This window comes from Adiantum capillus-veneris, chromosome 2 (genome assembly GCF_014529385.1).
Source record: "Adiantum capillus-veneris isolate H3 chromosome 2, ASM1452938v2, whole genome shotgun sequence".
NCBI classification, from domain to species: Eukaryota; Viridiplantae; Streptophyta; class Polypodiopsida; order Polypodiales; family Pteridaceae; genus Adiantum; species Adiantum capillus-veneris.
The window spans coordinates 125,024,180-125,162,889 of NC_140932.1; the positions used below are offsets into that span (position 1 = coordinate 125,024,180).

Below are 138,710 nucleotides of genomic sequence, written 5' to 3' on the forward strand. Positions count from 1 at the left end.
AACTTATAAAGTTGCAGTGACTTGACGAGTGGCCCAAATTCGAGTTTGGCGCACACGAGCTTCCATACTCATCAGAATTCAGTGCTAACTGGCCCGGGCAGTCCTTGTCTGATCGACCTAGATCCCCGATGTGAGAAACCCATTTGGCTGCAGCCGTTTCACACTGGCCATGCAATGTCCACTTGCACCTTTTCAAGGGTTCCGGGGAAAACAAGTAAAAATAAAATAAATAAAAATATCTAGTACTTATTTACGAAAGGCAACAGGAAAAATACACCTCTTGGTGACATGCCCCCTGTGTGACATCGAGCCTGAGACAGAGTTGCACTACACATGCCACTGCCCCATCTACTACGAGATACGAGGCCGCTTCCATTGCTTGTTCAGAGAGGGCTTTGGACCATTCTCCAGAGTCATGCAGTACGAGGATCAGAGATGCTTGGGTTTGTTTTTGCTCGAGCTACGCAGACACAGAGAGAGCCTGATGAGAGGAGAGGCTAGCCAGTCCCAGAGACAGATCACAGATTTCTTTAGAGCTGCCAGTGGACACCTAGAGGAGTTACTACCACAGCAGAGCTCGTCGTCTCACACCAGAGGCACACTGATCGACCGAGCGACTGAGTTGGGAAGATCTAGACGCCCACGACTGCGGAGACTACACAGCATCGACGGAGGCTGCATCAGAGGATTCGGATCACTTTGGCTCGACATGCACGACGCCCGATCAGACTACTGACCATGGAGGAGATTGATGAGATCCGCGAGCGACCGATGGTGGATCTCTTGTGATCTAGCTATCCCAACTAGCTGCTTAGTTCACACCTAGTAGTTTAGGATTCCAGAGTATTTTATTGTGACATTTGTCATTGTTGTCATCTTGTTACTTTGACTCTGACTTTGTATCAAATCCACCACATTGTAACTTTCTGGTCTCATAGGTCACTTTGGCCTTTTGAAGACGTTAATATAACATTTCATTTCATTTCATTTCTCTCTCTCTCTCTCTCTCTCTCTCTCTCCTCTCTCTCTCTCTCTCTCTCTCCAGAGAGGGCTTTGGACCACTCTCCAGAGTCATGAGGTACGAGGATCAGAGATGCCTGGGTTTGTTCCTGCTCGAGTTGCGCAGACATAGAGAGAGCCTGATGAGAGGAGAGGTAGCCAATCTCAGAGACACATCACAGACTTCTTTAGAGCAGACACTGGACACCCAAAGGAGCTACTACCACAGCAGATCTTGTCGCCTCAAACCAGAGGCACATTGATCGATCGAGCGACTGAGCTGGGGAAATCCAGACGCCCACCACTACGGAGGACTACACAACATCGACGGAGGCTACAGCAAAGGATTCGGATCACTTTGGCCCGACATGCACGACGCCCGGTCAGACTACTGTCCATGGAGGAGATTGATTAGATCCGCCAGCGACCGATGCTGGATTTCTTGTAACTTGTGATTTAGCTATCCCAAATAGCTGCTTAGCTCACACCTACCCGTTTAGGATCCCATAGTACTTTTATTTTATCATTTTGTCATTTCATTTTGTTACTCTGACTTGCTATCAGATTCACCACATTGTAACACTTTGGTCTCATAGGTCATTTTGGCCTTTTGAAGACGTTAATATAACATTTCATCATCTCTCTCTCTCTCTCTCTCTCTCTCTCTCTCTCTCTCTCTCTCTCTCTCTCTCTCTCTCTCTCTCTCTCTCTCTCTCTCTCTCTCTCTCTCTCTCTCTCTCTCTCTCTCTCTCTCTCTCTCTCTCTCTCTCTCTCTCTCTCTCTCTCTCTCTCTCTCTCTCTCTCTCTCTCTCTCTCTCTCTCTCTCTCTCTCTCTCTCTCTCTCTCTCTCTCTCTCTCTCTCTCTCTCTCTCTCTCTCTCTCTCTCTCTCTCTCTCTCTCTCTCTCTCTCTCTCTCTCTCTCTCTCTCTCTCTCTCTCTCTCTCTCTCTCTCTCTCTCTCTCTCTCTCTCTCTCTCTCTCTCTCTCTCTCTCTCACCAAGAAGAACAGACAGAGGAGCAACCAACAGTAAAGAGGTCTGCCCGCACTACTGGCATTCTCATAGACCGAGCATTGGAGCTAGGGAGATCTAGACGACCTCGATGGAGAAGAGGAGCTACACAGTTTCGAAGGAGGCTACAGCAAAGGATTCGAGCCATACTTTTTCGTCGTCCAGAGTACAGATGAAAATGGATCTCTATGAAGATGGATCTCCACTTCCCTCCCATATTGTATACACATTGTACTGCTTAGTTCACACATTTCACGCCTTTCACCTTTCACACCTATCCGCTTAGTTTAGGTTTCCACGGTATTTATATTTTGTGATCCTAGATTAATTTATTTTGTTAATCTGACTTTGTATCAGATACACCGCATTGTAACTTTCTGGTCTCATAGGTCACTTTGGCCTTTTAAAGACGTTAATATAACATTTCTCTTTCATTTCATGTATGGAGACATGATGAGAGAACTAAGGAGAGAGATGAGGGGGATACAGAATGAGGAAATTCAGATCGTGAAAATGGAATTAGGAAACCTAATCAAGGCCGAAGTAAATGTAACAGAATGAGTTATGCAAAAGAAACTCGACGAGGCAGTAGCAAGTTTTGAAGCATGGAGAACAAATATGGAAAAGCAAATGGGGGAAAAAGACGCAATAATCGAGGAGCTAAACGGAGAACTTGCGGCTTGCAAATCTGCAACTAAGGAGAAGGGAGACGACCAACCTTCGGTGCTGAAGGAGCTCGAGGACATGAACGATCAGATGAAAGCTCTACGGGAAGGAGATGAACAGAAATCGAAAACGGCATCTTCATGGGCGGAACCTCTTGTTAAGACACAAGAAAAGGTTGATGAAGCAGAGAAATGGATTGAGGATGCGAAGAAAGGGAAGGCCCAAATGCCTGAGACCACACCTACCTTTACCATTATTAATATGACCATTGAGGAAGAGCAGAAAAGGAAGAATCGGGCTCTGCATGTGCGGGTCACAGGAGTCAAAGACAAAGAGAATGTAGATGAACAAGTGAGGGAACTGCTACAACGCATGGGCATCACAGAGCCTACTCACACAAGTGCATGGAGAGTGGGCAAGAAAGGAATCGACGAGAAGGAAAACGTAAAGGATAGGGCACTTATTCTCCGCTTCCCGAATATAGAAATAAGGAAAGAATTTCTAGAGAAGAGGCCAACTCTTAAGAAAACCGGTATTTTCCTGGGAGATGACCTTACATTGGCACAAGTGGCACACATGCAAGAGTTGATGCCAGAGATCAGGGCAGCAAGAGAAAAGGGGAAAATCGCCTTTTATAGAGGAGGGAAAGTAGTCGTTCTGGAAAAGCGCTCAGCATGACGGTGCGAGACCTATGGGGCGATGCTCCGGATAACGGCGCTGAGTTCTAATGGATCATATAGGCTAGATGTAGCTGCCTTTGAAGACAGCTTTAGGGACAGAGACATAGTTTTCTACTCAGAGACACACCAGATACTGGGACAACTTATGCCACATGTGAAGGGGTATTTATGGGAAACAGCTGGTCGACCAGACAAGAGATCTCTACGAGGTAGCCGGGGTTCAGGAGGAGTAGCAGTCTTATTTAAAGAGGAGCTGAGACCACTACTACAGATTATCAGGAAAGATGAACAAGCAAGGTATATGTGGGTGAGAATGAGAGCCGAGACAGGTAGATTTCTATATATCGCTATATGCTACTTCCCTCCAAGTACATCAGTCTACTCCTCACCTAAGGACAGTCCCCTTTCTCCATATTGAATAATGACATATGGGAGTTCTCTAGAGATGGAGACATCGTTCTCTTAGGAGACTTTAATGCCAGAACGGCCAACTCTCAAGCAGTATTCTATGATACTTCTGAGGAAATGCTCAGAGAAGTGGATTTATCACGGGAGGGGCTTACTAGAAATTCACAGGATAAAGAACACACTGAATATGGGAGACATCTCATGGAGATGGCAACTACACATGGTTTGGCCATACTTAATGGTCTAGAGAATTTCCCTTTATCTGGGGGATTCACATGCTTCCAGCACAGGCATGGGGCCAGTACAGTGGATTATGTCATGACTTCACCAAGCTTTATTTCTAGTATCGAGGACTTTAAGGTGGGACCCAGACCGGTTGGGATTGCAGTGGATCATGCTCTCTTGACCTTATCAATCTCCTTCCAATACAATGCCTCTCAAGTCCAAAGGAAGAAGACACACACAAGATATACTTTCACGCCAGAGACTGATTCAGTCTATGTGGAACAGATCTATAATAGGATGTGGGCAGCCGAGCCAGTATATACTATAAAGGAGATTACCTCTCAGCTAACAGAGATACTACATGGAGCAACACAAGAGGCATACCCACATACTCAGCCTGATCAAAAGAGAGGATCTGGGAACATGCCTCAAAATAGTTGGTACGACGAGGAATGCAGAGACACAAGAACCCAGGTCCAGAAAGAGCTTACACTTGGGATCATCACATATAAGCAGTCTCGGATTGCTCTTCGACGTATAGTACGTCGCAAGAAAAGGGCATTTTTAGCCAAACTGGAGAAGGATTTATATCAGCTCTTCTTGAGTCAGGACTCACATGAGGCCTGGCGTTTATTTCACGAGCACTCATCACCTTCGACAATTACTTCTCCTGAGATTTGGGGTCAATATGTAACATCATTATATTCGGTATCTGGACAGCCTCCATTACCAGATCCGCTAGAGCCATGCCCTGCTACTAGTACTTTCTTTACTACGGAAATGGTGGAAAAATCCATTGATAAGATGAAGACAAGAAGAGCATATGATCATGAGGGTTTAGTAGCAGAACATCTGATCCATGCAAGGGATCTCCTTTCAGAAGTCCTTGCTCGTCTGTTTAATCGGGTCATGTGTGAAGGATTACCTGAATCTTGGAAATTATCTACTATCGTACCTATTTTCAAGTAAGGGGATCCTAGGATACCCAGGAACTACCGTACCATTATGGTGGGTCACACATTGACCCGACTGTAGCGTAACAAAAATTGAGTAGATGGGCAAAGAATGAGGGCATAAGGGCAACAGGACAAGCTGGATTCAAGAGGGGTTATTCCACTTTAGATCACATTCTTACGCTCAGAGCCATTATTGAGGAAGGAAGAGCAAGCGGGAGAAGGATGTATTGTTGCTTTGTGGATTTTCGGAAAGCTTTTGATACAGTACCAAGGGCTAGATTGCTACGCAGAATGCAAGAGTTAGGGGTCCCCAAAGAGATTATCTGGGGGATCATGGCCTTATAAGGGTCAGTAACTGGTTATGTACATACTCCATAAGGGGATTCCGACATTGTTCATTCCACCGTTGGAGTAAAGCAGGGATGCCCATTGTCCCCTACTTTATTTGGTATGTATATAGATGAGGTATCAGATTACATTGATAGAGAGGGTGACAGAGGTGCCCAACTTGCAGGGTCATGGATCCCTTTGTTGTTGTATGCAGATGATATTGTATTGATAGCAGAATCACCAGATGGAATGTAGAGGCAGTTAGATGCATTACATAAATTCACGGAGGACAGCGGACTATCGGTAAATTTGGGTAAAACCAAAGTTATGGTGTTTAACACCACACCGCAGTGGGTTAGGAGATCGACATCTACATTTGCATATGGCCAGGATACAGTAGAGTACACAGATGCATACACATACCTTGGTGTGGTATTTACAGGACCGAAGTTTACTCTTAAGAAAGCAGCGGATGCTAGATTGTCCAGAGCCTCTGCGGCCTTGGGAGGGTTGGAGAGGATGTGTTCACAAGTGCAGTTTCAGGAACCACGAACAAAACTTTGGCTCTTTGATACTGTGGTGGCTTCGGCTATGCTGTATGGGGTCCAGATTTGGGGACCATCTGTGGATCAGGATAATTGGAAGTCAATGGAGAGACCTTTGGTATCTATGATTTCCCGAATGATTAGAGCCAAGGCCTCCGTACCACACGCGATTAGCCGAGTGGAACTAGCTGCCCCTCCAATAGAAATTGAAGCTCTTACCAGATCAGTGTCCTTTATACATGGTTTATGGGATACAAATAATTGCCGATATACTAGATTGGCCCTCGAATCCTCTCGACAATTAGCAATGAAAGGAGATACATCATGATGGTATGCGCAACTGTCCTCGTGGTTTCACAGACACGAGTTCAGTATGGAATGATTACCCCCCTTCCAATACTCTCTTGAGGCTCCATCACTGGCAATCACACGAACGGAGATTAATAAATCATCCGCCAGGATCTTATACAGTTGGACACTAAGAGGACATGGGTAGACCCTACACAAGAATTGGGCACGAAGATGGCCGACTACAAAGAAAACTTCCTACAGCTATCTGAAGATGGTTTTGTGATTCGCCCGAGCTACATGGATACCCACCTGTCTCATGGTTTGAGATGTGCTATTGGTCAGATTCGTACATCCTCACACCAGTTGGAAATTGAATTTGGAAGATTTAGGGGAATCCCACCTGAGAGCAGAATTTGCAACCGGAGACAGAATTACACTACATATGCCATTGCACCGTATACTATGAGATACATGGGCATTTCCATTGCCCATTTAAAGAAGGCTTCGGACCTCTAGATAGTGTCATGCAATACCAAGATCAAAGGTGCTTAGGCCTGTACCTACTGGAACTACATCTGCACAGGGATAATCTAATGAGAAGACAAAGAGCACTACAGCCTCAGAGGCAGATCACAGATTTCTTCGGATCGAGAGAAGCAAGAATGGAAGGAGAAGCAAGAGGCCAGCAGCAAGCACAAAGGAGTACCCACATTCATACCAAAGGCACCCTCATTGACAGGGCGATTGAGCTTAGGAAATCGAAACGACCACGACCGAGATGCAGAAGCACACTTCATCGGAGGAGACTACAACAAAGGATTAGAAGTATTCTAGCCAGACACCCAGAATGCTCCTAAGAAGTTTATCTAATACTTTGTATTTAGTTTTTCGCATTTATTTTCACACTTTCACACTTTTCAGACATTGTAACAGATTCACCACTTTTGTATCAGTTTGGTCTCATAGGTCACTCTGGCCTTTTGAAGACGTTTATATAACATTTCATTTCATTTCTCTCTCTCTCTCTCTCTCTCTCTCTCTCTCTCTCTCTCTCTCTCTCTCTCTCTCTCTCTCTCTCTCTCTCTCTCTCTCTCTCTCTCTTCTGGTGGCTTCCGCATTGCTTTACATCCAGTTTACCGGGTACCTATTGTATCAGCTGCTACACCCACGTAGTTTTAGATTGTAGTAGTAGTAGTAGTAGTATTTTGTTCCACTTCTAGTTCTTTTCTAGTTCTTTTGTACCCAGACATGGTATTAGATTCACTATTTTGTAACTGATTGGTCTCATAGGTCATTTTGGCCTTTTGAAGACGTTAATATAACATTTCATTTCATTTCATTTCTCTCTCTCTCTCTCTCTCTCTCTCTCTCTCTCTCTCTCTCTCTCTCTCTCTCTCTCTCTCTCTCCGGTGGCTTCCGCATTGCTTTATGGAGTTCAGATATGGGGGCCTTCATTGGACCATCACCGGAGGTCGGGTCACACTGATGGATGGGGAGACATGGAGAAGAGTCTAGTCTCTATGATCTCGCAGCTTATTAGAGCCAACGCTTCCGTACCACATGACATTTTTCGAGCAAAGCTAGCTGCCCCCCCACTAGTGGTTGAGGGGCTTACCAGATAGGTGCCCTTTATACACCACTTGTGGGACCTCTCCAGAGACAGATATGCCTGCCTAGCACTGGAGTCCTCTTGAAAATTAGCTATGCAGGGAGATACAACATGCTGGTATGGGCAGATGACATTATAGTTTCAGGTACATAGGTTCAGCATGGACAGATTGCCCCCCTTCCAGTACTCATTGGATGCACCCTCTCTGACGCTTACACAGTCCGAGATCATTAGGCTCATCCGCCAGGACCTGACTCAGCTAGATACTAGGAGGACTTGGATACAATCAGCACAGGTTTTGGGCACGAAGATGGCTTTCTATAGAGAGCATTTTCTCGAGCTTACTGAGGATGGTTTTGTGACGAGGCCCAGATACGCACATCTTCACTAGCTTCAGATCGAGACTGGTAGATACAATGGAGTACTAGCAGAGGCCAGGACATGTCCCCTATCTTTTTTTACTTTTTACTTTTTTGGGCTAGAGCCGACAAGCCAGCAAGGAACTGCCTTTGCTTCGCGTGCACGCAAACGAGTCAAAGACAAATTACCTTGCGGACTTGCCGACGAGGGGAAAAGCGCCTCCATGCCGTATCGTGGCATGTCAACGGGGGATGGAAGCAAGTTTCCCCCTCGGGGGAGTAAAAAGTCTTTTCATGCCATGTTAGTCAGTCCATGTTCCCTTGTTAGTCACGCCACCCGAGGGTAACGTCGGGAAATCACCAAACGAATTCAGTGATGCATTTAAGGACCAAGGCTGAGAGAGAGGGACAAACCCTTGTAACTCACAGACCGTATTGAATCTTGCCCAGGTACTCCAAGATTTTCGCCTGGTAGAAAAAGGCCCCCGTCCAGCGGATGTCCGGTAGGACTGCCATACCCAAAGTGGACGTCGGCTCAAAGGAGGCATCCCGATCCGGCCAACCATGGTCACCAAGGCCCGCTCGGAAAGCCCCAGGACCATGTTAGGCGAGACCGCACCGTACGCAATAACTACAAGCCCTACGAGCTTCAAACACCCTCATGGGCCAGAGCATTGTAGTATCGCGGTATGGCCCCGCAGAGGAATGCTGCAACGTTATCCGCATAGGCACTCCTCAGCTGCGGTCCACGACGACCATTATGGGCCCCGCGGGGGACAACCCAACCTGGCAATCGCTTTCCGCTAATCTCCCCTCCCAGGAGTAACACTTCGGTATCTTCACCGCTAGGATTGTTTAACAGCCGTCTAGCATGTTCCAAACAGGGTCGTATTGAGCTTCTAAGATTGTCCAGTTCAGGGCACTGTACCAACAGGTGCGTAAGTGACCTTGAACCTTCTTCCATTCCGCACAACGGGCAAGTCCTCGACTGTGCCCGTTCAATCTTATCCTTGAGCATTAAGCCATCCACTCTTGCTAGTAACAAGAATTTCTCCTCCATCCCACCGGGGTTCTTCCCAATGCTCTACCTAAAGAGGTATCCACGCGTGTCCTCATACTTCCTCTCAATATAAGGATCAAGGGAGACACATTGATGTGAGTGTTCCCAAAGCTTCCAGCTCTCCTGTCTTGCGGTTTCAACAGAAGCGCCATTGATATACCTCTCCCCCCAGAACTTTGTCCTTTTACACCAAGTCCACTGCTTGAATTGGTTCCATTCTGGTATATTGTTAACCAAATCTGCAATCCAAGTCTTTAGACCTGCGTATTTGGTAAAAGCTCGTACCCTCTGTCCTGCACAGTAAGCTGGTACGGGGGGGAGCCCTAACTCCCAGTGAAGAGTTGCTGCTGCCACAGAACTCGACTTCGCGGCCTTACCGATTACCCACCTCATTCCAGTTGCTATAAGCGTCTCTAATGGGTTCAGCTTCCTCATGTCATGTGAGCCCATAATCTCCGCTCCATAAGTCGCCACTGGGAAGACGCACGCCTTGAGAAAGGCCAACCTTGACCACATCGGAATTTTCTTAGAGCACAGAAGATGTTTATGGGCATACAAAGACTTACGTGCACTTTCAATCCTATCCTTAAGGATAGTATCGATCGAGACTTCGCTGTCTATTAAGATGCCCAAGTACCTATACTCCGAAGCTACCTGAATCTCCTCAGGTCCGATGTGAGGTTTGAAGGCAATAAGTTCCTCAAGGTCCCCGTTGAACACGATCGCCTGGCATTTCTTTATGCCGAACTTCATCCCCCACTTCTCCGCCCAACTATGCAATCTATCTAAACTAGCCTGTAACTCCTCCCTAGACTCCGCAAATAAAACTAAATCATCTGCAAAAAGCAGGCCCTGGATCTTCAGGAGTAGGCCTGGAATAGCCACCCCAAGGTCAGTCGCACTCTCATCCAAGATGTCATTAATGAATATATTAAAAAGAGTAGGCGACACGGGACACCCTTGACGCACGCCACGGGCGATTTGGACCTCCTCGCTCAGCTTCGCTCCCACCCGCACTCTGACCTTGGAGGATTGGTACAAGGCTCGAAAGAAATTCAAGCAACGACCTCCAATCCCTATGGCTTCCATCTTTAAAAAGAGCGCCTCGTGTGGCACTGTATCGTACGCCTTTTCAAAGTCAATATATGCCGCAAACGTCGGTTTCTTAACAACCTTTCGTCTGAGCACAATCTCTTTCAAGGCAATCACTTGTGCCACACATTCCTCCTGAGTCCGAAATCCGGCTTGACCACGCAAGAAGAAATTTCTTTCCTCAAGTTTCACTGAGATCCTATTGATCACTAGTGAGGTCAAGAGCTTCAGAGAGATTGGAATAAGAGATATCCCTCTGTAGTTGTCCGGATTAGACAGATCACCCTTCTTCGGGATATACACCACTACCGAGGTAGATGATGCCTCCGGCAACTTCCCTGAATCAAACCAAGTACATAGCAGTTTGAAGACTGCTCTTCCCATGTCTGTATTTGGTTTAAATCGATCCGATCTAGTTCCCTTGTCTTGCATAAGGATCTTGAAAAATTCAGGGGGAATGCCATCAATCCCAGCTGCTTTATGTCGCTTGATCTTGCGACATACCTCTCGAACTTCAGTCCACCTAATAGAGTCATTGATGCCCTCTATTCTAGGCCAAAGTCGCACAGCATGGTTATGCCAATGTTCTGGGTCCTTGCTGTGCCCAGAGGGATCGGCGAAGACGCGAGAAGCATGATCCTTCCAAATGTCTCGGATCTTCTCTTCGTCCACCTGCAGCTCGCCGTTCTGGTCTCTTAGGGGTTGAGCGGGGGTTGAGCGGGCCCTCCTTTTTTGCTCCCCCCTAGAACGGCTTTCATATGCTTCCACCAAGCATACCACTCCTTGCGTCTTGCCAATTCGACGCTCTTGAGCATGAATCGTTTGAGAGCCTCTCTCTCGCTTCTCTTCGTTTCAGCTCGCGCCTCTTTTCGGCACTCAACAAACTTCCTCCACGCCCTATCTTCACTAGAGGAATCACTCTCTGCATCCCGCAGAGACTTCCAAGCTTCCCGTCTTCGGTTGATGGATCTCCGGGCTCTCGGGTCTAGCCTAAAGCCTCTATTAGGTCTCTTGGGGGGCCTTACGGAGAACACACCAACATCTCGAGAGACTCTTTCAGCTGCCTCCTCAAAGCTCTTCGACTGACGGTTCACCGCCGCCTGCGTGATTTCCCCCTCCTCCGTTGCTTCTGGTAGGGAATCCCAGAAGTTGTGGTGCAAAAAGAGTTGAGCCGTTGGCTCAATTCTAGTCGCATCAATGGAGGGGGGGGGTGGTGGGGGAGGCTCCGCACACACCGCATCACAAACCAACTTCACCTTAACAGGCCAATGATCCGACACATCCACCGATCTCTGGACACTGGCATGGCCGAGGAACTGAAGGGCCAGATCATTGGCCAAAAAGAAGTCAATGTCTGATCGCCCTTTACCACGAGAAGAGTGATACGAGAGTCCAGAGCCTCTCGTTTGGACAATCTTAAAACATAGAGCCTGAGACAGAGTTGCACTACACATGCCACTGCCCAGTTTACTGTGAGATATGAGGCTGCTTTCACTACCTCTTCATGGATAGACTACCTCCATTACAGTACTCCTTGGATGCACCCTCCCTTTTTCTCACACGGACAGAGACCACTACATGATTTATACGTCAAGATTTGATTCAACTAGATACCAAAAGCACATGGATACAGCCAGTACAAGAGTTGGGCACTAAGATGGCTTTCTATAGAGAGCATCTCCTTCAACTAAGAGGGGATGGATATGTGATCAGACCAGCCTATATGGACACTCATTTATCCTATGGGATACGATGTGCTATTGGCCAGATGCGCAAATCATCGCATCAGCTAGAGATTGAGACTGGAAATTTTAGGAGAGTACCAGCAGAAGCCAGGATATGCCAGTTATGTCATATAGAGCCACCAGAGACAGAGTTACATCACATTTGTCATTGTCTGGTATACTATGAGATACGAGACCGCATTCGCTGTCTATAGAGAGAGGGCTTTGAGCCGTTGGCTAGAGTCATAAGATATCAGGATCAAAGATGCCTCGGGTTGTTTTTGCTAGAGCTACGCAGAGACAAGGAAAGTCTCCTGAGAAGACCACATAGTGGGAGACATTTACAAAGGGCGATCACTCACTTCTTTAGAGTAGGGACTCAGCAGCTGGATGAGCATGCTTCACAACAGACTTCAGAGCCCATTTCTACCAGAGGTATATTAGTGGACAGAGCCACTGAGCTCGGGAGAGCTAGACGCCCACGTCTACGGAGGTGATCACGGCATTGATGGAGGCTCCACCAAAGAATCAGGACTATTCTAGCACATGGGAGATGCCTTGTATGACTATTTACAGAGGCGGACATTGACGAAGCTCTTCAGTGACCGATGCAATACTTTCTCGGACAACGCCCGATGCCGGGCATCCTCGAGCATGGATGATGATGATGGTGATGATTTTCAGGCTGACGATTTTAGTCTTTTAGTTTTAGTCTTTCACTTTACTTCATTTTATTTTTGTACCCAGACATCGGATATATCCACAAGGATTGTATCAGTTTGGTCTCATAGGTCATTTTGGCCTTTTGAAGACGTTTAATACAACATTTCACTTCCTTTCATTTCATTCCCGCCCCCCTCCCAACCCCCCCCCAACCCGCCTTTGCGTGGTTCTTGTCTAACAAATGCTTAAGGGGAGGATTGTTGGGTAAGCATGGATTCTCAAATCTCATTTTCCTCTTAGCTCAATCATTTTGAACCTTCGGACGTATAACACTATCCTTGAATTGAAGACTAGCCCTCTCCCACTTGTACAAATATGTAAGCCATCACGTCATCGGAGATCCTATCCTCCAAGCCTATAAATAGCTCTATCTATTGTGTGTACATGTACTTGAGTCATGAATGCCGAATCTCTTCACTCACACTCCTAAAAACTGGCAATTTTTGCAAGACGCTTATTTGCCTATTTATCCTATATAGAGACCCTTTTCCATACAGAGCTCATGACTCAAATTTTAGAAGATGCTTATTTGCGTCGTTAACCTCTTTGAATGACTTTTCCATGTGAAGCTCATAACTCGGTTTCTTTTCTTCTTCCTACATTTTAACCTCATACGACTTAAAATGAATCTCTCAAGAAACATTTGGACTTACCTTGGAAAGTGCAGGATCCATCGTTCCCCTGTGTGCTGCTGCCATTCCGAGAAGAATTCCAACAGTTGTCGCTTCATGCTCCTAATAGTAAATAGCCTAATTCACTTGATAATCAATTTTGGGCTTTCAATATACGTGCACAAAAGAGTGAGAGAAACCTGAGAAAGGTATCGATAAACATCAGTTGCACTAAGAACCCGAAGATGGCCTTGCAACCCAAGAGACATTAACAAGCCTGCATGGGCAAAACTTGGCTCTTCCGGTCTATTGAAGATAATCCAAGTGCGTGTAATTTTATCCTGAAAAGATACTTTCTGTAGTTAAGTTTACTAACAAACTCTTTATCTTGAATGCATAACTGCATGAACTAACCTGGCAGGGTGCCAGTCGTAACCCAGAAGCAACACCATTATGATACTCTGGCCAAGATGTCAAGTCAGAGAGATTCCCAGTGTTGGAATCCAGATTGACCTTGTTTAAAACATGTCCATGTTAATGCGAAAGTTTTAAATTTATGCCACAAAAGCTACATCTCCATGAAGGTATGATTGGGCTCAACATTTCAACAACACTAACGAGTTGTTTTGAGCTCCAAGCGCTCGTTGAAACAGCACTTTTCCCAATATTTACATTACATCTTTTTGAGATGATGTATGAACTAAATTCTGAGACTTCTGTTCTTCCATTAAGGGTGATCAATTGTAATCCAGAACATCATGACATTTTATCTATCTAGCCTTCTTCAAGCATCGGAAATAATTTGTGCCATCATTATTAAATCGTACAACCAAAGAAGATAATCAAATGCAATGAATGGTGTGACTTAAATGTAAGTACAATATATGTCGACTCGTTTTTAGATGCTGATTCGTAACATACCATAGCGTCATGTTGCGATGGCAGGCGCCCGGCCAAAATGAGCTTTGGGATACTTAGAACCTGCCACAAAATTCGTAAGTTCATCCTCTTCACTCGGTTCAGGGTTCTTTTGTGCTTTACTAATAAATCTGTGCATGAAGGCAAACCAATTAACATCCCAGAGATGTCTGAAGTCCTTCCGTGCAAGTCCCTACCTCCGTTAGAAGAGTCTGCATAGTTGCAAGAGTGAAGGCTCCTCGACCAAATGCTAGTGAAGTAGTCCGTTGAGCTAGTTGCCAAAGCTGTGCCTAAATTTTGAAAAAATGAGCCACATCTGGTTAGCTTGAGAAACTAAATCTACATTCGGACAGCTCGAGAAAAAAAAATTGTGACTGCCAAGTTAGCAGTCCCTTTCACACACGCCTAAAATATAAGTTGTGACGATTCAGCTATGTCAGATACACACAAGCATGGACAGACATACACCCAAAGATGTGCAGACACAACCTCTCATGCATGACAAAGTACACGTCAAACCAAACTTACAATAACTTGCAAATTGCAAGGTACAAAACAGTCAACACAGATTCAAAAAAGTGCTGCCGAGGAGTAAAGCAGAAAACCTTTCAAGGCAAAACAGTGGGGGGCGCAACGATGCCCCAATAATATTACAGTGAAGATAAGAAAAATGCATGATTAGGTACACATGTCTACCATTTACTGTTTACAATAGCCCAAATTGTAAGGTGTAGAAACAGCCAAAACAGACACACAAAAGAGCTGTCAACAATATAAAGCAGAACACTTTTCAAAGGAAGAACAGTGGGGTCACAACAATGCACAAGTAAAAATGACAATACAACCACATCTGACAGGGGGCTATCGTCAAGAGACTGCGACTTTGCTCTGCTTTGGAACCTAGCATGTTTTTTGAAGCAAAGTAAGAAACTTTCGAGACCAAATAGAGATTTTTTGGAAAGTCTTTAAGTTTTTACGTGGCTACTTCGACTTTGTTTCTTTGATTATATGCAAAACTTTTGGTCCAAATATGATTTTGTAGAATGTGAGGGAAGGTGATGCACCTGCTGCTGAGCAACCATGTCAGGATCACTAACGTCTGGTGGGTTTGCCATACGCACTGCAACAGGTCTTGATGAGCATAGAAGTCGCCTGACCTGGATTAAAAGAGTCAGTAAGTGCAGACAAGCAGTTACAAATGCACTAATTTTTGCAACAAGTAGAGAAAAGCTATAGAATTGCTTTATTTAGAATAATGACAAAGCTCCGGTATTGCTTGTTCATATCCTTTGGCCAAATGTCTCAGCTGGAGGTCTTAAGTTGTGATACCTCATTAAGACGCAGATCCCGGCCAAAACGAAGTTGGATCACTCCACTGAACATGTGCTCCATGCCATCATTTGCTTTGTCAACAGGCGAAAAGGTCTCTGAACTCGTGTTTTCATGAGGCAAGCTTTCACATGCAGTAGAGGGTACAGGTTGTAAGTGCAACATGTATGGTGCTGCCAAACATGTCGATCTTGACTGTACGTGCTTCTCAGTACACATTAAAGCAAGATCTTCCCGACCGACCAACACAAAAGCAGACTCGGGCCAATCTGAAGGAGGAGCTTCTCTACAGCTGTTCAGAGCCTGCAACATGCTATATACATCAATCTACCAAAACTTTGTTACTACCAGAGCTAATTTTGTAACACCAAAAATACTTGCATGGCGTAACAGCAGGGAGACTCCTGCAGGTAATCGATCAAGGTCTGCCAAACTAAACTTTTCTCCAACCATTGCCAGAACCAATCTTTGCTCAGGTGTTTGAAAACTTCCATCTGCAATTGTAAGATGTATTCCGGATGGCAAAACACCAGTAACTGCTCCTTTGAATACCAAAAGTTCGTAAAATGCTAACACCTTCCGTGTAAAGCTGACACACGTGGAATTTTGATTTGTATATATGGAAGGCAAACTATCACTTGGAATGACTGATTTGCCATTTTTAATGATGCCCTCCAAATAGTCAAATATGTTGAATGGCAATTTGAGAGAAGTCAAACTCGTAGGTGGGAGAACTCTACTGAAGAGCTCAAAGAGGTGGGGAAAATCACGTGCATAGTAGTCTAAATAATTCCACTCAAATAGTGTCGACGCAATGAGACCTAGCAAGGAAGCAAGAGGGCCGAGGTCTCTACACACAGCACATAAAAAGATAGGCGTAACCATCATGTCATAATTGAGATTAAAGCAATGAGTAGGATTATACCATGTGGTGATCCACACAACTCATCTCAATGCTGACTACTAGCTCATGACTTACAGACCATAATCTGGGTAAAAAATCAAATTTTACCTCCAATGCAAAGAATCAAGCTTGTAATTTTCATAAACTGCATGAAGTATGTTCAGCACTTGGGCCAAAGTATCTTTGTGTTTCACATGGTCCATGATAAGGTCTGCTTGGCGTTTACAAATTGCGTCAAACCCTGATGGAAGAGCAGAAAGTCCAGCGTATGCATCTTTATTCTTTCTGTGCATATTACTTCTTAACAGAAATTCCCAGGCTGAGGATGGAACCACACTTTCTCTGGATTGAACAGCACCATCTACATTGCACCACTTGGCCAATAGATCAGCAAAAGATGCCCATTCAGCGTCCAGGCTTTCACCTTGTCCAACCTCCCAATCAGTGAAATTGTTTGACCATGAGTATGTATTCCCCCAGAGTGATGATATGAAATGATTGCGAAAAGGACTTTCGAGACCTTCTTCTAAAGCTATCATACAGGATACAGCAAGAGAAGAAGCGGGCTGACGGCTTACAGCACAGCGATAAACCTGCAAATAACAATGTACACTAATTATTGACCAATGGTAAGCTTGATCGTTTAGAGATTAAGCTTCCAGAAGTACAAAAAATCCTCGACATTAAACAGAGTAAGTATCCCAACACATAATGCACATATACAGATCCTGACTAATGAAAAGATCATTTATCTGTAGACTATCCAGGAGTACCCAACAAAAAGCCTCAACATCTAACAGATTGAGTATTCAGAGGTACAAAAAAGAGCCTTGAAATTGAGCAGCAGTCTTTCTCCAAGGAGCAAGTGAGCTTTCAGTGTATTAAAAAGCATAGCCTACATTTTGGTTTTCAGGTTGTAGATCTAACAACTAGAGCAGCAGTTTGTACAAGTAAGTTGTTCCGTCCTGGGAAAAATGGCTTCACGCAATGCACATTTCCAACTCAGTTTTAGTGATCACTTAGGTGCTGCCGCCACTACTTGGTTCCTTGCCGCTGCTGGTGTTCATCCATCACATGTACTAAAACCTGCAGAGACTTGTTAGCAGAGGAAACTGCTTGTTGTAGATACCTGAGATTTAGAAAATCCTTGGGATCTTATCACTACACTAAAGCAAGGGTGGGTATCAAAACCCAATTTGAAGCTTTCGGCTCATGGTCTACTTTTGGGTACAATGTATGATACCCTTTACGTCTGCACCTAATGTGGGGCCTCTCAACATCAATTGAGCCAGCAGGATTCTGCTCTATGTACTTGGACTACAATCCAAAGTTGGCCAGGCTGAAACCCCTTCATGTACCTGTTAATTGTATAGAAGTCCTTGTGATTGGCTGACACAGAGGAGCCCTGCCATGAATTAAAAACCTTTAGGTGAATTTCCATGACTTGAGGCCTGCCGTGATTACAAAAACCCTTGTGTAATTCCTCAATTAGAGATACCAAAAACATTTGGTGGAAAAGAGGACACATGTTGGACTGATAAGATGGAACTCCGGACCTGCAGATCTTTGCAGTCTCAGACAGAAAAGCTGCAGTTTTACTGATGAGGCACTGGCAAAGAGTTGTTCTGACAACCTTTTTCCATTGAAAGAGTTTTCAGATTTGATCTTTGCTGGTAGTCCAGTTGTCGTTGTTTTTTAAGGAACAAGGAACGAATAGATACACACACGTGCAAGACTTACCAAGTTAACAGTTATAAATTTATGCCAAATGGAACAAAATAGAAAGGACATAGCACAGTACCTGGCCTGAAGATGTAACTACGTTGAGTCTCCCCTGCACTGGATCACTTAAAGCCACAATGTGTTTGCTCTTCATTTCAGGTGTCGCAGACTGCAGCATATGCGAGGCACTCCAAGGAAAGTAGAGTTGGCAAAGCTGATTTTTCCCTCTCTGCAGAGACCGTAAAGAATATGACTTACAGAAATTATAAAGTGAAATTACACACTATAATACCAGCTGACAGACCTTGACCTTAGCTGTAAGCTAAAGTTGCCTCTGGAACAACATTGACAATGAAATACGATGCCTTGGAAAATGGAAACAAATTCTTTACTGTGTGACATATGAAAAATATTACTGCCTTAAAGAGGACCAATGAAGAAAAACTATTGCCTGTACACTCACCATCAATTAAGCACCCCTTCGCTTCCATATGCCCCATCGTAGCAAAGTTCTCTAAAGTCTTTTGATGTGTGTATCACCCAAGGACATCCTCAGAGATTGATGAAGCTTGAGATATAAAGTGGATGATAAAGATAAAGGAGCGACCACAAAGAAATGAAGACTTGAGGACTACTCTGATGTGCTTCACCCATAGTTGAGGACGGCTGAAATGTAAGGGGGGAGTAGTGTAACCACTTGGTCTTAGCAAAAAAAGCTTCAATCCTGATTGAATCAACTATGTGATCAATCGTTGTATCAGTGAAGTGTTTTTTGTTTAAGAAAAATGCGCTTCTATTCTTACAAAGACAAGAGGACAGGTCGCTACCTTTAAAACTAAAAAAATGTGGAGCTAAACACTTGTTAACGTGCATGATAAAAGGAGAAAATTGTGAACAGGTGTGTCCCTAGCCGTAAGAGGAAGGAACATGTGGAAGTATGCACAGTGCACTTCATGTGATACATAGAAAAACAGTTTAGACTACATTCGAACAGATGGTTTTGAGTGTTGTCTTCTATAAATGATACAGCACGCTAAGAAATATCCACTCCAAAGCATCAAGCATTGATTGCATACTAACCGATTGAAACTCGCCACCTTTGAGTTTTACAAGTCTTTGCACAGCTAGGAAGGAACATGTGGAAGTATGCACAGTGCACTTCATGTAATACATAGAAAAACAGTTTAGACTACATTCGAACAGATGGTTTTGAGTGTTGTCTTCTATAAATGATACAGCATGCTAAGAAATATCCACTCCAAAGCATCAAGCATTGATTGCATACTAACCGATTGAAACTCGCCACCTTTGAGTTTTACAAGTCTTTGCAGATAGTTTCCTCATCCAATTCAATAAAAAATTTAAGCTTCTTAACTGATAGAATCCAAACCATCACAAACCCCAACACCCCTTCTTGCACATTAATGAAATGAAAATCTGTTGATGTGGCAATGATGCCACAGCATGTTGGTGCCGCATTCATGGTGTGGCAACATGCTATGTGGAGATAGTTGAGTTGGCTATAAAGTGGCAACCGTGAACAAATTGGCACTAGTTGAAGTGGCAAAGTAGAAGATAAGGTTTAGTATGCAGCAGTCACGATAGATGCTAGCACAATTTTTATAAAACTTACAAGTGGCATATAAGAAGCATGCGCATCCCATCATGCACACTTGCTAAACATATTTGTACAACGCCTCATTTCTGATGTGAAGTCTTTTACCTGTAGAAAGGGGAGTAAAGCTGCTCTCAAGAAGACGCAAGTATCAACACTTGAAGAAAACAAGAAGCAAGAGCAAAGAACCGTTCTTCAACAAAAACGGTATTAGGTGAAGGAGAAAAGGACACTATTCAAGAGAAGAGATGGATGAAAAGCAAGCTGCAAAGTCTTCATCTCTGACCAATTTTAGGTTAAGAATCCCATATCTAGAACCAAGAGGCAATCGCTCAAGGCCGCCGTCTCACTATGGGAATCCTATCCTTGGAAAGCTGGTCTTTACTTTACTCTCAGTTCAAGGAAGATCCTCCTCATTCGGCCTCTCGCAGGCATTGATAAAGATTTCTTTCTTTCTTTCTTTGTAAACTTGATTTTCTCTCTCCCTGCCAACTAACTATCACACTATGAATGGCCAGTCATTGGCCAAGATACGTGCATCTATACTTGAGCATGAGTTGAGCAGATGGGCAGAGAGAGAGGGTGTACAAGCTTCAGGGCAGGCTGGACTCAAGAGGAGATTCTCTACACTTGATCATATCTTCACGCTTAGAGAGATCATTGAGGTGGACAGAGCACACGGGAGGAGGATTTATTGTAGCTTTGTGGACTTCCGCAAAGCCTTTCACACAGTCCCAGGAGCCAGACTGATGCGGAGACTCCATGAATTTGGAGGTTGCACAGGAGCTTGTATGGGGCTTCATGACACTCTATGAGACACTTATAGGGAGAGGAGAGCAGAGTGTCTTCCAGAGCCTGTTCAATTTACTATTTGGGTGAAGCAGGATGCCCACGTTCTCCGAGTTTTTTTGGATTGCATATTATTGAGATTTCTGACTATATTGAGAATGCGGCGGGTAGAGGGCACAGTTGTCAGGTACACGGATACCTATATTGCTTTATGCCAATGATATTGTGCTTACTTCCAACTCTCCAAAGGGTATGCAGAGACATTAGCTGTGTTACATGCTTATGCATATGCCATCAACTTTGGCAAAACCAAGGTAGTGGTATTGAATACTACAGCACAATGGGTCAGGAGATCATCACCTATTTTTACATATGGACAGGAGATAGTGGAGTTTGTAGACTCCTATACATAGATTGGTGTTGTATTCAGTGGACTTACTTTATCCATGAGAGGTGCTGTAGAAGCGAGATTGACAAGGGGAAAGCAGCATTAGGAGGACTATAGAGGATATAATCACAGGAGCAGATTCAGGAGCTACACACTAAGCTACGGCTATTTGACATTTTGGCCACTTCTATCATGCTTTATGGAGTGCAAATATGGGGGCCTAACCTGGATCATCGTAGTAGATCAGGGCGTACATATGATGGATGGAGATCCATGGGGAGACCACTTGTTTCTGTCAGAGTCTTCCATTCATACCACATGGGAGCTCCCACGGACCAATATGCACGACTAGCACTTGAGTCATTGCAACAATTGGCCAGTGAGGGTGATACTTCATGTTGGTTTGCACAAATATCATCTTGGTTTGAGCTACATGGATTTAGTATGGCGAGGTTTCCCCATTTTCAATATTCCTTGGATGCACCATCCCTCACCCTCACACATTCCGAGGTTAGCAGGATTATTAGACATGATCTCATTCGAATTTATACTAAGAGAACTTGGCTGTCTCCCTCACATGAGTTGGGGACAAAAATGGCTTTTTATTGAGACCATATTCTCTGTACATCAGATGATGGGCTTATCTTGCATCCCAGGGATATGGACACCCACCTTTTAATGGCATTAGATATTTTATTGGCCAGCTACACACCTCATCTCACCAGTTGGAGATAGAGACTGGTCGATACAGAGGTATACCCCCTAAGGAGAGATTATGCCAAGTTTGCCAGAGAGAGCCAAAGACAGAGGAGCATTATATCTACCAATGCACAACATACTACGTGATCCGTGGGCGTTTCATTGGTTATTCAGAGGGGCTTTGGCCCCTTAGCCCGCATAATGGACTAATATGATCGGAGATGCCTAGGTCTCTTCTTGCTGGAGATCTGTACACTCAAAGAGACTGCCCTCAAGAGCAAAGGACCTACACATAGAGGATCCATACAAAGGCAGATCACTACCTTTTACACACAGACTACTCGAGATGGCCACCACGGGTTACGCGGTCACACCCTCATTAGGGCATCCTTATTGATCGAGCCATCTAGCTTGGCCGTTGACATTGCCCAAGAATGCGAGGTGTCACAAACTGCTGACGTGTCAAAGCCCTGAAGAAGGGAGCCAACTTGTAGATGTCGGCCGAGGGGCCTAAACCCTAAGAAGAACAAGTAATAGAAGAAGAAGTCCTACCAACTTATGGGGACCCCGTTCGATGGGGCCCCAAGTGACATAAAGGATTAAAATAAAGCTGGACTCTCACACACACAAAAGACTTGCGCAAACTGATGATGTGGCAGATTTTCAAAAATTGCGTTGACATGATGACGTGGCAGGCTGTATGGATTTCCGCGTTTTGCGTCGACTGCTGTACGGACTTCTGTGAGATTTATGCTGGCAGCTTTTTGGCATTGCTTTTGGACCAGAAGCTTTTGAGTTTGAAGGCTTTTCATGTAAATTGCTTTTCATAGGCCAAGGGCCTTTAAATATGTGCTAAGAGCTCATTCTCTAGCACGCTTCGGTGAGAAGGTGCACAGCGCGAGTACCAGCATTTTACTGTGTTGATGCAATATAAAGAAATACCGAAAGGGGCGCCAAGGTTTGGGGCCAATACTCTTTGGGGTAAAATTCCGCCAATCCGTGTCGCGTTGCGTCTCTCTCTCTCAGTTGTTATTGAAGTGCTAAATGTCTGTTCAGTCTGTTCTTTTCTATTGGCACGTGGTGACTGCCTTGTGACAGTGGTATCAGAGCATCAAGCGTGTGCTTTTCTGAAGACTGAAAGCATACCGGTCCCACAAAAGAGCAGACAGAGCAAACCAAAGACTTCTAGAATTTATTTGAGGTATCTTCAGGGGCCACTCCATCCTTACTTCATCGCGCATCGGGCACGCTCCCATCTTCATCGCTCTGTCTTACAGGGCAGAAGCCATAAAGAACCCAAGACATAGAATTCATGGATTCAGCAGAATATTTGCAGTTTCTGCTCAACGAGCTTCACGACATTCTTTTGCGGCATCCTCAGCAGAATCTTCCGATGCTACAAAGTTTTCAACAATTTTTGAACTACATGTTACCCCCTCTGATGCCCCAGGTGTTACCTCCTCCTCCGGCATTAGAAAGTACGAGAGCTTCCAACCGGCAACCTTCTCAGCCATCTGTTCCGATCGGGGGAGTCTTCAAGAATATGGTGCAACCATCTGACCCTGATCCAGTGCAACCGCCATTGCCCCCACCTCCACCACCATCGCCACCAGGCTACAATGGTTGGAGCCCATATGGATACCCTTATAATCAATACTCGGGATATGCGCCTAACCAACCCAAAGATTTCAAAGATGGCGGCACGACAGTCAAATTTTTCACTTTTTCCAAGGTAAAAGATCACAAGAAAGCATTGCAGTTCCTACAGCAATTCGACAACATCTATGCTTTGAGGAACTATACAGAAGAATCCAAGATTTTTTGAGCAACGGGATTTCTTAAAGATAATGTGATGAAATGGTGGAGTTCAATCGCGACACAATCGCATGCTCCAAGAAACTGGCAAGCTTTCAAGACAGTTTTTTCACGTAGTTACATGACTTCGATGTTTGAAGTCCAGATTTTGGCAGAGCGGGACAACTTGAAAATGCTTGCCACCTAAACCATGCACGACTATAACCAAAGGTTTCTCGACGTGTACCTTCCGATGTCTTTCTTTAAGTTCATTTCCTTGGAGGACCAATGCGAGAACTACACCATTGGACTACCGTCACCATTGCAAAAATATTGTCTCTCCAAGCAAGTCTCTACCATGCAAGAGCTTATGGACCATGCCGCGGTCGGCTACAAGCTCATGAAAGGAAAGTTGGAGTTTACCGCAGAAGAACCTCCGGCCACTAACCAAAACTCCCGGCAACAACGAACAAATTCTCGGGAATCCTGTGAAAACCAACCTCAACGCCCTCGTCTGACGACACAACAAGATGCCTTGTTACAAGAAGGCCGATGCTTCGAATGTTTCCAAACGGGGCATACGTTCAATACATATCCTCAGTGCAACCTTCTACTCCCACGTCAGACAGATCCCCGGGGCCACCTCTGGCCAACAAGGCTAGACCTGCTATTGGACTAGTACCCGATATTTATGATATACACCTTGAGAGTTTTAATGAATTGTGCAAAGCTTATGGAAAAGTCAACGGCTTGAAAGCCCTAATTTTCTTTGACCCTGGTGCTATTGAGAACTTCATCCATCCAGAATTCTTGAAGCAGATGCACTTTGTTTATGATGCAGAGGGTGAAGGAATTGAAGCTGAGCTAGCCACGGGGCAAACTCAGAAAGTGGTACCGCTCATTGGTGCACTTCCAGTGACTATACAAGATTATCATGGAAAAGCCGATTTCCACATTATGAAGTTGGGCAATTGCGACGTTCTCTTGGGCATGCCTTGGCACGACAAGAATGATGCAACTCTTCAGGTTCGGAACCGAACCATCACCGTGATGCAAAAGGGCAAGCCAGTTGTCCTCAAAGTTCGGTTGTCCGAACAAAGCTCTGAATGACCTCTCTAGTTGTTTTCTAGTTAGATACTTTTGAATTTTTTTTTGAGAATCTGTTTGAGAACTTGTTTGCCGATCTTGTTTAAAATAGATGGTATCTGTTTTGAGCCTATCTTGGTGCCAATTTGAATTGTTTGACTCTGGTTTTTATCCTGATTTCAATGATTGGTGATTTTACTCCCCGGTGGAGAAGTCATAAATATTGTTTTGGTATTGTTTGAACCTCAGAACGACGCAGACTGATGCCTGGGGAGCGTTCTATTGTATGCTAGAAAACCTCCGAACGACGCAGGCCGATGCCTAGGGAGAATTCGGTTGTATGCTTGAACCTCCAAGCGACGAAGTTGCGGTCTGGGGAGCGTTTGGTTGTACAGTCCTCTTAGCTCATGGCCCGGACCTTTTCAGGTTATTTGCAAGGGGAGTGATGAGGTAGTCGTTAAGTAGCTTCATACCGCAGATCGTTTGTCTCGGGGGAGTGCTCAGCGGCGCTGTTTGTTGTGTCTTGTAACATGCATATGTAAGCATTTGTGTTGCATTGTGATGTGCCAACTACTAAATATTCCTAATTGGATGAGATTGCCTTGGTATGTAATTTTAGTGCATCAAGACACCCGTGGAAGATCAATATGGTCTGGGTGTGATGGCTAATTTTACTACGCCGAAATATCAAGAGTTCCAATTTGGACGAAAGGAGAAGCTAACTACTTGATCAAAAGAGTCGAAAGGAGAAGCTAACTCCTTGACAAAAAGAGCAAACTGATTGTCCCTCGGAATGTCCCCTCGGAAATTTTTGAGCTAACTTGAGTTGTTTTGCAGATATGATGTAATCACGGACGATTACTCTCTTTCAAGAAGGGGAGATGTCACAAACTGCTGACGTGTCAAAGACCTAAAGAAGGGAGCCAACTTGCAGATGTCGGCCGAGGGGCCTAAACCCTAAGAAGAACAAGTAACAGAAGAAGAAGTCCTACCAGCTTATGGGGACCCCGTCCGATGGGCCCCAAGTGACATAAAGGATTAAAATAAAGCTGGACTCTCACACGCACACACAAAAAACTTGCGCAAACTGATGACATGGCAGATTTCAAAAATTGCGCTGACATGATGACGTGGCAAGCTGTATGGATTTCCGCGTTTTGCGTTGACTACTGTACGGACTTCCGTGATTTACGCTGGCAGGCTTTTGGCATTGCTTTTGGACCAGAAGCTTTTGAGTTTGAAGGCTTTTCATGTAAATTGCTTTTCATAGGCCAAGGGCCTTTAAATATGTGCTAAGGACTCGTTCTCTGGCACGCTTCAGTGAGAAGATGCAAAGCGCGAGTACCGGCATTGTACTGTGTAGATGCAATATAAAGAAATACCGAAAGGGGCACCAAGGTTTGGGGCCAATACTCTCTAGGGTGGAATTCCGCCACTCCTAGTCGCGTGTCGTCTCTCTCTCTCAATTCAGTTGTTATTAAAGTGCTAAAAGTCGTTCTTTTCTATTGGCACGTGGTTCCCGCCTTGTGACACGAGACATTGTGCTATAGTCACACATGGATATAACTTTTTGGTCTCATAGGGAATTTTGGCCTTTTGAAGACATTAATATAACATTTCATTTCATTTCTAGATAAATTTTCTCTCTTGAACTGATTCTCGCTATACCCTACAAGAGGTACACCTAGAATGCACGATGGAGGGATGCCCCAACCTTTCGAATATCTTTTGGTAGTGAAGGCAACCATCCTATTCAGCTGAGTATGTGTGATCAATTGGAACCTTAAGAGACTCGGAAAGACTTAAAGAAAGGAGGTCAAAGTTTGATACTTCTTCAGGGTGTTGAGATGCAAGTAAACCTTTCGCTTTTATTCAACAGTTTGATACAGCTTCTTTACGAGGCATCTTCATGGAAGCTTCCAAAGTTCAAAATGCTGCTTCTTTTCTGAAGGGAATGCACAGCAACGGTGGTCCATCTTGCTCTTACATGGAAAGGCACCCCATACTTGGGTGGGGTTCAAACGGTTGTTTTCTTCTCTTTGGTTGAGGGGTTCAAACGGTCCTTTTCTTTGGATGACACATGCTAACAAAGCAAAGAGTCCTTACAAAGCAAAGGCAAGAGAGGGAAGTACTTACTAGTGTAATTCCTCTAGTTGATACCATAGACTTCACAAGAGGAAAAGAAACTGGTTCAGTCATAGGAAAAGGAGGACAAGTAGGTAGCATAATAACATTTTCTAAAGTCGTTTCTTGTTGTTAACATACGGAAAAAGAAGTCGAAATTTTCCAAAGCAAGATCTACCTATAGTTGATATCTAGTATAAACTTAAATCTCTTGCATCCAGAAGTCCCTGGTTGGAGGAGCAGTTGTAGCAGGCTCACCAAGAGCTTGCCAACACAGAGGAGAGGCGCCAAGAGCATGCTTTCCACCGACAGGCATCTCAGTGGACCCAGGTGGGCGACAGAGTGACAAGAGCTTTCTTTGAGATAGTGGGACCCCGACATGCACACACCAGTGTCAGCCAATTGAGGAGGCCTGACGGGTCAGTTGCTTCAGAGCCAGAGGACTTGCGTGCACTTGTTACTGACTTTTATCGTGACCTGCTATCAAGAGAGCCTCAATCAGAGCGTCAGGATGCATGCAGAGAGCAGGTTTGGGCACAAATGCCTTATCTTGTGACTGAGGAGATGCGCCAACAGCTTGAGCTGCCTCTTCAGCTAGAGGAGCTCCAAGCGGCCCTCAGAGCTTTTCCCCGTGGTAGCTGTCCAAGTGAGGATGGTTTGACTCCCAGTTTTTCCTTAAGAGTACTGGTACTTGCTTGGCTCAGATCTTTGCAGCGCTTTTCAGTACATCCTACACACAGGAGAGATGCCTGACAGCATGAGTGAGGGCCTGATTTACCTCATTCCCAAGGAGGGTGGCTCCTTGGATGAGATTCGGTAGTGGCGGCCTATCACCATCCTCAACTCAGCCTACAAAATTCTTGCCAAGGCTCTTAAGTTTGAGGATTCAGCCACTTCTAGATTATACATGGGACGCAGATAGGTTTTGTCAAGGAGCGCAGTATCCTTGACAACATCTTTACTTTTTGGGAGGCATCTGCCCTCGCGTGCCTTCGTGGTGACAATCTCGTGATACTTCTTCTCAATTTTGAGAAGGCCTACGATAGAGTTGCCTGGGACTTTTTGGAGGGCACTCTACGTTTGTCAACTCTTTACAGACATGCACAAAGTCAGGTGCTTTTGGCAGGTGGTAGAGGAGATCCTTTCATGCTCACACGTTCGGTCAGACAAGGCTAACCTCTTGCCCCCTTCCTCTTTTTGTGATTTTGGCAGGTGGTAGAGGAGATCATTTCATGCTCACACGTTGGGTCAGACCCTCTTGCCCCCTTCTCAGATGCCTGGATCAAAGGTGTGTCAACTCTTTACAGACAGTCAGGTGCTTTTGGCAAGTGGTAGAGGAGATCGTTTCATGCTCACACGTTCAGACAAACAGGGCTGCCCTCTTGCCCCCTTCCTCTCTGTTTTTCGAGCTACAGGGTGAGGGTCGTTTACACCGAGTTTCGATAGAGGCCCCACAAGTTGCAGAGTGGTGTTTTCAGAGGATCCGAGTTGTGGGCATCTGTGGGAGGAGTTGTGTCATAGATCTGCCCAACAGCTCTTGAGACTAGTTACTGGAGGTTGCGGGCTTGGGAGAGTTGTCCACTAGCAGATCCTGACCCAGGCTCCAGCAGCTCTTGAGACTAGCCATTGGAGGCTGCAGGCTTGGGAGAGTTGTCCACTAGCATGAGTGCAGTGGGATCCTGGAGAGTGATTTTGGAGGTACCCTTTCTCCTGAGTCGACCATCCAAGTGTCCCTTTCTTTCAGTACACTGTTCGACTGGGACGTCACATATTGGCAGCACGGAGAGAGACTCGTCCTGCTGGAGCACCTCATTGGCAGAAGGAGGGTCTCATAGTTGAGTTCTTGTCAGCTTTTTGGGCGAGGTTGTGGAACGCCAGGCAGCCGCGGCGAGTCACGTTGTTCCAGTGGCTGGTTGCGCATAGAGCTACAGCAGTGGGGAGTTGGCTTGCATAGTTACCCAGAACGGGAACGGGGAACGGGAACGGGAGGGTCCGGAATGAGACGGGAATGGGGAGGAGGACGGGGGGGGCGGAACAGGAACGGGAACAACCCCAAAACTGCCCCCTAACCGCGTTTCGCCGTTCCCCCCATTCCAGTTACACCCCGTTCCGTAACGACGTTCCGTTCCCATATCTGTTTCAGGAATGGGACTCCCCGTTCCTTGTTACACTGTTGGCTTGTACACAGTGGTCTCTCAGCAGCATGTGCAGCTAGCTTGTGACCATCCCTTGGAGAGTCAGCGTCACTGTCTTTGGGATTGCCCTATGGCAAAGCAGGTTTGGCTTCCCGTCCTTCAGCTGATGCTAGTTCTTTCCACTGCACTGCAGTACACTTGGGGGGCAATTGCTTGGTCCACTCTCACGGGCCCTACATTACAGTTTGAGCTATCTTCCACCAACAGGATGATAGTGATACAGGGGGGTCGACCTACACTCCAGCCTGCTACAGAGCTTACCCCACAGGAGTGGTGCAATGAGAGAGAGGTGTGTTGGGAGCTCATCTTTGGCCTGACACTCTGGTTCATATGGCGGGCCAGTTGCTTCCACCAGCGGAGATTGTTCGAGATTTTTGGCTGGAGCTGATCCATACTCTCAGGAGACAGTTTGAGAGACTTCAACGCAGCTCCGACCACATGCGGGAGCGCAGAGAGGAGTTCCTTCAACTCTGGCGCCCTGGGCCTTTCTTCACCATGGTCCGGGGTGAGCTCAGCTGGCACTACCGTCCACCTGTGTGGCTTTTTTCATCCTCCCATCTCCTGATCTAGCCTCATTGTACATATGGTGTTTTTTCATTGGGAGAGTCTCCCCTTATGAGTGTTGTAGCCCTCTCTAGTAGAGGTGGTTGTAGCCCTATGGGCAGCTTCGTTAACTAATAGAAGGATCTTTCTCTTTTCTTTTTTTCTTTTTTAAATCTCTTCTATCACTTGTATCTATATCGGAAAGTAATAGGTGGAAGAACAGCCTTTTATTGTTGGGCCAAAGGTAAAAATAGACAAGAAACAATGAAGTAGACCCCCTATCCCACATCCCTCAAATCTCTCCCCCAATAGTGTTTTTCGGGATCCCTGATGAGAAAAATTGGAATGTCAGAGAAGGGGCTGTCTGTCAATTTCATTGCGAAAAAGAATATTCCTCCAAATCGAACAGTCACAAAAAGAAATCCAAAGCATATGAAGCATCTCATGTAGGTGGGGGCAAGAGTTTGCTGGCTGTCGGAGAGGTCCATCTAGGTGATGGTCTCACTGTGTGGGTAAGGTTGGAGCACCCTACTGAAACAAAACCTTCCAAACGTATAAGCCTAGAATGACAACCTTGACTTTCTCCTGCCTAAGAAGGCTCTGCTTTGGGTATTTGCAGCTCACACCAACACTCTTCACCTAATGAATTAAGACAACCTTGCAGGTACAAACATTGTCATTAGGAACTAAGCAGGCCCTTCGGATTGCACAGTTGAGACTTACATGTAAGAAAAGACTCCCATTTGCACTTAATGTAACCAAGTCGAACTGCTTGCCCGATTGGCACAACCTACAACTTGCACAAAACATCATCAAGATCAGCTGTCCTGGTGATAACTGGCACACAAGTAAGTAGAATGGGGAAGAATCATTACCACGGTCGAGTTGCAATAACAGGAACTGCAGCGATTGCATGTTTGGTCCATGCCCTGTCATTGTTAGAGCTGAAATTTTCACTGTTGCTGAGAGCAATTGCAAAAATCTCTTGAGAATCCTTCATCAAAAAACAAATAATGGGCTTGCTATCATCGCCAGTTGCGAAGAAAACCTGCCAAATTGAGGGTGTTAAAAAGAGTACAGCACTACCACCCTTTTTAAGAAAGACAAGGCAGACCTGATCAGCAATTTTGCAGACACGCTCATCTTGCCATACACGCTGCAAGGACAAACTACTACTGCATTCGAATGGATGGAGATGTGAAACTTGAGCTCTATGAAAATTGAAACCTCCTCCTAATTGGATAGGCTTTAAACTCCATATAGAATGTTTTGAAGTCCCTAACATCAGCAAAACATAAGCACGTTAGAAAAATCTGCACTTGTAGAACAAATGGAGACTTAATTGTGGAGCTCCCCAACCTCAAGCTTTTTAAGGTGCAGCTGCCAAAATTAGAGTGTTCTCACACATGTACTGTGCAATAACATGGCACATGAAACTTCTACCATGGTGCAAAAGGTACCAAACAGTACACTACCAGAATAAATGAGTGGGTACAAAGAAAATTTGGCAAAAAGAACTAGAGACTCCCTCACAATGGCTTTGGGGATGAAAAGCGTAGCTGAGCTACAGAGTCACAAGCACTGGACAAGCAGTTACAGTTGATCTGCTCATACTTGGGCTCACAGTTGACTATTGGACTAAGGTCGTCAAACGTCTAGTAGACCACACACCGCTTGGCGGGACCCAAGAGGAGTGGTACCCAAGTGGGCATCGTGGCTAGCCTACCACTTCCCTCTACAATCGAGATATGTGTAGCTATCTCTCAAAAGATATTTCTGGTGATATGTATCAATGGTATATATGGTCAGTCTGGTACGAGTCTTGGATATGAGTGTAGTCCTACACACAACACTCTTCCTACACTATTTGAGCCTCGAGGACCCCATTGTACCTTGTAAGCACTTGGTCTCGAGATGTGTGAACTGCCAGCCAGTTTGTAGCTGATACATTGAGAGTAGTTGGGTTCATTCTGAGTTTGGAGTATATTGTGTTTAATTCAGTGCGTTTCCTTTATGTATGTCATTTCAGTTATGCCAATATGTCTTTCAATTGTCCTGTTGTGTGCCATGGAGTGAGATTTCTGCGTATAGTATAGTGAGGAGCACCCACAGAGAGCATGATATAATTTTCCTGCTGCAAGTGCTCGTGGTATAGTTGGTTTGCAAAGAACCACTTTGCGAATTGGGCTACATTAAAGAAAAGTTTTTGTAAGGCTTTTCGAATAGGTGACGTCCAAGAGAAGGTTTTAGATGAGTTGGGGAACCTTGTGCTCCAGCCAAAAGAAACAATTGCAAAGCCCATGACGAGAAAAAGGCAGTAGTGGCTAAATGTCACGTGCGCATTGCACTGGAGCCACATGGACAAGCTACTACTTCAGTTTAGCATCAGTCTTAGTTAGCTAAGGATCTAGCCTGGCATTTTTGTGAGCCTCTAGAAGGACATGCATGATCACGTTGCATGCCCTCACTTGCACAATACACTCACTTAAGCATATAGGCATATGATTAGTCACTTAAGTCATTTATTAATAAGTGACTTTGACATGATATTTATTAAAATACCTATAAAAGAGTCACTTGGCCTTCAGTTTAAGGATAGCAAAACAAGTACCCGCACAACAAGCACCCACCCACGTTTCCATCACAAGAACCTTCATCATCGTCAGTACCCTCAACAGCAACACCTCAGCACCAGCGTTTTCAGTATCACCATCAGATCAACCCTAGCATTTTGCATCAGATCAGCCCCAACGTTTGTGCAGCAGATCAGCCTAGTGTTTTGCATCAGCATTCAGCCCCAGTGTTTTGCAGTTCATTAGCATTCAACACTCAGTTTTCAGCATTTCAGCATTGTAGCAACATTGTGCAAGTAATCTAAAGCAAGTATTTGCTCCGGCAACAAAGCAAGGGGACCCTTGAGGGTGGTTGGGACCAGACATGCGGTGTCATCTCCTTTCTCTCTCTCTTTCACTCACAGAACCTTCACTCACAGAATCGTTCTCTCTTCTATCTCTAGTCTTTGCACATCTCTCATGAAGTAAAAGGAACTCTCTCATTCAATAAAAGGAACCTTGAATACGCATTGAGCACTCATCCTGAGCATTCACCATCAATCACTTTCGTTGCACCTGACATTGGTATCAGAGCTCTAGACGTGCTTCGGCTTCACGAAACCAAGGAAAGAATCAAGGACCCAAGAACCAAGAACACAAAGAATCCTTAATCCATCACGCATCAGCGCGCTCCTGTCTTGATCGCTATGTCTTTGAACGAAGATCGACATCGGATACACGAAAATCAAGATCTTCAGTACCAAGGTCTGCTTGCCTCGAATGCGGAAATTGAAAGAGTTGGAGAAAGGATTCGCATTCGCATTTAGTGTGCATCCACTTCTGTCAACATGGAACCCTGGATTTTCCTCCGAGCACCCTCGCCTTTCATCTTCATCGGCAATGTTTTCACGACAAGACTGTTCGAGTGGTAGTACTTCCCCGCCAGGTAGAGTCAACATCAAGGCGGGTATTTTGTGACACTAGTAAGGCTACCTAGTAACTCGGTTGGTCAATGTTTATATCGCAGCAGAACCTACATCCATAGTATCTGTAAGTTTGGAGGCAGTTTTCATCAATTTATGCATCCACAAAGCATCAGAAGCATTCAGCATCAGAAGCATTCAACATCAGAAGTACAAAAACCATCCACAGGATGAGTTTGGCAGTCATATTTCACCTTTAACAAGGCGAGATGTCAACGTGCGCATTGCATTGGAGCCACATGAACAAGCTACTACTACAGTTTAGCGTCGGTCTTAGGTAGCTTAGGATCTAGCCTTGGCATTTTGTGAGCCTTTAGAAAGATGTTCATGATCAGGCACGTCATGGTTGCATACTCTCAATTGCACAATACAATCACTCAAACATATAGGCATATGAATAGTCACTTAAGTCATTTATCCATAATTGACATTTATGTAGGTAGGGCAAATGGAAAAAAGACCCATAAAAGATTCACTTGACCCATAGAACAAGTAACCGTAGCACAAGCACCCGCCCACGTTTCCATCGCGAGCACCTTCATTATCGTCAGTACCCTCAACACTAGCACCTCAGCACCAGCATTTTTAGTATCAAGCTCGGATGTGTCAGAACATAGTCTACAGTGCTGGACCCATGCCTGTGTGGAAAACAAGTAAAACTTGTAGACAATGGGAAAGTCGGTAAGCCATTCAGTATGGCTAAACTGTGAGTAGTCGTCATCTCCCTCAGGTATCTCCCATACTCTGTATGCTCTGTGTCGTGTGACCATCTCTCAAGTCCCATCACCTCTGGCTCTAGCTCTCTAAGCATCTCCTCTGAGGTGTCATAGAAGACCATCTGTGAGCTACCTGTACGGGCATTGAAATCCCCCAGGAGTATGATGTCTCCATCTCTGGAGAACTCCCAGATATCATCATCAAGTACAGAGTAAGGAGGCTGTCCTCTGGGTGAAGCATATACTGAAGTGCTAGGAGGAAAATAGCATATGGCGATGTACAAGAAACGTCCAGTCTCTGCCCTCAGCCTCACCCACAAGTATATGGCCTGATCATCTCTCCGAACTATGTGCAGTAGTGGTTGGAGCTCCTCTCTGAAAAGAGCTGCTACACCTCCTGATCCTCTAGTCCCATGCGCAAATCTGGTGTTTGTCCGGCAAGCGGTCTCCCATCTATATCCTGATATGTGCGGCATCAACTGTCCAGGAGCCTGATGAGTCTCTGAGTAGAAAACAATGTCTCTGTCTCTAAAGCTATCCACAAAGGCCCCCACATCAAGTCTATACGAACCATTACAGTTCCAAACCGCCATCCTGAGAGTGGTCCCATAGGTCTCGCACCGTCATGTAGAGCGGTGCTCTGTAATCACTACTCGTCCATTTCTGTAGAAAGCTAACTTTCCCTTCTCTCTTGCTGCTAGAATCTCTGGCATGACCTCTCTCATATGTGCAAGCTGTGAGAGCGTAAGATCATCTCCTAAAAAGATACCTGTTTTCTTGAGGGTTGGCCTCGTCTTTAAAAAGTCTTTCTTTTCTTCCATGGAGGGAAAGCGCAAAATGAGAGCCTGTCCTTTTGAACTCTCCCCATTACCTTCACTCTTCTTGCCCACTCTCCAAGCTTGTGTGTGCGAGGGCTTCTCCACCCCCATCATGGACATGAGGCTCTTCACCTCTTGGTCCACCTTATCTGAATCTTTTAGGCCAGTCACTCTCACGTGTAGAGCGCGTACCCTTCTTCCTTGTTCCTCTTCAAGTGTCTTGTTGATGATGTCAGGTGTAGCCGGGATTTCCTTGCCCTTTCCCTTCTTGACAACTTCAATCCATTTTTCAGCCTCATCCATCTTCTTTTGTGTTTTGGAGAGAACCTCCACCCATGAGGTCTTCTTTTCTCCTTCCTCCTTTATTTCTTTGACTTGTGCTCGTATACTATTCAGCTCATCGATCATTGATGGCTGAATTTCTCCATCTTCAAGGCGTCCTCCCTCTTTGGTTTCTTCGAGTTCCTTCCTAAGGGCTGAGATGCTACCTTTTAAAGCTTGAATTTCATCCTGGAACTCCTTGCGTTCTAGTTCCCTCGCCTGTTCCTCCCTCTTTTTCCATTCAAGAATTAAATTCTTCTCTTTCTTCCACTCATCCATGTGGGCTTTGCATTCTTTCAACTCCCTTTCAATGGCTATCATCCTCTTGCTTGTGACCATGTAGTGCGCCGCCATCTTTCCTGCCTTATTTGTTTCAGTTATTTGATTCACTTTCTAAAAGAGAGGAGAGAGCGACCTATACGCACCGCATTATGCATACATTTGTTTCCACATTCAGCCTACATGGCATATATTTGCTTTCCGTACATGTCAATGTGCAATTTCTGTGAATTTTGCAGTTTCCAAATTCCTTGATCCCTGCAGTTCTGAAAAATGCCGGTTTTTGAAAATTCGTAAGTTCGGAAAATTCGGCAAAACCCGAGACTGTGGGAATTCCTGTGGAAAGTCCTCCTGAAATTTTTTGAACTTTGCCAGGTGTATGTACTTGCGGGCTGAAAAGGGTGTGTGTGTGTGTGTGTGTGTGTGTGTGTGTGTGTGTGTGTGTGTGTGTGTGAGATGTATGTACCTGCGGGGAGCTGACTATGCAAAGGCAAAACCACCACGCTGAGGGGTACTCCTGCGAGGAAATCACGCACAGTGTGTGCAGGGCAGGTCACATTCAGAGCTTGCAGGTGAAGACGTGCAGGGCTGGAGCATGTCAGCACGTGCAGGGCGCGCACAGGTGGGCAGAACAAGACTGGGCTGCTGTTACACTCTCGCGCTGCTTGCTGTCCCACAGGCCCAGCGCGCTGCTTGCTGCCCCACAGGCCCAGCGCGCTGCCTGTTGCTACAGTCCCACGCTGCTTGAGAGAGAGAGAGAGAGAGAGAGAGAGAGACAATGGCGATGGACACACGAGAGAGAGATAGAAAAGGCTGGCAAGCCCCAATAACTCCAAATGGCAAAATACTGTTGTGTACAAGATGGCAAGATGAATGGGAAAGTGCATTTCCCCCCTCCTATATATAGGAGAATAGGGAGTAGGTAGGGCAAACCAGAAACCCAACGACCATGCACTAAAAACACCCATAAATGAGGAAAAAATGGAAAAGGACCAGAATAGGTCCGGCCGGGCAAAGTGCTGAGCAAAACCCTAAATGTGCTTGAAGATCCGTCTAGCAGGTGTACGGGTGGCCAACCCACAACCAAGGGCCAGTGCACATGATGTGTGTGAAGCATGTAGGCAAGGTGCGAAGTATCTGGAGATGAAGAATCTAACAAGAATTACGTTGACTTGACACGTGGAACTACTAGACGGACGCCTGTAAATTGCGCTCTTCGTGATGACGTGGCAGCTGTATAAAAATTCCGTTGGCAGGTTTTTGCAGTTTTGAGCGCTAGCTTTTGGGACAAGATGATTTTAGGCTTGTTGTTGTTTATGTTAAATGCCTTTGGAGCTCTGCCTTATACTCTTTATAAGGGCCCCTAGGGTCAGTCTTTCAGTCATCTTGACGCATAGTTGGAAGATTGGTTCCGATGAGAGTTGTATCCTTTGTAGATCAGTGAATAAAGAAATAGCAAAATGGGCACGAGTCTTTGGGGCCAATACGTCTAGGCGTGGAACTCCACCAATCCATGCGTACCCTCTATTTCTCCGTTATTTCAATTGTTTTGAAGTACTAAAAGTGTTTCCAAGTGTGTAGATTGGTGCTCCATTTGTCTTTCAGTCCGATCACTTGTCGAAAGTGATTACAGATGATCCCTAGGAGAAGATCCCTCTAAAGTTGTGCTCTCGTCTTCTACACTCCTCGTCATACCAATTGTTCTGAGGTATGCTCCCAAAACGGCGTCTCTGATCAGGCCGAGTGTGTGGGGTATGCCTCTGTTGTTGCATCATGGAATGTCTCAGTCAGTAGAGTGGTGATCTCCTCCACTGAGTGTGGTGGCCTGGTTGCTGTACATAGGCGATCATAGATCTCCTTTTAATAAACAGTTAGTCTCTGGTGTAAATGTATAGCGGGTATGTGTCCTCCTACCTAACACCTGAGCTGTACTCGTAACAGACTTGGACACTCCAAGTCAAGAATCAACCGCGACAGCACCAAATAACCACTTCAAAACAATTCACAAATCACAATAGATTTGCACTGGCCTGGCGGAGTTCCGTGCCTAGAGATATTGGCACCAAAGACTGGCGCCCCTTTCGGTTTTTCTTTTTATATTAATCAATCATCAAAGTACAAGAGAGCGGTAGGGTTTCACTCTCAGACTCTGCGTCCAGATGCTCTGAGAAGTGAGGCCCTCACCACTAATTTAAAGGTTACAAGGGATGCCCAAAAGCAGAGCCCCAAAAGCTTTTAAAATCAAAAGCATCAGTTCTCTCTCTCTCTTAGAGAGTCTTTCCTCTTTTTTTTTTTAAAAAAGCAAAAGCAAAATTCGCGTCACTCATCATTTTCCACAAAAAAAAAAAAAAAATTTAATGATCCGTCTCCGTGATTTCCCGAAATTAGGGTTTCTGGCAGAAATTAGGGTTTCTGTTGTCCGCCACGTCATCACTTTGTGACATACCCCCCTCTTGAAAGCATTGTAATCGACCGCGATTACGCCTGCAAAACCGACAAAAGCCATAAACCGTCTTAGCAGACACTGACTGTTAGTACCTACGTACTAGGAACGCACATCTAGCACATGTAGAAAATCGACAGTCACATCACACGACATCACAGGACATCACATGACATTCAACATTCATTCGGATCTTAGACCATGATTTATCGGCAATGTAGCTAGCAATCACATCTAGGTCCAATCGGGACCTCATCGATGTCCGATTGACTAACCCCTATTGCAACCATGTCTATTTGAGATCAATCAGACCAAAATGCTGCAGTCATTTCGGCTATCAGTTCCTGCACTCACAAGAAGTCAAGAACAAATCAGTATCATAATCAGGAATTCCATTTCATAAAGTCATCCAGCAGAATACTGTCAGCTCTCAGTATCCCTGAAGCTCAAAGAGACATCAGTGACTTTAGTATCAAAATCGAGGCATCTGTTGACAAAGGAGTGGAGTGACTCCCCTCTTGTACATCCCACTGCACCAGATCTCCGGCCAAGCTGAATTCTGGGTTCCGTTTGGAGTAGACTATGCTAAACCAAAACATCGAGGTAAAGTTTCATAATCCGAGGAGTATCTACTAGGTCCTCCTCCTCCATCCACTTCGCATCAAATGCAGGAAAGTTCTTGAACTTAACCAAGAACCGCCTTCGGACTTTACCTTTCTTCGTATCATTTTGTGCCAAAATCTGTTCAGGAACAAGGATCTCCTCGTTTTCTTCCACTTTGGGTTGCTCATCAGGCTCCCCATCATCAGGCACATCACCCTTAACAGGGTTCAAGAGACTCACATGCAATGCATTGTGAATCCTCCAAGTATCTGGCAGTTTCAATCGGAAGGAGACATCATTTATCTTGTCAGTAATCTGGAAAGGTCCGTAGTATCACATACTAAGCTTTGGAAAAAGCCTCTCCTTTCCCTTCTTCTTTCTTAGGCGTGCCTTCTCAAAAGTAAGAGCACCCAATCATCCTCCTTCAGTTTCCAGTCGCGACGATGGCGATCCGCTGCCTTTTTCTGTCGTTCTTGAGACTCCTGCAAAGTCTCGCGAACCTTGGCAAAAGCCGTATCCAAATCTCGCAAATATTCATCCGCTTCAAATTTCTAATCTTTCGTGCTCAGGAAGGATGGAACCTTCGCAGCAGTTTCAACAATCTCACATGGCATCTTCCCCGTCGAAGAGTGTATCGTGTTATTGTAGGCAAATTCCACCAAAGGTAAGTTCTTTTCCCATTGAGTCTTCTGATGCGAGATACAAGACTTCAATAAATCTAAAATCACTGAATTGGCAATCTCAGATTGCCCGTCAGTCTGCAAGTGGAACGATGACGAGAACTACAACCGCGTGCCAATGTTCTCCCAAATTGCCTTCCAAAACAAACTCTTAAATCTGGGGTCTCTGTCGGAGACAATCGTCTCAGGCGTGCCATGTAATCGGAAAATCATCGTGATCATTCTGTATTCTCGGGAGATCAAAAAAATGAAATCCATTTCAATATTTTCCCAGGGGCGGGTGGGTATGGGTAAAGGCTGTAACAATCCTTGTGCCTTATGCCTGTCAAACTTGACCTTCTGGCATACCAAGCAACTGCGCACAAACTCTTCCACAGCCTCATGAGTTTCCGCCAAAAGAAATATCTCTCTACCCCTTTCATGGTGGTAGCAATGCCGCGGTGACCCGTAAAAGGTGGACAGTGGCAATCAGTCATAACCTTTTCCCTCAACGGTTGTGTAACGCACAACATAGTCTTTTTCATCAAGTAGCCTTCCCGAAGGGAGTATCCAGCTACTGTCTCCCCATCTCGTATCCGTGTGAAAATATCTGCAAAATCTGTATCTGTGGCACACCGATCGACCATATCCTCGAAGCTCCTATGATGTATCGCAGAAATAGCCAGAACCAACGGTTTTCGAGACAAAGCATCTGCCACCACATTCTTCTGTCCCTGCACATGGACAATCTGGAAGTGGAACTGTGACAAGATGTTCACCCACCGCATCTGCTTTTCAGAAAGCTGCTTCTGTGACAAGAAGTAGCGCAAACTCTGATGGTCTGTAAAGACAGTAAAATCCGCTTCGAGTAGGTAATGCCGCCACTGAGTAAGAGCATGGATAACCGCCACAAGCTCTTTCTCATAAATCTGTGCTGTCATCTCCGGCCTAGAGAACAAACGACTCTCGTAAACTATGACATGGCCTTCTTGCATCAAGACCGCACCCAGACTACGACCACAAGCATCACAAAATACTTCAAATGACTTCTGCAAGTCCGGCAAAGTCAAAATAGGTCCCGTAGTCAATTTCTCTGTCAATGTCCGAAGGCAGTCACCTCTGTGGGTCCCCACGAAAAAGGTACTCCTTTCTGTGTCAAGGTATGCAAAGCGGAAGCAACCTCTGCAAACTTTCGTATGAACCGCCTCTAGTACGAACACAGTCCCAAGAAGCTTCTAACTTCATGGACATTCCTCAAATCGGGCCAATCACGGATAGTCTCTATCTTGGCCGGGTCCATTCGCACTCCTGCTGCTGACACAATGTGTCCCAAAAAGTGTATCTCTAGTAGGAAAAATTCACTTTTCTTTGCATTAATCACTAACGTGTGATCTCGTAATGCCTGAAAGACTTGAAGCAGATGATCTCTGTGTTCTACCTCATTCTTGGAGAAAACAATGATGTCGTCAAAGAAAGTGCCAACAAATAGCCTGTACTCTCGAAAAATCCTGTCCATCATCCGGTTAAATGTCGCAGGAGCATTGGTTAAGCCAAAAGGCATCACCAAAAACTCAAATAACCCAAAAGTCGTCCGAAAAGCTGTCTTGTAGACATCTCCTGGTGCTATCCTGATCAGATGATATCCACTCTTCAAGTCAATCCTGCTAAAGCACGAGGATCCCTGTAACCTGTCGAGTATATCATCGATCCTAGGAATCGGAAATCTGTTCTTGATGGTGATTTCGTTGAGAGTGCTATAATCGATGCACATTCTCCAAGATCCGTCTTTCTTCAAAACCAACAACACTGGAGAGCAATACGGTGAAGTACTAGGTTGGACAAGACCCTTTTCCAAGAGGTCTTTCACTGAGTTCATAATCTTTTCATTCTGTACTCGGCTCACACGATAAGGTGGCCGATTCGGTGGCATGCTTCGAGATTTCAGATCAATGGTATGATCTTCAGGCCCTCTCAAAAGCAATCGGCATGAGCGTGGAGAAAAAAATATTGGCGTTCTTTTCTTCAGGTCAAAACATATTCAACTTTTATCCATCGTTCAGTTCTCCCAAAAGAATGAGTAAGAAAACTGAAGTTCATCAAGTACAATCTCTAAGCCCTTCATTTATCAAAGTCGCTTTCTCGGCCCGGTAGTCAACCACGGCGTAGTTCTTGTGGTACCAAGGGATCCCGAGTAGAACGTCACTCACGTGCTCTGAACACCCCTGTCATTGCAAACGAAGTTTGCCAATGCTCGGTGTAATGGCAACATCCCATCCGGGTGCAAGTCGAACTACCTCCGCCTGTGGCGTCAGTCTGTCCGGCGTAGTTCCAAATCGAGCCGCCAATTCCAAGTGAAAAGAAGTTGGCCTTGGCTCCTTCAAAAGAGCTTCCTGATCCTTCGCTCTTGCCCCGAAAGCGGCAAAGTTTGTACTTTCATTCATTAGATTCGGTGCAGGTCCCACGCCATGTGGTACCAGTTCTGCTTTTCTATCTACCTTTTTTGCCACATTCCTCAACTGCTCTCAAACTCTTAGGCCTGTCGTCATCTTTATCATTCTGTTCTTTCTGTGCCTTATCAGAGCACTCTGTGGAGATATGTCCATGTTCCCCGCATCCAAAGCACTTCCCCTCTCTGATGAAGCGAGCTCTCTCCTCAGGAGTAAGCTTGGGTCGTGTATCCTTTTTTTTCCTCTAGGTTTCTCTTTTTCATTCTACTTTCATTCCCAGAAGTCAGTTCGGCTCGTTGTGTCATGGCCTTATCTGTGGGGTAGGTCAAACTGCCAGAGTGAATGGCAAAGCCCCGCTTCGCATGACTCATCAACTCCTAAATAGAAGCTGACTTCTGTTCCAAGCAGTGATCTCGGATCTCTGTAGGTAGACCCAAGGTAAACCGCTCAATCTGTTCTCTGAAAGAGATCTTCTTGAATGAAGAGGCGGGTAGAAAAGAGCTCCAGAATCTTTCACAATAAGCATTGATTGTATCTTTCTTGGTCATCCGGAGATGGTTCCAAGCAACTCGTATATCTCGCTCAAACTCTTGAGTCAACCAAGAAGAAATAAAAAGCCTCTTGAATTTCAGCCATGTAACTGGCACAGTCTTGCTTAATAGAAGCGTGGACCACCAAGTACGAGCATTCCCCTTAAAGTAAGAGGCAGCTCTCCGAATCTTGGAGTGCTCTGAATAGCGCCCTCCCGCGAAAGCGATGTCAAACTGCTGTATAAAAGACAAAGCCTTCGAAGCATCTGAGTATCCTCAAAAGTATCAAACTTGATCGAGTGGCCACCTTCCTTAAACTCTCGGACTTTCTTGCTTTTATCTTCGAGAAAGTCATACTGGTTGGCTTTGTAAAAATTCTTCTTGTTCGCATAAAACTTTCCGTCATCGGAATCTGAGCTGTCTGTAGACGAGTCCTCAGTAGAACTGTCAGTCTCTGGGCGAGATGTAGCCTTCTTTGCCTTTTTCTTGCCCGTTCCGAAGCTTTGTGTCTTGCTTCGCTTTTTTGCTTTTTTCTGTCTTCTTCGCTCTAATCCGAGGAGCTAGAAGAACTGTCAGAAGAAGAAGAAGAAGAACTGGGTACTCCTTCAAATCGAACACGCTTCTTCCGTTTCTTTGCTTTGGCGAATGTCAACTGACGACCCAAATATCCCGGGAAGTCAGTACCTTTGTTCTGCTTTTTGCCGTGCTTTTTGGCTTTCTTTTGCGTGTCAAAAAGGTGAGCAATCCGTGCATCAACCACGTTCTCCAGTTCCTGCTCCGTATATTTTCTTGGAGGCAGAAGGTTTCTTGAGAGCGGGTTTCGGGAGTGGTGTTGTGGTTCTCTGCCACTCCATCTGTACCTCTTCCAAAGAGGTCTGGTTCATATATTTTGCCATCTTCGGGTCCTTGGCAAAATTGAGCATCATCTTTGTTGCATCACCAATAAACTGGCGACGCTCTATCTCTCGCCGCTCCGCCTAAGTAGGCCAAGTCGGGCCATACTCTCTGCCTGAATCTTCGTTGTGATCCCAGCCCGCATCTCCAGATGCAAAGGGAGTCGACTGATCATTGCCTGAAACCATAGGTGCCGCGGAAAAAAAATTCGGAGATCGGATTTCCCGTAGAAGAGAAATCGGCCGTGCTCTGATACCACTGTAACAGACTTGGACACTCCAAGTCAAGAATCAACCGCGACAGCACCAAATAACCACTTCAAAACAATTCACAGATCACAATAGATTTGCACTGGCCTGGCGGAGTTCCGTGCCTAGAGATATTGGCCCCAAAGACTGGCGCCCCTTTCGGTTTTTCTTTTTATATTAATCAATCATCAAAGTACAAGAGAGCGGTAGGGTTTCACTCTCAGACTCTGCGTCCAGATGCTCTGAGAAGTGAGGCCCTCACCACTAATTTAAAGGTTACAAGGGATGCCCAAAAGCAGAGCCCCAAAAGCTTTTAAAATCAAAAGCATCAGTTCTCTCTCTCTCTTAGAGAGTCTTTTCTCTTTTTTTTTTTTAAAAAAGCAAAAACAAAATTCGCGTCGCTCATCATTTTCCAAAAAAAAAAAAATTTAATAATCCGTCTCCGCGATTTCTGGAAATTAGGGTTTCTGGCAAAAATTAGGGTTTACAGGAATTTTAGGGTTTCTGGCAGAAATTAGGGTTTCTGTTGTCCGCCACGTCATCACTTTGTGACAGTACTATACTAAAAGGAGACGGAAAGTGTTAAAAGAGCATGATCCACTGCTACACCCACTGATCTGGGTCCTACTGTAAAATCCTGAATGCACGGGATGAAGCTTGGTTGTGCCATGACATAGTCCACCGTGCTGGCCCTATGCCTATGTCACCACATGTCATGTCCCAACCACCCTCAAGGGCCAGGGCCCCCTTGCTCTATTGCTAGAGCATGTACTTGCTTTAGATTACTTGCACAATGTTGCTGAGATGATGAAATGCTAAAACCTGAGTGCTGAATGCTAATGATGTGCAAAATGCTAGGGCTGAATGCTAATGCAAAACGCTAGGCCGATCTATTGCAAAAACATTGGGGCTAATCTGATGCAAAACGCTAGTAGGGATAGCAGTAGATCATGCACTTTTGACATTATCAGTCTCCTTTGAGTACAGTACATCTCAGGCCTCACGGGGTGGTAGATATCCACGCTATACTTTTACACCAGAGACTGACTCAATCTATGTAGAGGAGATACGTAGGCTTTTATGCACATCAGAGCCAGTATACACAGTGGAGGAGATCACATCTATGCTTACAGTGACATTACATGGGGCAGCGACAGAGGCATACCCACACACTCAGCCTAGTCATAGACGTCGTTCTGGGCACATGCCTCAGAACAGCTGGTATGATGAGGAGTGTCGACAGAGTAGAGCTCAGATACAGCGCGAGCTTACATTGGGAGTGATCACCTATAGACAGTCTCGTATTGCTACACGACAACTAGTGCGACGGAAGAAGCGAGCTTTCTTGGTCCAGATGGATCAAGATTTATATCAGCTCTTCCTTAGTAGAGATTCAGGAGAGGCTTGGCATCTATTCCATGAGCAATCTCCCCCACTAGTGATTACTTCTACAGAGCTATGGGGGCAGTATGCAACATCTTTATACACTGTACCTAGACAACCACCACTACCAGATCCACCACAGCCATGTCCGGCTACGAGCACCTTCTTTACCACTGAGATGGTAAAGGAGGCCATTGACAGGATGAAGACCAGACGGGCACAGGATCATGAGGGTTTGGTAGCAGAGCACATTATACATGCTGGGGATTTGTTGGCAGAGATGCTTGCACGGTTATTCAACCGTGTCATGTGTGAGGGCTTCCCTGAGTCTTGGAGATTATCTGTCTGTCAACCTTGGTGAAACCAAGGTCATGGTATTTAATACCACGCCACAGTGGGTTAGGAGATCAGCACCTACGTATGGGCACGACAATATGGAGTACAATGATGCATACACATATCTTGGGGTGGTCTTTAGTGGACCGAGGTTCACACTGAAAGTGGCAGCAGACACTAGATTGACTCGTGCCTATGCAGCCCTAGGCGGTTTAGAGAGGATTTGTTCGCAGGTTCAGTTCCAGGAACCTCGAACAAAGCTATGGCTTTTCAACACTCTGGTCGCTTCAGTTATGCACTACGGGGTTCAGATTTGGGGGGCTGTCTGTTGACAGTTGTTGACAGTGCTGGATGGAGTAATATGGAGAGACCCTTGATATCTATGATTTCTAGGCTGATTAGAGCCAAGGCCTCAGTCCCACATGACATCATACGAGCGGAGCTGGCTGCCCCACCTATGGAGGTTGAGGTTCTCACCAGATCCGTATCATTTGTACACAGCTTATGGGACACCACCAGGGATAGGTATGCCAGGCTTGCTCTTGAGTCATCTAGACAGCTGGCATCACAGGGAGATACATCATGTTGGTATGCACAGATGAGCTCATGGTTTCAGAGGCACGGTTTCAGCATGGACAGGCTGCCCCCTTTCCAATATTCTCTTGATGCACCATTTTTGGCTCTTACACGGATGGACACTACTAGACTCATTCGGCAGGATCTTATCCAGCTTGATAGCAAGAGGACATGGATAGAGCCAGCACGGGAGTTGGGTACAAAGAAGGTTTTCTATAGAGAGCATCTTCTCCAACTCACGACAGACGGTTTTGTCACACGGCCCAATTACATGGACACACATCTATCTCATGGGTTACGATGTGCTATAGGCCAGATTCGCACATCTTCACACCAGCTTGGGATTGAGACAGGTAGATTCAGAGGCATACCAGCAGACAGTAGAATATGTCAGTTATGCCATGCAGAGCCAAAGACAGAGTTTCATTACATGTCGCTGCACAGTCTACTATGAGATACGGGGACGCTTTCATTGTTTATTCAGAGATGGTTTTGACTCGCTAGATAGAGTCATGAGATATCAGGATCAAAGATGTCTCGGATTATTCCTACTTGAGATACAGAGACATAGAGACGCTCTATTGAGTGGGCAAAGACAGAGACAGTCCCAGAGACGCATCTCAGATTTCTTCAGTCTGCGTACCACAGAGGCAGAGGGGACACCACCATCACAGAGCTCAGTTCCCACCCATACACACACCAGCGGTACTCTCATTGATCGAGCTATGGAGTTAGGGAGATCGAGACGACCGCGACTGATGGGGAGAGGAGCCACGCAGCACCGGCGGAGATTGCAGCAGAGGATCCACAGGATTCTAGCACGACACCCAGAGTGTCGATCAGGATAGGCTTCATACTACTGTTATATTGTATCATGGTGACATTTATCCCCACTTTGTACCTTTATGGCATGATACCATTGATCAGCCTATCAGCCACCCATAGGAGTCGGTAGCACTCCTATCAGTTTCCTTGTTTGTAGTTTTCTTTGTTTGTACCCAGACTTGGTACTAGACTCATCATTGTAATCAGTTGGTCTCATAGGTCATTTTGGCCTTTTGTAGACGTTAATATATCATTTCATTTCTCTCTCTCTCTCTCTCTCTCTCTCTCTCTCTCTCTCTCTCTCTCTCTCTACCTTCCGCTACTCACTTTGACATGGTATCAGAGCTCTAGGCTTGGATCTATCATCGCCTACACTTGGGAGGACCCTGCGGAGCATTTCATCGCAAAGAATCACCTCAGATCCACTGCATTTTTTTTTTCTGACCAACGTTTTTTGCTTGCAACTAGCGTTTTTTGTGGACAGCCATCTTCTTGTGCAAGCCTTTGCTCTCGCCCTCCCTCCCTCAACCTGATCGCCACCTTCTGCCATTCTCTTGCATCAGCGTTTTTCAGCCAGCAAAAGGCCTAGCACTTGTTCTGGAGGGCAGCCCCTTTTGGCTCTGCGTTTTCTCCTCTGCTCCAGCGTTTTTCAACCAACAGGATCTACGTTTTTTCAGCCCTATGCACTACTGTTTTTGGGCAGGACAGCAACCCTTTGGATCTAGCGTTTGTAGCAGGGCTACAATGTCACTTCACAAGACAAGCAGACAGTTGGACAGTTAGTACAGTTGGTCTAGGCTGTTTCACACTGGACGGACCCTCTGGGCTGGGAGTGACGCGTGGCAGTGGCAAGGTACCGACGGTGGTCTAGTGGACATCGTGGCCAGGTCACCACATGGCTGACATTTATGAGCCGTTGGTGGCCCTTTATGGTGGTACATATGAGTAGTAGCGGTTGGTCATCGGGATTATCATCTTCACCTCTGGTCCAGCGACGCAGTTGTCTAGAGCGAGTCTTACACAGAGCACTGCTTCGCCATCCCTACACATCTGAGCCTCGACACCCCATTTGTACCTGTGAGTCCTGGGCTGGAGCTGAGTGTGCTGCCACGACAGAGTCTGTACATGGTTCTTTGAGCTAGTCGAGTCCACATGTTCTGGTCCACTGTTGTGTCTCTGTTGTTATCCATTGTTCGTGTTTCATTCTATTTGAGAGAGTTTCCATTTGTTTGAGTGAGATTGTCACGCACATTGCACTGAGGGGCACCCACACTCATGAGAGCACGACACATTATCCGCGCTACAGGTGCTCTCATTTTGGCGATCACGGTGGGACCTCAACTGAAATCTCACTATGTGAGGTGCAAATCTTGAAGCTAGTTAGGTTTATCTAGCTTCACCTACCTTCGCCAACCTTGCCTTGCACTGTTCTCCTCTCGCCTAGTCCAACTGGTCTAGTCCTCTCTCGCCCTGGTCCAACCTGTCCTCGTCCCTGGTCTAGACCTCCTTGACCCTGGTCTAGTCCTCCTCGTCCCTGGTCCAACCGGGTCTAGTCACTTACCTGGTCTGGTCTGGTGGAGTCTAGACCTGTCACAAGTTTTCTTGCCCCAAGCTTGGTTGGACTGGTGGTCACTGCATGACACATACAAGGAGGTCAGTCGAGCGTCAAAGCGCACTACTGAGCCCTCTGAAGTACTATCACAGAAGACGACCTTTGACACCTTGTAGAAATCCTTCAACCTCATCACCTATACCTCCACATACCACATCACCCATTCCTTCATCAGGTTCCCCATCTTCCCGATCACCTTCTCCAGTAAAGCTCTCTCCTATTCTGATACAGCAAGCTATAGAGCAACAGGCTCAGCAAGGAATCATGGAGCCACTAGCTAGTGTTTTGGCCAAGGTAAACATCAAGTTCCCTACCTTCAAAGGGCTTTCTTCAGAAGATGCTGACGACCATGCAAGAAGATTTGTATCTCTCTGTAGGGGACGTGGTCTGAACAGAGAAGACGCTTATTTGGTACTATTTCCATCCACCCTGGATGGCCTAGCAGATAAATGGTACAGTCAATTTGCAGAGAACCATTTTGCAACTTGGGCAGCCTTAAGACCAAAGTTACCGGGGAACAGCATTTTAGGGCCTTGGAACGCCGGAACGGCGTTCCGGCCGGCTGGAGATTTCTGGAACGCGTCGGAACAGAACGGCGTTCCGACTGAAAGCTGTCACCGGAACGGGACCACCGGAACGGACTGGAACGGGCCGGAACGGCCCCAACGGTAGTTTTTGAAATTTAAAAAAATGAATGTTGGGCAGCCAACGGCCATTTTCAGCAGTGAAAAAAGTATATAATGCCCCCATTCTTCACACACTCATCAAGCCTCAAGGCCCATTCTCCCTTGCTTGAGCCTTGCTCTCAACTCTCAAGCCAAGCTCATTCTCCCTAGCTTGCTCTCAACTCTCAAGCCATAGTGTGGCGCCGCGGCATGCCTCAAGGCTCAAGCTCTCAACCTCTCTCTCTCTTGGGCTAACTTCTAAGTTCTAACCCTCAACTTTCAAGGCTCAAGGCTCAAGGCTCAAGCTCTCACGGAATCAAGCGGCAAGCCTCTCTCTCTCAATCCCTCTCTCTCTCTCTCAAAGTTCAAGATCAAGCTCTCTCTTTCACGGATAATCCATCATCCATGGCCTCTTCTTCTCGTTCAACCCCCTCCGTTCATGCGGGCAACACTCAAAAGGCGAAGGAATGGTCGTGGTGGGATGAAGTGACCTCGGAGGGCACCTTGTCGGCGGCGGGAGGTTCTCGTGCATGGGGATGCAAGCTATGCTCTTACACGCGGAAAGGGGGGTATGACAAAGTGAGGGCACACTTTCTTCGAGTGCCGGGACATGATGTGAAATTTTGTGCCAACGTAACCATCGAGAAGAGGAAGGAGCTCGAGGAAAAGGATCAGCAATTCAACCATAAAGCCAAGCCGGCACACAAAGGTATTGATCCAAAGACCCTCATTTTCCCTTCTTCCTCTCTACCCGGTGTAGGTGTTGGTGCATCTTCAAAAGGTCCAATTCGTCGCCAAAAGACCCTTGCCACCTCTTGGGACCCAAAGAAGAAGGAAGAGGTAGATGCGGCCGTGGCCCGATTCTTCTATCACGACCATATCCCATTTGTCGCAGCGAGGTATGTTCATTGTTTTATGATTCATCAATCTTCTCTCTCATTTCTTCCGTTATCGTCGTTTCCACTTTTTTGATACTAACCTCTTCTATGTTTGATCGAAATAGGTCGGAGTATTGGAAAGTCATGGTGCAACGGATAGGAGAGTATGGCACCGGCTATGTGCCGCCATCTTCAGAGGCTCTCCGAACCACCTTGCTCGATCGAGAGAAGGCTATCGTGGAGCAAGCAACCCTCAACATTCAGCGTCTTTGGGCAAAACATGGCGTTTCCCTCATTGCTGACGGGTGGAGCGATACAAGGAAGAGATCTATCCATGGTCTCGTCGCATACTCCAGTGGAGAGATGTACTTTGTGCACTCTCATGATGCCACTGAGAGTGGCAAGTCCGCCGATGTCCTCTCTGCAGAGTGGACAGCGGCCATAGAAACCATCGATGAGCAACACGTGGTGGCCTTTGTCACAGATGGGGAGGCATCAAACAGGGCAGCAGCAGCTATCATAGAGGGCCACTATCCGCATGTGACAGTGTGCTTTTGCATGGCACACACCTTGAACAACCTTCTAAGCTAGACTGGATTGCTCCAGTCATTGCTGATGCAGTGAAGATGGTTACTTTCATCAACAATCACAACTTGGTTCGGAGTGAGTACCTCAAGAGGTCGAGTGGCAAAGTGCTTCTAAAGTATTCAGATACCCGCTTCGCATTCAACTTTCTTCTTGTACGCAAGCTGTCTGAATGTCAAAATGCGGTCCGACAAGTCTTCATCAGTGATGAGTTCACCACCTCCCCCTATGCAAAGACAGTTGCAGGGATTTTGTGCAAGGATAAGTCAGAGGATCTTGAGTTCTGGAAGGAGCTCAAGAGTCTAGATGCACAGGTAAAACCGGTGGTTCATTTGCTTCGAGTTCTGGATGGCATGGATCCTTGCATTGGCAAGATTTATGAGGCGATGGACCGCATGATTGAGTAGCTTGCACAGCTTGAGCCGAACGCAAAGCGATATGAGGAGATCCATGCGCTTTGCAGCTCGAGGTGGAATTCATATGCCTCTCCTTTACACGGGGCAGCGTACATGGTGGATCCAGAGTTCCAAGGTGCAGGGCAAGAGACAGATAGGAAAGTCATGAACCAATTTACAGAGATCTTAAACAAGATGGTTCTAGACAGAGATAGGCGACGCATTGTCAGAGATCAAATGAGACGGTACAGAGAGATGCGGGGGTCATTTGGCAGTCCAGATGCTCAGATTGATCGCAGGAAAATAGGTTCAGTGCTTTGGTGGGAGGACTATGGCTATGATGGCCCTGAGCTTCAGAGATTGGCGATCCGTATTCTCAGCCAGTCAGTTAGTACCTCATGCTTGGAGCAATTGTGGAGTACCTTTAGCCACATTGCTTCCAAGAAGAGAAATCGGCTTGGAGTGGAGAAGGCTAATGATCTTGTCTTCGTCAGCGCAAATTTGAAAATGCTTTGCAAGAGTACAGACAGATCCTTTTACACAGTGGGAGATGGAGCAAGAGGCTTCTCAGGCGGGTGGAGATGCCCATCCACCAACACCAGGTACTTCATCTGTGGCTGAGATCGAGCCGGACCTAGACCTCGATGATGAGGAATGGGAGGATGTGCATGATTTACAGCCGGCTACTACGGATTGGGAGGCCTCTCAGGCTAGTGGCTCTTGACTCTTGAGTCTTTGCCATTTATCCACCTTTTTGTATGGCTGCTTGAGCCTTGCCCTCTTTGCCATTTGTAGCTACTAGCATCTTTATGGTATTTGTCACCTTCAGTCTTTTGGTATTGTGGTCATTGAAGTCTGGTTTGAACTTTGCCCCCCTTTGGTTTTTTTGTAGCACCTTGGCCGCTGGCGGCCCTTGAGGCTTGTTACTATGTTAGCCATAATTAATTCCAAAGTGTTATCTCTGACTACTACTCTTGCAATTATTTGAGAGCATTGTGTATGTACTATGGGCATTGTGTTTGCTCATTGTTGTTCATCTGGCTATGTACTCTGGGCGCCTCACATCCCAATCAAGTCATAATAAGGTTAAATGGTCTTCGAATCGTGTTTTTTCAATTTTGTGGGTATTAGAGTCAAAGGACTCTAATACTACTTGTATTCAAACACATAACGCTAAAAAAAATAATATTTGGGTGTTTTTTTAGCCTGCCGTTCCGCGCCGTTCCCGTTCCGGGCCCATTCCCGTTCCCCCGTTCCGCAGGGAGGCCCGTCGCCGTTCCCGTTCCGCGTTCCGGGTAACTCTGCTTAAGACAGCAGTTCTGCGCAGCTTTCAGGCCAGGTGACTACCAGGAGAAGGTGTTGGATGAGTTGGCCAACATGGTGCTCAAGCCTGAGAAGACTTTTGCAGAGCTTATGACTAAAACTAAGTCGCTGGTGGCCAAGCTCCCCCAACAACCCGGTGAATTCATGGTTAAAAAGTGGGTGGAGAAGGCGCTTCCCAAAACTTCTCAACAAAAACTCCGAGAGAGTCTCCGACCCGACGCCACTCTCGAGAAGTTCATCGCAGCTGCTACTAGGATAGAGGGGGCTAGGAAGCTGTTCAACAACTCTCCTCACATAGATACTCCCTCTGTGTTCTCGGAAGGTAGTCCTGCTGATCCTTTAACTTCTTTACGCAGGGAACTGGAAGCCCTAAAGTTACAGCGAGCTCTTCAAGAGGAGAGGTCCTTCTCTCTTAGACAAGACAAGCCTCCAAATCATGAGGCATTGGAACAGATTAAGCGCGAGCTAGAAGAGCTCAAGTGTCGGCAAGAGACTAAGGCTACGGTTTGGTGTAGCTCATGCCGCTCTCCAGGGCACCCTCCGCAGGAATGCCCCCTTTGGGTTTACTGCCACTTCTGTGAAAAATCTGGACATGAGGACAAGGATTGTTACTACCTAAAGGGATTGCACAAAATACAGCAAAGTCTTGGTCCTTCTCTCCAACAAGGGTTAGCACCATCATCCAACATGGTTTCCCACTACGGCCATCCCAACTACATGCCACCTTTGCTCAATAACCCTGCTGTCCAAGGTATGTCACGTACTTTCCCGACTCAAAGTTTTTATAATGCTAATGCCACCTCAACCCCTCAGAGCTTCTACACTTCAGCCTCCAACTCCATGCAGCAACCACCTCGTCCCCCGTTTCGTCCTCCCAATCGGCCCATACTCTGCTACAGATGCGGAGAATATGGGCATTATCAGAGCAAATGCCCTCTACCAGAAGGCTCTTCTCCGTGCCAACTTTGCCTTGAGGCTCACGATCACTACACTAAGGATTGTCCAAAACAACACACCTCTACCTCTGCGAGCCCCAAGTCAGAGCCAACCTGAATTCACCTTTCCCAAGATCAATTTGATAGTAGTTAGTACCAACCCCAAGCCACCACTTTCTGCCCATATGATTGCTTCTCAAGACAAGTTGCAGCTGGTAGAGGAGCCAGCTGGTGTCCTCACACGAGCTCAGAGGGCAGCCCTCGGCCTCAATCTTCCAGCAGGTACATCCCTTTCCTCCCCAATGCCTACACCTCCTCCAGCAGCTGACATGCCATCCCCTAGTGCTAAGAAAGGATCTTTTACTATGCTCTCCGATATTGATGGGGCTTTCTTAAAAGCAGTTGCTGACTTACAAAAGATCAAGGAAACTGAGAAGACATTGATCCCAAGAGAAAAACCTACAGTAGAGACTATATTGAAGAATACCTTTCACCAAGTGTCATTGTATGACATGCTTCGACTAGATGCGAGTTTCAGAAGTGACACCCTTGCAGTTATTCAGTCACTTTACCCTGGAGCAGGTCCTAGTGGCGTGCACCTCCCAGTGCGATAGTCAGAGTCCTATATGATATCCAATCCTGCTGCTCCACTCATAGATTATAGAAGCCCTCGCCTAACAGTGTCCGTTTTAGGTCGGCAATTCTCAAGAGTGATAGTGGATGGTGGATCTGGCATCAACCTGATGCCCGAGTTCACTATGTTAGCTCTAGGTCTACAGCCTACTCGCCCTGCTCCCTTCACAGTTACATTGGCTGACCAGCGGACAATCTACCCAGTGGGGATAGTGGATAATGTGCCTCTGCAGGTACAAGACTTTACTTTTAACTTGGATTTTGTGGTGGTTCGTCTTCCCCAGATTGAGGGCGGATTTCCCTTGCTTATTGGAAGACCATGGCTGCGACACACTAAAGCACTCTATGATTGGGGAAATGATGCAATGTGGATACATAATTCTGGCTCCTCGATGCAACCCATTCTCTTAGAAGGTGGTATGGATCCCGTGGTGCAACATAGTTCTTTGTCTTTAGCAACCAGCCTCGAATTGGAACAACCTACTCCACCTGACGGGTCAGATGAGGATCTGTTGGAGTGGTTGGATGCTACCAAATCTATGCCCTGTTTTCGAGTTTCGATTCACTCTTTGACTGAAGGTACACCCTCTTCCAATGAGCCACCTGAGCCAGCTCAAAGGTCGAAGGTCACAGAAGCTACTCCTGATGTGCCCTTGGTGGAAGCCTTTGAAGTTGGCGAGCCTATGGAGGAAAAAAGAAGTGGGAAGAAATCTCCTCGATAGAAGTTCACCCAACATCAAAAATCAGCCCCATTGGTGTCTGCTTCTACCAGAATAAAGCTCCCTTCACAGAGCTCGTCCTGCCTGATGAATTCCATTCTCTTTATAGTTATCCTGCTCATGGTGACTGCGCTCTGTAGCATCTCCTCTTTCAACCAGGGGACCATGGATTTCATCTACTGCCCTAGCCCCCTCCCCCTACCCACCCCCTCTCTTACCCTCGCCCCTACCCTCCCCCTCCCCCCTCGCCCCTACCCACCCCCTCCTTCACCCTCGCCCCTACCCACCCCCTTCCCCCCCTCGCCCCTACCCTCACCCTCCCTCGCCCCTACCCACCCCCTTCACCCTCGCCCCTACCCTCCCCCTTTCCCCCCTCGCCCCTACCCTCACCCTCACTCGCCCCTACCCACCCCCTTCACCCTCGCCCCTACCCTCCCCCTCCCCCCACTCGCCCCTACCCACCCCCTCTCGCCCCTACCCAGCCCCCCCTCGCCCCTACCCTCCCCCTCCCCCCACTCGCCCCTACACACCCCCTTCACCCTCGCCCCTATCCACCCCCTCTCTTACCCTCGCCCCTACCCACCCCCTTCACCCTCCCCCCCTCGCCCCTACCCTCACCCTCACTCGCCCCTACCCACCCCTCACACACACTCGCCTCTACCCACCCCCTCTCGCCCCTTTCCAACCCCCTCCCTTCCACTCGCCCCTAACCAGCCCCCTATCTATGCTTCCCCACCCCTCTCAGCCTCGGCATGTTCTCCCCCCCACCCCGCAATTTCCCCCCCCCCCCACTCCGCATCATAGCTGACTCTCAACTTTCACTTGGTTGCCATCCTGGAGCAAGTTTTTCCTCACCCCACCCTGCATGATAAGATCCCTCGATGGTTGCCATCCTGTTGCTGTGAAGGCCTTTCTGATATGCTATCATGATGGAGCTTAACCCTATAGCTTAACCCTATTTGCGGTGTTACTGGGGCTTATGGTCATCCCACCTTTCGAGAAGAGTGTTGTTGCAAAAAGTGTGGCAAGGTTCATCTGCAACTGCAAGCATAGACCAGGTCATTTTCATTTTCCTATCACTATGGTTAGGGCGGATAAAGATGCACTGGAATCAAGCTGAGCTTATCTCTTTGCTGGGGAGCATCATTTTTTTTCCAATTGGGATTCTTGGATTATGCAATCATACTGAGTCCAGCCTATTCAAAGATTAAAACGTTTGCAAGCAGTGCAGTGTGTTTAAACTCCACTTTTGGGCCTAGAACCTGCTTCAAGAAAGATGTACAGATGCAGTACCTAATGGTTTTCTTTCACAGTTTTTTCAGTATTCCTCTCACCGGGACGATGAGCGGTCTTGTGACGGGCAACCTATAGCAGGGCTACAGTGTCACTTCACAAGACAGGCAGACAGTTGGACAGTTAGTACAGTTGGTCTAGGCTGTTTCACACTGGACGGACCCTCTGGGCTGGGAGTGACACGTGGCAGTGGCAAGGTACCGACGGTGGTCTAGTGGACATCGTGGCCAGGTCACCACATGGCTAACATTTATGAGCCGTTGGTGGCCCTTTATGGTGGTACATATGAGTAGTAGCGTTTGGTCATCGGGATTATCATCTTCACCTCTGGTCCAACGACGCAGTTGTCTAGAGCGAGTCTTACACAGAGCATTGCTTCACCATCCCTACACATCTGAGCCTCGACACCCCATTTGTACCTGTGAGTCCTGGGCTGGAGCTGAGTGTGCTGCCACGCCAGAGTCTATACATGGTTCTTTGAGCTAGTCGAGTCCACATGTTCTAGTCCACTGTTGTGTCTCTGTTGTTATCCATTGTTCTTGTGTTTCATTCCTATGTTTCATTCTGTTTGAGAGAGTTTCCATTGGTTTGAGTGAGATTGTCACGCACATTGCACTGAGGGGCACCCACACTGTTGAGAGCACGACACATTATCCGCGCTACAGCGTTTTTAAGCAAGACAGCAGCAACTTGGACCAGCGTTTTCATCGCCACTTCAGCCTTCTTTTGCTGCCGATCTTGGATAGCCGGAGCCTCGCTCCTTGCCCCTTGGTCTTCTCGCTTGGAAGTTGAATCATCACGTGACTTTGCCGGCAATTTCCTGATCACTTACCTGCATTTCAGCCTGTTTAGATGCATTTACAGCCCTCACCTTACCTTCTCGGCATCCGATGTTCATCACCTGGCGTTTTTTGCTCAAGCCCCTGCGGTCTCGCGGTGCTTCAAGCTCCCTTTTGCTGTGATTAGAGGTTTGGACACTACCTTGACTTTGCTTCATCAACATCCCTTTGGTTTCCGTTGCCTCTCCCGTCACGTACCCCCTCCTTCGCGGTCTTCTGACGTTCTATCCGGCGTGGTTTTGCGATCCTATCCTCGCCTTTGCTTCTGATTTTACACACGAGACTTCTCTATTGATTCTTTGTCTGTATCTATGGCGACACTCCCAGCCATGCCCATCTTTCCTCCTGGCGAAAAGCTTGACGGCTCCAACTTTGTCATCTGGAAGATGAAGATCATGGTGATGCTTCCCAATTTGACCTTTCGGACTGGCTTATCGATCCTCCCAATGCCGTGTGTCCCGGCCTTGCTCCTGCATCATGTGCTCCTACATCGACCTCATCAGCTACCACTTCTTCTGTAGTTACACGTACTGGCTCCTCATCTACTTCTTCTCATGGTACTGCTTCTGGTGGACCAAGTACTGCGGTTACACAGGCTATGGTGGATCAATGGAATCTGAACCATCGTAGAGTTTACTCATCAACTGTGCGGATAGCGTGTTGACGTCTTTACGCTCACACCACTGCACATGAGGTATGGGGTTTCCTTTGCAACATGTATGAGGCGAAGATACCCGGAAGGATCCTTGCTCTGGAAAAGACTTTGATGGACTTACAGGTCTCGTCATTTCCAACTATCCAGGACTTCATTTCCCACATGCTTCTGCTCTGTAATGAGCTAGCAGCTTGTGGACACCTATCTCTTCAGAGTACTCGGTTGCTGCTCAAGCTTCTCAACACTTATGATTCCTTGTTGTAGTCACTTACTACCTCCACGCGTCCTACTCCTATCACTTGGGAGGAGCTCTTACCTGCTGTGCAGCAAATAGCTTCGCGCATTTAGGACAGAGCCATCTCATACGCCTCTGCAGGTTCTACTGCATTGGTTTCTACATCCAGTAGGGGTGGTAGTGTTCCGGACAGTCTGGACCTGGTTGTACACCTTCTCGCCCTGACATTACTTGTACCTATTGTGGAAAGAAAGGTCATTTTGCAACAAAATGTTATAAACGACGGCGGGACCACAAGAAGGATTCAGATCTTGAGGATGGGACGGCTTCTGGACAGACGTCTGCCAAAGCCATCTCTAGCCCTTCACAGGTCGATGGCTTCACCCTCCAGTTTCATCCACCTCCTTCTTCCCTCTTATGATAGACATCACTTTTTGGCTTGGAGTTTGCCGGATTTACCACCTTGGCCTTCTATCCTTTTGTGTCAGAGTGCTCTGCTTCAGGGGGGGTTCTCTCTCTTTCGTCTCTCTTCTGTTGACCTCCACCGATGGGCTCCCTGCTCGTCTTCCATCTTTCCCTCATATATATCCTCTTCAGTGACTTGTTCTGTTGTTAGCCGCTACATCAACTTCCTTGTGCAACTTGATCAGCCTGACCTAGCTTCGGTCATCATCACATTGGTGTTGAACGGTTCGTCGTTTTTTGTTTGGCTGGCGCTTCTTCTTTTCACACTCCAGATTTGCAAGGCGTGTTGTACCTTCTTCCTCAACGACTCCGCATCTGTCATTGAGGGGGGGTGTTAGATTCTTCATCTCCAGATGCTTCGCACCCTGCCTACAGGCTTCACACACATCACGTGCACTTGCCCTTGGTTGTGGGTTGGCCACCCGTGCACCTGCTGGATAGGGATCTTCAAGCACATTTAGGGTTTTGCTCGGCACTTTGCCCGGCCGGACCTATTATGGTCCTTTTCCATTTTTTCCTCATTTATGGGTGTTTTTTGTGCATGATCGTTGGGTTTCTGGTGTGCCCTACCTACTCCCTATTCTCCTATAAATAGGACTCTCCCATTCATCTTGCCATCTTGTACACATCAGTTTTTTGCCATCTCTCTCTCTCTCTCTCTCTCTCTCTCTCTCTCTCTCTCTCTCTCTCTCTCTCTCTCTCTCTCTCTCTCTCTCTCTCTCTCTCTCTCTCTCTCTCTCTGACAATTCTCGTGTGTCTGTCCAATTGTCACATCACTGACTTGTCGATTACGCCTGCAAGACCGCTTATCTTTTCTCTAGGGTTTAGGCCCCTCCGCCGGAATCTGCAAAACACAGTTAAGTTAGCCCACGACCCGAAGATCACTCAAATGTCCTAGTGCTACGCAAATGATCGCGGATCCAAATACCACATAGAGAGAGTTGTTCACGACACGAAGGATTCTAGCTTTGACCAAGAGATTGGTATGGACCAACTTCATAGGGAGCGTGCATCTGTGACTGGCCAAACGAATGCATGGATAAGATGCCTCTATGACCTCGACACAAAAACCCTGACCCTAAAACCCATCATGTACCGCCTTCTAAAATCAAAGCAAGCGTCCTCGATTGCAGGGGGCAAGAAAATTCTCACAAATAATCATTCAATCATGCATTCTTGTGTCATCATGGACATGCGCACATAAAACCTAGTTACAAACACCTCGGGTGCGTCTGAAAATTTTTCTTAGATCGATCCTTAGCCAACATCTATAAAAGGTCATTGGATCCTTGTTGGATGTTGATCAAACACCCAAGATGTTAGCCAATGTCTTTAAAAGAACACTGCATCTTGCTTGAATATTATTCACATCCCTCACCATCTCATTCTCGATTTCACATGTAAACCAGGCAAATTTTCAAGCAAAAGGTTCACCTCATTGCAAAAGAGTGGATGTACAGCTCCATTTTTCCAAATGTTTGTAGAGGCATGTTCCTCGATCCTTCTGCCTATTATCTGCACACAAATAAGAAGATCTTGCCAAAACATTAATTTCACACATGCTCAAATTTTCTGCAGAAACCCTGAATTTTTTCGTAAAAACCCTTATTTTTAAAAAGTGTGGGAATCAAAATGCATTCACGCCAATCCATAGAGCTTGTCGAGATAATCAATTTTGCCTTCTGTTGCATATCCAAATTCTCAACCGTTGAAGAGATTTTTAGAGGTCTCTGCAACATACAAAAGTATCAAAAAACATGTTTTTATAGCTTTTCAGGTCAAAAACGAACTTGTTTTTCTCCTTTTCCTCGTCCTCTTCTCGTTTCTTCTTCATCCTACTCCAAAGCTTTTGTCTGTAGGTTCATGTAGGATTGGTTTTCTCCTTAATAAAGGGAAGAAAAATTTGATAACTTCCGTAGAATCTCCATGCTTCTGTAACAAACTTGGACACCCCAAGTCTAGGTTCTGTGCGACACAAAAGAGATTCACTTAAATAATTCACAAAATAATGAGTCGACACAGAACAGCATAGTTCCGTGCCAAGAGAAATTGACCCCAAAAACTGGCGCCTCTATCCGTATTTCTTTTTGCATTAATCTTTGAGCAAAGTACAACTCCCACGTGTCCTCGACTCTTGGACTCTACGTCCAAATGTCTTGAGAAATAAGGCCCTTGGGCCCTTTTTATTCTTACAAAGGGATGCTAAAATGACAGCCCCCAAGAGCAGTGAAACTTAAAAACAAATTGCCCAAAAAGCAACTGGCTCAAAATCTGTCAGTAAAAACAGCCAACGCAAAAAGCGAAAGTCCATACAGCAAGCCAAGTCAGCATGTCAACGCAAAAAGCAAAAAATTTGTATTATTGTGCCACGTCAGCCTGTCAAAGCGATTTACGGGATCCGTACGGACTGCCACGTCAACGTCCATACAGTGTGCCACGTCAGCATCCATACTCTGCATGCCACGTCAACAATTTGCTTGCGTGTATGTGTTCGGACAGAACTGCCACGTCATCAATTTGTGACATACCCGCCTCTTGAAAGAATTATAATCGCCCTCAATTACGCTTGCAAAACAGACAAAGGAAATAAACCATTTCAACAGACACTCACTTTAAGTATGGACGGACTAGACACGACACATCTAGCACTTGTACAAAGACGACAGTCATATCACTGCACATGACAGCACAGGACATGTCATTGAATCTAATAACTAACCAACCCAAATGATTTTCTCATATTAAACTGATCATTTAATGTGGGATAATAAACGGGAACAAGGGTTAGAATATAGACATGTGCTTACGGATCTATCTCAACACGGGGCCAATGGTAAAGGGGTCCAAATGAGAGATGGTCTGTCAAAGTGCAAGGTTAACTAATGGAGCTTATAAGAGGTTAGCTTCATTAAAGACCTCCAATGTTTAGTGTTAAAAGTCCTTTGATATTAGGCAAGCTAGGGCTGAGCTTGAGGTGGGAACCCGACCTAAGCTTGAGGTGCTTCTCGTGCTTGATGACTAAGGTGCTTGAGGTGCTTGTCATGCTTGATGACTAAGGTACTTAAGGTGCTTGTCATACTTAATGAGCAAGGTGCTTGAGAAGCTTCCCATGCATGGGGGATCAGGTGCTTGAGTCAAAAAGAGACCCTACAAACTTAATGAGGAAGGTGCTTGAGAAGCTTCCCATGCATGGGGGGTAAGGTGCTTGACTCAAAAAGAGACTCTACAAACTTAATGAGGAAGGTGCTTGAGAAGCTTCCTATGCATGAAAGTCTCAAAGTTAGGGGAATCTTTGACTTAACCTTCCACTCATCCAAAGGGCACCCCTTTTCTCAACGGGCACATGGGACACATGTCAGACTCTCCCTATGCTTAACCACATGGTGTGCTTGAATGCTATTGGTTGGGCTAAAGAGGGGTCCAATGAGCTTCTAGTTCCATCCAACAAATATCCAGATATTTTCAAGCTCTCTCTCTCTAAGGGGTAAGGAGGACACTTGTCCAAAGACTACCCATGTACTTGAATGCATGCTGCATGTGATTGGCTAGGGGGGAGAGGGGTCCAATGAGCTTGAAACATGTGTAAAAGCTACAACTCGCCCCAAGCAAGCAAGGGGGGTGCTGGGGGGATATACACCACACACACTCATTTTCAAGCTCTCTCTCTCTAAGGGGTAAGGAGGACACTTGTCCAAAGACTACCCATGTACTTGAATGCATGCTGCATGTGATTGGCTAGGGGGGAGAGGGGTCCAATGAGCTTGAAACATGTGTAAAAGCTACAACTCGCCCCAAGCAAGCAAGGGGGGTGTTGGGGAGATATACACCACACACACTCATTTTGCGGATTCATTCTCACTTCGTGAAAGTTGAGAAACTCCGCCTCCTTCTCCAAGCTTGTGAGAAGTGAGAGCCTACACCAACACTCTTGGCTATGGAATGCAAATCCAACCAAGGGACATGCTCCAATGCTTAAGCTTGCCATCCTCTCCATCTTCATTACTATACTATTATGTATGCTAGCAAGAAGAGTGATGATAAGTGAGGAGCTATTTCTTTCTCCTATGGAATGTTTCTTCATCCTCTTCCCTATCCTCATTCCCCGCCAGCTCTCTCCACCTTCGAAGGTGTTTGAGGCTTGGGATAGTTAATGCTTTCTACAAAGTTTATGTTATGCTTGTGATGCATGAATCTTTCCATCTTCATTGCATCACCTAAGTCACAAGAAACACAAAGATTGTATTGTACCAAGTCTCTCTTGATGGGAAAAACTATAATCCAAATGCCTATTGGAGGAGGGACCGGCTCCATATGAATCCGGTCCTCAACTATTGTCATGTTCTCTAAACTCTCTCTCTTGCAAAAGTATTGTTCATGCCAAGTTAACTAAGTACCATGTTTATGTTGCTGCCATCAATTAAGTTCACCCGCTATACTCACAAAGTAATCTCACAAAAGTGCTTCACCTAATTTCCTAATTCCACTACTCTCAAAGTTCATAGGCCATTACCATTACATTGGTATCAGAGCATTTGGTTTCTCTTTTCTTGCTTAAGAAGAGAGGTCCTTAAGTAGCCTATTAATGGTTGTTTTTGTTGATTATATTAGGGTAAGTGGGACTGGGATCTATTATCGGTTTTGTTGAGCCCACTATGTGGGATATGGTCCACACTTCAGGAGCTTTGGTCTTAATAATGGAATCTTTTTAGACTTGCCTACGGCTTTACCATTATTGAGCCGTAAGAAGTCCGAAAGGAGCTATCCCTCGGCAACTTCGCTATGTTAGACTCACTCCACTACTCTCTATAATTAACCAATTCGAGCCGTGGGTGTAGATACTTAAGTGCCTATTTTCAAAGGCAAAGAGGAGTAGCAACTAAGGTTTTGAATCGCCAAAGCATACACTAAGTAAACACATAAGTTTAATTAACATGGCTGACAATAACCAAGAGAGTAGAATGACATTGATAACTTTGATTTTGCACATAAAGGTGCTAATGATGATGCCCCCATGTTTGTTAATTATCTTGTCACTAGGTTGCAACAAGCTATGGGCAACCCCGCTTTGCAAGCCGAAGTTACTCAACAACTTCGTGCTTATGGGATTTCCTTTCGTCTCCAAGAGGAGAGAGAGCTTAGGAGGCCTCTTGATAAGACCCCCAAACGAAGACTCTCTCCCATACGAGAGGAGGAATCCAAAGATCAAGAAAACAATGAATCCCTAAATTCCTCCGAAGTTGTTGCTCCACGAAGAAGGCGGACTAAACGATCGCAAACTCCTCCCAAGAAGAAACGGTTAACCCATAGTCCTTCTCCTCGTCACTCCAAAAAAGAAGAGAGGAAACCAAGGAAAAAAAGGGCAAGAAAGAGGTCACCCTCTTCTCCTTCTTCTTCACCTTCCTCCTCTACCAATGAAAGCTATGGCTATTCTCGTAGAGAATATAAGAGGGGAGGACATCGTGAATCTTACCCTGCATAGCGAAGGTCACAAAAGCTCAAGAAGTTCAAAAAGGGAGGAAAAGAGTATCTCTTTTCTCACCTATGATGGCACCTTTGGTGCTACCGACAAAGTATTGGCCTTCATCCAACAATTTGATGCGGCCTTTGGAGACGAGGGCTTCACTGAGTCCTCCCAAGCTACGCCATGTAGCTATGCACTTCCAAAAATCGGCTCGTCAATGGTGGGCTAGCCTTCGTGGCAATGGCGAAGCCCCAAAGACATGGAAAACTCTACGAGTTTCCATCATGAAGCAATTCCTTGCAAGCGATGCAAAGGAAAAAGTGCTCACCAAATGGCGGAGTTTGGGCTTCTCTCTCATGAGTCTATATACAAATATGTCGACAAGTTTTGGGATTTACATCTCAAGGCTACTGTCTTTCAAAAGATAGACTTTGCTGAGCAAAAGCAACAATTCTGTGCGGGATTACCTGAAGAGATGGCCGAGTATTTCAACTCTCAACGGCTTGGTTCTATCAACGAAGTAATCCACCATAACATGGTTGCTTCACGCATCAATTTCCAACAAGGGGTTAGACGGAATGTCAAGCCCATGGAAAATAAAGACAAAAGTGATGCAAAGGGAAAAATTAATGCCCAAAATACTTCCCAAGGCCATTTCAACAACAACAACAACAATCGGTCCAAGGAAAAAGGAGTTTACAAAGGTAAAAATAAACTATCTCCTAAAGAGCTTGAAACTTTTCACAAGGATCACAAATGTTTTAAGTGTGGGGAGCAAGGACATGGTTATCGTTCTTGCCCCAAAAGAAATGCTCGTAATGAGACTCCTAGAGCTTCATTATCGAAGCTCCAAAAGAGGATGCTCATTGCAAAGGGTCACCTCTCTCCTATGCTTGGGGAAAGGTAAGGGAGCATGATGCCTTCATCTTGTCCGACCCTGGTGCTACTCACAACTTCGTATCAACGGAGTTGGCCACCAAGTTGGGCATTCAAGCTTTTGAGATGGGAGATGCTGTAACTACCGATGCCACTTTCAAGGGACAGCAAGCCTCCGTTACTCCCTTGATTGGGAAGTTAAGGTTTCATGTCCAAAGCTATGACGACAAATGGGAGCTATGCTTGAATTAGCCATACTAAATGGCATGCTATTGTCATGTGGATTTACATTTTACCCACATTGACATGGTGCAAACACAATGAATCACTTTCTTGCCATTGAATTACGTTGAAACTAAATGATACAAACATTCTTTTTTTTAAAACAGTGCATGTGAATTGTGAAAAGCCAAGCATACTAGACAGGCTTAGTACACTGAATATATAATAAAAGTCTGGAGACATTAAACAAAATTGAAGAGAGTACCTTTGTGGTAAGAGGCCAAATAAGAAATATCACTGCTCGTCCACATAATTTGCTCATCAACATCTTCTAAAACATGCAGACTCCCATCTTTTTCATATTGTAGAGCCTAGAAAACCTTGCTATCAGTTAAAAAACTACTTGCACTCTCTAAACAAGAGAATGTTAAATAAACACAGTCAACATACAACAGCAATGACTTCTCAAACTTAAACATATTCATACCCAACAGTCTTCTATGTAGAAATACATACCAACATTGAAAAACAAGCCTAGACAGACTTCAGCTCTCTAAACAAGAGAATGTTAAATAAACACAGTCAACATACAACAGCAATGACTTCTCAAACTTAAACATATTCATACCCAACAGTCTTCTATGTAGAAATACATACCAACATTGAAAAACAAGCCTAGACAGACGACAGCTTTAGCATCACATTCGCTATGAACAGTATACACAAAACAAACCACCAGTAACAAGCACAATCTTTTAGAAAAATGAATGGCTTTGAATTGATTGCATAGGAGCACAAAGATGAATGTGCCATCATAAATGCATGGCACTCCACATACAGACAGGCCTGGGTACTGAGCATGCAAGAACACAAAAGAAATGTACTTCTTACTTGAAGCTCTTCAAGAGGATGCTGCAACACAAGATGTGACAAACTGGAAAGGCTTTGTGAAAATTTTGGTTGGGTCAATTTGTTGCAGTTCAGATTTGGTAGCTTGTTTGCATAGGAGCTGCTCACTGTGTTACTCAGTAATGTATTTTCTATGGGTGCTAGTTGAAAAAATAATCCAGCAGGAATAGGCCATAGGGATGCCACTGCATGAGGCAATGGGATAATTGTCATTTCACCTGCATAAAATCCAGTGTTAGAAGAATTTCTAAATTTGCTCTTATGATTGAAATAATAACCACATTCCACCCACCAAAACAATATATATGCCATAACTTGGACCAGTAAACAGAACCCAAACCAACTCATCACTTTACCATTTCAAGACATTTGTTTCTGAATGCTTAAGCCCCAATTATTTGAAACCAGAAATAACTTCATCTACTCAAAGCTGATTTGAAACAAGTGAAAATCATGAACAAGTTAGTGAATGATAACCTACCTGCTGGTGTAAATATCGCCAAAGAGTCTGAATACAGGATACACAAATGGGGCTCCACGATTGAAGGAAACCGGCACCATACAGCCTGCAAAGTTTGTTGTAGGACTTTTAACATAGAAAACGAGATTAAGTGTATGCTCAATGCATAAGCTACATCATGTGCAAAAGGAAAAGAGTGGCCCAAAGCTTTGAAAATGCTAGTGCAGCCAACTACTTGTCCAACCTTGATCAATTTCAAGAGACGGGTGTCGGTAAAACAAAAATTATACATGCAAAGCAATATGTGTATACTTAAACCTCCCCTCGAAGGACGTAATGATAGTCTGGCCCTGCATACTCAATTGTAATTGATTGCAGTATTTGAAAAATGGAACTGTATTTAGACAAATAAGACCACATTCTTGACACCCAAACACAATGGAGCTAGCTAGCTCCCTTTCTTCTGCAACCAAAACATACACACACCAAGTATACACACCAAAATGGTGGATCTCAAACTCCTACGTAAAAATACGTATATTTCATGGGAAAAGCCATAAAGGTAATGATACAATCAACGGTGATAGCTAGGAAACTCTGGCTGTGTGACACCTGATAAAGCTGCCGAGTGAACTTATGCACCGAAGCAATGTTAAGAGCTCATGACCACCATTCCACACACTTGCAAAATTGGGATATCATCATATTCACAAAGTCCTGACAAGATTCATAAACTACGAGGAGTTTCCAACATTTTCTACATCCACTCTATAAGAACTGTGTTGGGTATACGTTGTCCTATGGCTTAGCATCTTTCTGAACCTAACCTTGGGGCTATCTTGTCTATTGGTATGTACTCTACGAGGTGCAGTTGGAGCCTATGTGGCAGTTGGAGCCTATGTGGCACCTAGTCATATGATATCCATGTGTTGTCTATGTGGCTTGTTTAGTTATACAAACTTGTAAAAGTGTCCCTTCTTTTGTGGGTCAAGCAATGCAAGTGGGAGGCCTTGTGTCATGCAATATGTCTAATGTAACCCCTAGACGCCAGATCTCTCCTATATAAGAAGCATTCTTGTACACTCAATAATCTAATGCATTTAACAAGTCGTATCAGAGCTAGAAGAAGATTAATACCTCTCAGTCCGAAAGCCTCTGATCGCTCGCTGTTCGCTGCCCGCCATCGCCATCGCCATCGCTCAGCCCCCCCCTTCTTCGCGCAAACTCTCCCTGCCCTCGCCCGCTGCCTGCTGCGCGCTGCCACTGAGCGCTGCTGGCTGCCCGCTGCCCACTGCTGTTGCGCGCTGCAGGCTGCCCACTGCCCGCTGCCCACTGCTGTTGCGCGCTGCAGGCTGCCCACTGCCCGCTGCCCCTCGTGCCCGCCTCATCCTCCCGTTCCCCCATCCTTTCCCCCCTGTGCGTGCCCCTTCCCCCGCTCCATTCGCCCCACCCTATCCCCCCTCCCTCCGAGTCACGCCCTCAGCTCGCAGGCAGGCTGTTATCTTCAGCTTCCTGGTGAGCGCCTCGTCGTCAACGCCCTCCTAGATTCAGCAGCAGACACAAAATGGCGGCTTCTGCTCAACTCAAAGGGACTCCACATAAGCCCCCTCGCCCAACACCACGGAGCCGACCCTTGGACTTGCTCTTTCGCCAGAAGAGCAAGTGAGCTTGATGGCCGAAGTGGAGCGCTTGCAAGCCACTTCGGTTATCTATAAGATCATGGGCACTCGGCCCAGTCGGGGCAAGATTCGGGATTTACTACAGACCCGTCTTCTCTTTGATGTGCACAAGATCACCGATGTCCAAATCCTCGGGAGAGGGTACTACCAGGTAGAGTTCGAGTCTGCAGATATGATGGCCAAGGTGATTTCGATGAGCCCGCTCGGCATCCGAGCAGCTCGAGCTTACTTCCGTCAATGGCATCATGGTTTTGACCCTACTACAGATGTGCTTGAGGAGGAGGCAGACTTGCCGATTTCGGTCTGTTTTCCAGGCCTAAGGCGAGAGTACCTCCCTTTTCTCCCCAAGATTGGTTCCATGTTCGGGACAGTTCTAGAGTCTCCGCGCACTGCAGCTTCAGTTGTGGCCAAGGCCGCAGGTTTACCTATTGTGCGGGTTCTTGTTCGAGACACGCACTCCCTTCCCAAGGTGGTACTGCTGCCTCAGGTGAGTGGGGGATGGATCAGACAAAGTGTGGAGTATTCGGGTCTCCCGAACCAGTGCTTCATTTGCACGCAAATGGGCTATTTGGCAAAGGCCTGTCCTCACAGGAGACCTCGACCCACAGCGCATGCACAACCTCCCAAGGCTGAGCATGCCAAGCAGCCAGATACACAGGACAAACAGGCTGGTACCTCGATAGAGACCAATGATAAGACAGCTGACGGTTGGCAGCAAGTGCCTCGTCGCCGTCAACAGGGGCGGGCTCGCCCCACTGCTCGTGGCGGACCTTCTGGAGCTCATCAGCACTGGGTTCCGACTGGGAACCGTTTTGACCCCCTTCAGCAAGACCCGCCTGAGGAGGCCCCATCCACGTCAGTTCCTCCACCACCGCCTTCTCCTGCCTCAGACGTTGCCGCTTCGCCTCCCTCGCCTCCTCCCCCTCCCCCTCCTCCACCTTCGCCTCCCGCCCCTCCTCTCTCCCCGATGGGGCCCATAACCTCATCTCCCGACCCCTCCTCCACTCCTCCTCGGACGCAAGGTATTGGGCATGCTTCTTCCGCGAGGCGTTCTCTTGGAAGTGCTTTCGCTACAAGCCGCGTGGCTCGAGAGGGACAGCCCCACTTGAGGCCGCCTTTTTTGGTGCAGACTTCTCCCTTTGCAGCAGTCCCTCGAGGTTTGACTAGCTTTGACATTCGCAGACGCTGAGACATTTTCGACTACAGCTTCACTCGGTTTCTGGGTGACTCTTCTCTTGACCTAGAGAAGGCTAGCTTTCGAGTCCACGTCCTCTTTCTTGCAGCTAGAGGCATTGAGGCTCTAGACACAACGGTGGGTTTCTCCTTTCCGTTGTGTGGTAGGGATCTCACAGAGTGGACCCAGCACACAGTCCTTGATTGGCTCCAAACTCAGGCTACTAGTCCTCACACCACACAGGGGACTTAGGGGTGACAGATCTGGTGCAGACACTTTGGCCTCTGGCCAAGTTCAACATGACGCCTCCGGTTGCAGCAGGTTGCAGGCACATTGTGGTGCACTTGTTTGTTGACACTCAGTGCCCTCCTTGTTATGTATTTGTGCATGAGGATTCTTGGACTGAGGATGTAGCCCTTCGGGCTGCACGCTCGGCATGGGCCTGGGCGGGACAGTCACTTCTTTCGCGCTTGTCTGTCGTTCGGATGCGGATTACTCCCCATCCAAACCGGCCTCAAAGATAGCGAGGTTGGCTGCTACGGCAGCATCTGTTTTCTCTCACTGACTCCATGAGGATCATCTCATGGAATGTGCAGGGATTAGGAGGGCCCCAGTTTCAGCGTCAGAGGGGTCGACTCTGTCAAGAGCTTCAGAGATGCCTTGTGGGTGGTGAGATTGACATTCTTATGCTTCAAGAGCATCATCTTTGTGAGAGCCGCATTCGACGGTGTGATCAAATTTTGCGTGGTCGCTATGAGACGTTTTGGTCAGCTGCATTTGGACCTGGACGCATCCAAGGTGGGGTATGTATGACTATTGCGGACTCTTTGCAGCAGGCCATTGTGGGCAGAGGGATTATTGTGCCAAGCAGGGCTCAGTGGATTACTATGCAGGTTCAGGGTTGCCTCATGGGCTTCCTGAACATCTACACAACCAATGTGGCAAGCGCACGTGCACAGTTTTGGGCTCACATTGTAGAGTCTCTGCCGCAAGCAGAGGAATGGTGCATTGGGGGTGACTTCAACATGTTGGAGGATCCCTCTGACAGGATTGGAGGTAGCCATACTACTGTGCATGGAGTTGAGTTGGCAACTTGGGAGAGGTTATGTATGACTGCGGGTTTCAGATGTGTGCCAGCATTCTAGCTTTGTGAGCACCTGACAGCTTGGCCTTCTCTCGTTCGGACCGTAGAGTGGGAGGAGTGAATCTATCTCGGATAGATTCCTTCTACACTAGTGACCACTTCTGTGACTTGGGTGGGTCAGTTTGCATCCTGCCTGGGACTTCTTTTTCGGACCATGCACCAGTGATCCTCACAGTGATACATAGACAGAGGAGGGGGAGCACGATGCTTCGCATCCTAAAGGGCGTCTTGCTGCACTCTACGCTCAGAGAGCGAGTGGTGACTCTTTGGACAGAGGGCTTAGACTTGCAGGACTCTCCTACTGACAGAGTGGCCTCTTGACTTGCTCAGCTTAGTCGGCTATTTCTCCAGGAGTCTACAGCCCGCCTGACAGCAGCGCGAGCGGAGGAGCAGCGTCTCCAACAAGGTGTTGCTTCCCTACAGAGGATGCAGGAGCAGCATCCAGACAGTCCTTGGTTGGAGGAGCAGTTACAGCAGACTCGCCAGGAGCTTGCCAGCACAGAGGAGAGGCGCCAGGAGTTTGCTTTTCATCCTCAGGCATCACAGTGGACCCAGGTGGGTGACAGAGTGACAGGCGCTTTCTTTGAGACAGTGGGGCCCTGGCAGGCGCATGCCAAGGTCAGCCAGTTGAGGAGGCCTGACGGGTCAATTGCTTCAAAGCCAAAGGACATGCGTGCTGTTGCCACAGACTTTTACCGTGACCTGCTGTCAACAGAGCCTCAGTCAGACCGTCAGGATGCATATAGAGAGCAGGTGTGGGCACAGATGCCTTGTCTTGTGACTGAGGAGATGCGCCAGAGTCTTGAGCAGCCTTTACAGTTAAGAGGAGCTCCACGCGGCCCTCAGAGCACTTCCCGTGGTAGTTGTCTAGGTGAGGATAGTCTGACTCCCAACTTTTTCTTAAGAGTACTGCGACATGCTTGGCTCAGATCTCTGCAACGCTTTTTAGTACATCCTACACACAGGAGAGATGCGTGATAGCATGAGTGAGGGCATGATCTATCTCATTCCCAAGGAGGGTGGCTCCTTGGATGAGATTCGACAGTGGCGACCCATCACCATCCTCAACTCAGCCTACAAAATTCTTGCCAAGGCTCTGAGTTTGAGGATTCAGCCACTTCTAGAGACCATAATACATGGGACGCAGACAGGTTTTGTCAAGGAGCGTAGTATCCTTGACAACATCTTTACTTTCTAGGAGGCGTCTGCCCTCGCGCGCCTCCGTGGTGAGGATCTAGTGATACTTCTTCTCGATTTTGAGGAGGCTTATGATAGAGTTGACTGGGACTTTTTGGAGGGCACTCTACACAGGATGGGCTTCTCAGATGCCTGGATCAGAGGTGTGTCAGCTCTCTACAGATAGGCACACTTTTGTCAGGTGGTAGAGGTGTTCGTTTCATGCTCTCACGATCGGTCAGACAGGGTTGCCCTCTTGCCCCCTTCCTCTTTTTGTTCTATGCTGAGGCGATGAGCAAGTTTTTGGTTTCACAGTAGGTTGGTCTTTGTGGCCTAGCGCTCCCTATTTGGGGAGATGAGCTACTGGATGCTGAGTTTGCTGACGACTCAGCCTTGTACTTGGAGGGCCAGGAGGCCAACCTTCACAGGTATGAGCAGGCTCTTGAGACCTTTTGTTGTGCATCAGGCGCATTGATCAACTGGAGAAAGACAGCGGCTTTCTCGGTTGGTAGTGCTCCTACGCTTGATTGGCTGCCAGGTGAGGGTTTCAGATGGATTCCCCCAAGGACTACAGTTCGGTACTTGGGCTGTCAGGTTGGTTTGGACTTGTCTCTGAAGCAACAGATTGCTCCTCTCCTCCTTTCCATCAGGAGGAAGTTGTTACATTGGAGCTCCGCACGACTTTCTTTGGCAGGCAGAGTTGTAGTGGCCAATTAGGTGTTGTTGGCTACTATGTGGTACATCACTTCTTGTTGGATCTTTTCGAGTTCCTGCATCAGCCAGGTAGAGAGGCTGATCAGGAACTTCCTTTGGTCAGGACGTGACACCCAGATAGCCCGGGCCAAAGTGGCTTGGCAGGTCATCACTCTTCCTTGTTCTCAGGGAGGGTTGGGATCATAGACCCATCACAGATTAGTAGAGCCCTTCTTGGGAAGTTTGTTGTCAGAGGATTACTTCCAAGGGAGGAACCTTGGAAGGAGTTTCTGCTTCAGTGGCTTAGTGCTAGAGTGCCTCAGGCTGCAGGCCCTTGGCGACCTTCGACCAGATGGATTTTCATAGAGATGCGCAGAGTTGGCCTGAGTAGGAGACTGGAGGACCGTTTTGCTGTGAGTCTGCTTCATTCCTAGGAGTAGCTGCGGAGAGACCTGGAGCAGCATCAGCCTACTTGCACGGAGGAGCGCCTAAGACAGCCCCTGGTTTGGAACCCCATGGTTAGCACTCAGAGAGGCCACTTGGTTGGTAGTAGGCCTCATGTTTCTTGGGGTCCCATGGTAGAGGGTCCCAACACGCACTTTAGGTGACTAGCTACAGTTTTGAGGCTTATCAGAGGAGCTCCAGAGCATCCAGCTTCAGGGCATGAGAGGGATGCAGAGTTCAGGACATCACAAAGGCAGTACCAGCTGAGTGGCTCACGCCTCTTGAGTCAGCAGCGCCCAGATGGATGGGAGCCTTCACACGACTGGAGGTTCTCATTGCAGTTCCGGCTTGCTCGGAGACTGTCCCCTCCCTATTTTTTGAGCTACAAGGTGTGGGTCGTTTACACCGTGTTTCAGTAGACGCCGCACACATGGCAGAGTGTTGTTTCAGAGGATTCGTGTTGTGGGTATCTGTGGGAGGACTTGTGTCATAGATCCTGACCCAGCAACTCTTGCGACTGGTTACTGGAGGCTGTGGGCTTGGGAGTGTTGTCCATTGGCACGAGTGCAGTGGAATCCTAAGGAGTGGTTTTGGAGGGACCCTTTCTCCTCAGTCGACCACCCAAGTGTCCCTTTCTTTCAGTGCACTGTTCGTCTGGGACGTCGCATACTGGCAGCACAAAGAAAGGCTCGTCCTACTGCAGCACCTCATTGGCAGGAGGAGGGTCTCACAGCTGAGTTCTTGTCAGCTTTTTGGGCGAGGTTGTGGGACTCCAGACAGCAACGGCGAGTCACTCTGTTCCAGTGGTTGGTTGCACATCGGGCTACTGGAGTTGGGAGTTGGCTTGTACATAGTGGTCTCTCGGCAGCATGCGCAGCTTGTGACCCTCCTGTGGAGAGTCAGCACCATTTTCTATGGGATTGTCCTTTGGCACAGCAGGTTTGGCTTCATGTCCTTCGGCTGATGCCAGCTCTTTCCATGGCATGGCAGTACACTTGGGGGGCTACTGCTTGGTCCACTCTCACGGGCCCGACACTTCAGTTTGAGCTGTCCTCCACCGGCACGATGATAGTGATGAAGGGGGGTCAACCTACACCCCAGCCTACTACAGAGCTTACTCCACAGGAGTGGTGCAGTGAGAAGAAGAAGAGAATTTTAACGTCGTAGGAAACTATCCCAAGAGACCTTAGAGATCTAGCCGACGAGGAGAGTTGACCTCAAGAGACCTTAGAGATCTAGATGACGAGGAGAGAGAGGAGTGTTGGGAGCTCATCTGTGGCCTGACACTTCGGTTCATTTGGCGGGCCCGCTGCTTTCGCATCTTTGAGGCTCGCCTTGTACCACTAGCAGAGACTGTTCGAGATCTTTGGCTAGAGCTGGTCCATACTCTCACAGGAGAGTTTGAGAGCTTCCAAGGCAGCTCCGTCCAAATGCGGGAGCGTAGAGAGGCTTTCCTTCGACTCTGGCGCCCTGGGCCTTTCTTCACCATGTTCCAGGGGGCGATGAGATGGCATTATCGTCCACCTGTGTGGCTTTTCCCACCTCCCATCTCTTGATTTAGCATCCTTGTACATATGTTGTTTCCTCATTGGGAGAGTCTCCCCCTTATGATTGTTGTAGCCCTCTCTAGAAGAGGTGGTTGTAGCCCTATGGGCAGTTTCATTAACTAATTTTAGGATCTTTTTCTCCAAAAAAAAAAAAAAAACGACACCTCTCAGTCCATTAATCTCTAGGTTATTAGCACACTCTTACTAATCACTAGAGAACTCATTAAGCTTGGGCTTGATTTTGGCAATACTAATGAGCCACTACACTTCTTAATTGGTTAGCTAACGATTAGTGGAATCTAGGATTGCATTAAGCATTTAAAGCTTCACATAGTCCCCTAATCCACTAGTAGCCCATTCCAATAAGACCTCAACCCCAATCACTTTGTTCACTTGATGGGATTGTTATTATGGATTATCTTTGATACTCATCTTAATTGTAGATAGTTTTAATCGTGGCAATTGATTTTTAAACTAACCAATCAAACCCAATTTGAGTGTGTTTTTCTTTCAATTTTGCACAAGTGCACTTGTCTTAATGCTCAGACCTAGAGCAAATTTTGTGTGCTTAAAGCCTCTAATTTCAGCTCTCAATAGACTCTTTAATCTCTGAACTTGGAGTGGATTAGCACATCTAATCTCTCGATTAATGTCACAAAAGTTATGACATGGCATTTCTTATCGCAATTCATGACATGACTGCTGTATGGACCCGTCAGATACAAAAAGCTGGCGCCCAAAAGCACCCTCCATATTAGCGGCCAAACTGCCACGTCAACACTCGTGAATCGCAGTGCGTTTTGCGGGTCCATACAACGGCGGCCACATCATCACTTCGATCAATTGGTCCTCTATCTCCACTAAAGTTGTCACACCATCACTTCTATGACACACCCCCGCTCCCCTCTTAAAGGAAGAGTAATCCAATTCTTTAGCAGGCACTGCCTTCCTGCATACATGCCAATGACCATTACCACTAGGCAACACATTCTCTAGCATGCATTACACTGTACAGTTCCACAATCATATGTCTATCCGGTCATCTCATCCTCATCAGAATTCTTGATATTTAACTAACAAAATTAGCCATCACACGCAGATCACGATAATCTCTTAGAAATGTCCAAATGCACTAAGACCACATACCCAACCTATCTCATCCAAATTGGAACTATTCATGCACCAAAATCATATGCTTCACAAAATGCTATGCAAATGACATAGATGCACGTATGCAGTCACAAAACATAAAGACATAAACTTAGCCTATCCGGACAGCATTCAGACCGCAATTTCCTTAACAGAGTTAAATTCCAAAAACAACAAAACAATCCCAAGACCGCAGTCTGCGCCGTTCAATGGGTCCCATCTACAACCAAACGATGCCCAGGCCACATGTTGTCCTGTCTAGAGGTTGAAGGTTCCAAGTACAACTAGATGATCCCTAGACTGCAATCCACGCCGTTCAGAGGCTTCCATTTACAACTAAATGATCCATAGACCATAGTCTGCACCGCTTAGAAGTTCAACAACCAGCATTGCAGCCACAATCAAAGAAGCTAGATCAGCACCAAAACAAGTTTAAAGAAGATATAACCTATTTCAAACAATTCCCAAAAAGTATTCTCAAACAAGCTTCAAGAAGTGTCTAAATACAAAAGCAAAAGCAAAATCATTCGCAATTAGTTTCTGCAAGTTAAACTCGAAAGACGATTACCTTGTCCTCTTGGATCAAAGTAAGTATTTTGTTGCGGATATGAATGGTAGCATCGTTTTGATGATGCCAAGGCATTCCCAAAAGCGCGTCAAAGCGTCTTAACTTCATGTATGGAAGTCGGCCTCGAATGGTGATAGGAAGAGCATCAATAAGAGGAACAATGAACCGGTATCTCCTCTAGTTGGCTCTGCCTCAATGCCTCCAACAAACCAGTCGTACTCAAAATCCATGTTTTTAGAAATTATCGATGGATGAAATTTTTAGTGGCTCCAAGATCAAAGAAGATACTTTGTGGCCATGAATCTTTCCATAAGCTCAACATAATTCTTTAGAAGCATCGTGTCAGTGCACATGGCTCTGTGTGCCACGTGGACATGCTTCATCAACCTCCAGAGCCAATTTTGAACCTATCCCTAGATAGGAGTGTCTAGGATTACTACTGGCAATTTTGTGAGCTTGTCAAGACCTGCATGTCCGAACGAGTCCATTAGATTAGGTTTTTCAATTTTGGAACCCTCTTGCATAAATGGTTTGTGCACGCATTTTGACACATGTTCTTACACTACGGTGGACATTTGGCATGACGTGCATGTAGTTTCAGGTAAGAGGAATCCAACGAGCTATTCCCCGCATCGATAAGATTCCCAGGTGGCAGAAGACGACAGTTTCACCCCGAAACTTAACCCTGGTCAAGTTTATCAATAAGTCATTTTATTGATTTATTTTATAAACTTGGACACAAATTTTACCCTAGTTAAGCCTTAATAAGTTCTTAAGCCCTGTTTCTTCAATATAAAGGGAGCAGCCAGGCAAGCGTTTTGCATCAAATGCAACTAGCACCAAATCAGCCCTAGCGTTTTCAGCAAACATGCTATTAGCGGATCAGCCAACCGTCATCACTTGGAGACAGATCAGCCCAACGTTTCAGATTTTTTCCCTTTCCCTCGCCGGAATCGGCCCGGATCTGACAACGCTAGTCTCTCCGTTGCAGCCCAATACTTCGGCAGCCCATTGAGCCTCTTCTTGGCCATTCCCTCGCCGCATCAAGTGCTCCCATTGCTGCCCATCATCAGTATTATCAAGATCTGCGCTTTCAGCCCTGCTTTACGCGACAAATTGGCTGCAATTTTGCAGCCAGACCTACGTGTTTGCAGCCAGCTTTCAGCCCTTGTTTCCTCTCACATCGAGAGCGCCAATCAGCCCTAGATCTACCAACCCCTCATCGAGACAAATCCAAAGGTGCATCAAATCAATCCCCCCGGAGGTGCTTCATCTCAAAGAGTTACCGCGGCGACATTCCCCATTTGAGTCAATAGAGTCTACACTTAAGCAATTGCATGTGTGTACATTCCGTTCACGCAATCAAAAGCAATACCACATCGGCAACGGTGTGGGGGGCCCTTGAGAGGGTTGGTTGGGACCCCATCGGGTGTCATTCTCCTTTTTTCTATCTCTCCCCCCCTCTGCACATCTCTACCTGTCATGGGACGGGCACCACATGCCAACAGAAAGAGCAGACTGAACAACTGGAAAAAAAAGAGTGCACGACACACAAGAAATAGGGTGGCAGAGTTCCACCCCAAGAGAGCACTGGCCCCAAACCTTGGCGCCCCTTTCGATATTTCTCTATATTGCTTGAACTCAGCATATCACCGATACTCCATCCTCTGCACCTCTACACGGAAGCGTGTCAGGGAATGAGCCCTTGGCTCATATTTAAAGGCCCTTGGCCCTGAAAAGCAGTTACATGAAAAGGTTCAAGTTCTAAAAGCATATGGTTCAAAAGCACGCTAGCGCAATTTGCAAAATTCTGTACAGCTTTTCCACGTCAGCACTTGCCAGCTCAATTTGCGGAAGTTCGTACAGCTTGCCACATCCGCACTTGCCAGCGCAATTTGCGGAAGTCCGTACAGCTGTCACGTCATCAGCAATTTTGCAAGAGATTTTTGTGTGTGTGTGCTGGTCCTGCTTTATTTAATCTCTCTAGGTCACTTGCGCCCCATCGGACTGTGTCTCGTAAGTTGGTGGAAACTCCTCTTTAAAGATAGACCAATCGGCACGACTTTGCAAGTTGGTAAAACTTCTTGTGCTACTTCGAGGGTTTAGGCTCCTCGGCCGGGATCTACAAGTTGGCTCCATTCTTCAGTGGCTTGACACGTCAACAGTTGTGACATCCCCCCTTCTTGAAAGAAAGTAATCATCCACGATTACAGCATATCTGCAAAACAACTCAAGTTAGCTAAAAAATTTCCGAGGGACAATCAATTTTTCTCATTCCAAATTGTGTGTGCATGTGTATGCGCATGTTGGTCTTGCTTTATTTAATCTCTCTAGGTCACTTGGGCCCTATCGGACGGGGTCCCATAAGGTGGTGGGAACTCCTCTTTACAAATAGGCCACTCGGCAAGACTTTGCAAGTTGGTAAAACTTCTTGTGCTGCTTCTAGGGTTTAGGCTCCTCGGCCAATAACTGCATGTTGGCTTCGTTCTTCAGTGGGTTGACACACCAGCACTTTGTGACACTACCTCCCTCCCTTGTTCCCTTTCTTCAAGGAAATAAAAGGAACCATCTCTCATGCTGGTCAAGGATTTTCTTTAGTAGCTGGTTTGTCTTCAATTGTAAATTCAAGTCTTCCCTTCAGTAGTTTGTAACCAACAACAACATGGTCCATAAACACTTGAATGGTAGAGACTTGCTTGGACAAACAATCTTGAAGTGGAGACGTTAATCCAATAGTACAGCATTCATACTAGTCCTCCAAGGTTAAACATTCTGAAGAAAGAGACCAAAATATAGATGTCCAAAAATTTCTGATTGTAATCTTCCATGATTTCAACGGCCATCATTTTTAAGTTAGCCCATTCTGTCAAAAGTTGTACTTCAAATAAGGAGATCAAGTAGGTTCGAGCAAAAATATTCTTGAAAGTTTGCCAAGTCTTAGGAGCGTGAGGCTTGGTGGATAAAGAACTCCACCGTTGCAGTGAATTGACTTCTCGAGAAATTTTGGATTCTTCTATATAGTTCCCAAGTGAATGTGAGTGCGCCTATGCGGAAGCATGAGAGAGAGAGAGAGAGAGAGAGAGAGAGAGAGAGAGAGAGAGACGAACACAAACGCAAGGCATGGTGGCAGAGGGGGCGATCAGCCCCCCATGACTACCATAAGCAAAAGACCCAATACACAATAACCAAATGATCAAAGTCCCTAGCCCCATAAATAGGTGCCCAAGGGGAGGTAGGGCAAAGCCTGGAAAAATCCCCCACGAACCTGAGGGCGCCCAGACAAGGTGGGCGGCCGGCCCAAAAGTGCAGAGAAAATGCATATGCAAAGGGTGGCCAGCCCAGAGGCACACTAGCCGTACAAGTATGCCCTAGACCTATGAAGCAGCAGAGTGATGTAAGTCTAACACCCCCTCTCAGCACCTGATGTTGAACGAAGCCGAAGATGTGAGGCAAGTGGTGATGTCTGTTGCGATGTCCATGAAGGACAATACTCCGGCGAACTCCGCGAGTGTAGCAGCAATCTAGGGGTGTCCATGAAGGACAATACTCCGGCGAACTCCGCGAGTGTAGCAGCAGTCTAGGGGTGTCACGACCGCCGAGAAATCTCCATGGTAAACTGCCATCACGAGCAGTGTAGCAAACTGCTGTACTTCGCCGATACAGGGTGAAGATACCGTGTGAAGGTCCCCAACTAAGTGTGAAAACAACTCCTTGTTGTAAAAGAAGTGCCAATAGACCTGCAAGTGTCCTGCCCGATAGGATCTATGGTGTCTGTAGTCAAACCGTCAGGAGAAAATGGAGAAGCTCAGGAACTATCATGAGAATGACTGGAAGCATGTCAATGCATGAACTTGTAACCCAACGTGGCCAGTTGGCTAAGTTGTGAAAAACTCCAGGAAGGCCAGATGTAGAAATCTACGCCGTAAACGTCCTTCGAAACAAGGAAAACCGTACTAAACAGTTTGAACAATAGAAGCTACCGTAAGCTACACCAGTCACCGATAGACCGCACTGACCACCGCCGGATCGTGTCCTGTCAGTAGGTAGGGTAATCCAAGATGAGGGGAAAGCCAGACTCAACAGACTGCGTTGTGAAGGATCTCTAAGAAGAGGTGTGGTCAGACCAAGCTGTCTGCATCGTAATCATCTTGTATGAAGAAGGGAAGCCAAACTCAGAAGTCTTCGTTGTGAAGATCCTGTGAGAAGAGGAAAGGCCAAACCAAGTTGTCTGCGTCGTCTTGCCTATATCTCCTGCCTCCAATCCTCTGGTGTCAACCAAAACAGAATCTGCGCCAATAACGCCACCAAACCGCAACTCGGTGTGGCTATCTCCTACCTCCAATCCTCTGGTGTCAACCAAAACAGAATCTGCGCCAATAACGTCACCAAACCGCAACTCGGTGTGGCTCTCAATGTGAATGAGCTGGGAGTGGCCTACTGCTCAAGTTGGGGGATAAGTCTGTTGTAAGGTTACCGAGGGTGAGTGTAAGCAACTCTGAAGGTAGCAATCCAATGGATCGGGAGTGTAGAAGAGCAACTGCACTACCATCGAAGCCAAGCTCTGGGTGACTCCGGATGTAGTCGTGGGATGCCTGATCTCCTGCATCTCATGGGTAAACTTTCCAAGAGAGTCTAAAGCACTGAAGTCTCATTCCAGTCTGTAGATCCAAGCAATGAACCTGTTCAAGAAGAGATCCAAGATCCTCTCCCTAAGTCCATGTAGATGCTCCTGTCTAAGCAAGTTATCTGACGTATCGAGGTCAAGTGGTAAGTGTCTGTCCACCCAAGATGGTGGTGTCTTCTCTGGGAATGTCGGAATCCCATATGCCATGAGCATGGCCATATCTTGTGTGAACTCCTCTGATGAGTGCATCGGTGTGTCCAAAACAAATTACAAGTCACCAACCCCTCTAGAGTGCGCAATTGCCGAATGATGGCTGGAATGAATGGATCTCCCAAGGATCATACGCACGTAGATGATCGAGCCAATATCGAAGATACCGTGTACTACAACAGTCACTGAGAGACCGCATGGACCACCCCTGGCAAGAGGTAACTTCATCCTCTGTGAAAAACACAAGCCAAGAGGCTGCTGTCCACCTGAAAACGCAACTGCGAGGTGATGAAAACGCTGCTGTCCAGCAATTTTCAACATGCTCGTACGCTCCCGACAGGGTCCGGAGCGGTGCAGAGGGTTTAGGAAGGATGGTGAATCTCTGGCACAACCCCAGGTGGGCTGAAAACAGAGAAAACAGCAGGTAATTATGGCCGAAATCTGTCGCAGATGAAGAGAAATTTCGTCGGCAAGGCACCGGATGCAAGACCGGTTTCGAAAGGCAAGATCCAAATAGGTGTGAAGCGCTCCCCCTCTTCTACCAAAAACACTGATGCCCCAGTCTGAAAACGCAAGGGCAGCTGATGCTTTCCAAAAACGCAAAGCTGATAGCTGCTGGCTGAAAACGCAGATGGCTCCCAGCCTGAAAACGCAACCCTGCCCAAAACGCAGGTGTCTTCTTCTGCTGCTGGTGAAAAAAACGCTGCTGTCCTGCACTTGCTGAAAACGCAGGTGGAAGAGGAGGGGGTTCTCACGATGAGGTGGTCTATAGAGGTCAGCGCTGGCAGCCAAAAGCAAAAACGCAACTAGATCTGTCCTAAAAACGCAGGTGGAGGGGGTCCACGACAGAAAATTCCATATTCCATCGCATGCCTGGCTTTTGCAAAACACTGGCAGATCTGCAAGAAAAAACGCTGGCTGATCTGATCTTTTTGGGAGTACTTGATGCGGATGAAGTGCCTTGGACTCAACTGGCGAATGATACCATGTGAGTGCGTGTGCGCAGAGAGAGAGAGAGAGAGAGAGAGAGAGAGAGAGAGAGAGAGAGAGAGAGAGAAATGAAATGAAATGTTATATTAACGTCTTCAAAAGGCCAAAGTGAACTATGAGACCAGAAACTTACAATGTGGTGGATCTGATACAAAGTCAGAGTAACAAGATGACAAAATGACAAAATGACAAAATAAAATACTATGGAATCCTAAACTGCTAGGTGTGGACTAAGCAGCTAAACAACTAGCTGGGATAGCTAGATCACATGAGATCCAGCATCGGTCGCTGGCGGATCTCATCAATCTCCTCCATGGTCAATAGTCTGACCGGGAGTCATGCATGTCGAGCCAAAGTGACCCGAATCCTCTAATGCAGCCTCCGTCGATGCTGTGTAGTCCTCTGCAGTCGTGGGCGTCTGGATCTCCCCAGCTCAGTCGCTCCGTCGATCAGTATGCCTCTGGTGTAAAGCAACGAGCTCTGCTCTGGTAGTAACTCCTCCGGGTGTCCAGTGGCAGCTCTAAAGAAGTCTGTGATCCGTCTCTGAGACTGGCTAGCCTCTCCTCTCATCAGGCTCTCTCTGTGTCTGCGCAGCTTGAGCAAGAACAAACCCAGGCATCTCTGATCCTCGTACCGCATGACTCTAGAGAATGGTCCAAAGCCCTCTCTGAACAAGCAATGGAAGGGGCGTCGTATCTCGTAGTAGACGGGGCAGTGGCATGTGTAGTGCAACTCTGTCTCAAGCTCGATGTCACACAGGGGGCATGTCCTGGCCTCTGCTAGTACTCCGTTGTATCTCCCAGTCTCGATCCGCAGCTGGTGTGAAGATGTGCGTATCTGGCCAATAGCACATCATATCCCATGAGACAAGTGGGTGTCCATGTATCTGGGCCTCGTCACAAAACCATCCTCCGTAAGCTGGAGGAGATGCTCTCTGTAGAAAGCCATCTTCGTGCCCATCTCCTGTACTGGCTGTATCCATGTCCTCTTGGTGTCTAGCTGAGTCAAGTCCTGGATAATGAGCCTGGTGATCTTGGACTGTGTAAGAGTCAGAGAGGGCGCATCCAGTGAGTACTGGAAGGGAGGCAATCTGTCTATGCTGAACCCATGCGCCTGAAACCATGATGTCATCTCCCCATACCAGCATGTTGTATCTCCCTGCATGGCTAACTGTCGAGAGGACTCAAGTGCAAGGCGTGCATATCTGTTTCTGGGAAGTTCCCACATGCGGTGTATGAAGGAGACAGATCTGGTGAGTGCCTCAACCACCAGTGGGGGGGCAGCTAGCTCTGCTCGTACAATAGCACGCGGTACTGAAGCCTTGGCTCTATTGAGCCGCGAGATCATAGAGACCAGAGGCTTCTCCATGTCCCCCCATCCATCACTGCGGCCTGTCCTCCCGTGATGATCCAGTGAAGGTCCCCAAATCTCAGCTCCATAAAGCAATGCAGAAGCCACCAAAGTGTCAAAGAGCCAGAGTTTCGTCCGAGGCTCTTGAAACTGAACCTGTGAACACATCCTTTCCAATCTACCCAATGCTGCATGGGCTCTGGTCAATCTAGTCTCTGCTGCCCTCCTCAATGAAAATGCTGGCCCACTAAAAACCACTCCAAGGTAAGTGTAAGCATCTATATACTCCACCTTCTCCTCGCCATATGTGAAGGCGGGCGCTGACCTCCCGATCCACTGTGGGGTGGTATTAAATACAATGACCTTGGTTTTACTAAGGTTGACGGACAAACCACTTTCCTGGGCAAACCTATGCAAAGCATCCAAGTGACGTTGCATCCCCTCCAGAGAGTCGGAGATCAACACAATATCATCAGCATATAACAATAGTGAAATCCATGTCCCTGCCAGCTGTGCACCTCTATGACCATCTCTCTCAATGTGGTAAGAAACCCCATCTACATACATACCAAATAGAGTGGGAGAGAGCGGGCAGCCCTGCTTCACCCCAATAGTGGAGTAAACCAGTGTGGATAGACCCTCTGGGGTGCATACATGCCCCACTACTGACCTGTATAATGCCATGACCCCCCCAAATGAGCTTTGTGGGTACTCTCATCTGTTGTAATCTGCGCATCAATCTAGCTCTGGGCACTGTGTCAAATGCTTTGCGGAAATCCACAAAGCTACAATAGATCCGTCTCCCACACGATCTGCCCTCCTCAATGATGGCTCTGAGTGTCAAGATATGATCAAGAGTAGAAAAACCCCTCCTGAAACCTCCCGGCTGCACGTATCCCCTCCCTCTCTGCCCATCTACTCAGCTGCTGCTCAAGAATAGATGCGTACAACCGTGCCAATGTGTGTCCAATCATGATAGTGTGATAGTTCCCAGGCTCCATAGGGTCTCTCGACTTGAAGATAGGTACAATAGCAGATAGGCTCCAAGTATCAGGCAAGCCCTCACACATGGCACGGTTAAAAATAACTGCTAGAAGCTCTGCTAGTAAATCTCTTGCATGCGTGGAATGCTCAGCCACTAAGCCATCATGATCATATGCTCTCCCAGTCCTCATCCTGCCAATGGCCTTCCTCACCATCTCAGCGGTGAAAAAAGCACATGTGTGTGGGCATGGATCGGGGGGGTCGGGAAGGGGGGGCTGCTCAGGAACTGTGTACAGAGATGATGCATACTAACCCCAGGCCTCTATAGAAGTGATGGCAGAGCCGCGGTGGGGGGGGGGGGGGGGGGGGGGGGGGGGGGGTTTGCTCATGAAAGAGCCTCCATGCCTCACGTGAGTCCTGACTCAAGAATAGCTGGTATAGATCCTGCTCTAGGCGAGCCAAAAATGCCCTTTTCTTCCACCGCACTAGGCGTCGGAAGTCAATCTGTGACTGCCTGTGAGTGATGTCCCCCAAAAGCACCTCTCTCTAAAGTCTAGCTCTAGTGTCTCGGCATTCCTCATCATACCAATTGTTCTGGGGCATGCTCCCCGAACGGCGTCTCTACTCAGGCTGGGTATGTGGGTATGCCTCTGTTGCTGCATCATGTAGTGTCTGTCAGTATAGTAGTAAGCTCCTCTAGAGGTCGCCCTGGCTCCTCTGTGCATAGGCGTCTATAGATCCCATCTATGTATACAGAGTCCGTCTCCCACGTGAAGGTGTAGCGAGTAGGGGCTGCAGCCTGCTGCCCATAGCCTGTGTGCTACACTAAACTGAAAAGAAGTGGTCAGCGACACAAGAGCATGATCCACTGCCACACCAACAGGTCTAGGTCCAACCATGAGGTCCTGGATACTAGAGATGAGGCTCGGCTGTGCCATGACATAATCCATTGTGCTGGCTCCATGTCTGTGTGGAAAGCATGTAAAACCCCCCGCAGCGGGAAATCTCTGTAGGCCATGCAAGATGGCCACTCCATGTGCAGTCCCCATGTCTATCAAGTGTCGTCCATACTCAGTGTGTTCTCCATCTTGTGATAGTCTGGATAGGCCCGTCTTTGCAACATCCAACTCTCTCAGCATCTCCTCTGAAATATCATAAAATACTGTCTGATGATGGGCAATCCTAGCATTGAAATCCCCTAGAAAGATGATGTCACCATCTCTAGAGAACTCCCATATGTCATCATCCAGAATAGAGAAGGGGGACTGTCCTCTGGGTGGTGTATAAACTGACGTACTCGGGAGAAAGTAGCGAATAGCAATGTAAAGATATCTATCTGTCTCTGCTCTCAATCTCACCCACAAGTACCTAGCTTGCTCATCCTTGCGGGCTATATGTATCAATGGCTACAACTATAACACTGCCACTCCTCCTGAGCCCCGCCCTCTGGGCTTTGATCGTGTCTCCTGTCTACAGGCTGTCTCCCATCTATATCCACTAATGTGAGGCATAGATTGCCCCCGGACCTGATGTGTCTCAGAGTAGAAGACGATGTCTCTACCCGTAAAACTATCCTCAAAAGCACCCACATCAAGGCACATAGATCCATTACAATTCCAGGTGGCAACTTTGAGTGTGGTCCCATAGGTCTCGCACCGTCATGTGGAGCGCCGCTCTACAATCACCACCTGGCCATCTCTGTAGAAGGCCGTCTTTCCCTTCTCCCTTGCCGCTTGAATCTCTGGCATTACCTCTCTCGTATGCGCAAGCTGTGTGAGAGTGAGGTAATCTCCAAGGAATATGCCCGTTTTCTTTAGTATAGGGCGCTTCTTCAAGAAGTCCTTCTTTGCGTCCATGGATGGGAAACGGATGATTAAAGCTCTCCCTTTTGAGGTCTCCCCATTGCCTTGTGTCTTCTTCCCTACCCTCCATGCCTTTGTATGAGTAGCCTCACTACCCATCATGCGGAGAAGTTCTTCGACTTCCCCTTCCACATCATCTTGGTCTTTTAGACCAGTTACTCTTATATGCAAGGCTCTAGTTTTCCTTCACTGCTCTTCTTCTAGAGGCATGTTGATGATTGTAGGAGTGGGGACGGATGTGGTTTCTTTCCCTTTCCCTTTCTTAGCGACTTCTATCCATTTCTTGGCCTCATCCGCCTTCTTTTGCGTCTTGGTGATCACATCCATCCACGAAGACGTCTTTACCACCTTTTGTTTCTCCTCCTCTGTGATCATCCGTACCTGCTCCTTGATGAACTTGATCTCGTCTATCACTGAGGGCTGAAATTCCCCTTCTTCCAGTCCACTGCTTACTCTATCCGCAAGCTCTCGCTTGAGGGCCGTGACCTCTTCTCTAAGTGCTTGTGAATCCGCCTTAAATGCTTGTAGCTCTGCGTGCAAGTCCTCTTTCTCCTTCTTCCACTGCGCGCCTTCATTGAGAAACATTTGAAGAAGGTTGGCCTTCTCTTTCTACCGTCCCTCCGTCTCTGCTTTCCATTCTTTCATCTCCCTTTCCATTTGTGTTATCCGCTTGTTTGTAAGCACAAAGGTTGCCTTCGTATGGGGATTATATAATGGCGAATGATCATGGCCTCCACTGGCGAAGCGCTCATGGCCTCCATTGGCGATGCGGGTATAGCTCGATGCTCTGGCTCGGCTGAGTCCATGAGAGAGAATCTATGTCCGGATCTATAGTGGCCGGCACACTAGAAACCAATACAAACAAGGATACGCGAGCGAGGGTATCTCCTCCTCGGCTCGTCTAGCCCAACACGGCTTACAATACAAAAAGGAATGGGGTCGGAGCACGGTGATCCGCCCTTCTGCTGGCATACAAAAAAGAGAGCTCGAGACCCACTCGAGAGACCCGTGAACCTTCAAAAATGCGAGAAGCTCTGGCTCGGCTGAGACCAGCAGGCCGTAATAGAATATCCACAACCCGATGAGGGTGTATACATCAAATCAGCCCCTCTGCGGGCATTAGCCACTGAAACAAATAGCATGAAGGGCCTTGCGCCCACTGTCTTGTACTAAGCCTATCGAACCTTCCAGACAGAGAAAATCGGCAGCCCCCTTTGTAAGGATGCTCTCGGCCAGGCAACCAACCCCGCAGGGTGAACAGCATATATTGCTGCCAAAGGTAAAGGAGGCAGCCCCAGCTGGAGCTGCTCCAAGCTCTGCGCCCAAGATGGCAAAAAAATGCACACGGCCCCCAACAGGATCAGCTCGCGGCTCCAATAAGCCCTTGTAAGGCGCTAGCACAATATGCACGTGGCCCCCTCTGTGGGTGAGGCTCGCTGCCTTGCAATACTCTCTGTCAAAGAGAGAGAGAGAGAGAGAGAGAGAGAGAGACGAACACAAACGCAAGGTATGGTGGCAGAGGGGGCAATCAGCCCCCCATGACTACCATGAGCAGAAGACCCAATACATAATAACCAGATGATGGAAGTGGGTACCCCCCCTGGCCCCATAAATAGGTGCCCAAGGAGAGGTAGGGAAAAGCCTGGAAAAATCCCCCACGACCCAACAAGAGATAAATGAAATATGAGGACGCCCGGACAAGGTGGGCGGTCGGCCCAAAAATGGGCGGCCGGACAATGTAGAGAAAATGCATATGCAAAGGGTAGCCAGCCTAGAGTCACACTAGCGGTACAAGTATGCCCTAGACCTGTGAAGCAGCAGAGTGGTGTAAGTCTAACAGTGAATAGATATTGTAGAACTGCTAAAGAAACTGCATGTCACATGACATATCCAACCCTATGTGTCTGTGGACAAGCTACAACACGACAAGGGTTCAGTCAGTCCAGTCGATCTAGATTAGCAAGTGTTCTGGCACTTTTATGAGTCTGTTCGCAGACCGTGCATGCCCAGACACTTAGTGTAGATGCATATCCTCTGGTTGCACACAGCATGATCATAAGCACTCTCATCAGAATCCATCAGAATCCAAAGGGGAATTTTCCAGTGCATTTAGCCTATTTTCCTTATTTTTGACATTTTTCACTTATTATTTTTAAGTGACTTTGTTGGAAAGTAGGTAGGGCAATTTTGCTAAGTTTGTATATAAGCAAACCAGAGCTAGCACTTTCTGGCAGAAGAGGCAGTAGGAGCACCTTGCTCAATAGGCAACTTCTCAGCAAGACCAACCCCCACAACAACTCTGGCGTTTTCTCTCAACAGGAGGCATAGCGTTTTTGCACCAGATCAGCCAGCGTTTTTGCACTTGCAGATTCCCGGCGATAGTAGACAACAGCCCTAGCGTTAGCAAATTTCCCCGCAAGTTTTCAGCCTTTAGCACTCGCAGAAGAAGTCCCGAACCTCGCGGATCTCACCTTCCCGCAACAGTCCCTCGCCGCACAGTGGGATCCATCGAAGTTTGCAGTTTCAGCCCGGAAAATGCAAATTTCAGCATCTGCGTTTTCAGCGCGTCGTCATCGCATCGTCGCCATCGACATCGTCTCCGACATAGAGTCAAAATTCAACAGATAAAGATTTGCAGATTTCAGCCCTTAGAGTTTTCAGATTTCAGCCCGTCTCGTCATCATCCTCATCGTCGTCGACATTGTCGGCAAGTCCAAGCATTGTAGAGATTTGTGCAATCATGAGTAGACCACTCTCGCCATAGAGAGTGGGGCCTTCGGAGGAGGGTTTTACGACGTCTCTGGTGTCGTATTCTCTTCTCTCTATCTCTCAGTCTCATACACTTTCACGCACATTGTCCATTCACTTTGTTGGTGTCCATTGCACTCTCTCATTAAAGGAACGGAAGGCTCTCCCTTCCATAAGTAAAAGGAACCTCGAGCATCTTGAGCAAAGTTCAAACATTCATTCCGCTGCACCTTACACTGCAATGCTTTCTTCCAAACTTCCACTCCCAAAAAAGTGAAAAATTCTACCATAGATCCACACTCCTTGGAAGTCTTTAGGCTGAGACATTGCAGGTACCCGAGGTGGATAATAGGGATATGCATACGGATTCCAACTGTGGTGGAGGAGGTGGTGGCAAAGGTGGCAAGAAAGGTGGTGCAAAATCAGGTGTTGCAACCATCTAACAGAAAACTCCCCCAAATGGAATAGAAGCTTATGTAGGTTGTCGAGAAGAAGCTCTTGCACTATCTGGTACCAGAGGATAGAAACCCTGAGGCATCAATGGTGGTAGCATGTAACTCAATAACTATTGGAAGTTCTGCCAAATAGCCAGATTTTGTCAAGGATGTTTCAAGAGGATGTTGCGAAGTTCATCAATGAGAAACTGCAAGTACTCATTAGAATCCAGAAACGTCATCTTGTCTATTTCACTAGGACCGGTTTGCATGTCAACACAACAATCACTTGAATCTCTGATACCATTGTAACCGAAGTGCGCCACGTGCCAAAATAGACATGGAGTGGCCAAGTTCCACTCCAAGATGCTCTAGCCCCAAAACCCTAGCACCCCTTTCCGTATTTCTTTTAAATTGATCTTCAAAACGTACAACCGGGAGGAGCACTCACACCAATCTACAACTGCAAAAATCCAAAAATCCTCTCCCAAGGCTCATATTTAGAGGCCATTAGCGTGAATAGCATCAAATATAAAAAGCTTGCGCTCAAAAGCAACCACCATAATAGCGGCCAAATTGCCGCATCGACACCCATAAATCACAACGCGTTTGCGCGTTCGTACAATGGCCACATCATCACTTGCAACATCATCGCTTGCCATCACTTATTCCTCTCGTCATCACTTTTGTGACAGGTCTCCTCCATTCCCTCCACCTAATATGTTATTGTTAAAGTTTTGGCATCTCAAGTGAACTGCCCAATGTGATCCAATTATTTAGTTAGGCTATTAGGTATTTATTTTACTATTTTTTCAAAGTCTTGGGTAGGGCAATTTACTGGGATTGCTATATAAGCAACCCCTTGCCTCCATTGTATACACATTCAGTTATTCATTGCCAAGGTTGATGGTTCAGGAGACTCTCTCTCTCTCTCTCTCTCTCTCTCTCTCTCTCTCTCTCTCTCTCTCTCTCTCTCTCTCTCTCTCTCTCTCTCTACGCTTCCGCATCGTCGACTTTGACATGGTATCAGAGCTTGTTGTAGCTCGGTGAACGAAGGCCCTGGCGTGGAGGAGCGGTCTTGAAGAGGAGAAGAAGAACACTCATCTCGTCGCCAGCACCCAACCCTCCAAGCTGTAATTGGCGTTCTAAAACGTTGAGGCTTGGTACCCTTGACGTTCCCCCTCCAACCTCACTGCTAGCGTTCCCTCCCACTCCCTCTCTCGTTGTCCATCTCTCTCTAAGGAGCTACTGCTAGCGTTTTTAAAACGCTAGCGTTTGCAGTTTTTTGGTCGGCGCCGAAGACCCCTTTTCTGCTTGCGTTTTAAAACGCTGCCACCCAGCATCCCCTATCGGAAGCCCTTGAGTTTGCGTTTTGAGGCGCCCTAGGCAACAGCGCCCTGCCTCCTCCCGTTCGTGTTTTGAGACGCCCCAGGTGACGCCACCCCTTGCAACCCTCTGCCGATTGCACAGCACCCAAAACCCCCTGCGCATGGGTGCGTTTTGAGACGCCAGCAGCAGCAATTACTCCCCTGCCCGCCGGTTCTGAAGGCACTGTGGCCAGTGTTTTGAAACGCTAGACCAATGGCATAGCTTGGCGACAGTTTGGGCAACAGAGAAGGAGTTTTGCGGCCTAGTCTTGGACGGCCTTGGGGATTGGGCCATTGGAGCATTTTTTTGAAGATTTGGAGATCTTTTTGGGCAAAGTCGAGAAGAATCGTCTTGGAGAGAGCTGAGAAATTGGAGCTCGAGAGAGGGTATGAAGTGGCTTTGGAGTACTAGAGGAATGGCTTGGGGATTTTGTGCAACTTGGATGGAACTCTTAGCCCTTGTTATGCATAGTTTATTGTGGAGCTTTGGATTTGTTCAAGGCCTACCACAGGGCAAACATGTGAAGCGGCTATCGGTGACAGAGTTTCGAATTCCAGAGAGGGATAGCAGATTGTGCGGAGTCCATTGCGTGTGGAGTTCCCTTTGCGGTGGAATTGAATCGGCTTGAATCTTTCACGGCTTGGTTTGTACGACCATTTTTTGGAGTGCGAGAAGATACCCGATTACCAAATCTTGCAACTTCAATATGTCCCTACCTTGTCGAGGCCCGATGACAAAACCAACCAAAAGCTATGGATAACGGATCGTCAACCACCCATTTAGCGGCCTATGCACCGTCACAGTTCTCAAGGAACCCGAGAAATTGTTTGGCTCGAGTTTGTGAAGTCAAAAGCAAATGGAGAAGTTCGCTAGAGGACAGCGGCAAAGGTCGGTTGGACGAGGATGGCAGTACCAATACTCAGTTAGCTGCCTCGGTACCCACGAGGTACGATCGTAGTTGTCATGAATGTGACTCGACGCTTTGTTTGGCTCGAGAGTTTGAAGCCAAAGGCAGAAGCATCAACTCACAGGAGGACAAGGGTAAAGGCAAGCTGGACAGAGATTACGATAATAAAGATTTGGCAAAGGAGATCGACATGGCACACGTGGCAGTGGCCACAGTTGCCTCGACGTCAGATTTCTAGTCAAATGACAGGTGTCACCACTAGCTTCAACCAGAGAGAGGCTTGTGAGTGACAAAGAGGGGCAAGCGCTGCTCCCTATAATTAATTTGGACCCTTGTGTTGGAGTTCAAGTTATTGGTGTTTAGACCCGTAGGTCGGAGTTCAATGCACATGCATCTGGCAGGGAACCAATCAGACATCTAAAATACTATGGATGGGCGCGCCAATTCATTGTTGTTGGTCACATTATAGACAGGATATGTTCCAACAGTTCACTATCTTGGAGTTTTATATTTCGGATGTGATGTGTTCACAGTTCACGAATGGGGATTATTGGACGTAGTATGGTCTACAGTTCAAAGTTTCTACAAAGGCAACCGATGCTCAAGATGGCATTACTTTCAGGTACAAAGTTGAGGAGAGCAACAGCAAGGTGTATCCAGTATCCCGGCCCCCGACCGGTACTGGGGTGTCCGTGGTAGCTTCTTCGTCGACTTGGTCTCACTATTGATATCCACTATGAGCTGCAGAGAGGGTGTTAAAGTTTTGGCATCTCAAGTGAACTGCCCAATGTGATCCCATTATTTAGTTTGGCTTTTAGGTATTTAATTTACTTATTTGTCAAATTCTTGGGTAGGGCAATCTACTAGGATTGCTATATATGCAACCCTTTGCCTCCATTGTGGGCCCTTTACCATCAATGAAAGCATATTACCAACTTCCCAACGTTAAAAATCACAACACAATGAGAATATGTAGGATATTAGAAAACAGATTATGCTCTTAAAACTTGCTACACGTGTGTTTTCCAAAATATCATCCCCATGTGTCGATCATTCAAAAACTCCGGAGAGAAGCGTAACCTGTAAGACGGCAGATAGCCCAGAAAATCTCTTCCTGACCTGTTGACCGGCGCTCCATACCACACTGGAAAAAAATACAGAAATCTCTCTCTCTCTCTCTCTCTCTCTCTCTCACACACACACACACACATGCACGCACCAATTGGCGTGAATGAAAAGCTCCTCATCGTGGTTATGGGTGGGGAGGGTATCCTGGGAAGAGGAAGAAGGGAGGGTTTGGGCGTGCTGTGGGTCGAAAAGCGCATAGGAGAACTTGGAAGTGGGCCGCAGACGCTCTGCTGAGAGCCCAAAAGGCTGAAATGCACCCAACACTCGCAGGGGCCTGGGCTCCCCCGCCATTTCCTTTGTGCTGCTGCTCACTCCCGCCTTCACTCTCTAGCTTAATTCACCAATGCAAATAATCAAATTTAGAAGTAAATAACCTTTTACGTGTCAATTTAAATGGGGAAAATAATCAGAATATCTTTGTATGTTGCCCAAAATAATACCTTTGTATCAATTTTGCATGATTTTCTCAAGTTTATACATAGCTAACTGTATCTGATGATAAAAATTAAACGTTAGGTAAAATCAGAAAAAAATTCACATAAAAGCTCACAATCAAAAATTAAAAGGTATTCCTAATGGCTTCAAAAAAAATAAAAGGTACTCCTAATTCAAAGATTCCCCTTAAAAACAAAAAAATTGATGCGTTAATCTATGGCACGTAATGACAAGCAATAATGAAGAATATCAATTTGCAACAATATTACCTAAGAAGGACGAATACAACATTGAGAGAGAGAAGAAGAAGAAGAAGAAGAGAATTGGCATAACCAATCTACCACACTCGGATGTGTGTGTGTGTGTGTGTGTGTGTGTGTGTGAGAGAGAGAGAGAGAGAGAGAGAGGAAAACGCTAAAGAGAACTTACAAGAAAACGCTAAAGGAAAAATGAAAGAGAAGAGAAACACCTATTTATATGGACACAAAAGATCTTTTGACTTTATGTTTTGAAAAAAAAAAAACTGAGATTGGGGAGACCTAATGGCATGTGTCCTTTTGAATAACTAGTGTATAAACCCGTCTTTTAAACGGGATGGAAGAAGAAACTTCATTAGAAGATAGTGTATGCAATGCTTGTTAAGTAAATAGTTTGTTGGGCTTTCAAAAGTAGCAAAATTTGGCATACTTAGAGCAATACAAAACAAACAAATTTTCAACCTCCCTCGAGTGCAAGTGTGAACATGAATTGCTTGTTTTTATTCAAGTTCTGCATAATGTCATGCCTTCTACTTGTAAGTATAGGTGATTGTCAATTGCTTGTTTATATTCAAGTTCTACATAATGCCACGCCTTCTACTTGCAAGTATAAGTGATTTTCAATCGAACCAAGTCTTTTTCCATTCAAACTTTTGTAATGACAAAACACAAACGCAGAAAGAGAAGTTGTGCCAAAATTACAACTGACAAATAAAACTTTACATGATTATATATGTTTCTACCTCATAACTTAATACACATATTAAACTAATTACGAAAGGAAATTTAAATTCAATCCAAAATTTTAACTCCAAAGGCCAAGATTAAATCAGCTTATTATGCACTTTTCCCCCTCATTGGAGCTTGGTGCTCCTCGTATGAAAAAAACACTTTCACTACACACCAAAGACTTCAAATCTATCAAAAGGGCATAATTTGTATACGATTGAAATTGTTTTCACTACTTCAAATCTATAGATATTGCTACCTCCTCCCAAGCCGCTCTACATTCATGGCTTATGAAAGACTTGTAGAGGCGTATCAACCCAAACTTCACACTTTATCTTTAAGAAGAAGTCTTTATATTTAATTGTGTGATTATTCAGTATTTGTACTCTTACTCTCTCTCTCTCTCTCTCTCTCTCTCTCTCTCTCTCTCTCTCTCTCTCTCTCTCTCTCTCTCTCTCTCTCTCACACACTTGTACATATTATATTAATATATGACACAATGGTCCACGGACCATCTGCAACATGAGAGAGAGAAGCACCCATGATCGCCAATCAACTTCGAAATTAAAGAACTATTGCAACCATCATAGCCTATCAATATGCAAATCGTCTCATGTGCAGGTGCCCGCAAGTCAACCCACAGAACCAACTTATAATTATCAATCATAGTCGTTGTTTACCAATGTGTGTGTGTGTGTGTGTGTGTGTGTGTGTGTGTGTGTGTGTGTGTGTGTGCACGTGCGATTATCAACCATAGTCATTGTTTACCGGTGCACATACATGTGTGTGTGTGTGTGAGAGAGAGAGCAAGAGATTTACCAAAAAATGTGTGTGTGTGTGTGTGTGTGTGTGTGTGTGTGTGTGTGTGTGTGTGTGTGTGTGAGAGAGAGAGAGAGAGAGAGAGAGCCTTGAGGTTGCGCAAATGCACAGAAACTCCTTTGATCTCTAGTTCAACTACATAATTGCTGCAGAGTAGGCAGAGTAGGGGGAAAGGGATGAAAGCACACCAGAAGCATGAAGCAAGGGGAAAAGTGAGACACCACCGCACACATATAGTGCCTCCATTCAATAGTTCAACACCATGAATGAAGTGGCTAGTACTGTAGAGAGAGAGAGAGAGGGGGGAGGGGGGGGGGGGGGGGGGGGGGGGGTGGGGGGCAGAGCATGGGCATGAAGGAGGGGCAATGTACACACACATTAGGCAGAGAGAGAGAGAGAGAGACTTACTTAATGAGGCCGTCTCCTCGATTCCTCACACACATGCCCTACACAACATTCTGTTCTTTGTGAAATTGATCTCCTCACGTCGTCGCGGTGGTTTCATTGTAAACGATTTATTTAATTAAAATAGCTAAAATTTTAGTTTTGTTGAATGCTTAGTTCTATCTCTAGCACCCACATGGCACTTTCCTCCAACCCATCTCTCCATTATAAATAGTGAATCATGAATTATTTCATCCTAGAAGCCCACAATATCACTATTTGTGTAGGAGTGTTTAAGGAGAGAACTAATTTCCTTTTGAATGTTTGCAAAACTAATGCCATAAGAGATGTTTGTGAAGCTAACACAAGGAGTATGTTGCCAATTTTGGCAAAGTTGAGGACATTTTTGTAGTTTTTGGCAAAGTCCACGATATTTTTGTAGTTTATGGCAAATTTACTAAGTGAAAGATGGATATTTTGAAAAAAAAAATGGAGGGAGATCTTAGGTGTTTTAACAAATTTTAGAGCCATTTTGATATTTTTTTTCTTTAAGCTTTATGGATAGGATTGTCCTAAACCTATGTTTTATAGAGCACTACAAACAAAACCTAAATCCTGCCATTGGTTGCTTAGAACCAACCAAAAAGCAAAATCTACACATATGCCTACAGAGTGGTGGATGATGAGGAAGAAAATTGAACGTTGGGGAAGTGGGAGACACTACGAGGCATTTCAAAAGCTACCAACAAGTAACGCTCCATGCTTTCTGGCTAAATGTCAACGTTAATATACCATCAAATTATACTAACTATGACATTGATAGTTATACCGATGCAAACCTAAGGCAAAAAAAAATTGAACCGAGTTGCCATCCATTTTGAATTCATAGAGAGAGAGAGAGAGAGAGAGAGAGAGAGAGAGAGAGAGAGAGAGAGAGAGAGAGAGAGAGACTACAAATGTGCATGTAACCCTAGCCCTAGTCCCCTCCTTTCTCTACACTCTCATGTTGTTACTCTCCATATCCCCATCACACAAACACGTACATGCACACCCATATATAGTAATAGATCTGCACATACATTCACACACACACACACACACACACACAAAGAAACATGCATAAAGAAAAAATTTAAAACGAAATTTGTCTTTTTTGCTACTTGTGCATCAATATCTGAAAATTTGTGTGCTAATTATTATTTTTTTAAAATTTTGTACGTTATTTGATAACTTTTTGTTGTTTGATTACTTTTGGTTTACTATACTTTGTAGCTAAGTTTTTGTTGATTGTGCTTTGTTAAGTAAAACTTCTTGTTTAGTTTATTTAAGTGGTTCTTTAAACTAGTAAATGAAATTCTTATAGCCATTGTGAAATGAACTTAAAATGCATTGTTTAGTGTAGCATTTTTAAGGTTTATCTTTGTGTTTATGATTAGTTTAATCTGGGATTATTTATAGTTACTTAATCTAAGATTAGTTTAACATTTTTTTAGGGCTTAGAATGACTTAGATTATAATTTGTTTAATATGGGATTCTTTAAAGTTAATCTAAGATTAGTTTAACGTTTGTTTAAGGTTTAAAATGACTTAGATTAGAATTTGTTTAAGATTAGTTTATGGTTTATAATTATTTAGATTTGGATTAGAGTTATTTAAGGCTTAGGGTTTATGATTAGTTTAAGGTTAGAGAGCTCAAGTTTAAGATCGCTTTAGAGCTAATTGTAATCTAGTTTAGAGTTAGTTTTCGATTTACGATTTATGGAATTAGTTTATGGTTTATGGGATTTATGGTTTAAAATTAGTTATGACTTTAAGATGCCCAAGTTTAAGGTTACTTTATAATTAAGTGTGATTTAGATCTAGTTCAAGATTTAAGGTTGGTTTAGAGATTAGAGTTTAAGATTAGTTTTGTGTTTAACGTTAAGGCTTAATTTAGGGTTTAAGGTTCTCAAGTTTTAAATTAGTTTAGTTGTCGCAAAAGTCAATGAGCTGATAGCACCTAATCCCAAACATTAAAATATAATCTTCATGTGGCTGATAATGCACTGCAACTAGGATTTGTTTAAGAACTAGTGTAGTGTGGGTACATTTAGGGTTGCTTTAGGGTTTGCTCAATTATCAGCAGCGTCTGTAGAAGCTTCTAGGTTTAGGTTTTACAAGTGACTTGGTTTAGGACTTGTTTAAGGTCAATTTATGGTTTAGGATGCTACAAATTAAAATTTAGGGTTTAAGATTAGTTTGAAGTTTAGAGTGCCCAAGCTTCTAGATTTGTCCAGGAGGGTACACAATTGTAAATCTACTCCTTTTTATAGAGGAAAGACTTAGTGCATGTGTAATAGTCCTTGTTGTAGTTCTATTGGACCTTCATAAGAGGCAAATAACCTTAACATGTATACATAGGCATTATGAGTAGCGACAATGAAGAGGGCCCGTCCAATTAAGATGCCTATCTCTCAGTCGGGGTGGCATGTCCTTGCTATTAATGCGAATGGGTTGCATGTAGGACTTGATGTGTTTCAATTCAACATGTTTGAGACTATGGCAAATATGATCCATCTATTATTGATCGAGTGGTTAGTGACCACAATTTGTCGGTGTGTTTGGGCCAAAGTAGTATGGTCAGCCTTATGGATGTATTGTTCAATTTGTGTATTGAATACATCTTCTTGTCATTTGTTAGGTCTCTAATGGTGGATGTTGGTCCACACTTCTACAACATCAAAGTCATTAGTAGGAGATTTGCTCAAGCAGAGAATAGGGTGCCTATGCTTAAATTGATGAAGGCGATCACCCTCCCCTTGGATGAGGAGATGTTTGAGCTAGAGATTGATGAGATGATTTTTTACAAAAGGCTTGCTTACAATGACATCAAATGTGAGGTTGACCACCCATTGTATGAGGGAGCAAGGGTGTCCAAATTAAAGACACTCCTAGTCCTTCTAAGCATGCAAGCAAAGTTTGGGTAGACTGACACTAGTGTCACAAAACTTTTTAGGTGAATCTCTAAGACTTGTTCACTCTATGTCTCTTCAGTGAAAGAGAATTCTATTTGTGTAGCCGAGCTGCCGTCTAAAAAGTTGTGGCATAGCCAACTGGGACATATGAGGAAAAAAATAATGAAGGTACTACATCATTCTAGTTATATTTCTATGTTAGATTACTCTGATTTTTCTTTACGTGAGCATTGCATTTATGGCAAACAGACTAGGTTGACCTCAATGCTTTAGACATGAAACACCGGGTTCTTTGCTAATGCAATCACACTCTGGTTATCACAATGTAGCATTGAAGTCTGGTATATACCAAGGTCTCCCACTAGATGAGATAACCACAAGTTTCCTTGATGGCACTAGAAACTGCAACATACTCGGCCTCAGTGGTGGAAGACAAAGTGCAATTTTGGAGACACAATCTCTAAGAGACTGTCGCTCCAAAAAAACAAGAAAATGTGGCCAATTGTGGATCTCCTAGTGTCCACACAACCCGCATAATCAAAATCACTGTATCCAAGTATGGATGCATCACTGTTCTTAAAACGTAAGTACTTGCTGGTTGAACTCTTGATGTATCTCAAGATATGAATCCCTGCTTCCCAATGCTTTCTGCCCGGGTTTGGCTTATACCTGCTAACCACTTCCACTGCAAATGCAATGTCTAGTTGCGTGATGATCATGGCAAACATGAGACTACCAACTGCCAAAGAATATAGCACCTTTTCCATCTCTACCTTTTCAACATCCAATTATGGGCAATCATTCTTGCTAAGTTTTACATATGCAGTACTCAATGCTTTCCCCCTTTGCATGTTAAAACGTTGCAAGACTTTGTAAATATACTCTTCTTGTGATAGTTCAAGTATTCCATGCTTATGATCTCTTGATACACATACCAAGAAAGTGATGTGCATTGCCCAAATCCTTCATGGAAAGGCATTTTTAAGAAGTGCAATGTCATTTTTACTTCTCGGCTATGAGCATATCGTCCACGTACATGATTAGCCTGATGAGGGAACCATCGTTCCAACCTCCTTGTGTACAAGCAATGATCCTCTTGGCTCCGTACATAACCTTGGGATTGAATGTACTTATCAAACTTGATGTGACACTCACTGCCTTGAGCCTTGCTTAGTCCTTACAAAGATTTCTTGATTCTACACACCAATTCTGCCCTTGTTGGCTTCTCAGGCTGTATCTCAAAATGTTCTAGCTGCATCATGCAGACATCTTGTGAAGAAACGCCATCTTCACATCCATTTGGACCAATTCCACGTCCGATATGGCTACTAAACCAAGCATAACACGCATTGTAGTCATCTTGACCACTAGAGAAAAGATATCACTCCTGAGGTAAATTGGTCGAAGACGACATAGAAGTGATCCATTTCTAGATAGTCCTATTCATCCTTTCTGCCACACCGTTTTGAGCGGGTGTAAGGTGTGGTGAAATGTGTTGTAATGCCTCACTTATTGTAGAAGTCCTTGAAATCACAGGAGATATAGTTGCCTCCATTGTTAGTTCGCAAAGCTTTAAGATTTTTACCTTACTAGTTTTCTACCATTGCTAAGAACTTTTGAAAGACACTAAAGACTTCGCTCTTTTGCTTCAAGAGATAAGCCCACACCTTCCTAGTAGAGTCATCTATCAATGTTAGGAAGTATAGTGCCCCCCCTAGAGACTGGACAAGCATAGGTCCACATAAGCCGCTATGAACAAGATCTAGAGGGCTTCCTAACACATCAAGGTCAAGTATCATGTGATATGGTATATTTTGGCTAGCAAATGCATTGAGTTAGCTAAAGTCCACACATATGAGAACCCAATGGATGCTCCGACAGAGTGCCTATCTTTAGAGCGGTTTGCACATTGCATCGAGATGATGGGCGTAGGGTTCATGCTTCACACTTGTATAGTTGTACATACTAACCCTTACGCTTATAGCCACTTGGGCCACGTTGGCCTTCAAGTGGGAGATTGTTAAGGTTCATAACAATTGGCCAGCCACCCATCACAACCTCACTTACCCTTCATTTCTCTTATACAAAAGTAATAAAGAGACACACACAAGAGGCTCCTCCTTGATGTTGTGTGTTTCCCAAAAAATAGCTCCTCTCTCCGCTTCTTCTTTCCTCTTCTTGCACGCATGTGCACAAAGGAACCCAATCCCAATCTTTTTGACTCCCCCCCTCTGACCGTGTGTGCAATCAATCTAGCAAGGAATGGAATCTTGAGCTCAAATCCAAGGAGCTTTGCAAGCAAGGAAAGCATCTACAAAGAATTGAGCTTGAGAAGGGCAATAAAAGGTAGCGGGAGTATTACTGAGCTTTGGAGCTTGGCTTGATGGTGAAGATCTGCAATCAAATTGAGTCACGACAACCTTGAAGAAATCAAGCAAGCTTTAGTCTTCTAGTCATTGAGTATGCATAGGATTTTGTGAGGGTAATTACGTGAGGTTTTTTGAATTCGAGCATTGGGGCCAGGTTACCCAGTGTAAGTTGGATTACATCGTTGAAGATCCCCTTTTTGTGGCCTCACCATAGGTTATGTATAGACAGGTATAGGTGCTTTTGACGCTGAGTTTGTGGTCATTCGTGCTCTATCAATGGTTTATTCTACCATTTTATGTTAATACATACTTTGAGAGCATTCGATCTTGTCTATGTGTTGTTTTACATTCGTTTTGGGTCGAGATATTGCTCCTCAAACAGAGGAGACTGATTGGAATGGAATAGTGCTAGCTAAGGTGGGTGATAGACAAACATTGTGCACAGAAGTGGGTGTGTGTAGGCTAGATTGTTACTCAAGAAAATTAGGTTCCAAGATAGATTGACTTGGACTCATAAACACGATCTTGAGTAGTTTTCTAACCCATCAAAAGCTCACCATAAACAAGAGACATGTATTGCAAACTTGGAATGGATTTGTTTATTTATGAAAGGAGCTGTAATTAGCTCTACAATCCTGCACCATTACATGTGGGATAATTCCACCTCTTCTCTCATTCACTCACACTCTAGTGACTCTAGGACAATGCTCATACCTTACAATCCTCTCCTTGAGGTTTGGACTAGGACAATATATTGAAGATTCTTTATCCACTAAGGATGACACATGGTATCCACACAGGATGTCAATACAGATCCACAAAGGATGACAAATGGTATCCACACAGGATGTCAATACATATCCACAAAGGATGACATAAATAAAAGTCCTCCCCTTGAAGTAGAGAGGTTACAATCTTCAGAGTATGTCGTCATAGTAGACAAGGTTGTTCTCACCTTTGTCTTCGTCTTCCACCACATGAGTTGATCCTCTTACAAGTTTCTTGCCTTTGTAACTTCTGATGTTGTTGCTACCACTGTTGTTGCCTCCACTTGAGTAGCATCAAGAAGGAGGATGCCTCTTCTTACCATGTTTGTTGAAAGATACCCTCTCTCTCTCTCTCTCTCTCTCTCTCTCTCTCTCTCTCTCTCTCTCTCTCTCTCTCTCTCTCTCTCTCTCTCTCTCTCTCTCTCTCTCTAGTGCAACAAGGCTATCGCTTTATCTCTCTACTTCAAATTTTCTAGGGAAGGATTGACGGTAGATGGTGTGGGCAACATCAAGTGGTGGGCAAGAGGCATAGCCAGTATGTTATCTCAAGAGACGGGCAATAGAAAATTTGCATTGGCCGCATACCATCGCACGCCAGTGTGCGCTCTTGGAATCTCTTTAGGAAGTACCACGACAAGTCGGAGTTGTCACGCCTAATATGTCGTTAGCAGATGTGCAATAGAAACAAAATAGAAATTTTGCATTGGCTTATCATCGCACGCCGGTGTGCACTCCTGGAATGTGTGCAACAAGTATCACTCCTAGAATCTTTGCAGTAAGTAAAGTAGCGAGTCAGAGTGGTCAAGGCGTTGTGAAGTCCCGCAGAGAGGGAGGCCACCGTCAAGCTATGCACACGGCCGCGAGGCTATGCTGCGAATGAGGGACATCAAGCTCTCCAATAACTGAGGCAATTTAGGCTCCTCCTCTAAGCCCTGCATTCTCCTCTTGGATTCTTCTTATTGTTGTTCTTGCTCTAGGACGATCGCAAGGCCCTACCTCTTCTCTTTTTTCTTCCAACTCCCACTTTGGTACACTCTAAAGTCTTCATGTCCCCTTGCCTCCTCATGCCTCTGCACGACAACACCTTGCATGCCTTGAGATCCCATCCTACTGCTCCTAAGCCATGTGCTTCTAATTTGTTGGTAGAGGGAGGGAGGGAGGGAGACCACATGACAAAAAAGAGTTCTGATGCATCTCCATATGGAGCCACAATGCTTGAAAGAGAGAAGCAGGAAACACAATGAACACTCGCAAAATCAGCAAAAGGCGTGAGCTTGTAAAGTTGTTCGTCAGACATGTACAAAAGATTGGCAGACTTTCAATACTTTTGAAATTTTTTGTTTAAATCTTAAGAGTTAAATTGAATGTCTCTTTATTCCTATGGAAAAGAACATTCTTTACAATGGTAACCCGCCTTCCCTTTTTCTCATCTTCTAATTTTCATTTAAACATCCCACACTGAGTCCTAGTAGGATCATTCTTGATAGTTATTAAAACAAATAGGTCATAATGTTCACTATATACGTACTTGCTCCAAATTGGTTTATTGATGGACATAAGCTCACAGGGGAGCTATTTCAAAATCATCTTAGATTGATTCAAACTCACACACAAGATTGCATGAGTGATTATTCTAAGCAAACCCTAGAGTGCTTCTTGGCTCTTAGCTTCCAAATTTACATATGAGAAAAGAAAACGCTTCACAAGAACTATGAAAACGGTGTGGGAGGGGAGACACCACTATTGTGGGCACTACCATGCATGGTGAAGGCCACCTTGGAGGAGCTTGTTTTCACCACATGCAAAGCAAGGGCTTTTCGATCACAGACGCTTTCATTTTGAAGGCATGTGATAACAAATCTCCATAATCCACATGTCTCGCACCGATCAGAACTCAGCTTAGCATTGCCCCTATCGTCGTGTTTTTGCTAAAGTCTTAGGACAATATTTTCCTAAGAGTCTCCTTAACCCAAGATTCTTTGGATCGCAGGCACATGTTGCTTTGTTTTTCCTGCTTTGAGCAGCTCTTTGGTCTCGCTAAATGTTGGAGCAACTCCATGGCCTTGCTAAATGCTCACAATTAACAACCACTAGAAAATATTGAAATTGATTAATGTTGGCCGTACACGTAGGCGTAGCCAGAGTACTGCACCACGTGTGTGGGGTTTTGCTCTAGGATAAATTACCTCCCTACATAAGGTGTCTACATCTGCTCCCTAAACACACTTCCTACCAGGCCCTTGGATCGGTGTAGGGGTCTATGGGGAGGTTCTATTTTGTCTATGTGCAATACACCATGCCAGGTACTTCCATTTCAGGTATTTCCAAGAACATGTTTCGCAACGAAATATGCTTACTTACCATATAAGTGCTATACTTCATGACAAATATAGTGCCTAGCTTATAAGTACCTGACATGTACAAAAGAAGGGTGTTGTTAGTTATCTCTACCCCCATGCATCATTGCATGTGTTAACTCATAGTGGAATGACAAGCATCAATGTGGCAATAGCTCCATGTTTTAGAAATAGGGCAAAATAGCTCCATGTTCTAAAAATAGGGCAAAATAGTAGTAGAACAATGCCCATCCTTTGTCTAATTCTCTCTTATTTCATTCTTGTTGTCCAAGAGTTTGCTGCAATTTATTCCTTTCCTTGTGAGAGAGTATTGGGCACACACAACCATAGTGGATACATATATGTATTGTGCTTCCATGCATTCTCTTAGTGCTTGGGAGATAAATGTTTGCCCCCGGTGATGGATATACATATCAAAAGGTCTTGTTCATGCTTGATAAGTATAGCTACCTCTTTCATAGGTTTCATTGACATGTCGAAATGTCATGTTCCTGCCTAACGAGCTGCAACTACCTCTTCCATAAGTTTCATTGACATGTTACCTCTTCCATAGGTTTCATTGACATTCTATGCCCCTAGTGGATAGACATGTCAAAAGTTCATGTTCATGCTTGACTGTTGCAGGTACCTCTTCCATAGGTTTCATTCACATGCTATGCCCTCGCTATTCCATAATTTGATTCTTATTTGATTCATTACAATAGTAACTCCTCACATAGTAATTAATAGGAAGAGATTTTCTTTCGTCCAACTTGTGGAGACTCTCATGCATTTTCTAATCTCTGGGCATGATTCTTGATGCATGGATATTTGTGGGGATTGCATTTCTATAATGGTTGAATTTAAAATGGGTGTGCACCATTTGGCTTGGATTCCCATTTATGACCAAATGAATCAAGCACACTCTCATGGATCTTTGCACATTCATGGTGGTAGGACCATTTTACGGGTTAATAACCTCATCTTTTTGAATTTTCCCTTTGATAGATAACACTTGACTTCCACTACTGTGCCTCATTGGGAACTTTTCATAGAAGATCATGTTCAAGATGTCATCCATCTTGTGTAACCTTTTTGATGGCTCTTATTCATATCCTATTTACAAAGTTTGACTCAAATACATGCTCGACATGGAATGAAAACAATAAGAGCATACATAGCACAACATGGGTAGATGCTATTTAGATATTTTCTCAGGTTTTAGTTTGCTCGAGAAATCTTGCTCGGCCTATGGTAACACTCCTTCTGGTATATCACACTTTATGTAAGTAAGCTAGGTTACAATGCTTTTAAGTCTATTCCAAGGCTAGCTATGTCCTCTCCATAATGCTAATTGAGCATCCAATGGCTAATGAGTAGTGGCCCAAGAGTCTTTAAATTCAAGAACATGCTCATGCTAACCAATTGAGTGCTAATTAGGCATGAGGTATGCAATAGGGAGAGAAGAAGAGAAAACACCAAGGATCATAATATTGATTAGGAGATGCTAGTCACATTAATAGCTTTGATACCACTTGATGGGAATGGGATCGTGCTAGCTAAGGTGGGTGATATACAAACATTGTGCACGCAAATGATTGTGTGTAGGCTAGATTGTTACTCGAGCGAATTAGGTTCTAAGATAGATTAACTAGACTTACAAACATGATCTTGAGTAGTTTGCTAGCCCATCACAAGCTCACCATAAACAACAGACATGTAATGCAAAGTTGGAATGGATTTTTTTAATTCATGAAAGGAGATCTAAGTAGCTTTACAATCTTGAACTATTACATGTGGGATAATTCCACCTCTTCTGTCATTCACGCACACTCTAGTGACTCTAGGACAAAGCTCATAACTTACAGAGACTCAGCGAGATTTCTCGCATGAGTTGTCCATACGCATTTTTGGCACACTTGATTACTCACACAATGATTTTGCTACTTATTGTTTTCATGTTTTGCTCATGTTATAATGCAAAATCTATTGAAAGTCTCCCATAAAATTTGCCATAAAATTTTTGTTCACATTCTCTTGAAATATAGCTACCAGGAGTGCTTCGGACAAGGATGTGATGTCACAAACTTCACAATCAGGAAGTAGCAATGTGTTGATAATAAGGTTTTGATAGCACCATTGCATGAGAGAAAAGAGAATGCATACACTGATGATCAATGGGAAGATTTGAATGAGCATGCTATGGCAACCATTCACCTACACCTTGGTGAATCCATTTACTTCACAATAATGGATAAGACCAATGCCAAAGATTTATGGATGCCTTATGTGCATCCTTGTCATGCCAAGGGTAGAACTAGGAGGGCACAAGCCTGGCAAAGTACCGGATACACTTGCAATATAGGGGTCTATATATAGCTAAGAGCCGGAGGGCCAGGGTCCTATAACTCAACAAGATCAACACTCGGTAGGGTTGATTGATTTTATTCTCCCTATCTCGAGCATGACAATGTCATAAGATGCATCACGGGGGCAAGGCTCCATCTAAAGATACTCAAGAAACTGGCTTGTGTGTTATGTCAGATACTAAGCAAGGCTTTTGGGAGCACGACTCCCTACCTATGTTTATGCATTGGGTGCATGATCACTCCAAAGCAATTACAACTTGCCAGAGTGCAGGCAAAGTAAGTACACAAAGTACATTGATAAAAATTTGATAGCTAAGCTTCCTGAGCTATCTAATTCAAGGTTGGGCAATCTAAGGATTTTCAATAAAAGACACGATTTGGGAAGGATGATTGTTGATTGATGGAACATGGAGAAGGATCACCCATTTTTTTGTAATATTTAATTTTGATAGATATGAGAGATTAGTGTTGATGGGAATGTGTTTCTCAAGAGGAATGTATATAAGCCAAAGTTTTATAACCCTAAGGAGACTTTTGAACTAATCAATCTTTGTTTTATTGTGTGCCGTATTTGTGTGATTGAGAGAGAAAGAGAGAGTGAGGTCCTATCTCTTCACTACATGTGCTATGGAGCAGCCATTACAAAGCCGACACCACCAGCGAGGACTGTCACCAACGCCAAGCTTGCGAACTTTCGGTTCCGTCACAAGGCGAGCTCCCACAAGCTTCTGAGTGAGATATCTTGCAAACTGTGTGTTTGTTTTGCAAGTTCTTCATACCAGTAGGTTCACAGCGAGAAGAGCTACACATTAGGATCATGCATGTTGAGAATCGACAACCTATAATAGACTGTTTGTCTTCATACACATTTTCTATACCAAGTGGTGATGGGTGGGATATAGGGTCATAGTCGATAGGGTAGGGACCTCTTGGTAAGTAGAGGATTCCTTGTGAGTCAAACCTCACCATTATCATTTCAAGCATGACTCAACAAGCATTTTGCAACACCAGACCTAAACACAAAAGGAGGTGAATACCAGGCCATGTCAGGGCTAGAAGGACCACCAAAACCAACACTCCATCAGCAATATCAAGATGAGAGTAGAACGAGAATTCCAAATCCGACCAGGACTGAAGCACCACATTGAGAACGAGAACAAGAAGAAAGGGTCAGAGCAGAGGAGCGGCCACTTGCTAGACCAATCAAGAATTATGGATTAGGAGCACCCCTAGGTGAGGAACACATACCATATCCTAAGCCAAAAAGAGCTCACAGAGGAGGAATGGGTGATCCTATGCTTAGGTTGATGAATCACCATAAGATCAGACCATCTCAAGTCCAAAAATGGGTTAACAACAAATATTTTAAAAAATAGGGACCTAAGGGATCACATGGCAGCATTTGTGCACTTCTTTAGAGCTAAGGAAGTCCTAAACTTTCCCATGCAGTTCATAGGATTTGGGTTAACTTTGATTTTGTTGAACGTAGAGATTTCGAGTCAATGGAGGGGGTATTTGACGAGTTTATCAAGGAATTTTCTTGAAGAGGGATAACTCACAATACAGTCTCACAAATCCATAAGTTCAAGGAAAAATAAGGAGAATATGTGTAGCACGGATAGTGTGTTGTGCTCTCTACAGTGGGTGTCCTCAGTGCAATGTGCATGACATCTCACTCAAAACAAAATGAAAACAAGGAAATAATAGATAACAGCTGATCAACACAGAGACACAGCAGCAGACCAGAACATATGGACTTGACTATCTCAAAGAACCGATACAGACTCTGGTGTGGCAACAAACTCAGCTCTAGCCTAGAACTCACGGGTACAATGGGGGTGTTGAGGCTCAGAAGTGTAGGGATGGTGTAGACGTGATGTGTGTATAGACTGGCTACTCTAGACGACGATGCTGGACCATATATGAAGAAGATGATCGGGATGACCCAATAGCTACTACTCATATGTGCCACCATAAAGAGCCACCAACGACTCATAAATGCTAGCCATCTAAGTCTATCCCCAAACTGAGGGAGGGTGGTGACCTGGCCACGATGTCCAATAGACCATCATCTGTATCCCTGCCACGTGTCACTGCCTAGCCCAGAGAGTCCGTCGAGTGTGAACCAGACCAGACCAACTCTACTAACTATGTGTCCTATGAAAGTGACACTGTAGCCTGCTGCAGGTTGCCCACCACAAGACCGCTCACCGTCTCAGTGAAAAGAATACTGAAAATCTGTGAAAGAAAACCACTAGGTACTACATTGAGAGAGAGAGAGAGAGAGAGAGAGAGAGAGAGAGAGAGAGAGAGAGAGAGAGAGAGAGAGAGAGAGAGAGAGAGAGAGAGAGAGAGAGAGAGAGAGAGAGAGAGAGAGAGAGAGAGAGAGAGAGAGAGAGAGAGAGAGATGCACAAGCTTGCCCAAAATTAATTGGAGCTACTTGTATAATAGTTCTTGAAAGACAAAGTTGGGGGCGAGGGTGAGGGGGGCAGGGGACTGGCACTAGGTAGGGGTGAGGTGTGGGTAGGGGGGGGCGAGGGGTGGGTAGGGGGAGGGGGGCGAGAGTTGGTTAGGGGGAGGGGGGCGAGAGCTGCGAAGGGGGGGGCGAGGGGTGAGTAGGGGAGGGAGAGAGCTGGGCTGGTTAGGGGGAGAGGGGTGAGTAGGCAGGGGTGGGTAAGGGGACGAGGGATGAGTAGGGGGCCTAGGGGTGAGTGGGTAGGGGGGCGAGAGCAGTGGAGGGGGAGGGGAGTGGGCAGGATAAAGGGTGAGCGAGCAAGTCGCGAGTTCTCAATGAAGCAGGGTTTTGTGCACAGGTCAGAGACCATGCCCCTGTGGGGATGCAGCTTGCCCATCAAGGGGATGTTTTTCAGGTGCACCCAGGGGTGGGCTTGTTAAAGCTGCAAGCATACAAGTGAGGTGGTTGGGCTCAGAAGCGTAGGGCAATAGTTTCTTGCTCTCCTTAACAATGAGCCCGTAGTTAGCTGCTATGTTAGAGCTCTCCCTTTGGTGAGGGTTGAGCTGGTTGTGCAGGGCATGAGTTGGTATGCAACAGAGTTCTTGTTTCGGAGCATTACACAACAATTTTCGAGTATGGTTGTTGTGTATGACCATGGGAGCAGAGATGGGTCGCCTTCGGCATGTCGATATGAGAGCCATTTCGGATATGCTTCAATACAATCTGGTCAATGTCATGCTCTTCTCCACCACTCTTGTCTTTGTCATTACTATCTACTTCATGACACGGCCATACCCTATCTATATGGTGGACTTCTCCTGCAATAAGGCGTCCAAAACGGACATGTGCAGTAATGAGGATTTCATGAGATACTATGCTGCCATGGGTGCCTTCAATGATAAGAGCTTGGAATTTCAGCGTAGGATTGTGAGCAATCCGGGCTTGGTGAAGAGACATAATTTCCGCCTATTGTGATTAGGGAGCCGCCTAATCCATGTATGGCAAAGGCACGTCTTGAAGCAAAGCGTGTGATGTTCGGAGCTCTAGATGATCTCTTTGCCAAAACTGGTGTGAAACCTAAGGATGTGGGCATTCTTATTGTGTGTAGGGGCGAGGGGATAGGGGTAGATAAGGGCAAGGAGGGAGGAGCAGTTAGCTATCATGAGCAAGACAACTATAATGAGCTTGGAATTCATCAAGTAGGACAGGCTCTATGAAGGGAGTTCACTAGACACAGAGGAGAGCTTTGTCCTGATCAGAGAAGCAGACACCAATGGGGCTGATGTTTGAGGGGGGGTGAATTCCTCTAGAGGATATTTCTTCCCGGTTCTATGCTTCTTCATAGGCTCACCAAATTCAAAGTCTTCCACCAAGGGCGCATCAAGAGTAGCTTCTGTGACCTTCAACCTTTGAGCTGGCTCAGGTGGCTCATTAGGTTTAGTTGATGTGGAAACATTGGAAGAGGTTGTACCTTCAAGAAAAGAGTGAATAAAGACTCCATAACAGGGCATAGATTTGGTGGCATCCAACCACTCCAATAGATCCTCGTTTGACCCGTCAGGTGGAGTAAGCTGTTCCAATTCAAGGCTTGTTGCTAGGGACAAAGAACTATGTTGCACGACGGGATCATACCTCCTTCTAGGCAAATGGGCTGCATCGGGGAGCCAGGAGTATGTATCCATATGGCATCGTTTCCCCAATCATGAAGTGCTTTAGTGTGTCGCAGCCATGGTCTACCGATGAGCAAAGGAAATCCGCCCTCAACCTGGGGAAGACGAACCACAACAAAATCCAACTTAAAAGTAAATTCTTGTACTTGCAGAGGCACATTGTCCACTATACCCACTGGGTAGGCTGTCCGCTAGACGGCCAATGTAACTGTGAAGGGAGTTGGGCGAGTAGGATGTAGACCTAGAGCTAACATAGTGAACTCGGGCATCATGTTGATTCCAGATCCACCATCCACTATCACTCCTGAGAATTGCCTACCCAAGACGGACACTGTTAGGCGAGGGCTTCTATAATGAGTGAGGGGAGCAACGGGATTGGATATCATATAGGACTCTAATGGTCGCACTAGGAGGTGCCCGCCACTAGGATCTGCTCCGGGGTAAAGGGATTGAATAACTGGAAGGGTGTCACTTCTGAAACTCACGTCTAGCCGCAACATGTCATAGAGGGACACTTGTTGGAAAGTGTTCTTCAAGACTATATTTTCTGTAAGCTTTTCTTGTTCTACCATTGATTTCTATGGTACCTTGATCTTCTATAGACCTAAAACTGCTTCCAAGAAAGCTTCATCAATATCGGAGAGCAAAGATTTGGATTCTTTCTTGGCACTGGGGGATGGCTTGTCAACAATTGAAGGCAGGGTATCCATTGTTGTGAGAATGTGCGGAGGGAGTTGAACTTGCTGGAATGCTAAGACCAAGAGCGGCTCTCTAGGCTCGAGTGAGGACACCCAATGGCTCCTCTACCAACTGCAGCTTATTTTGAGGGGTAACCACATGGGTAGAAGGGGGCGGCTGAGGAACTCTGCTAACTGCTATCAGATTGAGCTTGGGAAAGGTAAACTCATTCTGGATTTGGCTTGGGTTTGAAGCCGTGGATGCATGAAGTTTAGGGAAATCCTTATTGTATTGATCCTTCATTTTAGGGCAATGATGACAGGGAGGGGACCCTTCGAGCAGAGGGCATTTGTATTGGTAATGACCATATTCCCCGCATCTGTAGAACAAAATGGCCGATTCAATGGGCGAGTCGAAGGACGAGGTGGTCCTTGCTCCTGGTACATGGAGTTGGAGGTGGAGGCATAGAAGCTTTGAGGTGATGAGGGAGCATGGGTATGATAAAAGCTCTGCTATAGCCTTAGTCTCCTACTTAGACTTGAGCTCTTCTAGCTCGCGCTTGATCTGTTCCAATGCCTCGTGATGTGGAGGCTTCTCTTGTCCAAGAGAGAAGGATCTCTCCTCTTGAAGAGCTCGTTGTAACTTTAGAGCTTCCAGTTCCCTGCATAAAGAAGTTAACGGATCAAAGGACTTTCCAAAAACACTGAGGAAGTCTCTACCTGAGAGGAGTCGGTAAACAGCTTCCTTGCCCCCTCTATCCTAGTAGCAGCCGCAACAAACTCCTCCAAGGTGGCATTAGGTTGGAGATTATCTCTCAATTTTTGTTGAGAAGTCTTTGGAAGAGCCTTCTCTACCCATTTCTTGACCATGAACTCACCTGGTGGTTGAGGAAGCTTGGCGACCAAAGACTTGGTTTTAGTCATGAGTTCTGCAAAAATCTCCTCTGGCTGGAGCACCATGTTGGCCAACTCATCCAAAACCTTTTCCTGGAAGTCACTTGGCCTAAATGCTGCACAAAATTGTTGTCTCAAAGCTACCCAAGTTGCATCTCTATTAAGACTACGACCTCTACAGAGAGATACAAACCTCCTTGCATGGTCGTCAACATCTTCTGAGGAGAGTCCCTTGAAAGTAGGAAACTTGATGTTTACCTTGGCCAAAACACTGGTCAACACCTCCATGGCCTCTTGCTCAAGAGCCCGTTTCTCAATAGCTTGCTGTAACAAAATGGGAGAGAGCTTTACTGGGGAAGGTGACCTGGAAGATGTAGAATCGGATGGAGGAATGGATGATGCCGTATGTGCAAGGTATGGGTGATGAGGCTGGTGGACTTCTATTAGGTGCCAAGGGTTGACATCTTTTGTTGTAGTGCTCCAGAGGACTCAGTAGTGCGCTTTGACTCTCTAATGACCGCCTTGTATGTGTCATGCAGTGACCACAAACCCAACCAAGCTTTGGGCAAGAAGACCTTTAACTGGTTGAACACAGGTCTAGACTCTACTAGACCAGGGCAAGTGACTAGACCACCTGGATAGACTGGGGACGAGGAAGGACTAGACCAGGACGAGAGCTGGTTGGACTAGGGCGAGAGAGGACCAGACCAGCAGGGCGAGAGACTAGGTCAGCTAGACTAAGCTGTCTAGGGTGAAACTGGACCAGACCAGCAAGCTGCACTGTGCAAGGTGAAGTAGGCGAGGCTAGGTAAACCCAGTTAGCTCCTCGATTTCTAACTCAACAGAGAGTGAGACTTCAATTGAGGTCCCATCGGGCGTGCCAAAAATCAGAGCACATGTAGTGCGGATAGTGTGTTGTGCTCTCTACAATGGGTGTCCTTAGTGCAATGTGTGTGACATCTCACTCAAAATAGAATGAAAACAAGGAAACAATAGATAACAACTGATCAACATAGAGACACAGCAGCAGACCAGAACTATGGACTCAACTATCTCAAAGAACCGATACAGACTCTCGCGTGGTAGCACACTCAGCTCCAGCCCAGAACTCACGGTTCAATGGGGGTGTCGAGGCTTAGATGTGCAGGGATGGTGCATACGTGCTGTGTGTATAGACTCGCTACTCTAGACGACGACGCTGGACCATATATGAAGAAGATGATCGTGATGACCCAACAACTACTACTCATATGTGCCACCATAAAGAGCCACCAATGGCTCATAAATGTCAGCCATCTAAGTCTATCTCCAAACTGAGTGAGGGTGGTGACCTGGACACGATGTCCAATAGACCACCGTCCGATCCCTGCCACGTGTCATTGCCCAGCCCAGAGAGTCTGTTCAGTGTGAACCAGACCAGACCAACTGTACTAACTGTGTGTCGTGTGAAAGTGACACTGTAGCCTGCTACAAATGTACAAAAAGTAGCTTCAAGGCTGAAATGCTACGTAAAATTGTGCCGTGTGGAAGAGTTTCCAATGCCGTCCAGACTCATGTTGATATTTATCCAAGGACTAAGGAATGCGGACCTTCAGAAGGATTTGCATATGAAGAAGAGCACAACTTTAATTGAGTTGACCAAAGAAGCTCTATACCTAGTATACAACGGTGTGGTCTACAAGGAAAGTGACTGTAAAGACTTAGATGATGATTCGTCATCACAGCATAGTGGATGAAAGTCCACAAAATCAGCACAAAAGAGCGAGACAGTTGTAAGTCAAGAGCAACTTATTGAAGAAGTACTCAAAAGGATAAGCCCATTTGCTAAGCCATAGGCTAAGCAACCACAGTGGTGTGCCATCAAAGAAAAATGGACAAATCATGTGTCGGAAGAGTGTTACTACAACAAGGGATATGTGAGAGAGCGACAGTATGCCCCACCAACCCAAGTAGCACCTCCTTGAGTACCACCAATGCCTAGGTATATAATAGGGATTTACCAGGATCAGTAGGGGTTGAACGACACAACCAATTTTGGGGCAACAACCACCTCTCCCAGGAGCAAGACCAATAGGCATTCGGTATGCACCCACTGTAGAAGAACCGGAGGAACTAGCCTTAGTGCCTATTCCCGTATATTACGATGAAGATCCAAAAGCGTTACAACTTTGGAGCATGATTGGGAATGTTGGACCACCAACATCAGCTCATGTTGTAGGAGAAGACAGATACAACTTAGATGAGAGAACATCATTGTTCATATCCAATGGTGGCTTAGTAGGACAGAGGCCTGCCTATCAACAAAGAGCGGCTCCAAGAGTGCCTTGACAACCATTAGGACCGTGCTACAAGTGTGGCGGTGACCTCCTTATGAAAGACTGTCCTCATACAGAGATCACTAGAGTGAATGTATACTGTCCATATTGTGGCATCACTCATTTGCTTAGTGATTGCCCAAAAAACCCAAATAAATGATGAAAACAACATTGAACATGTTAGAGGCAATCCCGTCAAGTAGTGGTTTTGAAAATGAAATAGTGATACCTATATAGGTTGTCACAAGAGCGCAAGCTCAAAAAACAATGGAAGGCCCAATAATTGAGGAACCTAGAACAGATGCACCTAGTCTTGAGCGAAAAAGCTGATGTAACACTTGGAAGGCTAGGAAAGCACGCATGAAAGCTAGGAAGGAACAAGAACAAACTTCCTTAGCAGACGAGCTGAAACAAACTAAGGAAAAACTAAGGAAACATGACGGGGAAGCTAACAAGGGAAAGGAGACCCCTAAGGTAGAGCCTGAGAAGAATGAGGAACCAAATAGTACAAGTTTGGGAGGATCTGTACTAGTTGAAGAGTGAATGAACCTCTAGACGCACTTCTGAAAGCTTATGAGGCACGGCTTAAGAACAACCATACCCAGGAACAAAGATGGATGACATACCCATACGCTGAGTTGGAAAAGCAAAGACTGGAGATGTGTTCAAAGATAATCCAAACAACCCAAGCTTTGTTAGAGCCACCATCAAGAAAACCAGAGGGTTAATTAGAGGTTCTAGCTCCAACACTAGTGGTCCCACCAAGACACGAGCCCTAAAGGATAGCTGAGGTTCTCACAGTTGAGTTAGACCTCGTGGAGTTAATTTGAAAATCCAAGAGTAATGATGAATACCACAGATCAGGCATTTGATGGTTTCCATCCTATCATACCTGAGATAAACAGATAAGACAATGGCTTAGATAAACTTTGGAAACAAATACAAGAATCAAATGAAGCAAATGAGCTAAGTCAGAGAGTGAACCAAACGAGTATTGAGAGGGATGCATTTCTTCCTCCTCTATTGAGGAATTTGAGGCAGGGTCTCAAGAAGATATGGTTACCCACTCATATTGGGGGGATAAAGGATCTGTAAGATCTTTGGATAGCCAATCTCAATCCTTAAGAACCTTACTCTCTTATATGGGAGAGTATGAAGCAAAGTCTGATGTGAAGGCAATACCATCACAAAGACTCTCCTAAAAAAAGGTGTTGGACTCTAAAGGATTGATGGACATATTGTTTGCACCTGTGACTTGCACCATTACACTAGTTGAGCATCTTTGAATACGAACAAACATGTGGGTGACAATCAAAAAATGCTTAGGAAAATTTGATGTAAAGTATCCGACTTCACATATACAAGAAGGGATCAGAGAGCTAGAAAAGGCTCAAGTAAACATGCGACTAGTACCCTTAAACAAGGCCGGGGCAGTATTGTGAAGGTGAGGATGGAAATACTACGCTTCTGATTGAGTTTCAAGGTGTTACAACCATGGAAATTCTTGATAGTGGAGTGCGTGTGGCCATTGTAACCAAAGAGATATGGAAGAAATGGGGAAAACCTGCCTTGAGAGCCACAAGGATGAAATTGCAATTAGCAGATGGTTATATGGAGAAATCCCTAGGGCTTCTAGAGAAGGCAATTGTTACTTCTTGCGGCATTGAGTATAAGCATACCTCTTTTATAGTATATTTTGGCAAGAATAACAACTACGACATAATACTTGGATGACCATTTATGCAACAATTGAAGATGGTTCAAGACTGGGGTTATGATCATATATACTCAAGCACGTGGAAACCACAATGCGCATAAACCTTAAAGACCATAGTTACAAAGATGTGAACCGAACCTCGATTGAGGAGTTTAATTCAACTACATTAGTAGGATCTGAGCTTCCAACTTGGTTAGGTAAGCCAAAGGAGATACGGATGTGTGGAGCATCTCACTGCAAAAGTCTACCACAAGAAGAGTGTATTCTGGAAAGGGCAATTGATGTTAAAGGAATACATTCTTGAACCCTTTCGTGAAGAAACTCTAGAGCCTTTAAAATGGACACATATATTATCAACCCTAGATGTGTGCGCTATTTTGGATGGTCCCACGGCAAAGTTTTGCGACAAAGATGGTTATGATGAGGTTCCATACTACATGGTTAGCATGGTAAATAAGGAACCGGTCTCTGAACGACCCAAAAAAGACAAATTGGTGGAAGGAGACACAGAGGAGTAGTTATACGACTCTCTAGAGCATCTTGAGCAAGAAGAGGAAGCAGATAATGAATGCTCTTACAACCCAAGTGAACAAGAGGAAACAATAGTGGATGTCAAGTTCTATGACTTTCCAAATAAAAAATCTAGACGTCAACAATGCTATAAGAGCAAGAGAGCTGAACACAAGGATAGAGAGAATCCAATGCCTAGAATAAGAAGCAAAGCACAATTTTTGTTGTTTACAAAAGCTGAAGACCGTGTTAAAGACAAAGTTTCAGGGAGATTCTCTAGATCTAGAGCTCCAAAGACACGAGACAACATAAGAAACCCGGGAAAACAAACTCAAAAGTCTGAAACTGAAACAAAACCTAAGAACACAAAAGAACCAGGACTAGACGGGTTTGAAGAATCTAAATGGACCAAGGTTGAGAGAAAGAAGAAATACAAAGAGCTCAAGAAAACTGTGAGGAAAGCGTGGACAACAAAAATAGAAAGTGGAGAACATGATGACAAAATGAGTATGCCTTCCCGCTACAAAAAAATCATGATCCAAGACATAAAGGTAGTGATGACACAACCCATTCGAGAGCAAAAGGACAAGGAGTCATATGACAAGCCAGAGGACACAAAGAAAATAGACTTAGCAAAACCAGGAGAAGAGACTAGGCTGGTCTATATAGCAAGTGATCTAAGTTTGGAAGAAAAAGAGAAACTTGTAAGACTTCTCAAGGAGTACAAGGATGTGTTTTCTTGGTCATAAAGACCCAAAAGGAGTAGATCTGACAATATGCCAGCACACGATCCCATTAAAACCCGATGCAAAACTTGACTGATAGAGATCATACACATATAATGATATGTTTGCTAAGTGGATCAAGGAAGAGATTGATAAACTGAAGGAAGATGAGTTCATGTACGAGATAGAACACACTGACTGGGTGTCTCCAATTGTGGTAGTGTCCAAAAAGAATGGTAAATTCTGAGTGTGTGTCAATCTAAAGAAGGTTAATGCCACCACAATAAGGGATAGTTATCCCTTACCTATCACTGATCATATTCTTGAACAAGTGGCAGGCAATTTGGCATGTTCCTTCTTAGATGGATTCTTTGGCTACACCAACTTGCAATCTCTCATGAAGATCAATATAAGACGGCATTTGCCACATAATGGGGTATATATGTGTATAGAGTCATGCCATTTTGATTGACTAATGACACTCTCGCTTGAGAGATGAACATATGAACACCTCAGAAAAGTAGTCGAGAAGTGCAGGACGTGTACGATCTGCGTTAACCCAAAAAAGTGTGTATTCATGGTTAGACAAGGTAAAATCTTGGGACATATTGTCTCAGAAAACGGCATATCTACGAAGATAAAAGTGATTGTAGAGATGCCCATACCAAACAAAACAAAGCAAGTCCAATTTTATGGGAACTGTTGTTATTACATGAGGTTTATGCACATGTATGCAGTCATTGCTCAACCCTGCATAGACTTATAGTAGTCTTTGAATGGACGGAGGAGTGTACTCATTTCAAAAGTTGAAGAAAGCACTCATATCTGCTCCAATATTAAAAGCACCAGATTGATTGGGAAAATATATTTTGTGTTCACATTAATGCTTCAGTATTCGCTATAGGATGCATCTTGGCTGATCCAAGAGAAGGAAATATGGACTTTCCAGTCTGTTATGCCAGCAGACAACTTAATAGTGCTGAAAAGAACTACACTACCACTGAGAGAGAAGGGCTAGGGATGACATATTCTGTTAAGAAATTTTGGCATGATCTCCTTGCATATCAGTTTGTGTTTTTCAATGATAATCAAGCCCTCTTATACTTTGTAAACAAACCATACAATACTAGACGCATTGTACAATGGTTTATCATATTGATGGAGTTTGATTTTATAGTAGTGGTTAAAAAGGGAAAGGCACATCTTCGAGTAGATCATCTTTCCAGATTTCCAAATGGAGAATCTCCAGAAGGTGTAGACAATGACATCCCTGATGAATATCTTTTCAATGTTGAAATAGTACCCAAGTGGTCTCAAGAAATAGTGAGTTTACGATCCTATGGAGGGGAGTTTGATAGGACTGGGAAAAATTTTAGATGACAGATGGTTTGGCAATCCAATAATCTTCAATTAATTGGTGGATGTTTGTATCATTTAAACTCAGACAACATTTTACAATTATGCATAAGTCCAGAAGAGTATGATTGCTATCTTTTAGAAGCACATGTTCAGGACTTAGCATTTCAGTGCCCGCAAAAGAAAACATATCAGTGCTTGAAACAATTAAGAGTTTATTGGCCAAATATGTGCACTGATGTTCATGAGTATGTTACTAACTGTGCTATATGCATATCTACACCACCAATAGATCATGCAACACTGTTTCAGGTGACAACTGCACCAAAATAGAGTCAATATATAATTGACTACCTAACAACAATAATGTTTCTTGAAAATATTTCTAGAGCACACCAAAGAGCTATAGAAGTAGAGGCTAGAGACTTCACATTGATTGAAAATCATCTCTATAAGAGAGAAAAGGATAATCAACTCAGGATATGTGCAACAAAGAGAATGTATTTGCCAGTCTTAGAGCATGCACATGGAGGAATAAGCAGAGGCCATTCCTTAGGGGATAAGACAACAAAAATTTTCTTAACCGTGGAAATATGGTGGCCTATATCACATATGGATGTTGTAGAATATGTTAAAATATGTGATGCTTGTCATCATACCAAAGTGCCAATAAAGGGGGATGAGATGCCCTAAAGGCCTATGATGGGAGCCAGAGCTTTCGCTAAGTTGGGTATAGACTTGTAGGACCAATTTCACCTCCTGCTTACAGGAATCACGCCCAATGTATCATTGTTGCCACAGACTATCGCAATTAATGGGTTGAAGCAAAAGCCACACAAAAAACAAATGCAAGGACCAATGCACAATTTCTCTATGAACATGTCTTTGTTAGATGTGGTCTACCAATACTACTTGTCAGTGATCGTGGCACTCATTTCATTAATGAATTTATTGAAAATATTCTAGATGAATTCATGGTAATCCACAAGAAGTATGCTCCATACCATCCATATGCTAATGGACAGGCTGAAGCCACAAACAAAACCTTGTGCACTATATTGACTAAAATAGTATCTGATTCAAGGACTGCTTGGGATCAAAAGTTGCACTCTACCTTGTGGGATTACAGGGTAGCTTATAAGACATCTATTGGAACGACAACGTATAATATGGTGTTTGGTCTTAACACTATCTTGCCCATGGAGTCTTTAATCCTAACACTAAGGGTAGCTAAGCAACTAAAATGGACCACTACGATTTGTATTCGAGAATAGATGACCTTGAAAAGCTAGATGAGCTCTCCTTGAAAGTCGTAGCTTCTATCTACACTCAGAAAAGAAGGCAAAGGAGTTTTTTGATAAGCATGTATGTTCAAAAGAATTCAAAACAGGTGATTATGTCTTGGTGTATACATTAAAACAACATGCCAAGAAACTTAAAAAGCGAGGGGTGGGACCCTTTGTGATCAAAGATCTATCACCAAGTGGAGTTGTCAAGCTTGCTATATTAGTTGGTGAAGAAATGCCCAATTGAATTAGTGGATGTCGGCTTAAAAAGTACTATTTGCCACTAACGCAGGACATGCTTCAAAAAATCCATGAGGAGAAAAACCAAACTCAAGAAAAACTATGAATAGTCGAAGAAGCTCAAGCGAAAGCAAAGGAACGAATAGCAAAGAGAAAGCTTCTACAAAAAAGTTAATAGCAAGGATAGCCACTATAGATCATTGCACTCAAGCTAACATAATTTGATGAAAAGGATATAGTGGATCCTATAATCAAAGTCAAGGTTGGAAATAATCAAGTGGAAGCAAATGCCCTTCTAGATTCAAGAGCTCAAGGAAATCTTATTTCTTACAGCTTGTACAAGCAGCTTGCACTTGAGGAAAAACTCCAACCCACACAAGAAGACGTTCAAATCTATTCAGAGCATTCAATTAGGGCAATAGGATAGACAATCTACTTGTGCAAATTAACCAATATGTCTATCCGCATAAGTTTTATGTGGTCGAAGTTAAGCCAGTGCAGCATGAGTTATTGCCCAGTCAACCATGGCAAAGACGGTATAATATATAGATTGATTGGAGCTATGATAAAATCAACATCCAACATGCTAAGGAAAGCCAAGCGGTTCCATTTACTACACACCAAGCTGACGTATCATCGGTAGTGGAGTCCAACATAAGGGCAAGCAACCCCTCCTTCCAACAGTTTAGCAATGGATACCAAAAAACAATTCAAAGGAGATCGCTTATGCATATGTCCAACCCAAGCTAGTTACGACCAATAAAGAAAAAGTTCCAGTGAATATGTCAAGGAAAGCCACAAAGCTAAGGCAGTTGTCACAACCCACAACAACACATAAGCATGTATTGATTAAGAAGGCCGAAGTTGCAAAGTTTCGGCAGACCATGCTCAAAGCTACCTCTCCATTGACATATGATACACCCAAAAAACCATACCCACAGTATATCACAAAAGTATGGGTGCCAAAGAGGTTGATTGCAGTTCAAGGCAATCGAGAACAACTTTGGATTTCAAAGAGATAGGGTAGGGAACTCCCTTTAGTACAAACACCTTTAGATCCAACCAGAACCAAAGCAAGACAACCAAAACAAAACGAGTAGAAGATTGGGGTACCCAAGAGCTTATGGCAAACTCAAAAGAGGCAGCCTCAGATATGGATTCCTAAACAAAAGACCAAGCATACGACATATTTTGTCTTTGGATTTACACAAGTGTGCAACCCCACGATGCAAGACAGACCAGTAGTACAAGAGCATCCAATGTCAATTAAATAAAGAGTGGAAAAATTATAATGCTTTTTATTTTACCACTTAAAACAGGCTATGCCAAAATAGGACACCTCAACATCGAATGCCAATAAGCATATTGCTTATACCCTCCTCTTGCACAATATTAAATTTTTTTCCATGCATTGACTGAGTATGCATATAGGGCTACACTACATGGCCTGCATTAGCACACTATTGATGCCCCTGCACAACACATACCCTAGGCAATACACCGTCGTCCCGGAGAACTCCAAAGAGGAGGGGGGGAGGCATTGCCAATGCGAACCCACAACAAGCATAAAAGAGTGCAAAAAAGGGCATTGTTTTCTATGTTTTTGGGTTTTTTTGTGTTTGTTTGCAAATTTTTTTGGTGAAATTTTATCTAACTCGATTCTAAAAATATATGAGGACAAACGTCGAAAATGAGCCTCTAGGTGCGTGTTTATATGTAAAAATAACAACTTTTTGATCTAAAACATGATAAAACGGAGCAATTCGGCCAAAAATATTACAAATAAATGTACATAGCAGCTTATCGTGTTGTTTTTGAATTACTTTAATTTATCAGTATTCTTTAAAATTGATTTTCTTTTTTGCTTTTACTTTTATAAATCTTTGAAGAAAAAACAAAGAAAAATCAGGTGAAATGGTGGCGTAACGACAAAAGAAAAATACGAGGGTGATCAACAAGTCAAGGGAAACATATGGTGAAGTCGGGGTGCAATTATGAGAACGTTGCAAAAAGTCCAATTCGACCAGTTTTTGGGGAAGATGAATTTTTTTCAAGAAGTTGGGCAAACGGAGTCCAAATCAAGAAATTTTTGAGCCTAAAGTGCATTTCACGCCGAGATAGAAGCACATGTCAAATTTCATGGCAAGTGGTTTTGAGACCTGCGATATAAGAAATTTTGACCCCACTTACTAGCTCATTTTCACTATTCACACTTAGAGAGAGCTTGAGAGACCTAGTGTGCAGATTTTCTACTGCCTTGTATGACGTCCACAACACACCGATCAGCGCCATATATGAGAGGATCAATGGAAGCCGATAAATCACAGTAAAGAAGAAAAGACTCGCCTTGAAAGACATCATCGCATCAACGGAACCCTTCACAATTCCCAATGGCAAAGTTGCTCATGTGGCCGAATATGGTTGTGAATATGGTTATGAAGGGTTCTGGAATATGGTAGATATGGTTGTAAATGGTTACCTTATAGCTGCTCATGAGGCCGTATGTGGTTGCTTATTGCATCAATTTTATGCACACTCCCTTGGCTTTTCGAATAACTAGGGGATTCTGGAGTATCCACCTACATGTGTTATGATTAAGGGGGATTAATCACTCATACTTACTACCTTTTATGTGGTTTTTGCCTCCATCTAGGAAGGTGTGGGACTTACTTACTAAAATCTCTTTGTGTTACAGGTGACTCCAAAGTATAGATTGACTACACGCATGAGCATCACTGACCCAAAAAAAAAGTGGCAATTAATGCCAAACTCTGTAAAGTTAAGAAACAGGTATATGTGGTCCAGTTTGAGGCTAAATTGCCTCATAAAACTCGTCTCCGGCCTTATCTCATGAGAGCTTGCAAAGCAAAAGGGGATCCACATGGTTTCCCTACAACCCCTTGTAAATGAAACCATCTCTGAATATATGTCATGGTTAGCTTTACCTTTCTTATTATTTGTCTTTAAAAGCAATCTAGTTGGTGACATCTATAACATGTGGGATACCCATGCATCACCTGCATACGGTGCAATGCTAACTATATGTTGTGTTGTTTCCATGGGTGCAGGTGAGGGTTACCTTTTCAACTATGGTTTTCAAAGTTCCTTGGCTAGAAGATGACGGACTTATATACCTTCACGTTCTTGATTCTCTTGTACTTGTGTGTAAAGACTGTTCTGTACTATGAATGAAAATTATACCACCTTTTCATTGACATAGTTTCTAGTGTCTTTTGTAATTTGAAAGGATTCTTTGGTGCATATGTTATATTTCTATTGGAGCGCGCGCGTGCACACACACACACACACACACACACACACACACACACACACACACACACACACACACAAAGTCTGTCCGAGGTACAATTGCTCCCACCTTAGCCATTAGCTCTTTACTCTCTTGATACTAGAACAAACTCTTAGTGGCTCAAGAAAACCCATGCATACCTATTGCCTTGAGCACCATCTTCTACTACCAAGCACTCCCCACCTATGGATAGTGCTTGTACCCTGTTCGCCTCTACATAATCATTAGTCGATATCTTGATCAAGTTCTTGATCTTGGTCCCGATGACCCACCTCACTCTTTCTCTTTCTCTGTCCACTTGCTAGTGGCAGAGCGCTCTCTCTCTCTCTCTCTCTCTCTCTCTCTCTCTCTCTCACTCACACACACAATTTTGACTACTACAGTCTGCACATTGTCAAAAAAAGATAATTTGCACAGCCTACGTGGTCTCTCTCTCTCTCTCTCTCTCTCTCTCTCTCTCTCTCTCTCTCTCTCTCTCTCTCTCTCTTTCACACTCTCACACACACACACACACATACATGGGTTGACAAGAGGTTTCCAGGCGTACAATTTTGACTATTTTCATTGAAAAAGGATAGAATCTCATAGAATCTTAACTAATTCAGCAAAGTTTTAAAGGCGCTTTAATGTGTCTATCGTAGGGAGGATGATCCAACAGGGACTTAACAACTCAATTTCGGCATTGATCTAACATGCCATGCAAATCAACCAAAAAACAACACGTGGAGGCCCTCTCCTTCCTCTAATTTTTCAAACTCCCTTATAAAGAGTATAGATAATGGACTATTGAATAATAGCAAAAATATATTGTGTACCATAGTGCTCAAGAAAAACCTAGGTTTAGTATAATCCCACCTACAAATTTTCTAAACTATCTTTAGTGCACCTGGAGGCCCTTGCTACGTGACCTAAGGAAAGGGATTGGAAGGGGGGGGCGGGGGCTAAGGAAAAGAAAGAATTAGAGTGGTTTAGGTGGCAAGAAAAGGGTCTCTCTCTCTCTCTCTCTCTCTCTCTCTCTCTCTCTCTCTCTCCATAGGAAGGGCCACAGACTCATAAGATTTAATTTGAATGTTAGGACACGCACAATGATTGGAGGAAAAAACTTAGGTTTAGTATAATCCTATATTAATTTTTTGAGATTTATCTCTTTTTGCAAATGGCTTTTATCAAGTAGGAGGAAGCAGCTTACCGAGTAGAAGAAGATAGGTCCTTGATAGAAATATAGTGTACTTGCAAAATTGTTCGGATATGTTTTGGGTCATTGAACATGTTGCATTAGTTGGAGACCCCTATGCAAAGGATATGCCAAGTTCTGCATGTATTCTTTTTTAGTTAATTTAAATCAAGCTCTTAAGAGCATTTAAAAAATACTGTCAGAGAACATAAATTAAGGTTTAGAGAATCTACAAAATGCAAAGAAGTTTAGTGCAAAAACCTTCAAATAGAGTAAATCTGCCTCTAAATGTTTGAAAAAAGGTATAGTATAGCCAAATGCTTGAAAAATCCTCAATTTAGTGTAATCCCACGTACAGCTTTTGAAATTTATCTCTAATTTATAGATTTGGAGGTGAGGAAATCTACAAAGGATAGAGAAATTGAGTGTAAAAACCTTCAAATATAATCAAGTCGTCCCTAAAATTTCTCATATGCAAGTTTTCTAAGTTTTTAGGAGAAAACACTATGTCTCAACTTGATTTAGTGTAACCCCCCTTACAAAATTTTGAGAGTTGCCTCAAAAACTCTAATTTGCCCTTTAATGATCGAGAAAACCTAGATTTAGTGCACTCCCACTTACAAATTTTTAGATTCACCTTTGAATTCCACGTCAACTAAAGGCAAGAGCACTGACAAAGCTCAAAGAAATCTAGCGTAAAAACCTTAAAAAATAGCCGAGAATTGTCGGAGTTTACTCCCATCATCCACCTTTGCCGTTTGTTGAGGTTTATTCTATTACCATATACATGTGGTAGTGATGTGTGTGAACACACTAGGACCGACGGGGCATTTTTTCCCTCTTTAGGAGGTTTTTCCCCTCGTGCATTGTATATACGCCCATCACTCTAGGGCTATCTATTTTTCCATTTCACACTAAGTAATACACTCTCAACAATGTGCCTTGAGCTTCCTTCGTCTTGTCCAAGCTGTGTGTGTTTTCTTGCAACCCTAATTCCAACAATTGGTATTAGAGCAGGTTGCGTCCTCCCCGAGCGGCTTAGTAGCCAGCAGCTCCAGCACACGCCTGCTCTCTTTCTCCGATTTTAGTGAGCTTTGGCGAGTGTTTGCAGGTCAAATTTTTTTTTGGGAGTGCTTGTAGAGCTTAGTATGCTTAAATGCTTAAATTTTGGATTCGGGCTCATTTCGGCCTCCGTTTCCACTACAGACGAGTCTGTAGAGGCAATTTTGTCATTTAGTGCAAAATTTTTGACTGTGCTATTTTTTGCATTACAGGTCCCAAACTATCTACTGTGGGTTGTGCTATATGGAACGTGCTGGTCTCACTCAGTTTCTCCTCATTTCGAGCAGTTTTCACATCAGGTGCATACATTTTCCATGGCTGACAACAACACATATGTGTTCAAGATGTTTGCTGCTGAGGATAGGTTGGATGGGAACAATTACCGTATGTGGGCTTACATGATGCAACATGTTCTTGTGTCAAAGGGAGTCTGGAAAATTGTGCAGGGCATTGATGTACGTCCTTGTTCTAAGGATGTAGGCGATATTGGGTCTTGTTGCAAGGATTGCTGCTGTTAGAGATGTTTTGCCTACGGCAGAACAAGCTAGTTGGGATGTAAAGGATGCGCATGGTCATGTGTTGATTGCTTTATTTGTAAAGTACACCATTACTCCTCACATTTGTTCAACAAAATCTACAAAACAAGCTTGTAATATTATGGTTGGTCTTTATGCAAGCCGCAATGAGGCAAAAATTTCTTTGTTGCGTAAAGAGCTGGAATCGAAGATTATGCATGAGGAAGATGATATGGACACTTTCCTTGCCGGTGTCAAGGATATCAATGAGCAAATTGTTTCTACAGGTGAAGTCATTTTAGACAGTTCCCTTGTGCAGACTATTCTCAATGCCTTGCCAGATTCTTAACAAACTTTTGCTAGTACTTGGAGACTTATGACCCAAGGAAATCGTGAAGTTGTCAAGTTTGATGCATTGTGCATATTGCTATTGCAAGAGTCACTTTCCAAAAAGAACAGGACTAGACAACGTGCAATTGAACAAGCTTTTATTGCTTCTCAAAGAAAGGGTGGTAACAACAATGCAGCCACTTCTTATGGTTCTGCTGCGAGTGGCAAAACTTCTGTTCCCAATGCTTCTGCTGGTAGCACTTCGTCTGGCAAGGGAATTAAGAAGATGCGTTGCCATTATTGTAAAGCTAATGATCACCTGATCAAGCACTGTCCTAAGTTGAAGGCCAAAGAGATAAGAAAAAAGAGGGTGGTTCCACTGCAAATGCTAGTTCCATTACAAATGCAGCCATTGTTGAGTCTTCTGTGAAAGGAGACTGTGATGTTGATGTTGATGTAGAATGGGCTTTTAGTGTAGAGTGCCCTTACAATCCTGCTGTCCATGATGCATGTATGTTAGTTGCTACAGATTCACATGTGTGGTATTTCGATAGTGGTGCTACAAAGCACATTACCTCACATCATGAATTGTTCACCTCTCTTGAGTCTGTCCCTCATGGGAATTCAGTCACTTGTGCCAACAATGCCTCTTATCCGGTTCAGGGAGTTGGAAAGATTGTGCTTGCTGCTGCAAATGATAGTTCTTTCACACTTGTTGATGCACTTTATGTACCAGGGATCAAGAAGAATCTTTTGTCTGTATCTGCACTTGCTAGACTTGAACTTGTAGTAAATTTGTGGATGATAGATGTACAATTCATGATCACAGTTTTGGTGATGAAATTGTTGCATCTGGCCTTTTTTGTCGTGGGCTGTATAAGCTCACCTTGTATGACAAGCGTGGACAAAATTTTGCAAATGCAGTTGTAGATTCAAGGGCTGTTTCAAATGCAAAACTGTGGCATGCACGTTTTGGGCATCTGTATTTTTCCAGTTTGTTACATTTGTAGAAATTTGATATGGTTGCTTCTTTGATGCCTCTTGAAGCACCTGTCAAACATGTTTGTGCTTGCTGTCATGTACTAGAGATAGTAATGTAAGCTCACAGGACATTTATGACACTTCGTTGCCTCTTTTCAGTGGTGGAAGTTTGAATGTAAGTTTCAATGAAGCAAATGTACAGCCTATGGGGTTTTCCAAAAATGTTATAGATGAGCCTAATACTGATGCAGATGTACATGATGTACTTAATGAGGAAGGGATGAAAATGAGCAGGCTAGAGGTATGCCAAAATGGCTGGTGCATACATTGCGTGATAGTAAATTGGATGCACCTTTGTCTAGTCGTACTCGTTCAGGCTCTCGCCATGTATCTTATGCATCAGATTGTTATGCTTTGGCTGTGTCTAGCTTACATAATGTTGAGGAACCTCTCTATTTCGATGAAGCACAGAATTCAAAAAATTGGATGTCTACCATGCAATCAGAATATGATGCACTTATAGAAAATGACACATGGACTTTATGTGATTTGCCTCCTGGCAAAAAGGCCATTGGTACAAAGTGGGTTTACAAGTTGAAATGCGAGGCGGATGGTGAGGTTGATTGCCATAAGGCTCGACTTGTTGCAAAAGGCTATGCGCAACAAAAAGGCATAGATTATGAAGAAACTTTTGCTCCCACTTTTCGTATGACTACTATTCATTTTCTATGTGCATTGGCAGCTCATTTTGATTGGGATGTAATCAATCAGACATTGTTAGTGCTTCCTTGAATGGTGACATATTTGAGGAAGTTTATGTAACGCAGCCTCACGGTTTTGTCATGAAAGGACAAGAGAACAAAGTGTGCAGATGTAAGAAGGCTTTGTATGGGTTGAAGCAATCTCCTTGTGGTTGGTATGAGAAAGATGACACTCATTTGGTCAAACAAGGCTTTTGTAATAGTCCAATAGAAAGCACATTGCATGTAAAGCATGAGTGTAATGTATTTCTCATTGTGGTTCTTTATGTAGATGACTTGCTGATCACTGGACCAAATGAGAGACATATTGCTGAATTTAAGGCTAATTTGAATGCTACTTTCAAGATGAAAGATTTGGGGCTGTTGCATCATTACTTGGGTATACAGTTTAAGCAGTGTGGTGATGGTGGTATTGCCTTCTGTCAAAAGAGTTACATAGAGACATTGCTATGTAAGTTTGGACTTGAGGGTTGCAAACCTATTGCCACTCCCATGGAAATAGGTTTGAAATTGAGTCTTCATGATGCTGGTGATCCTGCTGATGTCATTGTTTACCAAACTGCTGTTGGATGCCTCATTTATGTATGCAACATGAGGCCAGATATTTAATTTCCAGTCTCATAGGTCAGCAGGCTATCAAGAGGATATTCTGCTACCTTAGAGGCACTTTACATCTTGGCTTGTTTTATCCCAAGGGGGGATCATTGCTGCCAGACTTATATGCTTTTTTGAACTCAAATTGGGCTGGTTGTTTTGACACGCGAGTGTCCACAAGTGGTTTTTGTTTCATGCTTGGCAATTCATTCATATCATGGTTGAGCAAGAAGCAACCTATTATGGCCACTTTGAGTTGTGAAGCTGAGTACAGGGCAGTCTTCACAGCTACGGTTGAGTGTGTATGGCTCACCTTATGGCTGATTTGTGTGTTGGCCAAGATACTGCCAACACTATCTACACTGACAGTCAGAGTGCATTTGCAATTGCGAGAAACCCAGTTTTTCATGCTCTCACAAAGCAAATTGAGGTGCATTACCACTATGTTAGGGAGAGTCTCTCAGTAGGAGAGATCAGCTTGGCTTATGTGCCAACACAGGACAACCTTGCAGATCTTTTCACAAAGGCATTGTCTTGTGGGAAGTTTGAAGCTTTCCGCAAAGCTTTGGGCTTACTCCCCTTTGTGGACTAATCATGTCCTCAGGGCATGGAACTTCCCTTTACTCATGTGCCAGCTCTCGTTCATTGCATCACTCCATGGGAGATTTGTTACCATATACATGTGGTAGTGATGTGTGTGCACACACTAGAACCACCGGGGTATTTTTTCCCTCTTTAGGAGGTTTTTTCCCCCTTGCATTGTATATACGCCCATCACTCTAGGGTCATCTATCTTTCCATTGCGCACTAAATAATACACTCTCAATTGTGTGTCCTGAGCTTCCTTCGTCTTTTCCAAGCTGTGTGTGTTTTCCTGCAATCCTAGTTCCAACATACTCCTACCTTGAGTTTGCACATCTTCTGTCTTAGATTTGTCAAATTGAACTTTCCAAATTACGTCAACTCTCAATTTTGTTAATTCCCAATTCGTAGATGTCAAATGTCAATTTTTATTTTTGATTCTTGATTGTGGATTTTTATTATGAGAAATTTGGACTTACTTTTGGGCCTTGTAAGAAGTTCCACGCCATCTTAGAGAGATAAAATAAAAATGTTAGATAGTATATTGTAGGTGATGCTTTTTTGCACCAACAAACAACCAAAATGACATTCATTGTTAGGTAGCCACTGTCTTCTTTTCTTGTCCTTTGTTCCCTTGTTAGGAATCTAAATAATCGTATGAATAATGATTCAAAACACCAATTTACAAGCTTTCCCTCCAAAAACATAAGCTATAGGAACTCTATCAACTGTAAACATGGGACTATAGTGATTTCAAATGCGAGCTTCCAAGCCTTCATTGCCAAAACTTGAGATATTTGTTAGTCATAGGAATGGACAACACTTCTTTTCCAGATGAAAACATCAATTTGAACTTGCAATCCTCAACCCCTTCATCTTCAACACTTACCCAAAGAAAGAACACACATCAACTTCACGTTGATGCATTGCAAGAGTACACACCATTGCAGAAATGTAGGAAGGAGTCTTTCTTATCCCAACAAGAGAAAGAACTTAGAAGGACAAAAAAGGAACATCATTTGGATTTGTGGACTGATGGGTCTATTTACCCAAAGGATCCTACAACAAATGCATCACCTCCCTTTGCTAATATCACTAACCTTTTACATTTCATAGGTGATGGCAAGGATGGGCTAGTGGGATACACTGAACATTTGAAATGTGAGGATTGAATGAGAAAAAGAAAATAAACCTCCTAGAGATGGAGAACATGTAGCTGAAGAAGCTTAACGAAGCATGCACTCAAAAGATTTCATCAAACAAAGAGACAATCCATAGCCTTAAGAAGAAGATCACATGTTTGTATGTGAAAGACACCGTGCTTGGGAATCAGAAAAGAAAACGAGATCTATGTAACATAGATAATATGAAGATTGGTAGTGGCGGCTTGAAAAAATGAATACGAGCTTTAAGGTAACTCAAAGTTTGGTTCTGCTTTTGTATCATATATATGCTTTACACTTTCTTATTACTGATCATGACGCATGGTGCTTTCTTTGCAGGACTTTGCTACATCCAACCTCAAATGGAGTAGGTTTCAATGACGGTGTGCATTACAACCATCTAGCTCCAAAACATGCAGTTGAAGAGATGATAACTCAAAAGAAATTTGATAAATTGAAAGGGAGGTTCCGTACCTTCTTCATGAAGGAGAATCAACTTGAGCCAATGGAAGTGCAAGCAATACTGGATGAGAGTGGCATCTCGCAGATGGGATACATGGTTCTCTTCAAAGCATTGACTAAAAAGTATCAAAATAAATTACAGTGAGGATCATTGCTTCCAAAGCCATCACATGTAAAGGCTGCACGTCGACACGTAAATGATGAGGTGTTTGAGAAACTTGGATCACCATTCCATATTGAAGCAACATTCATAGGCAAGAGGGAAGAGAGGTACAGTATAACAAGCATAATAATCTCTTTGTTGATCTTGAAGCATTGCAAATGTATGTAGTTCACTCATTTCACCCCATTGCAAAACGGCTAGTTTATTTAAATTCAAAGTTTCTCCCCAAAATGGAATTTAAAATCTAGCGGGTAAAACCATATCATGTAGCATATCTATGGAAAGAGCTCAATGCGTAGATTGCAAATCTATGATCTCCACTCAAATCAGAGATCATATGTGGGAGTTATGGAAGGCCGAAAATCATAAAATTATCCATCTTCTTTTTGGGAGAAAAGTACATCCTTTGACCATTCTTACACATCTCTTACACACCCACCATTCTTGCACACATGATATACACCTATTTGTCAAAATTTTAATCACCTCCATAAGCTCATGGCAAAAAAAGAGGCCCTCATACACCCCATCCTCTTCCTAATGAGGTGGTTTATTTGTACATATGTTTTGCATGGACCTTAAAGCCAATGACCGAGTAAAAAAGAGTCATCAAAGCATTAGAGGAAGCGATCTCATACATTAGTTTGCATGGAGGCAATGTCAAAATCAAACAGGACCCTAAGATGTCTCAAGGTTGTTACAAGGTACCAAGGGAAGTGTCGATAGGCAGCGTGAAGACTAGAAGGTTTCTTGGGTTTAGCCTCAAAGAGTCTGATAGAGAGGAGAAGAGAAAATTGTTCAACAAATGGAAATAGTTACATAGAGTGGTTAAAGACAATGTTGGTGGTGTGACAATCTAAAATGAAAAGGCAAACATGTGGAAATCACTTGATAAAATCTTCCACTACGTTGAGTAGCATTCGTGGGACAAAAGTAAGCTCACATCATTTCAAGCAGCCTTGCTGGTGGGCAACATATCACTCATTACATGGTGCATTAGCATGTTCATATGCAAACAACATATGGTCCATAAACCCCTACTCTACTAAACATTTTGTTTTATTCCAATGCAACACATATTGTTCAACCATGTTCCATATTTTGTCAAAATATACGGCTCGCTATCAATATGGTCCATACAAGGCATGGAAAAGACCCACTACATGGCAAGAACATGTTACTTTAAGCACACTAGACATGAGGGAGGAAAAGATAGAGCCAATAGCCTATTAGAGCCACACCAATGGACTTATAGACAACTTATACATAGAGCAAGGAAAAAGGTGCTTCTTAAGAGTTCAGAAATTACACGTTCTTTACAACTCATCCACAAAAAGAGGAAGCAAAGGGCGTGGGAAAATCAAATGCGGGGGAGCGCCATGCGAGGTGGAGATAGTCACGAGTCTGGAGCGGGAGAAGATGGGCGTGATCCTATCATTTTTATTCTTTGGCTACACCCCCTTCTTCCTCACTGTGTACCTCTTCAACGTGCACGCCCCTTAGCCGAAATCTTTTCTCTATTGATGGGAGCATCCCCGCAGGCATCAGGCATCTTCTGTCCCTTAAAAATTGAAGGAGTACGAGTGGAAGTGCAACGCGAGAGAGAGTGCGAGAAGAAGAGCACGACGATATGGTGAACTCGCTCTACTGTAATTTGTAGAGCATAGTGAGTTCTTATTAGGTTTTTACAAAAGAATATGTGTACATACCTGGCGCCCACTTACCTGGGCGACCACATTGGGCTTTATACCCCAATAACCTCCCACTTAAAGTCCAATGTGGTACTTTAAGTGTGAGAGAAGCTACTATACAAGCTAATATACAAGAGATGTAGAGAAGTGATGTACTACCCTACATATAACTGCTTGCGAAAATGCGCAAAGCTCTCTGAGGGAAGTCCTTTTGTAAGTAGATCAGCAGGATTTTCTGTGGTGTAAACTTTATCATGTTTAAATGTGTGTGTGTGTGTGTGGCCCACACCCATCCCTGAGGAGAGGATCCACATGGTGGGAGGTAGGGCCCACCATGTGGTACCCTACCCCCAACCAAATATGAACAATCTAGCGACAAAGATATCCAAATAATCAGTATGAAGTGTCCAAAGAGGCATTTATCATATGGAAAGAGGGTGCCGTTTTAGTAAAAGTGGTGCCAATAGGGCTAATTTATATACCATCACATTCCTAAAACAGCCATTTGGTTAAGTATACTACTTTGTCAGGTATAGAGTCAAAGAGAATCTTCCAGTCTAAGGTAATAGAACTATATGATATATGTGATTGACTAGATTAGAAGTCATGGCCCCAACCCATCCCTTTGGATTAGGTGGGTCAAGTCAAAAAGATTATAGCAATTCTAGGCTCATTGTATGGTGCTAACCCAACAAAAGGCTAGGTAGAAACAAGTGTGTCTGTCTTAAAGAATGATTTATCTAACAATATTTTGATGTCACAAACTTTGAACCATGCAATGGGACTAGAGACCAAACAATGTGTAAATAACCAAACCTTATGTATACAATAGACAGCAAGTAGATAAAGTTAGGACTACAATTGACATTTAGACTTGATATTGACATATAGTGTATTATATGTTATTATCAAAGAATCATATACAATTGTTATCTATCACTAACAAAAATAACCAAACAATGGATGAACTTCTGTTATTGCTACATTTGTCGTTGTAATCCCAAGGAAATAATATCTTGCCTTCCACCATCCAAGAAACACAAGCCCGTCAGAATTAGCATTACTTGGGAAGACAGGTGTGTCAATGACCCCTTCCCCTTGTTATTAGTGTCAAAAATTACAAAGAAACTGTCAGCTATACAGGGATCAAATAGATAAAAAACGTAATCATATGCACTAAAAACAATGGCATTACATGGTAGGATGTATGTAAAAAACCTTTTTCTATTGTTACTCGTGGTCAGAATTAACAAAGAAACTCCCTGCTAAGCAGAGGTCAAGTAACTTTATTAGTAATCACATAGACTTCCATTTGGAAAAAAATGGACAGCACTTTGTTTGTATTTCCGACAAATTTTTAAAGAAAATCCATCAATAACGGCCATCTCAAAAAGACCCTCACTTGAGGATTAAGGCTATCATTATGATGAGAAACCTAGCTCAATATTCTCAAAGTAAAAGAGAACTCAAAACCAATTAACCCATGCTTTTTCAATCCCAACCTATAACCTCGTGCTAAGAAATACTTTCTTACAATCAAATCACTTAATATTCTCATAAAAACGTATGAAGCAATGTTAAGAAACCTGAACAGGGTAGCAGCCAACTTTTATTTATAAATTTATTACTATAGTTATAGATATCTTTGCTAACGTATTCTGAATTAGGTCTCCCAAACCTTATTATGAGGTAGGTGTAGAAGTCCATCTGTAAAGTCATCATAAAAATCATGTCATTATGTAAGAAATCCAACGTGCTGCTCAAGATCCAACATCCATCACCATGCTAGTCAAAATCCCAAGTGTGTGTCTCCAAGATGGAAATGGACTATTAGAATCGAACAAGGATAATCATCTATTATCCTATCAAAGTGCATGTGTGTGTCTTATTATGTACTCAAATCCATGAATTTAGCATAGATGTCTAAATTCCTCTTATACCGCTAGCATACAAAGTATGCACTTTTCTATCCATACCAAGAATAGCAAAAAATGTTTTGCCAATATTTTTTTAGTATATTGACCATATTTTCAAGAAAACCATTTATGGCCATCTCTCTAGAGACCCTCACATGAGGTTTTACGGCGTGTGACCAAAAAGCATGATTATCTTAAAATATCATGTTGGTGAGATATAATGTATAGATCCTGGTAGGATCAAACCACTATCCTAAAGAGTAGGAGACCTTAGGTAAATAGCCTTGGAATATTTAATCCAAAAAACCAATATGAAGGGCTAGCCAACACTGTATCGATAACTTCGAATGATTTTCTAACGTTGTATAGATTTGGACAAACTACACTGAAGTCCCCACAAAGTGCATCACTTAAAAGATCCATACTTCCACTGTTTGTCTAGAAAAATTCTCCAAAGTACATGAGCTACTAAAATACTTAACACAAAAGCGATTATTATCCGTAAAAAATATCTACATGTGTGTGTGTGTCCAAATCAATGCAATATTTCTTACCTTTTAGAGCACCACTCATTTTCTAAGCATGTGTTTGCTTAACTGAGTAGGTGTATGAACAACTACCTGAATTTGGAGTTATTACGATGAAAGCAACATGACAAGAGGCCATAAAAAATAGTGGTAACACTGATTCACATCCTTGAAGATTTCAACACTCATATGGATTATTGCTCCAAATTTGCAGCTGATCTCACGTTTCAACTTTCCATAGCTAGATTCTTGTGATAGGGTGAGAGTGTGTGGGTGTGTGGCTATGTGTGTGTGTGTGTGTGTGTGTGTGTGTGTGTATGCGAGCACCGAGTAGTATGAAAGAGTCGTTATCTTTCTTGCAAGCTGGTGATGATTGGGAGAGAATGTTAAAGGGTTACGCATTAGAAGGCTAAATGGTTATGCGAGAAACAAAGAGAGCCAGAACGGCACTGAATGAGCAACAACTAGTGTTGAACTATGTTGAATGCCCATCAATTCACTGTCGGCTTATCCTGGCAAGCATTCAATTGTGTGTGTGTGTGTGTGTGTGTGTGTAAGTGTGTAAGTGGTGGATGCAAATATAGGAGGGATGGGATATAGATTATTCACGTTAGAAGAGTTAATATGCACGTACCCAACAGTAGAGCCACTTCAAGTGAGGAGTTCTTGAGTTAAGGAAAATTCCAATGAGGTTTTTTTGTTGTTTGTACAGATAGATTAAATCTCCTCATATCAAATAAACATTGTTGCTTACTATTATGAAGTTCATGGACGTTGGAAGCAAAACTCGATAAGGGAGTCCTCAAGAATTAATGATGTGGGCTCGTAGGTACATACAAGTTGAGCAATGCAGGAATGCATTTATGCATATGTGTGTAGATAGGGTAACCACATAAACTCGGCACCGAATGTGCATATGCTAGTGATGAAGGCATCCATGAGAGGTTAATACAGTGGGTGAGAAAAATTGTAAACTTGGCATATTATTAGCCTCTAGTGTACATATGCCAGATGATCAAGACAGGAGTGCACATGCAGTGAGTTAAGTGTAGGTTCACAACATGTATATTTGTACAAGTATATCATGCTTTATACGCAATTTAAAAGGTGCCATGAGCACGGTTTGGGACAAACGGAATGCATGTGATCCTTATCTACTGTCAGACAAAGTAGCAAGAGGAGTAGATAACGAGAGAGAACTTTGTCACCTATGTCATAAGATCCACCGACGGAAAGTCTGAACATGGAACAAGAAAAGAAATGGTTATGGGCTGCCAATCCTTGTCAAGGGTACTTATAATGAAAATACATGATAGGGATTCCAAACAAGAATTTGTAATGAGACAGAAATCTCTCATCTACTAAGGGTAAAAACAAATTTTCATGTTTAAATGTGTGTGTGTGTGTGTGTGGCCCTCCCCCATCCCAAAGGAAAGATCCATTTGGTGGAGGAAAGTCCACCAAGTGGACCTATTCCCAACAAAATTGCACTAAATTATGGTTGAAAGTTGTAAAGCTTTAAAATTCATGTTACTTGCAAAAATAAATTCAATGATTGTACTTTAGTCATGTGTTATGTGTTGAAAAGGTTTTTGATATGAGAACATCAAATGCTAAAGGGGTCCTCTTCAAAGGAGAAAGACATACCTGGTTTTGCATGTTTCTAGTTGATATAAAGCATTGTCATGATGGTGGTCATTGTAGTATACTTTGATCCTTCCAAACAAAATAAGTTCAAGGCCTAACCCTATTTGTGGGGGTGAAATGTCTTATGTATATCATTCTATTTGAACAGAAACCATTTATCATATTAACATGCAGCATTGAGGGTAGCCCAATTTTATAGGTCTCTTATTAGTCAAGGGATAGGTGATCCTAATTGTACTCCCATTTAATTATAGGTTTTGCATGTTTTTAGTTGATATAAAGCATTGTCATGATGTTGGTCATTGTAGTATACTTTGATCCTTCCAAACAAAATAAGTTCAAGGCCTAATCCTATTTGTAGGGGTGAAATGTCTTATGTATATCATTCTATTTGAGCAGAAACCATTTATCATATTAACATGCAGCATTGAGGGTAGCCCAATTTTATAGGTCTCTTATTAGTCAAGGGATAGGTGACCCTAATTGTACTCCCATTTTTAAGGTTCTAAAACCCATATCTTGACAAAAATCGTTTGATTAAGGTTTGGATAAATTGGATGATCAATTTAGGACTAAATATGACAAACATTAAGCCCTCCAATTCTTAGGGTAGGAATACCCATATACATACAAAAACCATTTGGTTGAAGTAAGATAAATTGGAGTAGCTATATTATTATTTAATTACATTTGCTAGAGTTTCACCAAAGACTAGTACGGAGATAGAGTCTGTGTTTACGTATGAAAATCCCTTCATATCTGAACAATACTTAGACAATTGCATTAAGTAACAATACTTTAACATAACATAAAAGTGTGCACAGTTTGTACATAAAAGCTTGTCCCAATTTTGTAAATATACTAAGCTGCATTTGCTAAGCCAATATATGCATCTAGATTCAGACTTTGGTCTTTGACCATTACAAAATAGGATCTTCTATATGCATTCGTCCCCTTGGGATTAGCCTCCACTACACCTACAAGGAGAAGGATCCGTATGTTACCTACATCCATACAAAAATATCTAGTTAGGATTGGCTATTTGTGTGTGTGTTGCATGTGTCAACACAGGATCCAGTTGTCATTCATGTCACACATGTAGACCTAGTTTATAGCCTACCCTTAGGATTGACTATTAAGTTAAGATTTTAAGTAAGATAAATTCTTAGTGTTGAGTCATGTGTATCACAATATTCAGTGAGTTTCCTATAAAGAAATTACTAGTGTCTACTACCATATATACCTATGTTCTTTTGGGTTAGAGATCATTGTAGACCACTTGACAAAAATCGGGCAACATATTGCTTGTAATTTGATTAGTATTTCAAAAAACTCAATCTATGCCATCTCCCAACACGACCCTCCACGGGATGTTTACGGCTTCTGTAACAAAAAAACATGTATTTCATGTATCAAAAACTAGTAGTACATCACATGCTACTAGCTCATATACCCATCTTCATAAAAATTTGGGAGCATTTTGTTTGTAACTCAAAAAGTATTAGAGACTTATACACTTTGCAAGTAGTTCCTTTTAACAATCTGTTGTATCATATATATTCAAACATGAATGAGAATCAATAATCCTCATGAACCATGCACTAGATCTAGCGAACCCACAAGTATAAATAATTTCCAGCTTATCAAATGCCAATCACCATGCAAGAATAGGAATGAAATGTGTATACCATAGAAGTAATTACTATTCCTTACCTTTGGATAGTAACCTATCCCTTAAGAATACAAAATAAGCGCATTCTCAAGGCTTTCTTTGATGAATAGATCATCATCTAAGCTATTCGTGAAGTAGAAACTTGTCAAATAATAATAATAATGTGATTGAATGCATTTTTTCAAAAGTACCAGCATGTAAGGTATACACACAATGAGAAGTCCCCTAACATATATTTGTCGGCAATCATCTACTCAAATATTCACTAGGAATATGTCCTAGTAGTCTCCACACATAAAAATTCATATTTTACTTAGATTTGCAACATTTTGGCAACATCTCCTCCTGTATTTTGAATAAAATTTCAAAAAAACTCAAAACATTTGTGCCATCTCACGGAGAGACCCTCACATGAGGATTAAGACCAAACCATTAAAAAACTTTTTCTCCCCGTTTTTTCAATCATAACAGTTGACTCAACATCTGTGTTTGATGCTCAAAATCACCTTACCATAGTGCTTTAAAAGTCCATAAAGCTCAAAATTTATATTTTCTTACTCAAATTGAAACAATAAATTTCATAAAATCAATATAACATTTACTTGGATATTCCATCATTAGTTTGCTTGTAATATTTAATGAGTAAGCATCAACCCATAAGCAACAATAGAATGATAAATCCAAAAATCAGGAGATTTGAGGCTTTGGTACCACAAACAGCAACAAGTATTTCATATATCAACCCATTCCCAGTACCACCCATTATAGCATAGTGCATGTATTTTTAGCACAACTCAGATCTCACTAAAGTGCATAAACATCATTTTAGATTAGCTGCAAAAACAAAAATTGATAATTCACAACTGCGAACATAGTGAGATCTCCGTAGGTGCATGAGCACCTATGTGTTTCTTAGAATTGGTTCCATGAAATCGAGCTTGCAAGAACGGTGTGCATCTCTTCCTTTACTATGTTTGATTTGCAATGATCCAGCATCTTGATGGGTTCATGATGCCAGATTGTTTGTATGCTCAATATGCAAAATTGCATATTTATCCAACATCTTGATGGGTCCATGATGACAAAATGTTTGTATGCTTCAATTGGCAAGCATTAGGAAGAGGATGGGGTTTAGGAGGGCCTCTTTTATTTCCATGAGATTATGAAGGTGATTAATATTTGGACGAATAGATACATGCCATGTGTGCAAGAACGGTGGGTGTGTAAGAGAAGTGTAAGAGTGGTCAAAGCATGCACTTTTCCCCCCAAAAAGCGGGGGGAAAAATTTATGATTTTTGGCCTTCCATAAGTCCTACAAATGATCTTCAATTTGAGAGAGATTATAGATCTAGATTCTACACGCTGAGCTCTTTCCATAGATATGTTACATGATATACTTTTGTTCGACGCTAGATTTTAAACTTCATTTTGGGGGGAAATATTATTCAAATAAAATAGCCATTTTACCTGTTTGAATTCAAAATTTGACCTCATTTCTTTCTTCATACTAAAGGTTTGACTCCCTTAAACTACCAAATAAAGAGGCCCTC

General features: G+C 44.5%; 1 protein-coding gene across 4 annotated transcripts; it reads right to left on the minus strand.

The window, feature by feature from the left end:
* Positions 1-13,293: 13,293 nt before the first annotated feature.
* On the minus strand, positions 13,294-91,684 carry LOC147463549 (anaphase-promoting complex subunit 1-like). Of its 4 annotated transcripts, none has more exons than XM_086489569.1 (18): positions 91,437-91,684; positions 91,298-91,361; positions 65,188-65,272; positions 64,689-64,924; positions 64,063-64,168; positions 30,508-30,671; positions 30,269-30,441; positions 30,117-30,183; positions 18,240-18,389; positions 16,547-17,031; positions 15,916-16,384; positions 15,535-15,837; positions 15,270-15,362; positions 14,403-14,495; positions 14,209-14,268; positions 13,702-13,800; positions 13,488-13,628; positions 13,294-13,410 (listed from the first exon to the last, which is right to left on the minus strand). In XM_086489569.1, exons 1-18 carry the CDS (start codon positions 91,634-91,636, stop codon positions 13,309-13,311), a joined length of 3,090 nt encoding a protein of 1,029 aa, XP_086345695.1. In that variant the 5' UTR covers positions 91,637-91,684; the 3' UTR covers positions 13,294-13,308. The 4 variants fall into 4 exon arrangements, 2 of the variants coding, with proteins under 2 accessions (XP_086345695.1, XP_086345694.1); XM_086489568.1 differs by having other exon boundaries at positions 30,117-30,189; XR_015185205.1 differs by having other exon boundaries at positions 13,320-13,410; positions 13,702-13,748; positions 30,117-30,189.
* Positions 91,685-138,710: the final 47,026 nt, after the last annotated feature.

Coding starts and splice junctions, on each gene's coding strand:
- LOC147463549 (XM_086489568.1), bottom strand. CDS start 91,636: ATGGCGGGGGAGCCCAGGCCCCTGCGAGTGTTGGGTGCATTTCAGCCT. Junction 18,390..30,116: donor ATGGGAGTCTTTTCTTACAT/GTAAGTCTCAAC, acceptor CGGTCTCTGCAG/AGAGGGAAAAATCAGCTTTG. Junction 15,838..15,915: donor TCTCCCTGCTGTTACGCCAT/GCAAGTATTTTT, acceptor AGCATGTTGCAG/GCTCTGAACAGCTGTAGAGA.